This window comes from Rutilus rutilus, assembly GCF_951802725.1.
Source record: "Rutilus rutilus genome assembly, chromosome: 13".
Lineage (NCBI taxonomy): Eukaryota > Metazoa > Chordata > Actinopteri > Cypriniformes > Leuciscidae > Rutilus > Rutilus rutilus.
In genome coordinates this window covers 33,307,413-33,451,591 of record NC_140218.1, presented here as the reverse complement: position 1 = coordinate 33,451,591, position 144,179 = coordinate 33,307,413, and the positions used below count along the sequence as shown (strand labels likewise).

Sequence of the window (144,179 nt, the reverse complement as noted above, 5' to 3'; positions counted from 1 at the left end):
TGTGCTTCCCAACCATGTTGCTGGAGGCAAACCAGTACACATTTCAAACACACCTGATTCAACTCATCAGCTCATTAGTAGAGTGCAGGGTCTGAAATGGCATACTGTCTGAGTGTGTATACATTTGATAAACTTATTTTGCATCCTTTACAAAAGTATAATAATAATAATAATAATTCATTACATTTATATAGCGCTTTTTCTGAGACCTCAAAGCGCTTTACATAGAAGGGGGAATCTCCTTAACCACCACCAATGTGCAGCATCACCTGGATGATGCGACGGCAGCCATATTGCACCAGAACGCCCACCACACACCAGCTTACTGGTGGAGAGGAGACAGTGATGAAGCCAATCAGTGTATGGGGATGATTAGGAGGCCATGATGGACAGAGGCCAAGGGGCAAATTTGGCCAGGATGCCGGGGTTACACCCCTACTCTTTTACGAAGGACATCCTGGGATTTTTAATGACCACAGAGAGTCAGGACCTCGGTTTAACGTCTCATCCGAAGGACGGGTATGTTATATAGTATGAATGACATTCAGACATCATATTGTCATTGTCTTGTGACTTATGGCACCAGGTACATCACTTCACTGCCATTCACAACTCCTCTCCTGTGGCCTCATGCGATAGTTAAGTGTCCATCTTTGGATCCGCACATCCAGATACTTTTCACCTATATTATGAATACTGCTCTTTTCACCTACCCATACACAAAAGAAATATATTTTCTGGATATGTTTTGGAATATATGCAAATATTTGAAATTGGCCCAATAAATATATTTCATACTTATATTTCATATATTTTTGTTATATTTCAGAATATATTTCAATGTATTTTTTTCTGTACGGGTCCCCAAAAGTGTCAAAAATATATGTGGCATATATTCCAAATACATTGAAATATATTCTGAAATATAACAAAAATATATGAAATATAAGTATGAAATATATTTATTGGGCCAATTTCAAATATTTGCATATATTCCAAAACATATCCAGAAAATATATTTCAAATATAATTCTTTTGTGTATGGGTACTGATATTGGCTAGGCTACTATATATTTGGGAAGTAGGAAATTTGGACGCAGGTCTAAAATGGAAGCATCATGAGGGAGACATCCAAAGTGTGTACTTTAAGCTACTTCAACTGAAACTAGTGTTGTGATGGTAAAAAATGTGTTTATACATCTACTCAGAGATTGGAAAAAGGATTGAATTACCACAAAAGACAAAGCAGATGTGTGATTTTTTTTCCAAAATCCTGTCAAACATTAGTCTAAATAAAGGAATCATGAGTTTCAATTACAGTAGGTCACAGCGGTTGACTAGTCGCTTAGTCATCTAACAGCTGGAAAGGTTGACTAGTTATTCTTTTAAGCTGCCTTTTCACTGCTTACTGCAAACTGTCACAATCACATTCAGTTTGTTTTGTTTTCATTCATGTCACGTGATCCCTTTGTTCTAGTTTCCCGACACAATCTGTCACTATGGACACTAACATCATTCTTCACAGCTGTTCGTTTTTAGTTTATTATCACGGTGTATTTAAGTTCCTCCCTTTGTCCTATTCATTTGTCAGTTGTTGTCTGTGCACTAGCGCACTGTTTCGTTTGGCTTGTTATTCTGAGTTATTCGTTTGGCTTGTTATTCATAATAAATGTTATGTTCTTTTATAATCATCTTCGTCTTCTGTGGATCTAAGCATTGCACAAACAATGTACCATATACTGGATGTGATTCATTTCTATTTTTCTTTCAGATCCATTTCGGGTGTGTTGAAACATTTCAACTTGCGTGACTAAACAGTCTGCAAGTGTCCGACCAGATGTGTTGTTGACCATTAGAAGGATGTAAACAACAACTAAGGAACTACAACAGCACTGTGTCCTGAGGCATTTCTACCATTATCATTTCTTTAAAGAGGGAATCAGTTTTTCTCAAAGACAACAAATCAAACATTTACCATAGGTGACTTATCCATTATCCATTACAGATTATCTTGCACACACCGAGCACGTCTACACAAGAGAGCCGATAAAAGCGTAGGACTATTCATTCACTCCCATCATAATTTACGAGTTCCTTTGCCCATGTAATCTTTAAGCTAATAAGGTTAAACGTATTTGGCTTGCTGTCCGCAGTGGAGGAGCTCGAGGAAGCAGCTTCACCTCGAGCTTAGATATACCCCCCAGTGGGACTACTAATGATTAGATGCTGAGTATAGTAGCAAGATGCCTAAATTATGTTGGTGGAGTTGAGGAGGTGGGGTGATACCAAAACAGCTGATACCAGAGCAAGATGAGCGGCTGCTTTCACTTAAAGCGGGGCTCAGTAGTTTCGGGATTTCTTCGCTGTATTCTCGCTTTTTGCTCGCAGGTTTCTCTCTAGAGCTCCCCCACAGCTTCGGAATAGATATTTGACAACACTGTTGTAAAAACTTGTTGGTGATTCTCAGACACCAGAGGCTAGTAGATCAACGACATCAAAGCAGATGGGACATTCTTTAAAACGTCTTCTTCATTCGGGTTCGAACAGCGTGAGGGAGCGCAATAATGACAGCATTTTAGCAGATTTCTTTTGGCCGTAAAGCAATTGTTTACATCGCGAGACCTGATATCACGCGATACTTCAATTACTTCAATCCTCAATTTACAAGCTACAGTTAGTCCAGAATGCCGCCGCTAGAGTTCTTACTAGATCAAGAAAATATGATCATATAACACCGATTTTATCATCACTGCATTGGTTACCTATAAAGTTCCGTATTAATTACAAAGTATTGCTACTGACTTATAAAGCCCTAAACGGCTTAGCTCCAGTCTATTTAACGGATCTTCTATCGCCCTATAATCCATCGCGCTCTTTAAGATCACTAAATTCAAGGCTTTTGGTCATACCTAGGATATCCAGAACCACCAAAGGAGGGAGAGCATTTTCACATTTAGCTCCAAAACTCTGGAATAGTCTTCCTGATACTGTTCGTTGCTCAGACTCGCTCTCCCAGTTTAAAACTAGATTAAAGTCGCATCTCTTCAGCCAGGCATTCATATAATATTTTTAATCTTACAGTTCAAACTACAATCCGGCCTCTAGTTAATAAACGCCAGAGGAGAACTGGCCCCCGACTGAGCCTGGGTTCTCCCAAGGTTTTTTTTTTCTCCATTGGGTCACCTGATGGAGTTTTAGGACACCATTAGATCACTTGATGGAGTTTTTTGGTTCCTTGCCACTGTTGCCTTTGGCTTGCTCAGTTGGGGATATTCTGGGGATATCAATAAATTCCACTAGAAACAAACCTTGTTGTATTATTTTAATTTAATACTGTGAAGCTGCTTTGATACAATCTGTATTGTGAAAAGCGCTATACAAATATACTTGACTTGACTTCCTGACGCGGCTCGCCGGCTCAAAGTTGCAAGTGCGGATTTTCCGCTCACGGGCACCAGGGGGGTGCGAAACGACCACCATTCAACCCGAAATAAGTAATATAACCATTCCAATGACTCCGAAGCTGTTCAGTTAAGGTAAAAAAGTTACTTAGTTCACCTTTAATGTTCACTACTGAACATTACTTAATCAACACTTCACTTAATGAACCTCGTAACACTGTCAGCGCAACTATTTTTTATTAGCTCCAGGCATCCAGTCACAGAAGAATATTACAAGATATCGTGGCCATAAATTAAGATTTCGTCCCCCCGACTTATTAATTTGAACAAATTAATAGCTTGTGGGAGCGAATTCTTAATTTTGTGGCCACGATATCTTAGTTTTTTCTTCCGCATTTCATTTGCGGAGATCCTTTAATTTTACTGCTATATGAAACGTCTCCTGTTGTTTCTAATGAGTTTGACAACTAACCAGAAAAGTTCTAGGAACGATGACGTCACTACCCAAACTTACAAATACCCTCATAAAAATGTTCTATTCCAGATCATAAAAACTATCAAACTACCTAAAAACAAACATTTTAATGAAACGTTATACTACTTGTATTTTTTAGAGGAAACACGTCTCCTTTCTTTCTAAATTATAATCTCAGCGCAAATCTCAGACCAAAACACGGCTATAGAAAAGGAACCTAGGAGGCAAAGTGAGAGGATGAGTACTCTTTAAGGTTAGTATATGTGGGTTAAACACTCTTTGAAATGCCTTGGGGACACTTTTTATTTATTTGGATTCAAATGTCCCTCATGTAGCGCCGCCAATTAGCCTACGAGAGGATGATGCCCATGTTATGAATTCCTCCTTTTTTCTTTTTTCCTCATTTCCTGCACTCAGACAGCAGTGACGGACAGCTCTATGAGTCTCAGTTTCCCCGTCTCACTCTCTTCCCAAGTTCATTTTTACAGAGGGATCAGCGGCAGTGACCTCACCACAGGCGTCCAATCAGAAAGAGACACATGATAGCAAAACACACTCTGCTCCAATTACAATGTGGAGGAAAACATGGGCAAGCCAGATAAAGTGATTATACTAGTATTTGAGTTAGCGCCAGTGCCTGTGGCTCACCAGGTGGGACTGTTGTGACCTTTGGTCTGGTTCTGACTGGTCTGTTTGGTTTTGGGGGGTGGGAGTCAAAGGACCAGATAAAGTAATCCTTCAATTACATGTTCATCTGGGTTGCCTGGGTCTGGTCTCTCTCTTTTCACATTTCATCCTCCGTTTCTTTAATCACAAAAGACCAACCCACCTGTCAAGAATTAAAACGGCTTTATTATAATGTCATCTTACATTAAGTGCCCAAAAACACTTTTGGAAATTGAAGTTGTTCTGATTGGATGTTTAATGGATGGATTGATGGATGTATGAATGAACAGATTGTTGGATCGATAGATGGATGTACGGATGAACAGATGGATGGATGAATGGATGGATAAATGGATGAATGAACAGATTAATGGAGTTAAATATGAGTGGACGACAAGTATGGACGGATGTGTTGATGGGCATGGATGTTTGAATGGACGGCCAGATAGATAGATGGAAATTTTAACAGATCAATGGATAGATGGATGGATTAATATTTGAATGGACAGACAGATGGACAGGTGAATGAATGGATGCACAGACATGTCTTTATTACGTGTTTACTGGCCCATCATTCTGCAGGGATTTCCTCAAAGCCATCTAATGAACTTATTGACAGATGTGTCCAACATCTGGGGCAGTAATTATTGGTAATAACTTCCAGGCTCCAGACCGGCTGAGGAGAAACGAAGCTTGTCTCAGGATGTTGATCTGCATAGACTGATCCTGACTTTCCCACCCCGGCTCTCATTCACACAGATTGAAATTGAGAGTTCAAACTCAGAGAGACGGCTACTGGCAAGAGCCAAGAGTGTTTGATTCACAGTCCACCAAAATGAGACAGAACACACACTGAGACATACTGTCAAAAATCTCTCTCTCTCCTCCTGCTGTATCTCAGATGCCAGACCTCATCAGCTCAATATAATTAGATTCCCGATGGAGAGAATGAAGTTGCAAACACAGAGACAGAGGTGAGATAGAGAGATGACAGGGGGAAGGACTGGGGGTCCCTTTAAAGTAAATCAGTTCATTCAACAGACATCTAAATCCCAGAAAATAAATAACAAATCTGCAGTTTTTTTAACTACCTGTATTTTTCAAGATTACAGTTTCAATAATATCAAATCAGATATAAAATGTAAAAACAATGGAATCATACATTTTGCTTCTTAACTAAAATCACCTGTTTTTAGGCTAGTCAAATCAATGTGCACTTTATCAAAATGCATTTGGTTCTTTTAACTTAAAAGCCTAATATATCAAAATATCATAGACACCACCTAACAACAGAAACTGAACACATTAACAATGGCTTAACAACTACTGAGAATATCATGTCCCTTAGCTGTACTTATATTGCCCCTTAAAACAGCTCTGCTAGCAAATAAAATGAATGGAAATTATTACTGATTAAACACAATGGAGTTCTAAATGAATATATATTATTTTAGTTTTTACATAGTGTTTTACAGTGTAGTTGCATTAGCTGGGCTGCTTCTGTTGGATTTCCCACCATCGTTGAGAGCAGGAACAGATACATTCAGCTCTCTGGACGGCTTAGAAGGACAGGAAATGTGTCTGTCTGAGAGTCCAGTGCCTGACAGGACAGCTCAACGCTGCTCTCTTTGGGAAAGGTGATTTACTAAGTGCTGCTGAGGGTCACCTGAGGGTGGAAAATAGAAAATGTCTGGAGGTTATAGATGGATGGCTTGCTGGTGTTGACATGTTTCAGGTTTGCTTTCCCCTTTTAAGACAAGCATCTGTGGTTAATGTAGAAACTTTAACCAGTGTGTTTCTTTTTAAAAGGAAAAAGTGCATTAAAAATACATTAAAGGAATAGCTCACCCAATAATGAAAATTGCCATCATTTATTCACCCTCATGTTGTTCCAACTTGTAAGACTTACTTTATGTCGGACACAAATGCTTTTGCTATTTTCCCAATTAATGACAGATTTATTTGGAAAAAAATTTAGCTTTGGGTTAGTGCGTAGATCAACTCTTCTTCTTCCTGTTGTGGCGGTTAGTAACAGCTTTCCACTATTGCACATGGATGTCTGCTTGGCGGCCAGGAGAGCTAAGTCTGTGGTGCGGCGCAGTTTGGCGACCGCCTCAGGAGACAATCATGGGCACCACCAGCCTGACTCGCTGCTGTATTCGCCTTGCCCACAAGCCGTGAGGTGGTCTGGCACGACTTCGACGGCAAGACCGAAGTCCTCAGTGGGGATACCTCGCTCACTGAGAGATAGACATCTTGGCTAGCCCATTTCTCCACATTTGAATATGAGTATGTGTTCTTCCAGGACTTTGCCACCTCAGTAGCCTGACGTCGTCATACTCAGATTCTAGTCAGAATGTGAGTCTGATACTGCTCCATAGAGATTTGATTATGGGGCGTGTCTCAACCAAACCAGGAAAAAAAAAACCTCTGCACTCAATTGGATAGACCTACAACCAATCAGAGCAACGGAGTAAATGACGCATGTTCTTCATTCATATTTTCAACCAACAAAATGTTGCGGCTCTCTGTTCCTCTTTTAAAATGAATGCGCTGTGGATATCTTCTATAACAGACGCGATGGCGGAATCTACACATGATGTTTCATAAACAAAGTTCGGGAGGAGCACGTACTCAATCCAATATCAACTTGTCATCAAACAATACCATGTCTAACGTTACCCTATCTATCAGCATGAATAAGCATATTCACTCTGTCAACTTACCTAACACTCCTTGACAGTTTTTCAGCATCCCTCCACCACCCCGAATCCTCACTCTTGTCTTGTTCTCTCACAACCAGGAATACGGGGGAGTATGGCTACCGAGCCCACAGCCCTCTCCTCGGACAGCACGTCATATACGCATTTATTCTATCGACTTATTTGTGTGAAATCTTATATACGCATTTATTCTATCTGACTTATTTGTAAATGTGAACTCGTGAAATCTCAATTCTCCAGCAGCAGTCGTCTCTGTTGTAAACTAATTCAAATCAAGCGCTCTTTGGTGACGTGGGTGATTACGTTACCGTTGCTCATCTGTCCATCATCGTATAAAGCCCGCCCTGACAATTTGATTGATCCGAACAATTTTTGTTCGGGCATAATAGCTTCTCAACGGAGCGAGTCCAGACCGAACTTCCCGACCAAAAAATGTTGTGGGCGGGGTTCGGGCTGGCACCCAGGCTACCACCTCAGTGTGAAGGTCCAGAAAAAAACAGAAGGCTTACAGGAGAGGGGTAGGGGCCATTACATCAAGCAACTCCCTGTACGTAGGGCTGACAGAAGGAGTGGAGTCAGTGATGCTCTCTGTCGGATCAGAAGATGCCGCAGAGCGGGCTTATGAATTCAGCAGATTGCCTGAACTGGCAAGAGGAGACTGGGAAAGTGACACCCCCTTCCCAAATTCCTCTGCCAGTTCAACCAGCGACCCCCACGGACAAAGTCGCAGTGCTGCCTTGGCGGCAGCAGTGCCCGATGCAGAGCAGATATTTTTTCCTTTTTCCTGTCCTCAGGTGTAACAAAGGCAAGGAGGTTCACACTGCTTTCCATTCTTTTGTCTTAACACATGTGATGGATCGACTTCCTCTCCCTAGTAATCAGCGCCACCCCGTCCCTTAACTCGCCACCGTTCGCCAGTTTCCCGACTGGGGTGGGTGGGATTGGAGAGGAGGGGCGCTGAAGAGGAGAATTGGTGGTTTGTGATGAGGCACACCTGAAGAATATGAAGCCTCATCACCGCCGCTGTTAAATGCTGAGCGCGCCTCTCCTCGGGAGACCGGTCTCTTCCCTGTGTCCTTGTGGGTCCAGAAAGGGAGCGCAGAGGGATTCCTGCGCCGACGGAGTTGTGAGATGCGGGATCCACGGTCCGAACAGAGAACCATGCGTGATGCCGCAGACAGGCTAGGATGCCGGGCCGCTATTCTCCTCAAGTTGTCATGGATAAAGAGGACAAGCCGCGATGCTGAAGCCGCCGCCCCTCCCGCCTCAGACCAGAGAGAGAAGCGCGTGCGACCGCCGGCCACCATCCCCTTACCTGGACCCATCCCATCTCTTCACTACCCATCCTTCACGATTCCCTGGCACGACGAGGACACCAGATCCCCTTTTGTTTTAACTCTTTATTTCCCCCATTTTTGGACATTTTATGTTTATTTACTTTAATAAATCCCTCTCCGAGGCCTGAAACCACTTGCACCGTGTCTGTCACATAGACATATCCAATGAGCACGTGAATACAATGGGCAATCAGAGGTGTTTACGATTCTGCTCAAAGCGTCACAATTTTAAAGTTACTTTACCGACTTGGTACCGAAGTCGGTACTTTTTGGTAACTCTACTCCCATCCCATTTTATTTCCACCATCAGTTTTCCATTTTGAGTGAGACTGGTGATGGCAATAGTATGAGGTGGAAGGAAAATCTATATTTCAATGCCTTTGCAAGTGAACAAAAAATTTCTCTAGGGAGTGCCCAATTTTTGCAAGTGAACGCAAAAGCATTGAAATAGTTTTCTGTCCATAAATTTCTTTACATAAACATGTCTATACAAATTTCACAAAAATTGCACTAGCTCAAATTCAGTATATAATATAATACTGAACTTGATTAGATACATTTAAACTTTAATAATGAATAAAATTTTGTTGGATGCAGAACTTTTTTGGCTTTTACAGTAAAGAGTGTGTGCTGATATCTTAAACACATACACTCTTGCATGCTCAACTATGTGAAGTAATATGTTGGGAACGGTGGCTTTTGGAAAGTACTGATAGGCCACCTGGTGGGATATGTCTTAGAGTAACAGTTTCTACTCAGAGAAAAGACAGAGCAACATCCTGTGAGGAAATCACCACTACACACTTATACAACCCTAGTGCACATGTCTGCTGCATAAATCAGTTCACAAATTATCTGCCGTGGAGAATGAGGCTAACACAGTAGAAAAACAAACAGAGCTGTGTAGTCCCTCAGCCAAACAGCGATTTGCTGTGGCTCTTTAGCTAAGCGATTTATGAGAACGCACTGGTTTCTCGGGAGGATCATAATTTGGCCTCGCAGGGAAAGATAACATTAGAGCGGAGAGGGGAAGGAGCAAGGCGTAAAGAATCTTCTCCAGGTTTAGCAGAGGCAATGGAGGAACGTTCCTACAGGATTGTTGCTCTTGAGTTTGAGCCAGACAGTGTTTAGGGATGTGGTCACACTGCTGAGAGCTCACTGCACTACGATAAATGGATCCCGACAACTGCATCCGTCTCTCGCAATCCTTTTTTCTCAGTCTTTCACTCTCGTAGAGGGAACAGTCTGTCCTGTTTCTAAAACACTTCTTATCGATTGATGTTCGGCTCAAGTACCAAAGCAGTAAAGCACCATACCACAGGATTTCAGTCAGCTGCATCATTAATATCATTTAACAGGCCATTAGTGATTGAGTTCAGTTATTAAAACTATCGCATGCTGTGAGAGAAAAAAAACGCCAAGTTGACAAACACCAAAACTCAAATTGAACAATACAAACTATAGAGTCTTATTTTTCAATTACATTTAGTTTTATATTGGTTTTACTGGCTGAAACATTTGATGAGACTTGAATAGACTCTTTATATACATGCACAGATATTCCTCTGAGTGTCACCGGAACCAATTGCGAAGTTAACTCATTATTTTGTTTGTTCACTTTTCTTAAAAATTAACAGTGTTAAGCTGTTAATTATGGAAGCTTGTTTCCACCACAGAATAAAACATTTTAAGAGATAATTGCGACTTTTTATCTCACAATTGCGAGTTTACATCTCGCAATTCTGAATTTATTTCTCAGAATTTTGAGATATAAAGTCAGAATTGAGTGAAATAAAGTCGCAATTGCGTGTTATAAAGTCAGAATTGCGAGATATAAAGTCAGAATTGCGTCTTATAAAGTCAGAATTGCGTGAAATAAAGTCGCAATTGCGTCTTATAAAGTCAGAATTCTGACTTTTTAATTGTGACTTTATATCACGCAATTCTGACTTTATAATACGCAATTGGGAGATATAAAGTCAGAATTGCATGATATAAAGTCGCAATTGCGTGTTATAAAGTCAGAATTGTGAGATAAACTATTCTGAGAAAAAAAAAGAAAAAAAAAGTCCGTCTTTTTTTTTCCCTTAATTGGACTTTATATCTCACAATTCTGAGAAAATATGTCAGAATTGCGAGATATAAACTCGCAATTGCGTGTTATAAAGTCAGAATTGCGTGATATAAAGTCGCAATTGCGAGAAAAAAAGTCAGAATTCTGACTTTATAACACGCAATTGCGACTTTATATCTCGCAATTCTGACTTTATAACACGCAATTCTGACTATATTTCACGCAATTCTGACTTTATTTCACGCAATTCTGACTTTATATCTCGCAATTCTTACTTTATAACACGCAATTGCGACTTTATTTCACGCAATTCTGACTTTGTATCTCGCAATTCTGAGAAATAAAGTCAGAATTGCGAGATGTAAACTCGCAATTGTGAGATAAAAAGTCGCAATTATCATTATTTTTATTTATTTTTTGTGGCGGAAACAAGCTTCCATAGTTAATTACAGAAAAGATTAAAAAAAAAAAAAAAACTTTTTTTTCACAAAAAAAAAACAAAGAATAACATTTAAAATAACAGTTTTTTTTTTTTTTTTACAAGAACAAGTTTTTTTTTTTTTACATTTTTATTTCATTATATTTCTTAAGCTGCACAAATGTAAATACTTTAACATTTCACATGATGTGAAAACATTACATTTCAGCAATATACACATACAAAAATATATCTGTATACATCATGTATGATTATTACTAATGAGATAAGGATGTGAGTTTTGGGAAATTTAAAAAAGTTTTTGCTGTTACTCTATAGCTTCTTTTTAGAATTACTTTTCTAGGTACACAGATGGGTTTCTACTTGGTCAATTCAAGGGTGAGAAAGCTGTTTTGCAAAAAATGTTGCTCACATTTAAATAAACTCAAACCTCATTAAGTGAAGTTGAACCACACCAGTTTTTAGTGCTGCGTCGAAGTGAAAAAAGAATCTGTCAGAAATATAATACGTTTGTATAATACATTTCTAATATTTAATTTATCATAAAAATAAACACTTTTCGACCCAAGTTATTTGCGAAACAAAAAAACTTCTGCTATGACATTAGATTGCAAAACCCTTTTGGTTCTTATTAGAAACTTTAATTCAGCTGTATATCTCATCCGTACACACACATGCTGAGCTGGTAAGTCATAGCAGAATGTAATTATGAAGTTTTCTGAAATAGTTTTAGAAATCATCATGACATATACTGTACTATATGATATAATTTACTGGTGTGTTTGTAATATGCACCTTGTGGTCTGGCAGGATTTACAGTAAGTGTGTGTGTGTGTGTGTGTGTGTGTGTGTGTGTGTGTGTGTGTGTGTGTGTGTGTGTGTGTGTGTGTGTGTGTGTGTGTGTGTGTGTGTGTGTGTGTGTGTGTGTGTGTGTGTGTGTGTGTGTGTTTGTGTGTGTTCAGCCCACCAGTAGCAGAGTGATGAATGGAGAAGAGGGCAAACCACACAGCCACCTTCATCATCATCATCATTGCCTGTAATCTCACTTGACCACTATGAGTCATACTTTATGATCTGATAAACAAACTGCAATGACATTCTCTCTTTAAAATTCATGGAGATCAAAGTTCAGCCATTTAGTGATACTTGTTTATTCTTGTCAGCTAATTTTCCTCCTGGGTGTGTGGTGTATTAGGTTGGCCTCCCCTGACAATCATCAGTTCTAATCTGGTTGGCTTTTATCATGTAGGGTGATCGGATTAATTAGAAAAGGAGGACAAGTCAGGTTTTATGTTGACCATTATAAATGTAGTGTGATGGACTATCGTGTCATAGTGCTAGTGCCCACTCCGCCATGCCTCACTAGGCTGTGAAAATGCAGACCATAGTGGGCATACATTAACCTGACCAATAGTGAGAAAATGTTATTTCCTTAATTTAAATGCTCCAAAAGCAGTGGTACTCCAACTTTTCTGGTCACACCCCACTTTGAACCTTTAACTCCCTCCAAATCCCCCCAATTATTTGATTATTAAATAATTTCACTAAAAATTATAAAAACGGAACGATTTTTCCTTGACGTGCAATGAAAAACACCTTTCAAAACTTTTACTTTGTAATGTCATTGAATCATTGAAAAATCAGCTTCTTGTACATCTCTCCTAAACACGGCAGTGGAGCGGCATGTTCTCAATAGCAGCTTGTGTCCACTGAAGAGGTGCTTTTCTATGGTGAGGAACTTGTATGTTGGGCTTGTTCAGACAGTCTGAAGAAGAATGATTTAGGGAAATTGGCGTTTGGTGCCGTATTATAAAAGGAAAGCACCAACTGCTATTCACATGCTTGAATGTATAACCATTTCCTTGATCTCACAAAAGCGTTGGTTATAAATCTGTTTTATAGGGAGGGAACCACGAACTAAATTTTGTTTAAGGCACAACAGAACAATCAATAAGGTAAGTTAGCTCTATATATTGCAAGCATTGCCAAAAACCTTTGATCTATAAACAAAACAAATAAATGCTTTCTCATTCATTTACATCTTTTTATCTTTTAAACCCCTTAATAAACAATACAAAAACACAACATACAGATTTCCCAAATAATAACCAGCAGCATAGAAGTCAAAAGCTTATCTGTTTTTATCTGACAATGATTATGAAGACAATGATAATGATGATGAATGTTCAGTCCAAACAGTGTAGAAATCAATGTCTGTGAAAGCCAATGTCCAATGGTGCAATCCAAAAGTTCTCCCAGATCAAGCTGTACTCTTTAGTGTAAATATAGATCCAAACAAACTAAAATATATTTGAATCCCAGTTGTGGCATAATCCAGTTCAAGGATCCACAGCAGGTGAAATCATAGCTCATAGCCTCTAAACAGGTTAAAAACAGGCATATGAATCTAATGATAAATCCCACTGAATGCAGAGTCCTTCTACAAATGAAATAAATCACATCAGAAAATATCTATACATAAATTAACCAGAAACATTCAATCAATACAAAGAAAATAAACATTGCTTACTTCAGATTGGGCATAAAACTCAAGGTTTCTCAATCAGGACAAGTGATTGTTTGGAGCCATAAGCCATGCATACTCCCTCCGTTCCAATACAAATCTAACTTCTTCTCTCCCTACACCTTTTTTATACATGAGAGTATAGCTCTATGTTGCCTCCTCATGGTGGGTACAATTACAACATAAAAAAAAAAAAACATGTTAACAGGTTTGTGACTGTTACAAATGCTTGTTTTTTTCTGCAATTAAAGGGGAGAGTGCTCACCCTGGAAACCACTGAGAGACTTATGCACTTGTTTGATTACAGTGCTGCCCTGGCAAGAAGGGAGACTACCAGGCAGAGTACCCTTACTTGCCTGGCTCTCCAAGCATAGGTCAACCAAAGACATTCATGATAGGGGAGCATAAGGCCCTTCTCCAAGACGCAAGATAGTTGAGGAGAGATCAAACGTAATCAAGGGAATTTGTGAGTACCTGAAATAATTCCGTTCATCCTGCTCTACCATGAAGGATATCTTCAGTGCAGCAACAAAAACAGGGAACATACCAAGTGCTCAACTCTTAGTAATTGTACTCCCGACTATTGTTATTGCTGCTCCTCTAAGGGGGAGCCTAAACCTTACTCCTAATCAGAAGGGACATGAGAGCAGTGCATGAGCATTGTGCTTCCTCCTCATTACCCAGACTCAAGAACCCAAGAAGGAAGCAAGGGAGCTAGATCCTAATTAAAGACCACAACATAACTTGGGGAGAGCAGCTCATTCCCTGCCCAGAGGCTACAACCTTCACTGCTGCTGCCCTTACAAAGGGGAGCCTGAGGAAATGAGAGCAAGGCACTTAGTATACTCGCCACTCTTGTCACCCAGACACTAAAACCCCAAGGGAACCGCTGGAGAGCTTACGTCCTACTTCAAGACCCCAATTTGACTGGTGGAGAACAGCTCAGACCATGTGATTTGTTGAATCGCAAATCATCGTTTGAAGACATTCTATCTAAGGTCCGCTACCGCTAGCAGCATGATAACAAGGACAGACCAAAAAGAATATCCTTCCAGAGAGGAGTGATATCCCTACTTCAAACTCCAACATTAATTGGAGAGGGAAATTAACGTTTATTAACTTGGTTCCGTCATCTTACTCTACCCTAAGGGATGTTTTTAAGAGCAGAATGAGAAAGGGAGTCTGCGAAGAGCTAAAGCCTTAGCAGTTAGCCTTCCAGCTACACCTTCCAAAGGGGAGCCCAGTCCTTACTCTCCTACGAAGAAAGTTAGGAGAATCATAAACAGCATGCCCACTGCTCTTCTCACACAGGCTTAAACCCCAAGGCAACCACAGGAAAGCTCAGGTTCTACTTCAAGACCCCAGAATAACTGGGGGAGAACAACTGAACCATGCCGTGGATCAAGGCACTCAACCTGGATTATATGATGGATAGCAAGGAGGGATGCAGTATGTTAATTCAGTTAACTTAATTTTTGTACTTCCTCCATTCGTTTCAACGCCACAGTCAAGTTCCCATCTCAAGAATGGCTACCACTCCTCTGAGGGGAAGTCTACATTCCCCCTTATTTTGCAAAAAGAAAGGGAGGTGAAGCAGAGCATAGCACAACATTGTGTAGCGTATTGCTCTGGCTTGGCCCCACAGGAACTACAGGGGAGCTCAGACTCTTACATAAGGACCCCAAAGTGGGGGAGAACAACTCAACCCCATCTAAATCCAAAGCATTATATCCCAATGTATGCTCTTGGTCAGTGGTTCTCAACTCCAGTCCTCGGGACCCACTGCTCTGCACATTTTGTATGTCTCCCTTATTTAACACACCTGAATCAGATCATCAGCTCATTAGGAGAGACTCCATGAGCTGAACTGAGTGTGTCAGATAAGAGAGACATACAAAATGTGCAGAGCAGCGGGTCCTGAGGACTGGAGTTGAGAACCACTGCTCTTGGTGATTACTCTCCAGTAGAGTGCTTCCCAAGAGCAATGCCCCTATTTAAGTCCCATGTTAATTAAGGGGGAGACAAATAAGACTTGGGGAGAATTAAGTGCCCCCGTCCCCTTCATCTTGCTCTTTTCTTAAAGGGAGGCAGATACACTACATTAGCCGTAGATTGTAAATGAAAGCAGGGCATATTGTAGTGTGCGCGAAACTGACATTACCTAGGCTCCCAATGAGGATGCCTCTAGGATTTTTCGTAAAATTGCCTTAATATTACCACAGGAGAGCATCACAGTTTTCTTAGAGAATAGATGATGAGGGAGGAAAGATAATACATTACGAACCTAACCTCCTTACTTTATCCTATCAGAACTATAGCAGTTCTTAAAGGGAGCATGCAAAATGTTAGCTTCTAAAACCAGTATTACAGGCCACAACCTCAATAGCACCCCTGCACCCTTGCAAAGGGAAGCTAACCAAACATATGTTAGGAAAAGAGCAAAATAGGTGGAGAATAATAACAGCTCCAACCTCATCAACCCTTAAGCCGCAAGAGGGCCTAGTCTTATTCAGACCCTATAGTATTTTGGGGGAGATGCTTTTTCATTAGCATTGCAGTCGCTGCCTTATGAAAAGGGGAGCTCCTTCCTCGAGGGAATGCTCAAGAAGAAACACCTCAGGGGACTGGGCAGAACAGCTGGTCCTGGTGACCACAGGAAAACTTGTCGTGACCAGACATCAGTTTGCTGACAGAAATCTGCACCAACCAATTCTACTCTGGTTGGTAGGACTGGTGCAATAAAAGGCCTGCTCAATCTCCATTGGTGACAGGACTCACGATAGCTAAGTGTACTGGAAGGATATAAAATTGACTCCAGATGTCCCCAGTACTGATAAAAGAAGGCAGTAAGAACTACCGTGACCACTGACAATGCTTTCACTACTGGAGCAGTACAAAATGAAGTTAACAGAATTAACATGAGATCGCATCCTTTCACCACAATCAGTCATAAGCAGTTACCCTCAGGAACGCTAACTTTCTAGGACTATCCATGGAGCGATCATATCGTGGGTCGTTATATACTAGCGACACACACTTCATCATTATTCCAAGACAGAAGCAGATGTCAATGCTCAAAGGCCCTTATGCACCCCAAAATAAATCCTTGGAGGAGGAGTTATGGGTGGGGGGAGGAAGGATGGTATCACATTTACTAGTCAGCTGTTCTCTCAGAGCGCTTTTTAGTAATGACCTCCCTAAGGTCCTGCGTCGTCTTCTTAGCAGCACGGTGCTTCTGCTCCTTGGAGCTCGAGCAGCAACACTAGCCCTCTGATCCCGTCTCCAAGAATCGCCGGACATTGGTTATGCCGATGATTGTTATAAGTGGATTTAATTATCTAATTTAGATTTTTTTTAAACTGCTGATAAATATTTCCATTTCCACTCTCCTTCATCTTCCCCACCTGCATCGTCACAGCACATACAGATGTTCTGTAATTATTTGTGATTGATTACTTTGTTGTGAAGCCAATGCCAAGTACCATGTACTAAGCCAACTGAATAGATGCTAACGGAAAAAAAAAAATAGTATAATATATTTGGGCATAAGTGGTATGAATTTTTTAAATGTACCACATTACGTGTTATGTATAAAATGTTTCACACTATGTGATTTAAAATGTTGCTAAAAGTAAATAAAAGCCTGAACAAATTAGAAACATGGTGTACAACTCAATAAACATGACACAAAGAATAAAAATAAAAAAGTATAAATGGTTTTGCCAAAGGTTACAAGTAGATTTAACCTTAATTTACAACTTTTAACCAGTAGGTGGCACTTTCAGCAAACCAAAGGGGTGGTGCTTACCAACCATAAGTTCAATCAGTCAATGTTGCAAGACTCAGACTAAAATGCATGTTTGATCTGTTTTAACAGAAAGCTAGATGTCTCAAGATGTCCAGTAATGTTTGTTTTTTTAAGGAACATTTATTAAAGTTACTTAAAGGTATAGCGGAGGATCTTTCCGAATTTTAGATAAGAACCGCCCTCTCCACTTTTTGAAAAAATGCACATGCGCAACACTCTACCTGCTCCCGAGAGGGAACGCCTATTAAACGTGTGCGAGGTTCTCCTCGTGCACGCTCTGTTTACAAGTTGCTGTCGGCATCGCTCATACAAGATTACTTTCCAAAAGAAGATTTGCACTTTTTCTCCAAATAGCATGCCAAACTTACCTGTCGAGTAGAAACTTCGCGACTGAGGCATCAGTGGGAAGCCTAACCTGTGTTTTCAGCGCACGCCATCGTGTGAAACAATCTCCCAAAAACACTCTGATCTTGTTTCTCTCTTCTGAGGCCTTTCTCTTCTTCTCATACAGTTCGTACAAACTTTTTCTCTTGCGACCCTCAGACATTTTCAAACGACCCGGTGAAACGGCGAGCTTCAATGAATGGCTTAGCTCTAGCTCACCACACATATAAACACCTGAAAGTGCGCATGCGCAGAAAGCGAAAACTAAGGGATGAGCACGTACGACGGCCTTACGTAAACATATCACCAGAATGATTGACACTTAGGTGGACCAATAGTTTACACTACCCACCCGGAAAAAGAAAATCCTCCGCTATACCTTTAAATGTCCTGATTGAACTAAGGCCTAATCCTGGCTTAATCTAAGCCCTGAATGTAAAACCAGACCACAACCTCTTGTCAACAACGTTGTCAAAACAATCCACGTTCACACAGATCCACGAAAATCACTAAAAAACACTGTATTATGCTGCCAGGCCAGTAGTTGGCGATGTCACTATGTAAAGAAATATGTTTTCCGTTTTTAGTTGAAAACAGTGTCGTGTAAACAACCCCTTACATGCATGTCCTTTTCCAGTCAGTGAACCAATTATCACAACTCTTCACACATGGTTCTCTGGGCATCCATAGACTCCAAACCAGAAGAAGAAGATGGAAGATGAAAAACAAGAAAGTCTTACACACCTTTGTTACTGAGTTTGAGTGTGTGCGTGCTGGGATGATAAGGCCAGGGTAAGGAGATATCGATTATTGAGCCATCTAAGATTATTCACAATGAGGGCTGTACTTCCATAGCTGTGTGTGTGAGAGAGAGAGAGAGAGAGAGAGCGGTGAAAATTTAAAGAGAGAGAGAGAGAGCTTGAATAAACCAGCACGAGGTGATAAATTAGTGTTGATGGGTAACCTTGACTGAAAATTGCTACCACTAACTCACCACTGAGGCAAGATCAAAATGAAGTCCTGACATGGAAAAATATGAATTCCCATGTCCCCCACTCTCTCTACATTTATTTGTTTTTTGCACTGCCTTGAGATGACAAGTTTGTGTGTGTGTGTGTGTGTGTGTGTGTGTGTGTGTGTGTGTGTGTGTGTGTGTGTGTGTGTGTGTGTGTGTGTGTGTGGCGATTACTGTCAGAACAGTATTCCTGCACGGGTGAACCGTGGAAGGTCTGTGTGGTAAGATCTGTGTTTGTTGAAGCAGCGGAACGGTGGAAACCTCTGTTCAATCAGGGGAGAGGAGACCGCTGTGTGTATGCGGGGGTTAAGTGTTAGTGTGGCTCATGGGAAAGAAGCTTTCTTCACACAACAAACAGGATCAATCTTTTCAAGTTTCCTTTAAAACACATCTCAGACCACTGACAGTGAACCGCATTGACCTCAGCTGATGTGTGCTAATATGTGATGAAGGGTCTTTGTGTTTGGTGTTTGTGTTTGGTGTGATTTATGAGGAGCAAGTTTGATCCCAAGTTGGGAATTCTCGAGTTTAGAACACAGTCCTGCTCTGTTACATGAGCTATGAATGAACTCAAACCCACACACATTAGTGTACTCAGATACGGAGTTAGCATAGCATGCAGAATAGCATACCAGCATTAATATTTTCAAACAGGCTTCTTAAACAAATGCTGCGTTAACGCCATGTTTAATTATTAATTATTAATTAATTATTACCATAATTACGAGATAACAACCCGTGACGTTCTCGGAATCAGAATCGTGCATTTCTATTGCAACACTATTGATGGCAAAATTAACCAGGTGGTCACAACCTCTCCGAAAAATCTGTGTTTAAAAGTTGTAATTACGAGTTCTACAGGGATGTGAACGCTTTTACAAAGTTGGAAATTTTCGTTATTACAGTAATTCCAAGATGCGTGAACGCACCTTCTCCACCACCTGCCTTTGTTTGGGCAAACAGATAATCCCGCCCCCAAAATCATGCGATTTACATTTAAATATTTTACACTGTTAAAAGCCTTACGATAAAATGAAATATTTTCTTTTTATATGTTACTGTCATGGTTACACCAAGCTCTCTTCTTCTTCCGGTGAGATTCTGAAGTGTGCATATGATGATGTTGTGTGCAATGTTGAGGCCACTGGAGAGGATTGATGAATGACAGTGAAACGATGCAACTGAAGCTAGTAGATCACATGATAATGACAACACTGCGGATGTAGTACGTCCATCCAGATTACATTCAAACTACACACATTCATAATATATAGTAAGTCGTTTTTTGCGGTCGTTAAGTAATTCAAATTCAAAATAAGTAAGAGAGTATGCGATTTCGGACGCAGTCATGGTCTTATTATCGGGAGATGTGAGGGTCTATGGCTCTACCATTGGAGAAAGAGTAACGGCTAACTTGGATCCCGTGTGCCTTGATAACCAATCACATTACATCCTTGACGTCATTGAATTTCATTTCGAGCTAAGGCCTTCAAGTGGCTTTGTTTATACCCCACACTCACTCTTTGATTACATTCACACTGTCAGTCCAAATCCGATTATTTGTGTATCGACTAGATTCTGATCTAAATGATTGACTGTTCACACTGTGTGTTGTGTTTGCAACTGTTCAAATCCAATTAGAGTGTCCCATGGCTTTAATTTTCTGGATTATCTGCACTGGTTTTTATGACAATGACGTTGCATTGGTAGGAATTCATCAAAAACAACATGGAGGTGTTTGCAATGTTGTCTTACTACAATGACAATGTGTAGCCGTGCCTCTGGACTACAAGGAGAAGGAGGAGGCTGCACTTGCGGCTTTATTCGGTCTCAGTTTTGTGATTCACACTTGCTAAATATGATTGAATTCCAATTGTATATGAACAAAAATCGGATTTGGACTGACCATTTGATCAAGACTTTAGTCTGGTCTCGTTCAGACTCTTGTGTTGGACTTACCTGTATGAAATACCTGGATTGCTTGTCTGTTCTCCATCTTCTGTTCTGCTCATTTCTCCACCATTGATCAGGATGCTCAGGAATAAAGAGAGCAATGTTTTGAAATCACAGTGTTTTGGGGGAGGAATCAAATGTCAAATGGTCTACTAATAGTCAACTTTGATGGCGAATGATAAGCTTTACCTTTTCTTTAAGATCCATGAGTTGCAGGCACCATTCATTTTCGTTGCATCTTTTTCCATTCAGTAAAACAAAGTGAATAATGCCTGCACGCCTCTAATTCTACCTAACATCACCTTTTGTGTTCTACAGAAGAAAGAAAGTCATAGTACACGTTTGAAACGTGGAGTAAACAATGGAAGAATATTGTTTGTGTGAACTATCCCTTTAAGAGCTCCTGCAAGATTGTTCTGTCTGTCATAGAGTGCCCTCTAGTGGTCACAGAGAGATGCTCTTTAGAAGACATAATCATATCCATAATATACAGTGTACACGGAGGTTTGTGGTATATTCGTGATAAATGCCTTGTGCCCTCGATCTTAGAGGTTTTATCTAGAAAAATATATTTAAAATGTAAAAATGTTAGTTAATGGAAACACAATATTTTTTATACAAGATTTGTAAGCCTGCAGTAAATGAGGCCGTCTGTCTGTCATTATTCATGAAAAGAGTATGAGTTGAGATGGTTGACACACCACTCCATATTCACGTGTTTAACATGTTAAAACCATTCAAATAGATATTGTGGTTAAAATTCATCAATTATGCACATTATTATATCAAATTTGTGTTGAGTGATCTTAGTTTAGTTTAAAATCAACATTCTCTTTAAACTAAAGAGCTTTTCTACATCAGATGCCAAGAGAGTTAAATAGGCAGGGTCATTTTCCCTTTTTGTTTTGCTAAGTTTGCTTACATTTTCTCCTCTTTTAACATTGTAAACACAGTGACCTAACATCTGACTAATTAAAAATTAACCTCAAAACATAACATGCTAAATGGGGGATATCTAGCATTAAAAAAAAAAAAAAGTGAGTTTTTTGCTGTAGTTCTCGCAGTTGCTGAATGTCTTGTAACAACGTTGCTACAGTCGTCGCGTCTTACAATTCTGCATTGTTACAATGTTGCAAGCACGTAAATAGCAACGTTGCCATAGTAGATTAAACTTGACACATATGAGAGAGAGAGAGAGAGAGAGAGAGAGAGAGAGAGAGAGAGAGAGAGAGAGAGAGAGAGAGAGAGAGAAGGGAGATAAAAGGAACAAAGTATCTAATCAGTCTTCTACCAAGAGTGTAATGGAAAGATGTTGCTACCTGTTCTCAGTAGTTATCATCAGCCTTGCAATTTCAGTGCCTCAGATAACTTGCAATATCTCCATGCTTATCAGTTAAAATCAAACATTAACATGTAAGGCCTGCTTGAAACCTTCAGTTCGTCCCCTTAGCAGTTAACATTCTCTATAAGCAATTATTTGTCCTCTTTCCCTAGTTCCTCTGTCAAAAGCATCATACAGTATATTGAGTAGTAATAAAAGTTGAGAGTCTGTTTTCTATTGTGATATGTTTTAATTTGTTCCTGTGATCAAAGCTTGATTTTTTTTTTTTTTTTTTTTTTTTACTCCAGTCTTCAGTGTCACATGATCCTTCAGAAATCATTCTAATATAATGATTTGATGCTCAAGAAACATTTCTGATTATTAGCAATGTTTAAAATAGTTGTGCCGCTTCTTTTTTAGGATTCTTGGATGAATAGAAAGTTCAAAAGAACAGCTTTTATTTAAAATATAAATCTTTTGTAACAATATAAATGTCTTTACAGTCACTTTTGATCAATGTTAATGTGTCCTTGCTGAATAAGACTATTAATTTCTTTAAAAAATAATAATAATAATCTTACTGACACCAAACTTTTGAACGGTAGTATATATAAGGATATTCAAAAAAGTTGGACATCCGGTCTCTATATAACCATCTGTCACGGATTCATCAGCACCAGATCCTTTAGCTCCACCCACTCATTTCCAATCAACAGAGTACTAACCCACCACACGTGTCACATCCTCATCAAGCACACTCCTCACACTCATTCATTAGCCACGTTTCCGTAGTCAGGCCAAAAGCAGGCGTGCTAGTGCGTGCCAGGGCCAGTCGCATTTCCACTGTCACTTCCGGGGCTTGATTGGGCCTCGTCGGTGCATCTTCTGGGCCAACGGCCAGGGTTTTTTGGCCCACCGAATACCTTAGTCCAATGTGGGTCAGCTCGGGCTTGAGGAGGGGTTACAAACAAAGACAGAGTTTACCTGAGTTGGGAGACAGCAGCACCTTGGATGATTTCATATATCAGCTAACATCAGCATTGAAGACTTTTAAAATCATTTTAGCTCAAAACTCACTTTCAGACAGCAGCGAGTGTTTGAAATAACATCTGTTTGAGATCCGATGTGGATTCTGGTCACCAGATAAGGCAGAAAAAATGTGTATGTGATGCAAAAGACTGTCTGATATCCATATTTAGCTTTGCATATGTCATAAAATAAAGCAAGTTTTTTTGGGGAGCTTCCTCTGTTTCTCTGACTGAAAATATAACTGTATTGGGACTGTCACTGGAGAGAGTGCTAAACACATATTGTTGAGTCCTCTGGTCATATTTTTTGTGTGAAATTGTTCCAGAGAGGCGTGTTACGGGTGGGTTTTAGTGAAGCGCTACAGAGCTTCTGGCCTGACAGCGGAAACGCACATTGTTTTGGCCTTGGTGCTACAGGTTCGAGGCTATGGGCCCAGCCCAGCCTGTTGAAAGCCCTGGCTCGCACTGGCCCAACAGTGGAAAAGTGGCTATTCAATATTGCAATAATCTTCTCACTGAAAAAGCTAAGATCGACAACATAATATCTCTCTTGTCTGGACCCGCTCTCCAGTGGGCAACCTCCATCTGGAACCAAGAAACCAACAGCTTTAAGGAAGTTTTTAGTCCACGATCAACTTTATCACCTCCATCAAGGTAAATCATCAGTGGGCGATTATGCTTTTCAATTACGTACCCAAGCGACTGCAAGTGGGTGGAACGAAGCAGCATTAATAACTGCTTTTCGCTAAGTTCTTTCCACAAATTTAAGGCTTCAAATGGCGATCTACGATGAAACCATGGGACTAGAAAATCTGATTCACCAATCTATTCATGTTGCTCAACACATTTCAGCATGCAAACTTAACTCATCACCGCTGAAATCCTCTACATTTCCACCACCAGCCTCTTCAGCAGCACCACCTAGCAAACCTATGCGGGTTGAGTCATTCCACTTTACCCAAACTGAGTGACAACGGCATATCCTCAGCGTTCTACTTATACTGCGTTTCTAAAGATCATGTAAATGTAATGGAGTTAGTTCTCTTCCAATCATTGTATGCATCTTCCTTAGGAAGACCCTTCATCTCAAACTCCAGAATCCACTGTCGATCTTCACTCCACCACCGTTGAAAGTCCAGAAGTGCAGTCCACCGTGAAGGTGCCAGAAGAATACAGGGCGTTCCAGGAGATGTTCAGTAAACAGCTGGCTACAAAGCTTCCAGCCCATCGGTCATGGGACTGCGCCATCGAGCTGGTTCCTGATGCCACACTGCCCAAATGTAGAATCTACCCTCTTTCGATCCTTGAGGCCATGCATCGCTTACAGAGCTCTCAACAACCAAACTGTCAAATACCGTTATCCTCTTTCCTTGGTCCCAACCACCCTGGAACAACTGAGAGGTGCTCGCATCTTCTCTAAGCTGGACCTGCGCAGTGCCTACAACTTGATCTGTATTCGAAAGGGCGACAAGTGGAAAACAGCCTTGATCACACCCTCTGGGGACTATGAATACTGGGTCATGTCGTACGGGCTAGCTAACTCGCCTTCAGACTCCCAAAGCTTCATGAATGAGGTATTCCGAGACATGCTCCAAAGATTTGTCATAATCCTCATCATTGATATCCTGATCTACTCCCATAACCTGGCTGAACACCACCATCACGTTGCGCAGGTCATTCAAAAACTAAGAGATCACTGACTTCCAAGAACACCCAATCCCAACCTACCCTTCGTTGTGGAAGTGGATGCATCCTCCAATGGTGTAGGTGCGGAGCTCTTGCGGCAGCAGTGGGAATAAGCCCAACTTTATCCATGTGCTTTCTTCTGCCGAAAACTGTCCCCAGCTTCATTCTTCACACATTAAAACTTCAAAATCACCTACCATCCAGGAGACAAGAGAATCATAGCGGATGCACTTTCCCACCCTCATTCTCCAGACTTACCCAAACCATCTCCTGAAACCATTCTCCCTCCAGCCTTCTTCGTGTGCCCGATCCAGTGGTCTCTGAATGATCTGATCACAGCCGCCACCAGAGAAGAGCCTGCTCTGCCGGAAGGTCCTGAGGGGAGCAATTACGGTCCGTCTAACCTGTGTGTAACCCTCATGGACTCGTCTTGTCTCCGAGACCAGGGCATCCAGGTAACCAGCAGACCCTCTCGCTCCTCCGTGAACGCTTCTGGTGGCCAGGTATGACCCACGACATCTAAGGTTCGAGGATGTCCCATTTGTGCCATCTCCAAAACATAGTGACATCTACCGGAAGTCAAGCTCCATCCTCTACCCATTCCTCACCGTCCATGTTCTCACCTGGGAATAGACTTTGTCACCTTCCTACCTCCATCCGAAGAAAACACCTGCATCCTAGTAGCTGTCGACCACTTCTCCAAAGCCTGTAGACTCATCCCATTCAAAGGCAATGCCATGGAAACCACCAAAGCCCTTTTCCATCACGTCGTTCATAAACTCGGGTTACCAGAATACATTGTGTCAGATAGAGGCTCACAGTTCACCTCTCACGTCTGGAAAGCCTTCTTTCATCTTTTCTGAGTATCTGTAAGCTTATCTTCCGGCTATCACCCCCAAACCAACGGCCAAACCAAATGCAAGATTCAGGAAATTGGACGTTACCTACGATCATACTGCCACAACCACCAACACAGCTGGAAACGCTTCCTACCATGGGCCGAGTGTGCACAGAACTCCCTTTGTCAAAACATCACAGGACTCACCCCCTTCCAGTGCATACCTGGCTACCAACCACCCCTATTTCTTTGATCAGGTGAGCCATCAGAGGGTTCAGCAGTCAATCACTGGTTTCAAGAGAGCGAGAGGATGTGGGACTAGGCTCATGTCCATCTGCAGGGGGCTGTTCAAAGGCACAAGAGCCAGCTCGATGCCAGAAGAGCAACAACACCCGCCTACCATCTGGGACAAAAGGTCTGACTCTCCACCAGGAACATCCACCCCGACTGTCTTGTCGTAAGCTGACTCCCAGATTTATTAGCCCATTCACCAGGTCGTTCAGCTCCACTCACTCATTCCTAATTACCAGAGTACTAACCTGCCACACCCATCACATCCTCATCAAGCACCCATTATAAGCACACTGCTCTCACTCACTCATTGTCCGGCCTCGTCAGTCTCAACACGGGAGTGAACTTACCTGACGACTTACCTTCATGTACTTACCTTCATCGTCTTCAAGACACTTGTTCCTTCTACCCAGTTATCCTCATCGTGTTCATCCTTCCTTCAAGAAGAAAATAATTGTCAGTTAAGTTTGACTATCATTTGAACTGCTTATGCACATCAATCACCTGTTTGACGATCCTGTAGATCGCAACCAATCTGTGAATAAAGAACCGTTACATGTCTCCTCTCCTGTTTCCTGACACCACCCAATTTGGCAGCACTGCTCTTGATATTTACAGGCTTTTATACAGCATGCAATTAATTCATCACAGCTTTAAATGAGGCTAAGGCAAAGATAGCAAGCACACTGAAGATAAAGACTAGAGTACTGTATCATTATGATTTCACTATGATTAAGATTTATACTTCAATACAATAACTGCTCTTTTCCTTCAACATTAAATCTTTACTGTCTTGTAGAAAGCATGTGACTTGATTTGCTAAAGTTTTGTGGACATGACATTTTTGTTAATATTTAGATAATGTAAATGTCTTATATTTGTATGATTCATAATATACGTGGTATATGTAAGCAATAAGGTACGAGAGGCTATGCTGTATCGTGAATTAGTCACGGCTGAAGGGCGTTGTTAGGCACGACGCGAAGCAGAGATACATAATATACGTAGTATATCTATGGTATGACCATCTATTGTCATACTGTACTCCCATAATACTTCATGTTGTTGTAATGTAATATATTTATACATTTTTATACAATATACATTATTATGCAGCAAGTGCAAAGTTTAGCAGCTGAGGTTTAATATTTAACACTTACATGCCCCAGATTACAAGATAGAAATGAATAACAGTCTCTTCTGTCAACATTAATTGGCATGCATTCTGTCAACATCGATGTATGTGTATTCTGAATTCAGTTATTCTAGATTAATCCATTGGTGTCCATTTAACAAGCAAGTGTGTGCGGGGGTGTGTGTGTGTATGTGTGTGTGTGTGTGTGTGTGTGTGTGTGTGTGTGTGTGTGTGTGTGTGTGTGTGTGTGTGTGTGTGTGTGTGTGTGTGTGCGTGTGTGTGTGTGTGTGTGTGTGTGTGTGATCATTTTTTATTTTTTATAACCATTGCAGGGAATTTAAGAAAATGTATTGAGGAAGCATGCGCTATATGGATCAAAGGTGGCAGTAAAGGCATTTACTGCTATATTTCAAAATAAAATGTTATTTTTAAATAAAGCTGTTCTTTTGAACTTTCTATTTATCAAAGAATTCCATCAGCATATTCAAATGATTTATGAAGGATCATGTGACAATGAAGACTAGAGTAATGATGCTGAAAATTCAGTTTAGTTTCAGGAATAAGTTACATTTTACTATATATTTACAGAGAAAAGAGTTCATTTAAATTGTAATAATATTTCTCAATATTACTGTATTTTTGATCAAAAGAAAGAACTTTTTTTGGAAAACAAAACAAAAATCTTACAGACCACCTTAATGCATGTCTTATTATGCATGTCAAATATTCGACCCCATAATTCACTGATTAAATTATCAGAATGAAGTCAAAATCATTGCAATCAAATCTATTTATATTGTCATCTGTTGTATTGGCAGTCATTTGCCAGTCTGCAGATGCTCATCACGCACTGAGCACAGATGCTTATGTCACACCCCACGTTCCAAAGGTCAGCGCTGGCATGCCTACAACAATGGTCCTTATGTGTTGGACTCTGTGGAAAATATGCCATTAGAAGCACATATGCATATCGGTTAATTAGTAACTAAACTTGATAGCATAATTGCAGTTAAAAGCAGCATATGCTGTAAAGGGTTTGTGGGGCAAATTAATCAATCAGGTAACAAGATGGAAGGGTTTAGACAATCAACAGGAGAGCACATGGCACAAAGAAACACATGGCAAGCCATGTGCTCACAACAGACAGGAACACAAGCACATGACAAACTGGGAGTGTCAGAGCTCTGTCACCAAACCAAGATATAAACTAGACAGAAGTGACAGTAGCTGCCAAAAGTGATGTCCGGCCTTGGAAAATTTACATATTTTACCCTTTATTCAAATAATATCAAAAATCTGTTAAATATTTTGTAAGCATATTGTGTATTTGTGCTTGGACCCAACCATTTTATTTGTGGTAACACAATGACACATGCTAAATTGTGCCAACATAATATCTTTGTATGACAGTCTGGCAAAAAATAATGAACACAAGCACAAATAAGAGAGAACCAATGAAATAATAATAACTGATTATGTTGTAGTCATTGTAGCTTTTTGGTTTTATATGTATTTTAAAAATAAAGCTGTAGTTTTTTTTTTTTTTTTTTTTTTGCCAAAAGATTTTGCTACTTCACTGTAAAAAGTATTTTAATGCTTTGGAGTGCACAAGTATATTGCAGGATGGCTTACTTCCCCCAAATTTTATCTAAAGAGTAATGATCAGATGTTATTTTTCAACAAGACAGTGCTCTTGTTCAAATTGCAAAGACAACCAAAATGTGGCTTGAGAACAAGTTTATCAGGCTCATGTTTTGTCCTGGTCAGAGTCCAGATTTGAACCCTATAGTGAATATTGGGTCTCACATTAAACTCAAATGAACTGGGAGACTTTTTCCAACTACTCATGAACTGTTTGAAGCCACTGACATTGAGTGGAACAACACTGACTCTTCTTCCTGAAAAAAAGCTGTCTGCAAGTTGGGGAAGGCTACTCCGTGCTGACTTTACCGTATTTGTGCTTTCGGTCTTTGTCAGATGACGTCACACACACTCGAGCAAAATCTGGCTCAGTCGTGGGGCCAGTTCTCCTCTGGCCAACTAACAAACACGGTGTGATTATTATTCAGACTGCATAACAAGTCAGAAATCAGATCGGATCGGTAGCATTCAAAAATGTAATCCAGTTCCTTTTGCTTGAAGATCGGACTAATCAAACCAGTATAGAGATGAAGTTGGTCATAGGTCTGTGCAGAGGACTTGTCTGGTTCTTGTGGTCTTTGCTGAGGTTCTGTCCCGATGGCTGTTATGTCAATGAGGCCTTCAGAGGGGATTGTCTACTTGACAGGATCTCTGCTGACATTCAGGGCTGCATTGTGGTCATGTACAATGTAACAAATACATTGGGTGTTTTGGGAAGAGTTCCTGGTTCTGGTTGACCTAATTTATGCAGCCTAACAATCCTTTAACAGATGTGAATTATAGAAATGTTATTATGTGCTATGTGTATGCCAGGTTGAATAGAGGTGTTTTAGTCTAGATTTAAACTGACAGAGTGTATCTGGTTCCTGAAAAAGACTAGGAAAACTGATCCAGAATTTAAGTGCTAAATAGGAGAAGAATCTACTGCCAGCAGTTGATTTTGATATTCTTGATATAGGTATTATCAACTGATCAGAATTTTAAAGATCGCAATATACATGAAGGACTAAAATACGTTAAGAGCTCGCTCAAGTACAGAGCAGCTAAGCCATTTAGTGCTTTATAAGTAATTAGCAAAATTTTAAAATGTATGTGATGTTTGATAGGGAGCCAATGCAGAACCGGGCTACTATAGTCATACTTCCTGATTCGTGTAAAAACTCTAGTTTCTGCATTTTGGCTAGAAATAAATAGAAATATAGAGCTGAGTATCATCAGCATAATAGTGAAAACTAATGACATGCTTCCTAATGATATCTCCCAAGAGTTAATCCGGAGCGCGAGTCTTAACACCTACATAGCGTCACGCCAGCCTCATCTCGCACTGTTTACATGTAGCCTACCAGACACTCCGATTGATGCACATGTGCAAACAGACAGTAAAATGCTGCTCTTATTTGCTCTCTTAACTTACATTTTATGCCCTCTTTTTGTCCGTAATGGAGCGTGCATCACGTCACCTATAAGCGTTGCACCAGCCACAACTTAGCAACTTTAACATTTTACACAACACCTATAAGCGTCAAGACAGCCACAACTTAGGCTACGTTCACACTGCAGGCTGAAAGGACCCAATTACGATTTTTTTGCCCCTATGCGACCTGTATCTGATCTTTTCATGACAGTCTGAACGACACAGATCCGATCTTTTCAAATGCGACCCAGGCCACTTGGGTATGTGGTCCAAATCCGATACGTATCCGATCTTTTGAAATGCGACTTCAGTCTGAACAGCCAGGTCGCATGTATTCGACCCGCACGTCATTGATACGCGACAAACGTCATAAGTCTACGTTGAAGTAGTCGTCGGTTTGAAAACTGAGGTAAATCCATAGACAGTATATAAACGGGTAAATCTGCCGAACGGGTCGACCTCGACGAGCCCGTTAATTAAATAAATAAATAAAAGCCCACGGCCACCATCATTATATATCCAATGTGAATAAGAGTAGACTAACGTTATGTTAACTTATTTGTGCTGATATTAATTAGATAGGTCAGCGGCTGCTGTCTGGCTCTTGTGTAACGGTCGCTGCGCGCGCTCCTGTGTTGTGTGTGTGAATGAATCACAGTTAGTTGAAGTTTAGCTACTTCCGCAAACAACAAGTGACGTCGTTGACCGTTGAGTACTCTTTTGCGCATGCGGGTCACTTCTGGGTCATTTCACGTTCACACAGGAGATCACAAAAGGTCGCATTTAATTGGAAATGTGAACGGCCTTGCAAAATTTTTTAAATGTTTTCAAAAAATCGGAATTGAGCATAAAGCCCTGCAGTGTGAACGCAGCCTTAGCGTCGTGCCTGCCTCAAGATCTCTCACTTTTACTGCCTGATATACTCCGATTGACATGCTGAAGGGAGAAGCAAACGAAGATTCCTCACTACATCGATTTGTTTGTTTTATAGCCTAGGCCTATCTATTTTAATTTATTAATGACACGCTCTCCATTATGGACAAAAAGAGCGAATAAAATATAAGATAAGATGGTAAATAAGAGCAGGATTGCACTGTCTGTATGCACATGTGCATTGTGGCAAGGGGGATGTGGTCTAGCGAAGTCTGTGACAGGAGAGAGGATCGGGAGACAGGTGCGCAGAAAGTGGGTCAAGTGCAAATGACAAACACCTATGTCTTGTTTCAGTGATTGGCATGGAGAGACTGCATATAAACGACAGGGAAACTTCATTCAGGGAGAGTGACACACGGAGATCTGTGAGTGAGAGCGCTGACTAACCGAGAGGAAAGAGTTTTGGATGAATGCCGAGTGCGGGAAGCACGAGGACGTGATCGCTGTTTATATTGGACTTTGTTGCTGCAGCGCCGTGTGCGCAACTTTGTTTTGTTGCTTTGTTCATTTATAAATAAATACCCACAGCCTCCGCAAGCCGACCCTGTCCTCTTCCTTCCTGGAACCTGAATTTTATTACACTGGTGCCGAAACCCGGGAGTAAGATGGAAGCCGGCGCCAGCCAGCCGACTATCATAACATCCCTCGCGGCCCTCCACCACGAACAGCATCAGGCCCTGGTGGGTATGAGGAGAGACATGGAACGCCGCTGGAAGGGCCAGCGAGAGGACCGCAAGAGGTGCTGGATGGACCGGGAGGTTTAGACCGAAGCCACGCCGCCACCGGTCGAGCTCCCCCACCTGGCCATGAACAAGATAGGGACCCGGAGGTCTTCCTGGACCTCTTCGAAAAAGCAGCAGAGGCAGGTGGATGGCCGAAGGAGCACTGGCCGGTGCGCCTCATCCCACTGTTGTCCGGGGAGGCACAGGTGGCCGCCCAACAACTGCCGGTCCAGAACCTCCTGGTCTTCGACGACCTCAAGAGGGCCATCTTGCAGCGGGTCGGCCGGAGCCCAGAACAACACCGCCAGCAATTTCGGTCGTTGGATCGGGGCGACAATGGCTGACCTTTCGTGATGGCCCAACAGCTCCGGGACTCCTGCCGCAAGTGGTTACTGGCCGAGGGAAGCGACGTCGAGAAAATCATTGATCGTGTGGTACTAGAGCAGTTTATCGCTCGGCTCCCAAAGAAGACGGCCGAGTGGGTCCAGTGCCACCATCTGACGTCGCTGGACTCGGCCATCCATCTGGCAGAGGATCAGCTGGTGGCGTGCTCCAGGGTCGGCGATACCCTCCCTAATGTTTCTCTCCCTTCTTCTTTTTCAGTTTTTTCCCCCTCTACCCCCTCACAGCGACCTATCCCGCTCCCTAGGACCCTTCCGCCGAGTCTATTCAGAGATCCACCCCTGGGCCGAGGTGGGATGTCGTCGGACCAGTCAGGGGACACCCGGGGGGAGCCCAGGGGGTTCGCCTCTGCTGGAGCGGAAGCCTCTCCTCCTTTTTCCCTGCTCTTTCCACGCCAATCCCTTGGCCCACTTCCTGTCACTACGGCGGCGGGGAGGTCTGGGCCGGCCTGCTGGTGTTGTGGGGACCCGGACCATTCCATTGATAGATGTCCCATGATGAATATAGGGACAATGATCTGGGTCCCAGACATCCAGCAGGCTGCCCACAATCAGACTGGCCAGTACCAAATACCTGTGAGTATTAAGGGGGGTACCTATCAGGCTCTGGTGGATTCCAGCTGTAACCAAACCTCGATCCACCAAAGCCTGATTCAACCTGAGGCATTGGATATGAGCCGCATGGTTCGGGTAAGGTGTGTGCACGGGGACGTGGTGAATAATCCCTTAATGGCAGCTGTGATTCAATTTAGGGATCAAAAAGATAGGATAGAGGTGGCAGTTAACCCGCACCTCAGGCATTCGCTGATTTTGGGAACAAATTGGCCAGCTTTTAGTAAATTGATCATGGGCTTATGTGCGGATGCCTCTTGTGTACAGAAAGCGCAGGATAGCGAGGCAATGGTGCGGATGGGAGAGACGGAACCGGGACCACAGGTGGTGCACGTCTTGTCGTGAATGTCAGCTGGTAAATCCGCCGGCCTCCCCAAAAGCCCCATTGCATCCGCTTCCTTTAATGCAGGTCCCCTTCGAAAGAATTGCGATGGACCTCATCGGGCCATTAGAACGATCCGCAAGTGGACATCGGTTTGCATTAGTGATAGTGGACTATGTAGCCCGATATCCCGAGGCAGTGGCTCTCCACACCATCTCAGCTAAGAGTGTTGTGGATGCACTGTTTCGTTTAATCTTCCGAGTGGGGATACCGACAGAGATCCTCACTGACCAGGGCACGGTGTTTATGTCATGTACATTACGTAAACTTTATGAGTTATTGGGCATTAAATCAGTTCGTACCAGCATCTATCACCCACAAACAGACGGACTGGTCGAACGATTTAATCGCACGTTAAAGACCATGATTCGTAAATTCGTTCACGATGACGCCAAAAACTTGGATAAATGGTTGGAACCCCTGTTGTTTGATGTGCGCGAGGTCCCGCAAACCTCCACAGGGTTTTCCCCCTCCTTTAAAGCTCCTTTATGGACGTCAGCCTTGCGGGGTGCTGGACGTCCTGAAGGAGACTTGGGAGGAAGGACCTTCGGAGAGTCGTAATGAAATTCAGTATGTCCTGGACCTGAGAACAAAACTCCACACTTTGGGGCGGCTCTCAATGGAGAATTTGTTACAGGCTCAGGACAGACAGACCCAGTTATACAACAGGGGAACCCGATTAAAACAGGGACTCGAATTTTAGGGAAATTTAGTTTATATGTGCGTTGAGAGAAGAAAAAAAAAACGTGAAATAATAATGTACTAACACAAAAAACTACAAATTTATATCAGATTCAAATTTAAAAATTTTTTTTACATTTTTAAATTTTACCCTTTGAAAATCCTTAAGTTGAGAAAAAAATGAAAAGGAAACAACTAAAAAACAAAGCACATCACATTCAAATTCTGGAAATTTGCCTTTTAGAACATTATTTCCTGCGTGTTATATTTGTGCTGTTCTAACCACTTCTTTAGATCCCTGTTTAAATACTCTTAATTTTTAGTGTTTCTTTTCTTCCCTTTTAATTTATAACAAGGAACTATTTTTCTAACCATTTCACAGATTATTTCAAAGTTACTGAATGCTAGACCATTCAATCTCTCACTGTGCACTGAAATGTTCAGTTAAATACCTCACTCAAATGGAAGAATCAACTAGCTCAAATTTCACATATCAATGTCAGAACACATCACATGAACAGTGAAAACAATTATAAATGTCCATACACTGCGAATAAGGAAGTCTCTATGGAAACGGAAGGATCAGTAGATAACGTCCTTTTTTTTCTTTTTCTTTTTCGCTCTGTCCATTCAGTGAACAAGCGTTAAAATGTTCTGTCCACTCAATTGTGAAATATAACGTGTGAAAGAAAACTCAAAGATGTATCCAACCAGTTTTTCCTACGCGAATCCAAGACATTTCAGTCCATTCCGCTCTTTGGGTAGCCTGCCATCTTTCTCTCCTCGAATGCGCAGTTTAGCGTCAGTGAATAACTCGAACACAGTCCGAAAAGCACAAAAAAGAACCCGGCCTGCACATAACCGGGCAGCACACTTAATTCACTCACATTAAATCATGACAACCTTGAAATGATTTCCGATTCAATATCGTTCACTAAACAACTCAACAGATCACAAGGTCAGTTGTTAACATCATACAAGTGATATTACGAACATATATCATGCACAAAACAAAATACATTTATTAATCTATCTTCAAACAAACCAAACACTCAGTCTATAACTCGTTACAAACTCACTCAAATCAGCAAATCTCATTCGATATATATTCCTAAACAATTCAGATCTAGGTTAACTAATAACTTCTCTAATATTCTTCTCTTTTCAGGGTTTCTCTGCAGAACAAATCTTTTTTCAAGTTCAACCAAATCGTCTCCGTCTTCTCTGTCTAACTTGTGGGCGGAATTACAATTACTGAATCAACCTAATTGGTCTATCTACCTCTACAGTGCGATTTCATCATTTCCATTGGGTAAGGTTTTTTTTTTTATATATATATATATATATATATATAGTATGCCTTATAGTCCATTCAATATAATGTTAAAATTATTGCATTTCATAAAATCAAAACAATTTATTTGATCATCTAAAGGATATATGTGATGTGATCTGGGAAAACCCACCACATGGTGAAATTTTACCTATTACAGGTTTTGATATCATATGGAAGCTAGTATCAAGCCCTTTCCAAATCTGTTTTTATTTTTATCATAGCCTGTTGGTAGCAAAAGTTATGTTTATCTGAAGTCTGCCGATCGCTATGATTTTCTGGAACGGAATTTAGAGAAAAACAGTTTTAATTAACTCACCGTTGGGACGCTTGTCCTCCATCTCGCGATTGTTATAAAACTGCGTGACGTTATAGTTTAAACAGGATTGGCGCGAAATGGGCACTAATACACATTCACTGTACATGTTATGTGGTTTATTTTATAGGTAAACTATCTTTGTAGTGTTGAGACGGACAGGTGTATGGGATATACGGCGATTGTTTTTTTTTCCACCTCTGCCGGGCGTTAGAGAAAATGGTCGCATAGAATGCATTAGAGAAAGAGAGTATTTTCAGCTTGACACTATAAATCGCTGTTTTTCTGCACTAAACAAGGGAATTTTGGCAAGATATTTTCAGAGATAAGAGAAAAGATGTTATAGAATAATAATTTAATGAAAAAAAAATTTTGACAAAAAAACTGACATTCAAACTATTTTGGAATTTACTGAAAACGGCCCAGCGCGACATCCGACGGGTTTTCCCAGATCGCATCACATATATATAAAAAAAATATATATATAAAAAAAAATCTTGGAACTGTGGCTGTTAATTTGGTCCTATTTTGGTCCAGGGTAACCATTTGGGTTACAGGGGCAATTGCCAAAACCGTGGACCCTCATGCGGTACTCCACGATATCTCCATCAAGGTTGTGATCCTTAAACCACAAGAAGTGCAGGTTATCTCGATGTTCCTCTTTGACCAGAAAGCTGTGAAACATTTGCTCAATGTCTGCCATCACAGCGTAGGAGTCAGATCTGAAGCGGATGATCACACCTATCAGGCTGTTGTTCAGGTCTGGGCCTATAAGGAGAACTTGATTTAAGGATATGTTGTTGTATTGAGCACTTGAATCAAGCACTATCCTGATCTTCCCTGGCTTTTGAGGGTGATAAATGCCAAAACTTGGGAGGTACCAACATTCCTTGTTGTCTTCGAGAGGGGGAGCAATCTCAGCATGTCTTTTTTTTAACATTGTCTCCAAGAAATCCACATAATGTTCTTTCATGTCCGTCTTCTTTTTCAGAGAACGACGAAGTGATAATAGACGACTGACAGCCTGGTCTCTATTATTGGGCAAACGCTCTCTGGGACAGCGAAACGGGAGTGGAGCCACCCGACTATTTGCTTTGTCTTTGGTGTATTCGTCCATAATATCCAGGAAAGCCTCATCTTCTCCAGATAGTGCGAGCATATTGTCTTCTTTGGTTTGTTTGAAGATATGCTTCCCAATGTCATGAGATCGTTTTGTGCTCCTTATGAGTCTGTGCTCTTCACTTGTGAACCTTTCTTTAGAACAGATGCTGTTTTTGCAAGGTGTGAGAAAGCTGGGCCTGCAGTTCTCAAGCACCCTAGTTTTGAAAGTGCTCACTGTGGGTTTGTGAGCTCCACCGAGGCACACATCTCCTACAATCACCCATCCCAGGTCGAGGAGTTGGGCATATGGAGCATTGTGAGGACCATTGCGCTGTCTGCGGACCTTGTGCGCATGGATAAGATCTCTCCCTATGAGAATGAGAATGTCAGCTGCGGGATCCAGTGGAGGTATCTGAGAGGCAATGGCTTGAAGATGAGGGTGGTAAGCAGCGGCTTCAGGAGTGGGAATCTCCAGTCTGTTATCAGGGATCGAATTACACTTTATAGAGTTGGAAGCATCATTGATACTTTCCCATCCAAGGATTCAACCACAAAGTCTTTTGCTCTCCTCCCACTAGTATCAACTGTGCCTGAGCATGTTCTCATCGTGTAAGGGAAGACTTCACCTTGAACAATGAATGTACGAAAGAAGGCTGACCTCTCTAAAGAGAGGTTACTCTGATCATCCAACATTACATACATACGCTTATTTTCCTCAGAACAACCATCAGGGTAAACATTGACTAGGCAAATTTTTGAGCATGACTTTCCTTGTAACCCTGTTCCACATATTTCTGTGCAGACGGATGTGGTCACTGTGGAGGTTGGTTCGTCTTGCTCCCCACCTTGAGCCTCTGTTGGTGTGGCGGGTCCCTTTTCGAGCCATGGAGCTGGACCATCATGAAGAGCAGAGACATGGTCATGGCTATTGCATTCTGAGCAATGGATAGTCACCCTGCAGTCTTTGCCCTGTGGTTTGAAGAAACACAGCACTTGTAGCAGATAGAGTTCTCCTTAAGAAACCTCTTCCTTTCAGCATGGACTGCTCTTATTCTCAGAGCATGTCGGAGGGACTCACCTTCGAGCCACTCGGTAAGCAAATCAATCTCTTCATTGTCTTTTAGATTTAGACCATCAATGGCATTCATAAACGCTGTTTTCCAGGGTATGTAATTCTCTGGCTTGTTGTCAAATACTTTGAAGCTGCAAGTGAGAAGATCACGGCGTGCAAGAAACACCGCAAGATCAGTCACCTCGCTGGATCGAGGTACTGGTTCGCTTGGTGAGCAGGGGTTTCTCACATGAGAGGGAAAGCTATTCGGCTGTCTTGTATGCTGATTTGCTGATTCCATTTGGTCATCCATGCCTATTGCATTAACAGCGTTAGGAGTAGACTGGATGATTCCAGGAATGTCTTTTTCTTTCTTCATACTCTGTTTCTGAGAAAAGTGTGTCCTAATGTATTCTTCTGTGCGTTCAGCGGCCAAAGAACTACCCCTTTCAATTTCGTCATTTGAACAAATTGCGGCAGATTCCAACACCCTTGCTGCTGCAAGAGCTGCTTCAGCTTCACCCTCCTCTTTCAGAGCATTCAGCGTTGCTTCAATCCTAGCCTTTTCAATCTCCATATCTATCTGGTGCTTTGCAAACTCAGCTCTTGTGCGTGCAGCCTCTGCCTTTGCGCGTGCTTCAGCTTGGCTTGCATTAGATTTATGAGAGCGACGTGTGGATGAAGATTTAGCCTCTGACCTGGTTTCCAGCTTGGAAGCTTGGCTGCGTTTCGACGAATGCGACATTCTGGTTCGTTGTGTAGATAGAGTGCATGTAGTCCAGTGTTAAGCTCTCAATGTGAAGTCAATCTTTTCACTCTTCTGCCTTCAGCTTATGTTTGCTTTTGCAGCGAGCTAAACAAAGGCTTAGTAAAAGTCGTAGACAGTTGTCAGGGTCAAACTTTCTTCACTGAAGCCCAATTAGTGAAAAGATTGTGCGGTTTCAAGAGCAAAACAAGAAGGATGGACGTGGATGCACCTCTATAATCTGCACCATGAGCTCTAAAATCCAAAATGGCTGATATATTATTAAAGGCGATGTACTTCTTAAAGTGACCACAAGGTGTAAGTATTGACAAAGTAAACCATAACTAAGGCCAAGATACCAATAGTGACCCCTGACTAACGGAGAGGAAAGAGTTTTGGATGAATGCCGAGTGCGGGAAGCGCGAGGACGTGATCGCTGTTTATATTGGACTTTGGACTTTGTTTTGTTGTTTTGTTCATTTATAAATAAATACCCACAGGCTCCGCAACCGCAAGCCGACCCTGTCCTCTTCCTTCCTGGAACTTGAATTTTATTACACTGGTGCCGAAACTCGGGAGGAAGATGGAAGCCGCCGCCAGCCAGCCGACTCCGTCTACATCAACGTCTCCACTTGCGGAGGTCATAACATCCCTCTCGGCCCTCCACCACGAACAGCATCAGGCCCTGGTGGGAATGAGCTGCGATTTTGACCATAACCCATGTACTTCTGTATAAACCACTTTCTTGCAACATGTCCCACAATGATTATGTATTAGGTCAATATGTGGTATTTACTGGCTTTTCGTATGCATTCGACCACTTGGACTTAGGGTTGCCAACCGTTCCGTATAATACGGAATCCTCCCATATTTAAGGCATCAATGAAGCGTCCCGTATGAAAGCCATACGGAACGCAGTTTGTCCCGTATTTTCAGGCATACGCTCTAAAAGGAGAATTAACCATTTCTTTGAGACAAATCTTTGTTTGATTTGCAAACATAGACGTTCGCGGAATGCTTTAAAGGGATGGTTCAGAGTAAAAGCAACCTAGGGTCCTTTGCACCATGACCTCGAGCCAAACATTATTCCCCATTATTATTTTTTCAGAAGTGTTGACAACTTAGTGTTAACTAATAATTGTTGCAAACTGGTACTACCAACAAAATATTAGTGCATTCCTGGAACTGGGCGTCGTTATACTACATCCTTATGCATCGCTTTCTGCCAATGAAATGAATATGTGTATCTTACAATGAGGGGAAAAATAATAATTAAAATGTTTTCAAATCAAATTTATAAAATGGAAATAATTCAGTTGATGGTCATGTTTATATTTAGAGCTGCCTGAAATGTGGCATGCAAAATGCCTCAATATACAGAAGAACTATCCGCTTATGCTGGGTACACACCAAAAGATAATCGGGCTGATTTTGGGCCGATTTCCCCCCTTCCGACAATCCTAGCTATCTTGATGGTTTCACAGATTATTTTATCAGATTTTCCCTTGGTGTGAGGTGTGTTAAGAGTGTCCGAACCTGCTCGGAAGAACGTCGGAGCCGCTCCGATCGCGAATCGCAAATATTAAACATGTTTAATATTTACGATCAGAAATCCTGATGTGTGGGGGGAACCCCGAGGACAAACGCGCGCTCGCTCTGGAGATTATCACGTGAAACAAAACAATATCCAATCAGAAAGCAAGATGATGGAAGACACGGTCATTCTCTCACACACACACACACACACTTGCAGGAAGCTTAATGTTAAGATTTAGTATTCATAAGTATAGATTTCGAGGAAACAAGCCTTTGTTTTTCATTTTAAGTGCAGAAATTTTACAATACCTAAACACAATTGGGTTTGAAAAATAAGAAAGCTGCAAAGTGCGTTTCAATCTGTAAACATTTTCAAATTTTTGTTTAACTTTTTAGTTTGTCACAGTTTATGTATATGTCTTTTTATGTTTGTTTATCGGCTTTACTCTTTGTACCCCCCTGACTGTAATTGTAATTCTTAAAAAAAAATATATATATATATATATATAAAAAAAAGAAGAAGAAGCTGAGTGTTAAGGGTTCAGTGAGGTTCTATAGAGGGATTAAATAACTTTTTCTAAAGAGACAATAAATCCAATAAAGAATAAATAAAGACAATAAAGAATGAATATATTTCTGTATAAAAGGTTATATACAATGGTAGGTACAATGGTTTTTTCACGTGAATTTTCTATGAAAATCATTCCAAACACTATCGCAATTTCTTCCTGCATGTTGTCCGTCATGCTTATTCTGAAGTCTCACGATATTTTGCGAGATTTCCTGTGTTCATAGTCGAGGTTGAAAATCTGTTTGTGTGTGGTGTGCTGTCTTTGTCACATCATGGCACACCACACACTATAGGAGCAAAACGCTTAAATCTAGGATTTTTTGTCCTCATGTTTGTGGTCTGTCACATTTTGAAAATCTTATAAGATGTCAAAAATCTTTTGATGTGTACCCAGCATTAGATTAGTGAGGTGTTTCCCAAACATTTAAAAATACATGAAGAAATACATTGAACGCTTAACCACACAAACTCAGTGAACCCGCATATAAGCTAATTACGCTGTTTACTGTGGATATGACAACAACAAACGGTGTGTATTGCATTTAATTTTTAGCTTGATGGAGTAGTATAATATGTGTAGTTTACTTTCATATGACATTTTTATTATGATATAATAAAGATACAATGCAGGCGAGATAGCGAGAGAGAGAGAGAGAGAGAGGGGAGAGAGAGAATGTGCGTGGATAAGAATAAATCTACAACTTTAAATAGTTCTATATTATATGTTTTTGTAATGGTTTTTTAACTATTCATAATTAATTCAACATGCAAAAATATCTTACATAATTGTTTAAATATCAGAAAAGATTAATATTATATTTATATTTGTTTTAGCTCAATACGGCTCTTGTTTAATTGACCTTTATGGAAATCCTTGCATGAGAAAAATAACACTGTATGTTCAGTTTTTGTTTTCCACCAGTCATCTTTCAAACATGTGAGTTTATATTTTCACAGTAATCATAATAACACAAGGCAGTGTGATGTTTATGTGATGTAAATGTCTCTGATTTCATGTTATTTCTGTTTCACTGAATTTCCAATAAAAGTTACAACTATTATAGAAGATGGAATCTCCCATTTTAAAGATTGACCCTAATAAGGTAATACATAGTCAGTAGTCAATTAACAGACACCTTTACCCCAAGTGATTTACAGTACACGTATTACAGGTACAAACTCCCTGGAATAAACTAAGGTTATGTGTTTTATTCAAGGTCACAATTATGAGTTTATAGACCAACCATTGGATGTTCAGCGTCTCAAAGCTGGACTCTTCTGATTGCCAGTCACACAGCACTACATCCATAGTCATATACTGTATGTCGACGCTAAAGAAATAAATGATTTAGACCCATCCGGAACACCAGAATGACTTTCATTTCCAAGAATTAGTGACAAAAGGACCTAGCAGTCGGCAATCGTGTGTTGAATTCTCCATTACACACAGTTATCTTTTTATGGCTGTGTGGGCAGAGATATTTTGTTTTAGTGTCAGTGGAAACATCAGCAAGGTCAGCAAGGTATTCTGTCTCTATTCTGTTATATTTGAGGTATTATTCATGTCCATATTGCAAATAGTGACTGGGTTAAGTATCAATATTTAATACTTACAGAGTAAGTTGTTTGTTCAGATCACTAACCCTGTTATAGTGATCCCTGTCTTCGCAAACAACACACAATATTTGTGTGAAATGAATATGTGTATATTACAATGAGGGAAAAAAATTATAATTAAAATGTTTTCAAATCAAATTTATAAAATGGAAATAATTCATGTTTATATTTAGAGCTGCCTGAAATGTGGCATGCAGAATGCCTCAATATACAGAAGAAATATCCACTTAGATTAATGAGGAGTTTCCCAAACATTTAAAAATACATGAAGTTATAATGCAAAAGCCTTGTTGAAGTGAGATCATGATTTATTATATCATCTACTCTCTTGGGGTTTAAGAGTTGAACGCTTATAACCACACAAACTCAGTGAACCCGCAGATAAGCTAATTACGCTGTTTACTGTGGATATGTTTAGGTGTGTATTGCATTTAATTTTTAGCTTGATGGAGTAGTATAATATGTGTAGTTTACATTTTTATATGACATTTTTATCTGATATCATAAAGATAAAATAGGCAATGCAGACGAGAGAGAGAGAGAGAGGGAGATTATTTCAACATGCAAAAATATCTTACATAATTGTTTAATATCAGAAAAAAATAATATTATATTTATATTTGTTTTAGCTCAATACGGCTTGTTTAATTGACCTTCATGGAATGTTGAATGAGAAAATTAATACTGTTGCACCAGTCATGTTTCAAACATGTGAGTTTATATTTTCACAGTTATTTTCACTGAATTTCCAATAAAAGTTACAACTATTTCATAATGTCTCTCATGAGTTTTTTTTTTATCAAATGAAAACCTAATTTTTTTTATTGTATAATATAAAAGTATAATGTGGAATTCTGTTTTCTGCATTGAGGTGTCATTAACATTTTCTAAATAAAACTGAAGATAATAGTATTTTCATGGTGGACACAAATTTAGGCTAAGTTACTTTTTTATTTTGTTTGTATGTATTAGGTGTTTACTGTAAAAAGATTTTAAGTCTTACCATCTACATGTCTCTTGAAGTGACGTCATAATAGCAAATCAATTCAGCCTAATTCATGGAATTATTACAAAATAATTGCATTAATTATAATAATTCTATCCACAGATCTATTATTATCTGAATCACAACTTTTTGTGATATGGCAGATTGTCCAAAGTACTGTCGCGATACAGAAAAGTGTATGGTTTAGGTGTGGGTGAATGTACATAAATCAATCTCATCCTCACCTTTGACTGCACATTACTGCATATGCATGTAACATGATGGGAGGGAACTTCAGGTAAGTTATACTGCTAAAAATAGCTGTTAATCATTGAACATAATTTAAACATGCTAAGACCTTCTTTACATTCTAGACGTAAACATTTAAGAATGTGCGTCAATATAACGAATCCATGCATTACGTCTTAAAGTGACAGCAACCTTTTCTTTCCTATGTTAATAATGTTAATCAAACAACAACAACAACAACAACAAAACAGACAATCTCTCACTGCTCTTTACTAAATAACTAAATTCACTAAATAACTGTAGCTTTAGGTATCTATATTTACTTTATACAGTAATACAGTTTTCACAAGCACTGTTTGTATCATTTTACCTTTGTTGTCTTGTATTTATTTGTGCTATTGCTTATTATTTGTTTATTTGTTCTTATTTTATTATTGGATTTACTTGTCTTTAATATTTGAACCTTATGTTAGTTAGGTTGGTATTAGTTTTTGCTGTGATCGTAAATTGGAATCGAGAAGAATTGCCTAAAATGTTGGTATCTTAAGGTTATAGGCTTTCAAAAACAATGAAAGCAATAACTTTATTAATGTATTTAGACGGGGCCAGTGAATGTCAGGGCAACTATCAGATGTAAAAAAAAAAAAAAAATAGTTTTGAGCCCCGAGTTAATAGTTTTGTTTTTTAGCTAGTTAACAGTAATACTTGTAATGATATGACATTTTTCTGTTAGTCAAACAGTAGCCTACATGTGTACCAATTTGAACTGTACTGCAGAAAGACTGGTATCATTATATAATTTATAAAAATGTTGTATTGACTTGGTACCAATTTAAGTATCGGTAGGCTACTTTTCACTTACTAAATATGACCCTGCCTGGATCACAAAACCAGTCACAAGTAGCAAAGATATATTTGTGGCAATAGCCAGAAATAAATTGTATGGGTTAGGATATTAAGAAGATCATGTTCCATGATGATATTTTGTACATTTCCTACCGTAAATATATAAAACATTTATTTTTGTAACTGTATGCAGCACAATCGCGAACATAAATGGACAGCTTTAAAGCCGATTTTCTCAATGTTTCGTTTGTTTTTTTACAGCCTCAGATTCCAGATTTTCAAATAGTTGTATCTCGGCCAAATATTGTCCCATCCTAACAAACCATACATCAATGGAAAGCTTATTTATTCAGCTTTCAGTCGATGTATAAATCTCAATAAAAAATAAAAAATAATAATTACCCATGTGACTGGTTTTGTGGTCCAGGGTCACAAATATAGTAATGTAGAGCTACCGATTTAAAGAGGCAGTCGTCTCTTCGTATTCTCACTGAGGGCTAACCGTTTCTAGAATAGAATAGAATAGAATAGAATAGAATAGAATAGAATAGAATAGAATAGAATAGAATAGAATAGAATAGATATTTTACAAAGTTTTACTGATGCAGAGAGAAAATACAGGATTTTACATTGTGTTTTATTTCAAGGTTGTATCGCTGATACATGGCCTATATTTGCCTGCATGCACTGAGTGCGGTGAAGTGAGGTGAGGTGAAGTGAAGTGAAGTGAAGGACCACCCGCTCTGGACTTTAGAGCAGTGACGCGCGGGCTCTCCTGCTGCAGGTGTAGGCTATATAAGACACCTGTGCGCCTCCTCTATAGGTAGATCCTGGACTTACATCCACCACACACTCACAGGACACACAAGGTAGGAACATCGGTCTAAAATCATTTTGCTAAGTGCTTCGCAAAGCATGCTTGGTGTTTTCTTTTTTTTCTGGGTGTATCAGAGCAAGCATGTGCTCACAGCAGAGAAGTTTTTAATCATGAGTGTCGGGGAGTGGATAAACTGTTGCTTAATGGTGTGGTGGAAATGACAGAATATTGACGTATGAATGGTCTGCTGACAGACTGATCATTTCTCAGTATATATAAGTAAACACAATGAATCTGTGTGCATTTGTGAGATATTAACACGTCCACCACAATCCCAGCAGCAGGTGAGCCGACAATCATGAAGACTAAATCACTGCTGTTTAACTGAGAAAGAAAGAAAGAAAGAAAGAAAGAAAGAAAGAAAGAAAGAAAGAAAGAAAGAAAGAAAGAAAGAAAGAAAGACTTGTTTACTTTTTTACATATATACTTTAAGTTGTTTATTGTTTGTAATTACTACTTTCTAAATAGAAAATAACTTTTTTACACTTAATTTTCTTGTTTATTGTTTTCATCACTGCTTTAAAAAAAGACTTAATTTTGTACTTTATATTTACAAATTTACTTGAAGATGTCTATTGTTTGTAATCACTAATTTTCTAAATAGAAAATATTTTGTATTATTATTTTATTGTTTTGTTTTTTTCTTGTTTATTGTTTTCATCACTGCTTTATAAATCAGAAAGAAAGACTTTTTTACTTTTACTTAGAAAGAAAGGACTTTAACTTAAAACGAAATGATGAAAGAAAGAAAGAAAGAAAGAAAGAAAGAAAGAAAGAAAGAAAGAAAGAAAGAAAGAGAGAGAGAAAGAAAGAAAGAAAAAACTTTACTTAGAAAAAAGAAAGAAAGAAAGAAAGAAAGAAAGAAAGAAAGAAAGAAAGAAAGAAAGAATGTTTGACCTAGCTGATAATGTGTGTTGTATGTGTGTTGTAACCGAAGGCAATGGCCCCGACAGCTGAGGCTCATCTCGCCACGCCGCCGGAACTCGGTACGTGTCCCGTATAAATCCACTTCCACTTCCACACCGGGGCGCACTTCCTTCCCCCCCTTTTCCCTTTCCCTGCTTTCTTCCTCTCATGCGGTCGGCATGTCTTTACTCTCACAGACGCAGACCGCCCGGTCAAAGATGCAAGTGCAACCGAACCCGAACCTCGGTCTTACAAGGCGGCAGAAGAGTCCGAGTCCGAGTCGGAGGAGGACCCGTGGGATCTCCCCGAGCTCCGGGACACCGGGGAGAAGTGGTCCGGTAAGAGCAGAGCAGAGCAGCGCACGAGCAGCCGGACTGAACTGAACCCTGCGCGCGCCTCACACTCTTTGTGTGTGTGTCTGTGTGTTCTTCTCCCGCAGATCTCGACACGAAGGGGAAAGTTCTGCGCGTTCTCAAGACCATCGTGAAGTTCGTTCTCCTGGTCGGTTTGCTCTACGTGTTCGTCTGCTCTCTGGACATCCTCAGCTCCGCTTTCCAGCTGGTAGGAGGTAACTATAAACTTTCTTTAACTTCTTTGAATTTTACAACTTTTGTTTTTCTTAATAAGTTTGAGCGAGAGAGAAACTGTGCTGTACTAAACTGTCATATAAAGTGAACAGGTCTTTTGGCAGAGTGAGAGACTTTTGAAACGTGCCATATACAATAACTGAGAAGGTGCTGAAACATATGGCATTCTTCTGACCAAACCTGTGTGTGTGTATGTGTATAAATAACAATGAAGAAATAAATATTTATCTGTTACTGGAATATATATTTTCCAGGAATAGATAAATGTTTATTTATTTTCTGCAACATAGGAATACATTTAGCTCATTCTCCCTAATTTGTTATGCCATTTGATTCTGAAACGCATTACATGTAAACACTGTCTGCATTGTGCGCTGGCATTTAATGTCCCCCTGTGGTCAGTTTCATCCATTAAAACTCATCTTTGATCCCCCAAATTGACACATTTAAACGTTTTTTCCTTAAAAAAAAAAAACCTTCATGGCTTAAAATAGCCTGAATGTAACTCGACACCCTTGCCTTATTTAGGATACGCGGTTCTATAAATATGTAAATTAGCCCCGCCTCCGCTCACTCACTCTTTCCAGCTCAGAGATCCACTGGATGACAAATCACACATTGGCCTGATTGGTTACAAGGTAGTTTGTGACAGTCAGAAACACCAGCGATCTTTGGTTCACGTGATAGACTGGAGTAATGATCCTGAAAATTCAGCTTTGCATCACAGAAATAAATGATAATTTAAAGTATAATAAATTGAAAACCAATTATTTTTAAATTGTAATAATATATCACAATATTAAATTTTGTTCTGTATTTTTGATCAAATAAATGCAGGCTTGATGAGCAAGAAACTTCTTTCAAAAACATTAAACATAGTAATGTTTCCAAACTTTTGGCCTGTACTGTATACAGTACCCCTGTACCCCCAAAACTGCACAACTGTAGAGTAAAACATTAATTAAAAAAATTTGATAATAAAAAATGCGTCTTAAAACTAACATGATTGTTACAAAATCACACTGTCTGGGGCCTCTGGAGAACTCAGAACAACTGCTAACATTAAGTTTAAATAACTGCCATGAAATTGTAGTATCTTACTCCTATGCAATTAGATAAACTGTTCGTTCACTACATCACTTTACCTCTGTCTTTATCCCCTTTTATCCTCTTCTCTTCTTTTTGGCACTGTATCTATCGCAGACTATAATGCTCATTTATAATGTGTCATGTAAATTCGGCCATCCGTCACAATCAGGAAACTTTCACCGTGTCTAGAACTGGCGTGAGCTGCAGCACCCCCTGTTTTCACAAAATGTAATATTGTGTGTGTGTCGAAAGAATTTGTCCGCAGCTGCAAAAAAAAAAAAAAACCCAGTCAAAAACCCCACTGTCATTGTTTTGTAAGGAACAGGCAAATATGTAAAATATAGCAGGAGACATTTTAATTGTTTACTAATAAAACAGTTATTTTTTATGTCAGTGTCGGCTAGACAGATGAAGTTGACGACTCACGATCTTCGCAGCGCCAGAGAGAAATGCACATTTCATACGAATTACATAAGCAGCGCAGTCTGTTTTCTTTCGTTTTGAATTGTTTTGCTTAAAAGTAGACATTTCAAGCTATCTATAGCCCCTTTCACACAGCGCATTGAACCCGGGAAATTGCCGGCAAATTGCCGGAACGCCTTCTGTGTGAACGCAAACACGACCCGGGTTTAAAGCCGGGATCGATGCCGGGTTGGGGACCTAGTAACATTGCCGTGTTCAGTCCCGGGACGCGCGCTGTGTGAACAAAAGCCGTAATAATGCCGTGTCGTAGTGATGACGCTGAAGCCGGGATCGTTCGCCAGCTGTGAAACGGTACGAAATGCGCAATTTTATGATCGAATCAGAGAAATAAATGCACAAGCGTGGTTTCTCGAGAGAGAAATCGCAGCTCATAAGCAAACTGAAGACGCTGCTGAGACATTACAAGTCACATCGATGTCACGTGTCTTTCCGGGACATACACGGGTTGTGTGTGAACGCGCTCTCTGATTCCGGCAAATCACTGGCAGTGTGAATGAACCAAAATCAAATGAACCCGGGTCAAATCCCGGGTCACTTTATCCGTGTATTTTCCGGAATCTCTGTGTGAAAGGGGCTTATATGTCTTCGGTCTGTGAGGTAATAGGCTACCTTATAGGCCTACGCCGAGTTTCGGTTCATTTATGAGACGAGCTCCAGGTTCGCCAGCGTCCTGATTATCTATTTTCTAATAGCCTATATTTACTTCTTATTTATTAAATCCAGACAATTGGTTGATGAAACATCGATTAAAATTAAGATACAATTAATACAAAACGAAATTAAATTTAAAGACAGGCTTTGTGCTTTCAGTTTGAGGTCTCTGTGAAAGTTTTAAAACATTCTTTTAGTGCCGCTTTAGAGCGCTCACGTCCGTAGCGGAGAACTGTCTGTAACATTTTTTGTGAAATAAAAAAAAAAAAAAAAGTGTGTGCGAATTAGGCTATATATGTTTTTTTCTTCCTCGTGGCGCATTTTTTGACTGATATGCGACTCCGGAGCGACTTATAAAATAGCCTACGGTAAATTATTTATTCTTTTTGTGCAAATGTCCCATAAAGTCCCATCCTTTAAGGATTAATTTATGTCCCATTGACCGGTCCATTGCATTACGAATAAAAAAACTCATTCTATAAAACATTTAAAAGCTGCTTTTTAAAGAAGTTCTTCAATGAAAACAATGGTTTTCTTATATAAATAGTCTTGTAACAATTCTTAATTTTGTTGTTGTTGAGCATTTTAATTCAGATTAGAGTATTTTAAAATGTGAATCATTTATTCATCTAAATACTTTTAGGATAGTCTGTGGCCATTTCCATAGAAGTTTACTGACTTTTTTCACTTTAATACTTTTTTACTTCTATGCTGTGTAACTCTTCCGTGTTGTCCTTTTTTTTTTTTTCTCTCGGTACAACTATTTTTGTCTTATTTATTAACTTAAGAACTCTTCTATGCTTTACTAAACTATAAAAGTATTCTATACTCTATTCAACCATTGAAACACAAGCAACTGTACTAAAGGATATTAACAGTGTTGGCTATAATGCATTGATAAGTAATTACTGTGATTTAATTACTATCCCTTTACTCTTAATTTTTCTTTTTACTTATTTTATTCATCAGAATTACTTATGATGTAATTGCATTAAATACTGTTTAGACTATAGAACAATTCTATAAAACAAGTGGGTTTAACATCAAAATGTAACATCTAATGTTAAAATGTATGTTTTTAATGTCCCTTAAGTTACAGTAAATACTTTGGTCAGTTCAAGAATCATTTATGCAATTTTATATCATTTATTTTGAAAGAATTAAGAGCAGTTGCACGTCTATCCTTGTATTGTTCAGCTGCTCGAGGTTGATATGGGATTTAGAAAGTAATAAGTAATGCATTATTTTTTAGAGAGAGTAATTAGTACAGTAATCTAATCACTCTGTTGATGTAATTAGTAACTACTTGGGTAACACTTTAGAAAACTGTTCCTTCATTAATGAATAACTACTCAGGAACAAATGAGTAACGCACTAGTAACATAACTACTATTAACTAACAAGAAACTCTGATTAATGAATTAGCAAGTAATAGTGCAAAGTTGAATGTGTTTGTTCAATATTAGCTAATGAGTAACTACTATTTTTCACACTGAAGACTAAGAACTATACAGGTTCATAATTAATAATGCATGTATAATATATAATATAAGGTAATGGTAACCCATTAGTAATGACTCAAGTGTTACGACATCCTTCTAAAGGAACTACAAGTTATTTGGATCAGTATTCTAAAGTGAAAAGCTTGATAACTGCCTAATATTGACTGAAGTCATTGTAAGCTTTGAGGTTTTTGTAAGGTTTTAGATAGTATTGACTCAAGTGTTACGACATCTTTCTACTACTAGTTATTTGGATCGGTAAAGTGAAGATCATGGGAACACACTAGTAATGACTAAAGTGTTTCCAAATCCATCGGAAGGAATTACTATTCAAAATCTTACTTCGGTCAATATTAGGTAGTTATCATGTTTTTCACTTTAGAATACTGATCCAAATATGTAGTAAAGTAGTGCTTATGATATAGTAACACTTGAGTCATTACTAGTGGGTTACCGTTACCTTTTATTATAAATTATGCATTATTCATGTTAATTATGAACCTGTACATAGTAGTTTTCTGGGAGGTGTGAAAAAAAAAAGTGTAGTTCCTGATTAGCTACTAGTGACCTACCACATTCAACTGAGCATGATTACTTACTAATTTGTTAATCAGAGTTTCTTGTTAGTTAATAGTAGGTACTTGAATATTAATAGTGTGTTACTCATGTGTTCCTGTGTAGTTAGTCATTAATGAAGGAACAGTGTTACCACTACTTGTAAATACTTTTTGAGCACTTACCCAACACTGGATATTAATCATATTTTACTCTGTTGAAACTATATTTGTCAAACGGGGGGGGGGGGGTGTTAAAGTGTTTGATCTTTTGTAGGTTGAAGGTGAAAATGCACTTCAAACAAATGGCACTTTATCAAAGCGCACATCGGTTTAACATGGTTAATGTGTAAGAGGCATGTTATCTGTGAACAGAAATAGATGTGTTGTGGTTCTGTCACTGTGTGCAGGGAAGGCAGCGGGCGATATCTTCCAGGACAATGCGGTCCTGTCTAACCCGGTGGCTGGGCTGGTGATCGGAGTTCTGGTCACTGTTCTGGTTCAAAGCTCAAGCACATCGTCCTCCATTGTGGTCAGCATGGTGTCATCTGGATGTGAGTGTGTGTGTGTGTGTGTGTGTGTGTGTGTGTGTGTGTTTATGACTCGTGCTTATACAGATATCTGATACATGATAAGCACCTCCATGTTAAAACAGTAGCACAAATTGTTTCAAAGTAAAAAGAAATCGATATCCAGTCTGTAAAGTGTGCAGCCGTTACCTTAACGCACTTCCACCTGAAATGACTCTTGAAAATGACATTCATTTGTTCATTGTAATGCATTCATATTGATTCTGTCGCATTAAGTGTTTAATCTCAATTGCTAGTTGAATTGTCTTAGCGTATGTCGTACACTATCATTGGGATATTTTAGGAAATTCAAACTTTTATTCAACAACAATGCATTACATTTATCAAAAGTTTATAATGTATCCATATTATAATGTATCCATAATTATATTACAAAGATTTTTATTTCAAATTAATGCTATTCTTTTGAACTATTCTATGCTTTTCAACACTGATGATAATAAATGTTTCCTGATCATGAAATCAGCATATTAGAATGATTTCTGGAGGATCATGTGACACTGAAGACTGGAGTAATGATGCTGAATTCAGCTTTGATCACAGGAATAAATGACATTTTAAAAATAATACAATAGAAAAGTCATTTTTATTGTAGCAATATTCGTTTTTTATGTATTATTGATAGATGCCGTCTTGGTGAGCATAAGAGACTTATTTCAAAAACATTTTTCAACTTCTGAATGGTAGTGTAAATATAATTTTTCTCTGTAAATTTCAGTGTTGGAGGTGAAGTCAGCCGTGCCAATCATCATGGGTGCCAATATCGGCACTTCTGTGACAAACACCATCGTGGCCGTGATGCAAGCAGGAGACCGCAATGAGTTTCGCAGGTATTCCCAACTGTGGATATAGCTTTTTTTTGTTCGTGTTAAACAGTGTTCCCACAGTCATGGACAACATAAAAGTTCATCAAGTTTTAAAACTCTGATGTCCAGGCCTGGAAAAGTCACGTAAATTTCTGTAGTGCTTTGCTCTAAAGTATTTGATCACCTATATATTGCTGTTTGTGAGTTTTTGTCATTTTTAAAAGGGTCATGACATGAGAAATCAAATTTGCCTTGGTCTTTTTATATATAACAGGTCTTTGTACCAATAAAACATCCTGCATCCTGTTTCAGAGCTTAAAATTAAGCTCCAATAACGCCTCGTTTTGATATTGCGGGATCTGTGACGTCACACAGGAAAATACATTTGTATATGAAACTTCATCTCATCATCTCTGAACAATGCCTGAACTTCGTAGTTTGAGCACTTCTTGCGTTGTTTTTGCCTCTTCACGATGACTCTCTTAATTTAGTTCTAAATTGCTTTGGACAAAAGCGTCTGCTAAATGACTAAATGTAAATCTTTAGTTCAATGTATTAAACTTCATCTCCTAGGCCCCGCCCACTGGCGTTCAGTCTCTTAACGGCTGACATGTTCCTACACCGGATGCGAGCGTCACGTTGCGTCAAAAGCAAATAGAACCCATTATAATGACTGACGCTGTCTACACTGGATACAGTATACAGACGTGTGTTCAGTTTACTCCACGCTTGAGTCTGCCGACAACAGGACAGATGGAAGAGTGAAAGATTGTTGATTTTGAATCGTTCAGTTTAAACAGCTAATTTGCTGATTTCTGTACAGACTTCAGAAGGATTCCAGCGTCAGAAACAAGTGGATGGTTTAATTTAATGACGTCCCGGATCTCATCGGAGGATTATATGTTTGTTCGGAGCATTTTGTTTTGTAATCGAGGCACAGTGTAATTCGCAGAGAAACTTGTTGCCAGCTGTTTTGAATCTGACAGCAGCTGCATCACAAAACGCAAGTAAACGATTTCATAATGCCTTGTCTGTAAACGACGGTTTTATATGGATAAGGTTTTTAAAACACTCACTCGTGTGCAATAGCGAGTGGGCACTGATACTGTTTCTTAGGCAATGACGTTAGCCAATCATAACCATGGCCGTTTGCTGACAAGCCTTAAAGGAGCAACACCTTAAAAACTGATCATTTCAGACAGAGGATCAGAGTGAGGGTTAAAGATAGTTTTTGCACATATGTATTTTGCAGCCCGTTCTCATCCTTGGGCGTCATATACTGATGCTTTTGACATCTCGTCTACATCCAACGCACATGGCACCCTTTAGCGTCAATATGAGACGCAGATAGATATGGGCCAGAAGGCGCCTCCTAGCGGTCTAACCCTAACCCTACCCCAGACCTACCCATAACCGAACAAAGCTATCTGCGTCTCATATTGACGCTAAAGGGTGCCATGTGCGTTGGATGTAGACGAAATGTCAAAAGCGTCAGTATATGACACCCTAGGATGAGAATGCGTTGGTATTTTGTGCAAAAAAATGATTAACATTTATAAGTGAACCTCAAGGAACATATTAAAATAATAAAACAAATCAATTTCATGACCCCTTTAAACATGCCTCCAAATTAGTGTAATAACATCTGTTGAGGGTCATTGGATTAATGTGTATGCTAATACACTATTTTTGTCTTAAGATAAAGCGGTGCAAAAGTAGAAGTGACATGGCTCTTTTTCAGCCACTTTGAAAGTTACTTGCTGAAGGAAATGGAGTTGCACATCCGAGAAATGGGATTTGACATTCATTCTGTGTGGTTCAGGGCGTTTGCTGGTGCTACGGTCCATGACTTCTTTAACTGGCTGTCTGTCCTGGTGCTGTTGCCTCTGGAGTGGGCCTCAGGATTCCTCTTCAAGCTCACCGAACTTGTGATTGACTCCTTTAACATTCAGAGCGGTGCAGACGCTCCGGAACTGTTAAAGGTCATCACTGAACCCCTCACCAAGAACATCATTGAGGTGAGGTCAACATCAGTGCTTACGAAGTGGACCTGTTGGTTCATCTAGTAGCTGTTACTTCATCTGTATCGGGCAGCTGATCATATAAGCCTCTTTTGCTGCCACTTCTTTGCATAAACTCTTTCGTCACATCTAGTTTTGTCATTGTTATTGTCCCATTATTTAACGGCAAACAAGTTACTTGGTTCATATGGTGACTTCAAGTCATATCAGAAAGATTGTATTTATGATTTATGGCACATGAAGGCCACCACAATGTAATTGTTACAAGTGGGGAAACTAAAGATTGAGCCTAGAGTTTCAAAGTTGGGGATGTGTCAGTGAGAAAACAACACGAGCGCAATGGAAACAGCTTCTTTATTGACGGTATATTTGTTAAAGTGTTTAAAATGACTGTTTTTATTTTATTTTATATATGCTAAGTTGCATGTCCAAAATATGATAGTATTGTACATTAGCGATAGAAGAGCCCCTTCATAAATTCAATAATAACTTGAAGCAAAAACACATCTGATACACATTTAATCTTTTTTTAGTAGTTAAAAAAACCTTGCTGTGTTTAGTAGAAAGGGTACATCACCATCTTAAGGCCCCGACATACTACAAGCAGAATCGAAGAAAGAACTGATGTGACGTCATTTCGAGAGAGAAAAAATCAGGCCAAAACAAAGTTTGCTTGATGTTCGTTTCAGCTTGCCAAAGCCAACTTTCTGGAAAAGTTCGCTTTGGCTGGTAAATGCTTTCGAACTACCATTGGTCCGTGGTGATGTTGTAAGAGGTGGGTGTGGCTCTGAGGCTCCGCCTTCTTTGACGTGAAATTAATTAATTTGTCTGTTGCATCTGTCGAGGTCAAACGTCTACAAGTTATAACATTAACACTGGAGAGTCGCTTTTATAGTAGAAACTGAAGTTGTTATTCTACTTGAAAGACACTTACACTGTTTTTTATGTTTAATACTGTAAAGCTGCTTGATTTTAAGGAATCTATTGTATAAAGTTCTATTTGAATAAACGTGACATGACAGGATAGTGCCGAATTGCAGAGCTTTTGCAAACGTATCCACGTCGCTATGATCAGATGCTTTCTTATCTGCTGTTTTCTCACTGCTGTCATTTTTGTTATTTAGAGGAAAGCACATAGCATATATTTACAAATTCATCTAACCGTCGCTCTCAGCTGTGTGGACGGCATCAGATGTTCGCTAACAGTATATCGCTGCTCACGTATTCGAACATCTTTTTACCCCTTAGTGAAGAACGAAAAAGATATCAGAACTGACTGTATATCAGGGCCTTTACTTGAACGCATAATTACGACTTCCCAACTTGTAAATACAAACTTCCCAAGAGGACACACCAATATTTATGTTGCAATACATCGGGTGGTTCAGAATCTGACGCCTCATTTTTTTTACCCCAAAAGTGTATTTAGACAATTGAATATAATGATCTCTATGAACTTGCTTTGCTCTCTACTGTATCTTTATTGGGAACCTTTTTTCCCCTTGTTCTTCCAGCTGGACACCTCTGTGATCCGTGACATCGCCACTGGAGACCCTGCGGCCCGGAACAAAAGTTTGGTCAAGATCTGGTGTAAAACGCAAAAAATCACGGTGAGGGAACTGAAAATGGGTTGAGTCCAGCGCTCCCACTATTTATCGTCAGTCACCAGAGTAGGCTGTTAAAACATGAGGAAATAGGATTTATCATACTGATGGGAATTCAAAAGTGAAACAATGGGTCTATTTTTGTATATACAAATACAGATATGCAAGACTTTTATCTAAATTCATGATACATTTTGTTAGGAGATAAGGTTAGGAGATTTGTTAGAGCTGTTGCTCTGTTTCGAAACTTCGCACACAACGACGTCATTCAAAAAGTTGTCCTAATGCACAGAACACAGAGACTAACACTGCATCCAAAATCAAATACTTACCTACTGTAAAAGAAAAACAGTTAGCCAAAAGAAGCATGTCCAAATACAAAGTATTCGAAAAGTCCCTGGATGACCAACTACTTTACTATCCCATGAGGCCACGGGGGAGGATTTATGAATGGAAGTGAAGCGACGCACCAGACATCATAGATCACGTGACAGTAACTTCCTGAGGGATGTAGTACTGTACATCTGAATTTCATTCATACTATCCATATTCATTCTATATAGAGCATACTTTGTTAATGGTCGCAAATAAAAAATTTAAATGTAGTACCTACTCAGACAGTATGCAGTGTAATAGTGTTAGCATGTTGCTAAGCTAACAATGTGATACTCTAATGGAGTGGTGCAGGTATGACGTTAGAAATAAATGTTGTGATGTTATTTCCATCAAAACTGAGGTTCATCAGTTTTTGGTCTTTGCGTTACGTCGTGCAGGTATGACACACTTTATAGGCCAAACCGTGGAAACGAGTTAGCATTTTAACACTTCCGGTTCCATCGTCCCCAAGTCAATGGGTTTTTTGAATGGGGTTTTGGTTGAATGGCTGAAATAAGGTCTGTGGGGAACACAGGCTCAAGACACTTTCACGTTTTATTCTACGACGTAAAATACATCAGTATTACCCCACTCGTGATGTGTTTGAAGCTGTTACGTGTCTTGAAAAATGCGGTTGCTAACAAGTGGCTAATGGGACTAACAGGCTGTCGAGGAGATTAAACGTCATCACGCTGAACATGTAAACTCAGTCCGCTTTTACAGCCTCGTTATGCTTATAATTGTGCTCTTATAAACTATTCTAACTCAAATGGTCTGGGAAAATGTTTTTAGATAAGAATTGAAAGAGTTGTCGGAAGCTTAGTTATGGTGATATTGAATTTGTGGGACCGTGGTGTAGTTTGTTTATGGCCTACCTTTAGCTTTTTACTTCAGGCGACTGCATTTGAAGCTGCACAGCTTCAAAATTCATAGAAGTTGTGTTCATCTGTGATTATTATCTTGATGGACAAAACATGTGTCAAACGTTTGTTGACTACAGAGCTTGTTTTTTGCGATAATCCAAAAGCCTATGGAAAAATCCTATTGAGTTTGTCGAGGGAACCAGATGCGATGCGAACTGCCGATTGACCTACAAAGTGGCATCATACTTGCACCACTCTATATGCATAAACATACACACCACACACATATTGTGTAAAATTGACCATTTTTAGTTTTTGAACTATTTTCATTGACACGTTTTAGTAATAAGTATAGGCCAATCAACTACTTGGCATATATTAGTATATGTATTGGTATATATTTCCACACCGTAATACGTTCTGTATGTATTTGTTAGATAGCCAGCCAGGACAAAAGCTTTAAATATTCTCTCTCGTATGTGAGGTTTCATTCTGAGGATGTACTCTTCGTCCATTTCAGAACCTTGTGAATATATCAGTCCCTGGATTTGCAAACTGCACCCCTGATGCTCTCTGCTGGACTGAGGACGGCCAGGTCTGGACTCAAGAGAACCAAACAGAAACGCTCAACTTAGAAAAATGTGAGTGTCTCTGCTCTGTTTGTTGTGGATCTTGTAGCAACCATCACAGGACCTTCCTGGATCAACAGCTAAAGCCTAAAATCAGTCCATTTCCCGTTCTCTTCCTTGCTTAGTTCACTTATTTTAGCTTGAAGCCATTGACTCACTCTCACAGTCATGAATACAATGGCTTCTGTTAAATGCCGAGGGAGATCTTAGCTTCACCTTTCCCCTTATCCCATCCATCTACTCTACCTTTTCAATGGGGCTATTCTTCATGACAGCCGAGGCCAGCGTACCTGAACAAAGGACTTTTCCTCTGGGTATAAATTTGGGTGATTTAAATCAATGCTAGCAGTTAGATACCATGTTGAAATTCCAGCCTTGACTTGGTTGAGTGGACTCGAGTATTTAATCATTGAGTCCTTCAACTGTGAAAGAGTATGCTTGGCTCTTTAAGGAGCACCTTAGTCTAGCACTTCCCGGACTGAGAATTTTTAAAACATTTTCAGTAAACTATATCTGGGGATTTCAATGACACCCAAATTTGTTAATGCCCTTGCAAGGAACCACCTTCTTAAAACACCAAGGCAGCTATAAATGGTATATTTCTTTGGTTGTTTTCAATACATTTTTACACCATTTTTCTCTGAACCTTTGTAACAGTCACCCTTGCAGCCTCTTGGCTGATTTAAAAAATGATTGAACTATCAAATAAAGAAACCAACTACTAGTAGTACCATCATTTCTTTAGCATAATTTGTACTTAATATCTTAAAATAGCCCTCCGTATCTTTTAAGATTGTGCACTTTTATGCTTATAACTTTTGAACTGTAAGGGCAAGAAACTTCCCTTCTGGTTCCTTGGCTCAAGACGATTCAATTGCATTCACCATGACCATTTTTCAGCCATTTAGAATTTTTCTGAACTTGTCCTTGACAGTTCTTCTGATTTGCAAAAAAAAAAGTTATGAAAAAAGCGTTTTGATAAACCTAACCACTCTCAAGTAACGTGCAATTGGATGCTATATCCAATAGCTGTCTACAACATTTAGACTATATCTTCGCAATGATTTAGCGTATTGAGACAAGTCTTGAAACGTCATCACAAGCATGACCTGAGGCTACATTCAGGGTTTCGGCACTGCGCCACCTACTGGTCAAGAAATATGAAAATGGCTATTTTTGCTTCTAACATCTGAACTGCTTGCTCAAATCATAAAACTGGTCTCTTTTAATTCAGTGCAGCTTGTCGAATCGAATGATACCCAATTATCCCATATCCGCCAGTTTGAAATGTATCTAATTTCTGAAATTGATCTTTAAACTGATCTTGATAGATTCCTTGTCACTGTCATACTGACACCACAATGACACCAATTATGCCAAATTCACTTGAACTTGCTGTCTGCTCACTTTTTTTTTTTACTATTAGACATTAGTCTGATTTTCACCAAAATTGGCACAGATCATCTTCAGACCATTCTGACAAAAAGTTCTTAAAAGCTTTTCGTTTGACCAAACCGTTCTTGAATAACACTTCAACAAATTTGATGGCCTGGTGCCAAGCTGATTCTGAGGCTGTAACTCTGCAACACTTTGGCATATTGACACCGAACTTTGTATGTGTCCTTGTGTCCTCACACTGACCACACAACATCAATTTGGTAACCATGCCACCTATTGGTCAAAAGTGCTAAGTAATTGAATCATATTACAAGTGATTATATTTGTAAAAATATTTTAGTTAATCAATGTTGCATGACAAACCAACTAACCCAACCTAGGGTGGTTTGCTGGTTTTCTAGCCGATAAATGCCCCCAAATCCTCTAAAACTAATGCAAACCAACATGACTTCCCAACCCGTTTCATGAATGTTGCTTTATATTTTCGTAATCTCTGACATCTCTCTCTTCAGGTACTCACATGTTTGTGTTCGCTAATCTTCCTGACCTGGCAGTGGGGTTGATTTTGTTGGCTCTGTCATTGATGGCTCTCTGTACCTGCCTCATTCTGATCGTCAAGCTGCTGAACTCCATGTTGAAGGGTCAGGTGGCGGTCGTCATCAAAAAGGTGCTCAACACAGGTGAGTCAACATGAGAGATTAATCTTCTGCTGATAAGCTCTGCTGTTAATCGCTAATATTAACCTGTGATATGCGCTCTTGTGACTTTTACAGAGTTGAAGACAAAGACACATGTGGCAAATATTTGACCCTGTAATAAAAACATGCATTTGGTAATTCTTCCCAGAATTCCGTCTCAGCACATTCCTGTAGGTGTAGTGCGTAGTAAGTGTGTGAGCATGTATCCTGTCATATGATAGTCAGCACAGGTGATTCAGTCCTGCTGCCTGATGAGCTGAACAGGAACATTATATGAGCCTGAGTGTGTCTGAGTGCCACAGGTGTGTGTATGTGCAGGTGCTGTTGCTATCAGAGGACACTCGGGTACATCAATCTACTGTACTTACAGTTTAACCAATGCAACCGTCACAGCCCAACAACTAACAATTGATGAACCCGACTAATTAATCTAGCCTTTTTAGCTTGACTATTTTAGCGGATGAGTTAAGAGTCATTGACTGAGTTTGGAAAAGCATGTTTCTGCTACATGGGATAAAGAGTAGGAATAGTATGCCAGTCTGAATTCTGCCATTGTCATTATATGATCCTCGCTCATCAATCCTACCCATTTGGCCCATAAGAGGTAGCCATTTATAATGCCAATGAACAAAATCACTTTTATGAAGGTTTGCTTTCTAAAGGCCCTTTTACACCAAGGACTTTAGCTATGAATGTTCTAATTATATGAATTTTTTGTAATTTTTATAATTCTAAGAGAATAGTGAAGTCCACACCACCACCATAAGTCATTACACAGAGGAACGACATCACTGGAATCACTTTTCTTTTTTAGCTCATGATTGATAAAACCATTGACAGCCAATCAGAATCCACTTCTTCAGAATCCAGACTTTAAAAAGCTCGAGCGTCTAAAGCAGCTGATGACAACTGCATTTAAATCTGCGTTAAATAAAATAAAAGGAATAAAAATGGCCAAGAAAACATGTACACCAATTAAAACTCTATTATACATAAAATCATTGTAATAAAAAGTGCGGTAAAACATGTCACAAAATTACAAATTAATCCAACATTAATATTTTTATGGTTAAGTGCCAAGTAGTTCAGTCAGTCCATGGAAACAATTTGTGGTCCAAAGGTGGTTGGATTTGTAACAAATTCACTAACTTCAACCTTTTAGTTTCAAGTTTAGTAGTTGATACTTTTTTATTTTTTTCATACTAAACATATTGTTCATGACCTTTCTAATACGGCTTTAACTGTTGCCAGATTTCCCCTTCCCCTTCGCCTGGCTCACGGGATATCTTGCCATCCTTGTTGGAGCGGGAATGACCTTCATTGTTCAGAGCAGCTCGGTCTTCACCTCAGCCATCACTCCACTAGTCGGTCAGTAGAGAAACCCTTTAACTGCAATACAAGTACATCTACAGGTCTTCATGCTGGTCATATTGATCGGGCTGGTCACAATTGCATTTGACCCTACATAGAAAATAAGACCTAGCATTTCAGATCAAGTGCAGCCTTGGTAATCATTAAGTTGATTACATTTAAGATGACTTGGTCTGTGACGTATTTGATTGTTGATGATTTCTATTTATAAAAACAGTACAAGATCATAATAAATGATTTGTGAATAACCAATCATTCTTCCCACCACTGCTGTATATTGTGACAGTTAACATGATAAGTGGGTAAAAATTATTTACTTAAGCCTTGGCGCCTTTTTCTTCCTATTCAGGTATTGGTGTCATTAGCATCGAGAGGGCTTATCCACTCACGCTGGGCTCCAACATTGGCACAACAACCACTGCTATTCTAGCTGCTTTAGCCAGTCCTGGAGAGACACTGGCTAACTCACTACAGGTTTGTTACTGCCCTGCTGGGAGAATAAGAGAGGTGAACGGCACACAAAAATGACAGTTCAGAACGTACCTCGGTATTGAATTCACAGTTTGGTATCTTTTCAGTAGAGCAGTGGGAAAAAACCAAGCTTAATAAACAGTTTGCTGAGCAAACTGTGTCTATCTTTAAATAAAATACTGTCAATAATGCTTCAATCGATAACAACAAACCGTTTATGGTGCTTTGTAATTTGGGGAAGAGATTTGCGAAAATTGCAGACGAGAATTTCTGACTCCGTGTGCAAGGACCTTACATGCATGTCCGTGCCAGTTTTTCACCAAATTTCGTGACCTTACGAGGTGCTGTTGTCACCATAAGCCTAATCCCAACACTAACCTGAATCCTACCGTCACTACAGCACATGCTATACTGTACGTATACGGTCACACAGTTTGATGGATCACTAAATTCTGCGAAACGTAGACTCGCTTGCTGTCAGGCTAATCCTTTATCCGAAATGGAAATACTTGTTTTACATTTACAGGCAAGTATATAATGTTCGTTACAAATACATGCACCGTTTCACCCCTATTAAAAAGTTCTAGTTTAAGTTGCTGTTTTGATTTGTGACTATATCATTTGTATTTTCTTCCAGATTTCGCTCTGTCACTTCTTTTTCAACATCTGTGGTATCCTACTGTGGTATCCCATCCCCTTCACGCGCATCCCTATCCGAATGGCCAAAGCTCTGGGCGACCGCACGGCCAAGTACCGCTGGTTCGCGGCGTTGTATCTCGTCCTGTGCTTCCTCCTTTTCCCGCTGTCAGTCCTAGGCCTCTCCATTGCGGGGTGGCAGGTCTTGGTGGGGGTCGGAGTGCCTGTTGTGGTCTTTGCGATCGCTGTGGTCATAGTGAACATCATGCAGAATCGCTGCCCGCGTTTCCTGCCCTCATTCCTCCGCAGCTGGGACTTCTTGCCCAAACCGTTGCATTCCCTCAAACCCTGGGACAGAGTGGTTACCGCCGGCATGACTTTCTGCAGGACTCGCTGCTGCTGCTGCTGCAAGTGTTGCAAAGAAAAAGAGAAGGATGAAGAGACGGATGACATTAAAACCAAGGGTAGAAGTTTGGAGATGTATGACAATCCAACGCTCACTATAGAGGATGAGGCCAAAATAAATGCAACGCATTTATAATGCTTAACGGACCCTTTTTTATGTAAAGCATTGTTTATAATTGAACCTGTTCTGATAATCACAGGGTGAAGCAACATGAGTAATGCAAGATTTCAGAACTACAGTAGTCAACATTTGAAGTGGATCAAAACCTTTCATCACTGTAGTAATACAGCACTGGATACAATATAAGTAAAAGCTGCTATTTTTAGTTATAATGATGCGGTCACCTCATGTTAAAATGTAGATGACTCTACTTAATTCTACTTGAAGCTTTTCATGTCTACGGACTCTATTTATTCTGAAATGGTTTGTTTTTATGGCAGTGATCACAATACCAAATTAGACTAATTTAACACTATATGCAAAATGTTTAAAGAACATGTGAAACTAATGTCCCACCACAATTTCCTGTTTTAACAGGAAGTACTATATCAGCACAGGAAAGAATACTGCACTTGCCAAGCAATTAGCGAGGTCTTTCAGAACAATGCATCAGGTACACCGGCTATAAAATGACACCATGGTGCAGAAGTTGCTACCTAACTGTTGATGCTACTGTTGTGGTGTTTCTTTGTAACTGACGTACCAGAGCTTTCATGAAATGAGTTTGTATAAATCTTCAGTATTTAAAAAATATATACTAATATGGAGGTAAGCATGCCCACGAAAAAAAAAAGCAGACTCTTGACCGTAATTTTGCACATTATGTAGAACTATGTAAAGATGCGTTTGTTTGTTTTTAGGTCTTTGTAAATATAATTTTTTTTTTTTTTTTATGTCTGATTTGTACTGTTGCATTTTGTAATTTCATTAAGATTTTTAGACTTAAAATATTTCTTTACTCCTATGTAAGATATTGTCTTTAAATTAGTATTAAAAACAACATGAGAACACTGGATCTGATTTTTATAACCTGATGTTTTCTTTAAGACCTACTTAGACTAAACTTGTTAATTTTTAACTCCTTATCTCTTTATAGCTTTATAGTCAAAGATGCTCCAGTTTAAATTTGTTTTGTTCGAATTCTTAATCGCAATACTTATCAGAATGTGTGGGCAGTTCTGTTATCATGTGTAGGGTAAGTATTGAGACAACAGCCAGAAACTCTTTGTACTGTGCACGAAGTTCTACGACTACTTCATGGATGAAACTGAGAAAATACAGATGAAAGTACAATTCTGCTTGGGGATAAGGCCAAAACAAAGTATGTTTTACTGAGCCTTTGAAGTCACCTGTAGGAGAAATCCAGGCCCATGGTTTGCAATTCGTCCCCTCAGTTTATAAACCGTAAAATCTCACAGATTCTTAAATTGTTCCCTCGTTTTAACAGATTGTGCCCATGGATTATTTAAACTGCACCTAAAAGTTCCCACTCTGTGCTCTCCGATTTGTAAACCATACCTATAGTTTGTACCTACAAATTCATAAACCGTTAACTTAATTGTTACAGCATGAAGCACATTTAGGTTGTCACTTTTCCAGTGGGGAAACATATAGTATGCAATTAAATGCCATTTGATTCAAGATCATCTAGGTACACAAGATCAACGAACAACTTACATATAGCATTCAAATAAGGTAAGCGGAAGCTCAAGCATGCCCATACACAAAAGAAATATATTTTCAGGATATATTTTGGAATATATTCAAATATTTGAAATTGGCCCAATAAATGTATGTCATACTTATATTTCATATATTTTTGTTATATTTCAGAATATATTTCAATGTATTTTTTTTCTGTATGGATCCCCAAAAGTGTCAAAAATACATGTGGCATATATTCCAAATACATTGAAATATATTCTGAAATATAACAAAAATATATGAAATATAAGTATGAAATATATTTATTGGGCCAATTTCAAATATTTGCATATATTCCAAAATATATCCTGAAAATATATTTCAAATATATTTCTTTTGTGTATGGGTGGGAACCAATGAGCTTCATTCCCTTTTAACTCGCTTACATTTTCCATGGATTTGTATGTGGATAAGTGTGTGGATGAGGTTACCTCTACAAGAATAATTACTACCCATCCGAACCAGAAACCTTGGATGAATGTTGAGGTTAAAGCTCTTTTGAGAGCCTGGGATTCTGCATTCAGGTCTGGTGATGCAGCAGCAGAAGGAAATTGACTGTGGGTGTTAAAAGAGCCAAGGCTGTCTATGCTGCAAAGATATAGGGTCTTTTGTTTTTTTGGTACCAACGACCCCCGGACCATGTGGGCGGGCATCAAGGCCATCACGGTCTATAACAGCAGAGGCACTGAATGTCCTAGGGATCCATCTCTTCCTGATGCTCTCAATAACTTGTATGCTCGCTTTGAAGCTCTTAATACTTCCTCTAGCACCAGACTTGTATTCTCAACGGATGTGCTGCCTCCTAGTGTAACCATAGGGGATGTCAGGAGGTCCCTCTTGAAAGTCAAGCCCCGTAAGGCAGCTGGCCCAGACAACATTCGAGGCCGGGTTCTGAAAGACTGTGCATTCCAGCTATCTGAGGTACTAACTGACATCTTCAACATTTAACTCTTTCAAGCCAAGGTACCATCATGCTTTAAATCTGCCACCATTATCCCTGTCCCAAAGACTTCATCAGTTTCGTACCTGAATGACTACCGCCCAGTAGCACTAAGTCCGATAGTTATGAATTGCTTTGAGCGGTTGATCATGGAACAAATTTAAAAAGAAGGGGAATCGCCTTCAGCATTGACCCCCACCAGTATGCATATAGGGGGAACAGATGTACTGCGGATGCCGTCTCGTATATTGTACATTTGGCCCTCACCCACCTGGAAAAGAGGGACTCTTATGTGAGACTGCTTTTTCTTGATTTTAGCTTTGCTTTTAATACAATCATACCACAAACACTGGTGCACAGAGGACTCAGGCTGTGTCCAGCATTATGCAACTGAGCATTGGACTTCTTAACAAATAGGAGACTGTTAGAATCCACAGTATCACTTCCTCTCCCATTATCCTCAACACTGGCTCTCCCCAGGGATGTGTATTGAGTCCCCTCCTTTACTCTCTGACTCTGTGACTGCTTAGCAACATTTTCAAGCAACCACATTGTGAATATTGCGGATGAAATGGCAGTGGCGAGGCTAATCTCCAACAACGATGAGACTGAGTATAGAGCAGAGGTTGAGCAGCTGGAGGCTTGGTGCAGAGCTAACAACTTCTGCATTAATGCTAAGTAAACAAAGGAAATGATTGTGGATTTTAGGGGGGTCGTTAGGAGCATTCCTGTTCCCATCTACATCGGAGGAACACCTGTTGAGGTCGTCCCTAGTTTAAAATATCTGGGGATATACAGTACACCGACCATGACCTAACCTGGCATACTAATGCCATGAGTATAATAAAGAAGGCCAATAATGTGTGGTTTGGAAACTGTTCTGCCACAGACAGAAAGGCTCTGCAGCGTGTGGTGAAATCGGCACATAGGTTTACTGGCAGAAGTTTTCCAACAATTGAGGATATTTACAGTAGTAGATGCAGGGACAGGGCTGCCAGTATTATTAAGGACTCTTCCCACCCTGCCTATGGACTGTTTCCCCCCACTTCCCTCAGGAACAGTTTTTTTTTTGTTACATTTTATATGCAGCAATATTTGACTATGTATGTCCTAATTTATTACAAATTTTATTCTTGCATTGTCCATTCTAGTTTATTTATTTATTTATTTATTTATTTATTTATTTATTTATTTATTTATTTATTTTCTGATATTGTAATTGTGCTATTTATTGACAAAGCTGCTTTTACATATACTTTAGTTTCTAATGTTTTACTGGTTAATGTTTTTATCTTGTGTTTCGACCGGGACCTTAGTACTTGGTTTCGTTCCTTCATGTGAAAATGTGTATGGAATGACAATAAAAGACCCTTGAACCCAATGTCACATAGTGACGTATGCTGAGCCCTGGGGAGGTTATAAGCCATAGTAGCTCAGCACTCTGGTTTATAACAAGAGCCTACTCAGTACACTTTTCTCACACATTTCGAGTGACAAAGAACTCGGGCGGTCTTCCGTAATTCCTAGAACATTCGGTTTCATTCCTACTGACCACAAGAGGCAGTGAAAACACTATTGGTACACTACATGAGGAATACATGAGGAAAACTACAGGCCAGTATCCCTTTTTCATTCATTGCTAAAACACTTGAACGAGTCATGTTCAATCAAGCCTCTACCTTTCTTACACAGAACAACCTCCTGGACAACAACCAGTCTGGTTTCAAAAGCAGCCACTAAACTGAGACTGCCCTGCTCTCGGTTATTGAAGCTCTGAGACTGGCAAGAGCAGCTTCCAAATCATTAGTACTCATCTTGATGGATCGGTCTGCTGCTTTTGACACAGTTAACCACCTAATCCTCCTGTCAACCCTCATGATGATGGGCATCTCAGGAACTGCACTCCAATGGTTTGAGTCTTGGGTCCTTCAGGGTGTCCTGGAGGGGTAAGGTGTCTATATCGCAACATCTAGCTACTGGGGTGCCTCAGGGCTCAGTGCTTGGACCACTGCTTCTCCATCTACATGTCATCACTAGGATCTGTCATTCAGAGACATGATTTTTCCTATCACTGCTATGCTGATGACACACAACCCTACCCTCTCATTCCAGCCAGAGGATCCAACGGTAGCTGCTCGCATCTCAGCCTGCCTGACAGACATTTCTTGCTGGATGAAGGACCACCACCTTCAATTCAACCTAGCAAAGACAGAACTGATTGTAATCTCAGCCAACTTAACACTTTATCACAACTTCATCAACCATAACTCCATCCAGGACAGCCAGGAACCTTGGAGTTGTGATTGATGATCAATTGAACTTCACAGACCACATTGCTAGAACTGTCCGGTCCAGCAGATTTGCCTTATACAACATTAGGAGGACCAGGCCCATCCTATCGGAGAATGTTACACACCTCCTTGTCCAAGCTCTTGTTCTATCCAGACTGGATTATTGTAATGCTCTCTTGGCAGGCTTTCCTGCATGGACTGTCAAACCTCTGCAACTGATCCAGAATGTGTCACACCTCTCTTCATCAGTTTGGACTGGTTGCCAATTGCCGCTCGCATCAAATTATTTTTTGCCTACAGAACAACCACTGGTTCGGCACCTTTATACCTGAAATCACTACTTCATACTTATGTGCCCACCAGAAGCTTGCATTCTGTAAGTGAAAGGCGCCTTGTGGTGCCATCCAAAAGAGGCACAAAATCACTTTCACTGACCTTTACCTGCTGGTGGAATGACCTGCCTAACTCAACCCAAGCTGCTGCGTCATTAGCCATTTTCAAGAAATGCATATTTTTCATCAACACTTGACCCATTAATACTAGCACTTACTATTATAATCTGTATATCCATTTATTATTATAATTTTTTTAATTGTTACTGTAACCGGTCCTACTTGACCCACTCTGAGCGGGAGTCTAACCAGCACCTCTGGCATGGGAGGCAGGCACGCAAACAAGGAAGTTAAAGACCACAGTCTCTAGCATCAGTCACAAGTGTGCCTCTCGAGGTCAGTGGAGTGAGGTTTACACGCACAGCTCTTACTGGCCTATGTTACACTCACCCCCCTAAACCTCACTCCCATCCGGGTCACGGGACCAAATGTAACTGGTCCTACTTGACCCGCACCGAGCAGAACTCGAGCCGGCATCTCTGGCGTGGGAGGAGGGTGTGCTCTAACAAGGACGTTAAAGACTGCAGTCTCCAGCATCAGTCATTAGTGTGCCTCTTGAGGCCAGTGAAGTCCGATTTACATGCACAGCTCGTTAACACTTTATTTTGATGGTCCCTTTTGAACGTGCTGTTGACTAAAAGTAACTTTGCAACTATATGTCAACTAACTTTCATTGGAGTATAAGTAGACTGTCTGCTTAATATCTGCAAACACTTTATTGTGATGGTCCTCCAACAGACACTCTACTGACTATAAGTAATTTTGCAACTACATGTCAACTTAATCTAACCCTAACCCTACCAGTCTATTAATACATAACTAACACTCTAATGAGAGTTAGTAGACATGTAGGTGCAGCGTTACTTATAGTCAACAGAACGTGTTAAAGGGACCATCAAAATAAAGTGAAACCCACAGCTCTTACTGGCCTATTTTACACTACGTGTACTAGGGCTGGGCTATAAATCGATAATGAAAATATCGCAATAATTTTGACGACGATGTAAAATTTGAAAATATCGTGAATATCAAATATTTCAAATTCAAGCATACTTTACCAAAGAACACGTAGAACGTCCAATATTACGTCCCCCTTTTGTCTTGTCATGTATTACCGTGTAAGAGACGTGAGGTGGGGGAGGCTCTGCAAGAAGATAGTAGCTACAAAGGGTGGTAGCACCATTAAACTCTTTCATTACCTCAAGCAGCATCCTGTGCAGTACGAGCAATGCATGAAACTCTGTGAGCCATCATCACTAGCCTCGGCCTCTTCATCTGCCGAAAAATCTGGTAGGCCTGTCGTCCCTAAACAAATAAAGCTGGTCGATTCATTCTCTTGCGGTGTGCCATATGCGAGAAATAGTAAAAAGCGATACATATATCGAATATTGTAAAAATGGACAATATCGAGATGTCACATTTTTTTATATATCGCACAGCCCTGACGTGTACTGTGTTATGTGTACTGTGCTAGACTAAATGGGACTAGTCACAGCACTTGTATATTGTTGCCCTATTGGTGGTTTGATTGCTTCTATTGTTCTCCTCATTTGTAAGTCTCTTTGGATAAAAGCGTCTGCTAAATGATTAAATGTAAAATGTAAATTAATGCCACTCACCTGATAAAAACTTAAGGCCGCTCCTGAAGAACCACACAACTCATGGCATGAGCGGCAGCAACGTTTACCTTATAAAATCTAGTAAACATGCACAGAGATGCCCAGGCAGCAGGCATTGCATATGTCCGCCAAGAAGACTCCTCTAAAGGCAGCACATGAAGATAAGATGGCCCAAGCAGAATCAGAAGTTAGACCCAAGGGTAATAGTTTCTCTGTTACCCTGTAAGCCAGTATAATATATCCAGTTAGACAACCTCTACTTCGACACAGAAGCACCTTTCTTCACACCACCGTAGCAGACAAATAATTGGTCTGAATTGTGCAGTAGTCTCCACATAACATTTCAAGGCACGAACGGGACACAAAAGTTGAGCACTCGAATCAGACCCTGAAGAATTCTGAAAAGAGGACAGCTCAATGCTCTGGTTTATGAACTGAGGAAGAAGAAAAAAAAAGAAGGATTGGGTCGTAGGACCACCCCAGAGCAACCAATGCAAGCACAACTTGCTAACCAACAGTGCATGCAACTCACTGACACGTTTGGCAGAAGCAATAGCCAACAAAAATCTGTCTTTAAGGACATATTTTTCATATCAAGGCTCTGTAAGGGCTAAAACCAAAATGAACAAAGGAATGGAGCACAGGAAAATGAGGATGTTGCGCAACCTTCAGAAAGCTTCCAAGGTTTGCCCCTTTCAGAAGTTTAAATAACAAAGGAAACCATGGTCTGGCTGAGTAGCACACTGTGCTTGCACAGGGAGATCATCCTCATCCTCCTTGGTGCTGCCTTTGACACCATTTCTCATAACATCCTCCTTGACAGATTAGTCTCTATTGGTTTTACTGATACACCCTTGGAGTGGTTTAAATCATATCTCTCTTGCCGCATTCAGTTTATCAGTTTATCCAGCTCAAACATTTCAAATCAGAGCTATCCCCTGTCACTACCGGTGTTCCCCAGGGCTCTGTCCTGGGGCCCCTTCTGTTCATCATCTATCTGCTTCCACTTGGCCACATCTTTAGTAAATTTAACATCAATTTCCACTGCTATGCGGATGACACCCAGCTCTACTTGTCCACCAAACCTACCGCATCTCTCCCACCCACTTCCCTTTCTGATTGCCTAACGGAAATCAAATCCTGGTTCTCTTGCAACTTCCTCAAACTTAACAGTGACAAAACCGAGGTTCTCCTCATTGGCACCAAATCCACATTGACTAAATCTGACAGTTTTTCTCTTTTTGAGACCATTGACAACTCCAAAGTTTCCCCCTCCCCTCAGGTCAAGAGTCTGGGTGTGATCCTAGATAGCACACTTTCATTTCAAGCTCACATTAATAATGTCACTCGGTCTGCATACTTCCATTTACGTAACATTAATCGCCTCCGACCGTCTCTCTCACCCACTAGTACAGCCATTCCCGTTCACACACTGGTCACATCCCGTATTGATTATTGTAATTCTCTTCTCGTTGGTCTTCCTCTCAAATCCATACATAAACTTCAACTGGTTTAGAACTCTGCTGCCCGAATATTCACTAGAACCCCTTCTATTAATCATATTACTCCTGTCCTTCAGCAGCTTCATTGGCTCCCAGTTTAAAAAGATTTTGCTTTTGACCTTTAAGGCTATTCATAACCTCACTCCTCTGTACCTCACCGACCTCCTTCATATTAACACACCCACCCGTACTCTTAGGTCTTCTTCTTCTATTCATCTCACTGTACCTCCGGCTCGTTTGACCACCGTGGGGTTCAGAGCCTTCAGTCGCTTTGCCCCTTGTCTTCGGAACTCCCTTCCACCAGACATCTGCAACATTGACTCACTTTCTATTTTTAAATCCCGCCTGAAAACACATTTTTAAACTGGCATATCCCACGTGATCTTGCTTTCTTAATCTTTGTTCTAGTTATGTACCCTGATTTTATGGACTGTAATTATAGTTGTTAAATTTTATCGATTTATTGCCGTATTGTATTATGTTTTGTGAGGTGACCTTGAGAGCTCAGAAAGGCGCCTATAAATAAAATGTATTATTATTATTATCATGTGTAACGTCTCACAGAACAGAGGGATCGATGGAAATGTATAGAGTAGGCAATTCAGCCATTTGTAAGACAGAGCATCATGGCCCAAGGGTCTGGACTCTGGGCATTTTTGTCTTTGCTAAAGTGATTGGTCATCTCTGAAGTAAAAATATCTACCTCTGCTCTTCCAAACCACAGCCAGATCTCTTGCACTACATCTGAATGAAGCCTCCATTCTCCTGGATGTAGTTGATCCCTGGAAAGAGCATCCGCTGTTTGGTTGCATGCTTCCAAAATATGAGCCGCCCTCAGCAAAGCGAGTTGTGGCTGACACCATGTCAGGATCTTGTGAGTAAGCTGTAGAGACCTGCGGGCCACCCTGGTGGTTCAGACGAAAGACTGTTGAGGTACTGTCAGACTGAACGAGAACATGGCAGGCCTGGCAAGAACACTGCACATAGTTCCAGCAGGTTATGTTCTGTGGCCTGAGATTGTGTATAGTGACCAAAAATACCCCTCTATTTAAATAAATACCTGTTTGGTTCAGTAATTTTCTGTCTCCAGTCTGGTTGTTTCCTGACAATCACCTCTCTTTATTTTTTTTATTTTAAGATTCTTCTCTTGCAGCAGGATCATTTTTATTGTGCTCCCTGTGCCTCACTGAGTTTTTGGTCACTTTTTATAGTAAGTGTCTTTAACTACTATGTACTAACATTTAAATCAATAATTTGATACAATGCACTTATTGTGAACATATATATTTTAAATTTGTACTTGTATTTAAAAATACCTGCAGATTACATTACAATTAATTTCTGTAATGACAGCTATAATTACACTGTTGACCATTCCCTAATCCCACCCTTAAACCTACCCATACCACCCAATCATACGGGTAAGCACCTAACCTTACCCGTATACACCTCAATGTGTTCAAACATGAGCAAGTACATTATACCTAACAATTTTTTTTCTACCAGTACATAGTAGTTAAATAAGACACCTAATATAATGTGTGAGCATTTTTTTTTCTTGATATGATAAGTTATTTAAATCATGAAAATAATTGAAAGTTTTACATCTTTAACTAAAAACATTTTAGAACAATAATGAAATAGAATAATAATAATAGACAAGCTTAGCTTAAATGTTTTTCATAGGCACATTCAGCGCAGTTGAATCACCTGACTTCCTGGTTGCACCACCTGACTTTTGCAATTAATTTTACAATGAACGAGCTTCTACTTGGATGCCAGGTATTAAGTTTTTCCTATCATACATAGAATAAAGAGGTTTATGATAAAATAGCCTTTCCCTAGTTTTACATTGTACCACCTGACATGGAAAGCGTACCAACCTACCATACTTGAAAATAGCTATTTTTATCAGTATGTGAGAGAGATCTACAAACCTTTTCTCTCTGCCAAAAGGACCAGTTGGTCTCCTCTGGATAATGCATTATCATTATCATTATCAGCATTATCATGCATCATGGGAAACCATCTAAACAATAACAGGGTCAAGGGGGCACAGGCAAAAACAGAGAAATCCAATAATAACGGGCAGAATATAAAAAAATATAAAAGATAACGGGAACCAGAAGAACGCTCCAAATTGCAGTAAGACACTAATCAAGACTTCACAGAGAATGACTGAATAAACCATGTATATATAGACAGTTATCAAGGGTGATGACACACAGGTGTAATTGATCAAACAATAATGAGTCCAGGCAATGGGTTATGGGAAGTGTAGTTGTTGATTGAGTGGCAATAGTTTGGGGTGGAGTGCCCTTGATAGCCACCAGAGGGCAGCTACAAACATACAATTATGTCATACTATTTTATTTTGAATCTCTTATTGTTAAAACACCATTTTAAATAGTTTTCTTAGTCTGGTCATTTGTGCGGACGGTTGCGCCACCTGACATTTTGGGAGTTTAAGATACCAAAACATAAAACAATATTGGTAACACTTTATTTTGATGGTCCCTTTTATACATTACAAAAAGTATTTTTGCAACTACGTCAACTAACTCTCATTAGAGTATTAGTAGACTGTCTGCTTAATATCTACTAACTCTTTATTGTGATGCTCCTCCAACAGACATTCTACTGACTATAAGTAACTTTGCAACTACATGCCAACTAACTCTCATTAGAGTATTAGTAGACTGTCTGCTTAATATCTACTAACTCTTTATTGTGATGCTCCTCCAACAGACATTCTACTGACTATAAGTAACTTTGCAACTACATGTCAACTTATTCTAACCCCAACCCTACCAGACTACTAATACTCTACTAACACTCTAATCAGAGTTAGCAACATTACTTATAGTCAACAGAATGTGTTAAAGGGAGCATCAAAATAAAGTCAAACCATAATATTTATTATTTGAATGTACGAAAAATGATTTTTAACTACATAGTTTTTATAGATTAAAGTGATACATGCCATGAAATGATCAAATAATTTTAATTTTAACAAAAATCTGACTGTTGACAGGTGAAATAATCTGTTCAGTTGATCAGTTGAGAAAACAATAAAGCATGTAATCATTTTATACTGGGGCATAAGGAATAATTATTCTCGTCCTATTTTTTATATCGAGACAAAGATCAGAATGGTATGTTCTGTTAAAGGGATAGTTCAGCCAAAAATGAAAATTCTATCATTGTTTACTCACCCCTCAAGTTGTTCCAAACCTGTATGAGTTTCTTTGTTCTGCTGAACACAAAGGAAGATATTTGGAAGAATGTTTGTGACCAAACAGATCTCGGTCCCCATTGACTACCATAGTATATTTGTTTTCCTACTATGGAAGTCAATGGGGACCGAGATCTGTTGATTACAAACATTCTTCCAAATATCTTCCTTTGTGTTCAGCAGAGCAAAGAAACTCATACAGGTTTGGAACAACTTGAGGGTGAGTAAACAATGATAGAATTTTCATTTTTGGGTGAACTATCCCTTTAATTCCACTATCAGCAGCAGATAGCAGATATACCTTTGACAGGGAACATACAATAGCAGCAAATAAATGACTAATTAAAACAATCCGATCAATTCCTCACAGTCCCTTCTCATCCAGATACACTACTGCGAGAAGTGAACACGGAAATTGTGTCAAATCAACAACAATATTGCTGCCTGAGAGGGCAAAGTAATTAACAGTAATATCAGTTCATTTCCAATCACTTGAAATAAAAAATAAAAATCACTTTAAATTTGTGAATAGGTGTTTGATTAGCATTTAAGAAAAACTGAGGAGATTATTAAAGATGTTAACTGAGCCACCCACCACCAAGCAAGCACAACCTAGAAACTGGGCTTTTTTGTTTTATCCTCTGTTAATGCAAACGAGCATGTGAAGCTGAAGCCCAGGAGCCTTGCTTCCCAGACAGCAACACAGTGTCAGCCCAGATTCGGCCCACATCTGGTGCGGGTGGAATCCACATGAATCCGGATCTGGGCCAACACTGTGTTGCTGTCTGGGTTGCCTGCCCTGGGGCATCATTGGGTACCATGATGGTAGTTGAACAAACTCAGGGTTACAAGATTAATTTTAAGTTGACAAAACCAATCTAATTCAATCAGGCTTTGTTGGCACTATGATACGCTGATCATCAACGTTCTGCCGAAGATTAAGAGACTGAAGAATATAAAGTACATAAATGCATTACACAGCAAGAAGAAAAATATCTTGTTATATCAGTGCAAGTGAAAGTTATGACGTTAGTTTAGGTATACAGATAATATATATAGGTATACAGAGACTCATTTAAACTAAATGGTTAATAGTAATTGTTAAACTAAAATATGCACATATGCGCATATGTAATTGTTTAGGGGTATAATAATTATATAAATCATATAAAATAATTATAACCTAATTGGTTCTTGATGAAGCTCAAACGTGTTGTGTAACATGAGAATGAACCTCATTGGTTCTTGCTGAAGCTCAAACGTGCTGCGTAACATGAGAATGAACCTCATTGGTTCCTGCAGAAGCTCAAACGTGAATCGTAACACATGAATGAACCTCACTGGTTCTTGCTGAAGCTCAAACGTGAAGCGTAACATGAGAATGAACCTCATTGGTTCTTGCTGAAGCTCAAATGTGCTGCGTAACACAATAATGAACCTCATTGGTTCCTGCAGAAGCTCAAACATGATGCGTAACATGAGAATGAACCTCATTGGTTCCTGCAGAAGCTCAAACGTGAATCGTAACACATGAATGAACCTCACTGGTTCTTGCTGAAGCTCAAACGTGCTGCGTAACATGAGAATGAACCTCATTGGTTCTTGCTGAAGCTCAAATGTGCTGCGTAACACAATAATGAACCTCATTGGTTCCTGCAGAAGCTCAAACATGATGCGTAACATGAGAATGAACCTCATTGGTTCCTGCAGAAGCTCAAACGTGAATCGTAACACATGAATGAACCTCACTGGTTCTTGCTGAAGCTCAAACATGATGCGTAACATGAGAATGAACCTCATTGGTTCCTGCAGAAGCTCAAACGTGAATCGTAACACATGAATGAACCTCACTGGTTCCTGCAGAAGCTCAAACGTGAATCGTAACACATGAATGAACCTCATTGGTTCCTGCAGAAGCTCAAACGTGAATCGTAACACATGAATGAACCTCATTGGTTCCTGCAGAAGCTCAAACATGATGCGTAACATGAGAATGAACCTCATTGGTTCTTGCTGAAGCTCAAACGTGAATCGTAACACGAGAAGGAACCTCACTGGTTCTTGTTGCCAGTGGCTGTGCCCAAAATCACATACTCTGTAAGTAGGTACTTATTTTGAATAAGTAAAATGTATGTTCTATATAGTATGAATGTAATCTAGACATACTACATTCTCCATGTTGTCATTATCATGTGATCTACCAGCGTCAGTTGCGTCGCTTCACTGCCATTCATAACTCCTCTCTGGTGGCCTCATGGGATAGTGATGTGTTCATCGTATGCACATCTCGTCGAAAGTAGTAGGTCATCCAGGTACTTTTTTGCCTTCTCTTTTATGAGTACTGCGAATTCGGACATACTTCTTTTGTCACATACTGTTTTCGCCTAATATATAATATGTAAGTATGTCATTTCAGATGCAGCCTGTATCTGATGTGTGCGTTGATGAATGTTTATGTGAATAAAAAACTAAATTAGGGTCAGGGTTAGGGTCATATAAAGTGATCAAATGTCTTCAGAAAATTAATATGGATTAGTTTTACGATCTTTTTATAAACTTTTTTTGAAGAATCAAAGTGGTAGTTGCGTAGGCTGTCAGTGGAGGGACAGAAATATCTCAGATTTCATTAAAAATATCTTAATTTGTGTTCCGAAGATAAACATTACGGGTTTGGAACGACATGAGGGTGAATAAATGCTGACATTTTTTATTTTTTTGGTGAAGTAACCCTTTAAAGATTGTGTTTATAGATGTGCATACACAGCTCTGCTTCTGTGCAATGTTAACTTAAAGTAAATGTAGCTGTTTGAATGAAAGAAAACCCACAGAAACAGAACAGTCTGACATACTGGTTCAGTTCCAGTGCAGTAACCTAAAGTAATGGGTGTTTATCAAACACAAAGGTGAGTGTTCAAAGCAGATGGGAAATGAACATCGTAAAGATGACACACACACACACTCCAGTCACTGTGACGACTAAGTCCGATGTCTCCTGCAGTGAAAGGCTGTTGTGGGCCGCTGTAGGCCGGTCTCTTTGCTGCTGATGTGTACTGGTCTCCAGTGGACTCATTCCTTGCCCGCCGACTGCTGGTTCACCACGTCTCTCTGATGATTGGTTCGTTGACAGGTAAGCCGTAGAGTAAAATGCTGATGGTAAAAGTGTACAAAAGTTAAATCTGTTACGATACTTTTATATTGTACTTCATTTTTGGAGCTTGACAGACATGGTCACTATATTTTTATTGTATGGAAAATTCAGAGAGTGGAAAATGATCATGGGAAACGTTTTTTGGAGCAATAAATCTGGGTGAATACTAACATTGAAAACAGGAGGGAAATGTCTATTTAGATATCTCTTTTATTCTAACAGTAGTGGTGGATGCTTTACCCAGAAGAGTTTGTAATAGCACAGCAATTATGAAAAGGCTGAATATGGCGGCCATCCCACAGGCCAGCGGCAGCTGAACAGAGCTGTGTGTGAAGTCTCTCCACGCTCGGATTAACTGGATCCTCCACAGGACTAAAGAACAGGGAGTCAAGTCCCCCTCCTCAAACTCCCTGCATCTGAGGAGAGAACAGATTCAAGGAAGTGTTTTCACTCCTTACACTCACTTCCATTGTTGTTAAAGTCCACATGATTTACCAAGCACATCGCTTGTCTTATTGTGAATGGCTTATTGGTGCATGCTATTTTAAGAAAGAAATGTTTGTTTACATCAAATGAAAGAAAATAATTAAATTAAAAAGTACAAAATAAAAATATATTATTATGATATATTCATAAGTGTAGTTAGTTCATGATTTCTAAAGCATTAACAGACATTAATAAGCAGTTTATAAATACAGCTATAAATGCTTTATTCTTGACTTATAATGTGTTTAATAATTGTATTTTCATACTTTTTTCATACATAATTTCTAAATTAAGTATTACATTATTTACAACCCAGTTATTTAGGAGTTGTCAGTGGTTTATAAGATCGTTTAAAAAAAGTAAATTATTAATAAACTACTTAAAGGTACATTTATACATCTTATTATTTAGACATATTATATAATAATAGACATTACTATTATATAATAATAGTTACTCAGTGTGTTAATAAATGCTTTATTAACACGTATTCTTACTGTAATTCATGATTATTTCAGGTAGTTATAAAACATTTAGTAGTTGTCAGTTAAATATTTGTGTGAGCTCATCTAAAGTGAGGACTATTTATGTCCATAAAGCTTTTCTTTCAGGATTATTTGATGAATTAAAAGTTCCGCATTCATTTGAAATAAATCCTTTAATGTTATAAATGTCTTTACTGTCACTTTTGATCTATTTAATGTGTTCTTGCTGAATAAAAAAATCTTACAGGCCCCAGACTTTTATTACAAATTTGCTGTAAATTACCTTTAAATCAAGTCCCTTTGTGAATCTTTTTTTATTTTTGAGGTTTATATATTTGGCCTATATACTATAACTAAACAACTACAGACACACACACACCATACTGCATGCACAAACACATACACTTGTTTTGCACCATGTTTTGCGTAATTCAAATCAACTTTAGAGCTTAAGAGTCTTCCTTCAAAAAACATGAAACTAACAAGCAAATGACCGTGTAAAACACACAGACCTGGATAAAAGATTTTCCACAATAACGCTCCGGTTCATATTGTGTGCAGCTGAGATTCCCATCTGATCTAGAATGATGTCAGGAACTTCATAACCCTCCTCAATTAACATGGCCAGATTAAAGTGTCCCTGAAAATACACACAAAATACTTGACAAAATTTTTTTAAAAATAAACTATATATGTACTTTACTACAAAATCTGGAGTGGGTGTCTGTGGGTTTATTTAGCTGTACAGTAAAGCTTATATAATAAGGCTATATAGTATTCTATATGCAACAAGTGACATTTCTTATCGGCCAACTAAATTCCACTTCACGCAACAAATTGCTCAATTTCTTTTTTCACTTTCTCAGTTTCACTTTGTCACTCATATGTAAATAATGTAAAACATTTCTGCCAAATGAAAGCGGAGCAAACATTTACATACTACATACAAACTTATACATACTACTGTATAAATAGTATAGCAGAATCCCTATCAGTGTACATATTTCTACGTTGTATATATATATATATATATATATATATATATATATGTAGTCATACTGGCCAGCCCTATATTTGCCTGTTTAGCTTGTAAACGTGGTATGGTGTGTGTGTGTGTGTGTGTGTGTGTGTGTGTGTGTGTGTGTGTGTGTGTGTGTGTGTGTGTGTGTGTGTGTGTGTGTGTGTGTGTGTGTGTGTGTGTGTGTGTACCTGAGGACTGCCATGCACTGCTGCTGTACTGTACATGTGCATGGCCTTCACCATATCAGCCAGTTTACTGTAATAATCTCCCATCCGCAACAAACCTGCAGAAGACAGAGAAGCAGTAACAGATGAAGGTAGAAAGAGAGAGAGGGTGGAGGACAGCATGGATATTTTTATTGTGAATCATTTCAAATCAAGCTGTAATTTAGTTGCAAGATTTGTAATTGATGTCATTTAAAATGCAAGATATGAAATTAAAAATAATGCTAGATATGAGTTTTGAGATGTGGTAGAAATAACATCACACAGTTCAGGGAGAAAATGTGAATGCCTTCATTCAAAGTCATAAAAGGTGTTTATGAAATCATATTTAGGGGCCGTTCACACGGAACGCGTTTTTCCATTCCACTGCACTTACTTTTCCATTATTAGTAAATGCGCTAGACGGACGCATATGACCGTTGCGCTGTGTGTTTTGCAGCGTCTCGCGCTGGACACGGCATCCTAAAAACGCGGCGCTCAGTTAGTCTTTTAAAAGACGTGTCTCGAGACCTTGGGGTTTTTCCCCATTCCACTGCCTGTGTCTCGAGTTCTGTGTGAACCAGCCCTGATTCTTCTAACAGATGTAGTTGTATGTTATAGTTGTCACTGGTGTATTTCTGCTGGTCTGCAGAGGCTCACCAGATTCCTGAGGGATGTGATTGTAGGTAGAGTAGTTGTGATACCTCCACTGACAGGCAGAACTGTGGCCTAACACCTAGAAACACGTACATTAGGTGAATGGTATATATATATGTAAAAAAAACAACCAGGAAATGAAACTGGACGATTAGGAGACATATAAAAGATGTTCACCTCACACAGATGGGCGGCATTGTGCTGTGCCACACTAAGACCAGTTTCTGCTAGAATGGCATATTTCACCAACGCTTCATCCCTTGAACAGACAACAAATATCCACACAAACTTTTAGAAATATGTCATTTCAAACCAGTATGAGTTTCTTTCTTCTGCGGAACACAAAATAATTTTTAATAATGTGCTTGTCACTTTTTTCCATTACAATATTCATGAACACAAAAGCAGAAATAAGGGTTATTTTAATAAATGAGATGAACTGAAGGAGGGATTGGATCGATACATGCATGAACGAAGGTATGGTTGGGTAGGTGGATAGTTTTTAGGTACAGCAATTTAATCATTGGGCTTAAATGTAAAATAACACTATAGTGTTCACTGTATAAATTAAATATCGATTAATCTTTGTTAAAGATATGTTTTCTTGTTTAATTAACATTAATGACTTAGACAGGAGCAGGTATTTAAAGGCTGCTGTCACTTTAAAGGTGCTGATATAGTCATTTTTTGACTGTACTAAAGAATTAAATTCCATTTGTTTGCAGATATTTAGGAAACAGTTATTCTAATTTGAAATGTGTGTTCCGTGTCGGAATGTCTGTTTTTGTTTTGGACTGTGTGATTCCGCCCACTGCCAATTTATCCAACAGCATATTTCAGCCATGGAAGCCAGCAAATGAACTGGGTCAGAGATCTACCGGTACTAAAAAGCCTTGGCACCCATCTAAAAAGCTCCAGAGGCATACTCGTCGCTTTCCATTGTCAATTGCGCTCGTGTCCTCAATCTGGCAACCCATGTGAGCGTCACGTCTTAGGAGGAGGGCGAGAGAAACAACCCTCTCCAATATCTAGAATTTAGATTGTAGTACCCATTTCAATGGATGAAGAGATGGATGGATGGAGGGATAGATGGATAAAGGGGAGGATGGATGGATGGAGGGTTAAAGATATGACTGATAAAGGGATGGATGGATTAAAAGGATGGATGGATAAAGATATGGATGTATGAATGAATGGATGGAAAGATAAATGTATGGATGGTTAGATGAAGGGATGTATGGAGGGATGATAAAGATGGATGGATGAACGAAGGGATGGATGGATAAAGGTATGGATAAACAGATGGATGATGAGATGGATGGATGGGTGGATAAAGGTATGGATGGATGAAGGCATAGATGGATGGATGGGTGGATGGAGGTATGGATAGATGCTGTCTGTGAATGTAAACAGTCTGCAATGTCTACTTTGACCCGCCCTCAAGCACTAGTTAAATAGTTCTTCCAGTGTTTCATCATAGGACTCGGTTTGATATGGTAAAATCGACTCCATTGTTACTGTCTTTACAGTGTGTACAATTGCTAAGCTTTAGGAAGCCTCCGGAGCTGAAGTTCAGTTATGGTAATGGTCTTTTCGTTTCCGTCATGCGCTGTAAGCGGTAGACCAATCACGGTGAAAAGTGAAGCCGCCAAAGTCCTAATATTGCGCTGACATCTTGCACTGATTTGGGACCTGCTTCTGTGCAGTAGTGAACGCGGGACCCGAGTCTGCGCAGTAGTGAGCGTGAAGTGGAGCCGCGATATCAAGGTCCTGCCCTCACTCCCGCAGAAATGTTTAGTACAAAGTTTACTGTGTAAATTAAACAGTTATGGACATGTAGAAATTAAAGTTGAAGCTCCAATCTCCTCCCAAAAATCCCCCAAAAACGTCTGTTGGTGCCTTGTTGACTACTTCGTTTAGAGAAGCTGTCAATCATTATGTCATATTTTCGTTTTTCTAGCATCAAATAACAAACTAAGATCAAACTTATTTAAAAAAACTAACACTTGAACTTAAATCAGCGTGATAAAAACTACCAAAATGACAGAAAACATATTAGAAAAACATTTATTTTAAGTGTAATTTGATTGTTTAGTTTCCATCGCGTCCATTAGACTTCATGGGGAAGGCCTATACTGGGACAAGTCACCGGGGCGGGGCGATCGAGACGCTTTTACTTCTCTTTTAAGCACTTGTGCAGTATGCTTGATCACAACAGACTGGGCCATCTGACCAATCAGAGCACAGTAGACCAATCACAACAGACTGGGCTATCTGACCAATCAGAGCAGAGCAGACCAATCACAACAGACTGGGCTATCTGACCAATCAGAGCACAGTAGACCAATCACAACAGACTGGGCCATCTGACCAATCAGAGCAGAGTAGACCAATCACAACAGACTGGAGCATCTGACCAATCAGAGCAGAGTAGACCAATCACAACAGACTGTGCCATCTGACCAATTAGAGCAGAGTAGACCAATCACAACAGACTGGGCCACCTGACCAATCAGAGCAGAGTAGACCAATCACAACAGACTGGGCCATCTGACCAATCAGAGCAGAGTAGACCAATCACAACAGACTGGGCCACCTGACCAATCAGAGCAGAGTAAACCAATCACAACAGACTGGGCCATCTGACCAATCAGAGCAGAGTAGACTAATCACAACAGACTGGGCCATCTGACCAATCAGAGCAGAGTAGACCAATCACAACAGACTGGGCCATCTGACCAATTAGAGCAGAGTAGACCAATCACAACAGACTGGGCCACCTGACCAATCAGAGCAGAGTAGACCAATCACAACAGACTGGGCCATCTGACCAATCAGAGCAGAGTAGACCAATCACAACAGACTGGGCCATCTGACCAATCAGATCAGGAAAGGAGGGATTTAGAAAGACTGAATCTTTCAGACGAGTCGTGTGAGAATCATTGAAAAATGTGGTGATGTGCAATGGTTTTTTTTTGTTGATAAAATATAAGTGTTTTTATGACCTTTGAAGCCTGTTATATGTGACCTCAAAATCAAAATTAAGAACATTTAAAACAGCATAATAAGGACACTTTAAGGTAGGGATGAATGAAGGGATTGATGAATGAAGGGAGGGATCTCTCACCATGATCCTCTTTGATAAGTTTGAAGAGCTTCTTTAACCATGAAGCCCAGGTGGCCGTTCATCTCAATGACTCGCTTCAACAGCCTGAAGAAACAGAAACCCAACAAAACAGAGAAACAAAGACTTGATCTATCCATCAGATTAAAATAACAGCTTTTGCATTTATAAAGAAGTTTTGTCAAATCTGTCAAATTTGTCAGTATTTTTCTAGTAAATGATCATCCATTTGTGTTGGCCGCTGTACTAACTGAAGTGACAGATGAGAGTATAGATGAGTCTGACATACAGCACAGCTTTGTCTTGATCTCTCGCCACTCCTCGTACAGTTCCAGTGGAGAGAAGTGATGCCGCCTCCACAGCGCCGCCCACGTGACCCAGCTGAGCCGCGCGCAGAAAGAACTGGAACGCAGCCGTCTGAAAGAGCATTGAGATCAATACACCATACACTTCTGCCAGAAACACATTCTCATCAGTATAAAGTTCTCACGACATTCAAGTCATCGAATTCAAACTCATGACTCTTGGTGCCAGGATTGATGCCAATGTACAGTCTATCTATCTATCTATCTATCTATCTATCTATCTATCTATCTATCTATCTATCTATCTATCTATCTATCTATCTATCTATCTATCTATCTATCCTCCTTCCATCTATCTATCTATCTATCTATCTATCTATCTATCTATCTATCTATCCTCCTTCCATCTATCTATCTATCTATCTATCTATCTATCTATCTATCCTCCTTCCATCTATCTATTTATCTATCTATTTATCTATCTATCTATCTATCTATCTATCTATCTATCTATCTATCTATCTATCTATCTATCTATCCTCCTTCCATCTATCTATTTATCTATCTATCTATCTATCTATCTATCTATCTATCTATCTATCTATCTATCTATCTATCTATCTATCCTCCTTCCTTCCATCTATCTATCTATCTATCTATCTATCTATCTATCTATCTATCTATCTATCTATCTATCTATCTATCTATCTATCTATCTATCTATCTATCTATCTATCCTCCTTCCATCTATCTATCTATCTATCTATCTATCTATCTATCTATCTATCTATCTATCTATCTATCTTAGTCATTTTTTTAACTTGACAGCACCTCTTTTGCAATTGTGCAAATTTGACAGCAACTATTTTTTGTCATTTTGTAAGCTTGACAGCAACTATTTTTGATTATTTTTGATACTTGACAGAAACTCTTTTTGATTATTTTTGATACTTGACAGAAACTCTTTTTTGTCATTTCGTAAACTTGACAGCAACTCTTTCTTGTCATTTTCCAGACTTGGCAGCAACTCTTTTGAAAAAATAAATAAATAAATTTGACCACTTCTTCTTTGTCATTTGTTACAGTTTTTCTCAGTCGCTTTGGTGCATTTCTCGCATCACTATTTACATTTGCACAACAGTTAGTTCAACCTCCACAACATTTAGTCATTTGTGCACATCATAGTAGCAGTTTCTCATTCCTTCCAACAAACTGCAAGTGCTTTTGGACATGTATCAATTGCTTTCATACAACTCTCTGCTGTTTTATAACATTATCATCTGCTTATGTCATGTCAGTCAAAATTAACTATACTTGTGAATGCTGAATAGTCATTCATAAAACTAATAGTCCTCATTTCATAGCTTGAGTCACTACATACAAAAATGTTGACCTAGTTGTCAAAATCTGTCAAGCAAATTTGACACATTTTTTTTAATCTTTTTTTTTTTCTGAAAATGTCTCCTAAATTGAACAATTTCTCTCAGGTGAATCTCAGCTTTCACTGATGAGGAACGTCTGGATGTGCATGAATGATTACAGTATATGTATGTTGTATGTTCAGTTCCAATATGTACTGCAATATTGTGTACAGTTGTGCACAGCTCTTCCCAAAGGGAGTTTATGTTTGTTGTAAATAAGGGTGTATTTTTTTCTTTTGCACAATGCTGTGAACAAATTAGAATTGCAAAGAGCATATGCAGTAAAAATGTGAAACATACATATTCAGTTACCTCACTAAATACAGTAATGTGTAACTTTACTGTATTTTTCAAATGGCTGTGCAAATAGTATATAGTGCTGTCTTGAGCATGTTCAGGTAGTGTCACCAAGATCTGACTTTTTTGCATTGGAAAACATTTACAGAGTAAACTGTCATAATGAAAACATGACTAAGCCATTTGACTATCTTGTTCATAAACAATGGTGTCAGGACTTTTCATTTTGATGACACTGACACTTTCATTGACATGAATACTTGTTTTTGAGGAATGAGCTATCCATTTTGATCAAGTGACACGCTTTTGCAGGTTATCAACTAGGTTTTACAGTTTGTACTAATTGTTTTGAGAACTGCATTAACTGTTGTGCAAATGTAAATAGTGATGTGAGAAATGCACCAAAGCGACTGAGAAAAACTGTAAACTGAATAAACTTCACCAACTATTTTTTTTTTGTCATTTTCCAAATTTGACAGCACCTTTTTTTTGTAATTTTTCGAAAAGGTTACAGATTCTTTAAAAGATCTCTGTGTTCCACAGAAAACCACACAGGTTTGGAACATCATGAGGGTGAGAAAACTCTGACATTATTATTTGTTTTCACTTTAAACTATCCATTGAAGGTTAAATGTGCAGCCTCTGACCTCATTTCTGTCTGGTTTGTCAGGACTGGCACCATTTAACTGGTAGAGTCCCACATTGAAGAGCCCATCACGACTGCCGTTCTGAGCCGCCAACTCAAAATATCGAATGGCTTTTCTTCTGTTCTTTACTATCGTACTGTAGTACCATCCAAGTCCATTCAGAGCTTCTACAGAACCCTGAAAAAAAAAACACATGGCCCATTATAGAAATCCCAACACTTCCACACACAACCACATACGCACTGGTTTTGTATGTGCACTCACCATGTCAGCAGCTTTCTGCAGAAGCTCGAGGCCAAGCGTTCGGTTCTTCTTCACTCCTGTGCCCTGTTCAAGCACAAACACTTGAAAGAATCTTCAGATACGTACACACCATTTTACATGTATTTTCCTAATCTTGTGTCAGGAGTTTCTATTTATACAAAACAAGCGTGTATGTGCTTTTTACAATGCAAATGCTTGAAAAGATACGGCTCAAGAGATTTCCATGTAGCCCGTGGATTACCTTCAGGATGAGAATGGCGTAGTCGTACATGGCCGTGGGATCCACCATCTGCAGGGCGCTCCTGGCGTACCACATGGCCGCTGTCCGAATGTTTTTATCCACCCCATTACTGCCCCAAAAAAGCATCCTGGCCAAAGATTTCTACAAGAAACACCAGCCCACAACGCTTTTACAGCAGCTGAGAATCTCAAACCAAGTAACTAAAGGCCCCTCGTAAAGTCATAAAGTCCATGAAAAACTCTTATTTTAGAAAAACTATGCATTTGTGTATTTATTCATTCATTCATAAAAAATAAAGTTTCTTAAAAATGCAAATATTTCGTTCTGGACCCTGGGCCAGATTCACAAAAATGTGCAAAATGTAAAAAATCTCTTTAACATACATGCGTAAGACAAAGCCGTTCGTGATTCGTGACAAGTTCTCAAATATTTATCTTTAAAATATTTCTAAAGAATAAAATGACAGGCTTTATCTTTAGTGATTTTTTTTAAAAAGCAGAAAATGACAGTTAAGCATAATTTAATTCTTAAGAATGTTTAGTGAATCTGGCTTCAGATCTCCGGCACATCCTGATGATCTGAATGACTAGAACTCAAGTCAATAGTTACAGGTTACACTTGAGATATACCTAAAAAGGCAACGAGAGATCATGTGAAACAGACAAGGAAAAAAAGTGAAGACCTGAGATTCTACATCTCCTCTGCTGGCCTGGTGCTTCAAATACTGCACAATGTCGCCCTGTTCACCCGTTTGGGTATGGAGCTCGTCGTCATTGCTTAAATGAACATGTTCTGTTTGAGTTTGCTGCAGTGAAGAAACGCAAAATAGAAAAACAGACAATATCATTTCCATTCCATTCAGAAAATATTTATTTCACGTCAAACCAGTTTGTTAACATGCAAATCCACGCCCTCAAAACACTGTACAAACCACCGGTTACCCTGATGACACACTATTTACTGTGAGTCTTTGTGTTTACTCAAGTTCATAAAATTCCAATATTTCGTTAACAATCAGCTTAACAAACATCAGCAGTGTCAGTTTTCTAAATATCTGATTGTGCTCGCTGATAAACAAGAGATGCACCTGATACTAAGGCACCATTTTATTAGCAAATGAGCCTTTGCAAATTGAACTGCCTCAGGTTCTGTAGTCTGTAGAGTCTGCATGATTGGAATTAACCAGGAATTTTCATGACTGAAATAAAATCTAACTTAGTGTCTCATTTAGACAAGCATGTTTAATAAACAGAATTGATGGAATTATAAATATCTTTATATTTTTCACTGAATAACACAATTTATATTGACTTTCTGTTAGAAATGCCATATTTGTATTGCTATAATACGGTTTTGAAAAAATATATCCATTTTTAAACCGTTTTTTTTATTATTTAATTGTCAAAAGTAGTAACTAGTAAAGATTTCTTGGGGGTTTTACCATATTTTGACAGCATGGATTAAGCTTGTCATGTAATAAAAAAATTATGTGTTTTTTATGTGTTAAATTATGTGTTAAAAAAAAGTAAAAAAATGTAAGAGACCTATTGAGCTTGACATTTTATTAAAAGCATATGCCAAAGCACATAATGAGACACTGTACCTCATTACATCTCAGTCCAAACAGCAACATAGTGTCGGCCCAGATCCGGCAGATCTGATCTGGTATATGCATTGAATCCACATGTACCAGATGTGGCCCGGATCTGGGCCGACATTATGTTGCTGTCTGGGAGGACAGTTCAAAATATCAAAATTAATTTTAAAGAGGTATATGCATGTCATCATCTGTACAAATGCATTTATCTATGCAATTAATGTTTTTGGAAAAAATATCCTATTCTATTATTTTATGTTTATTCAAATTAATTATCTTAATTTTGGGGTTTTCTCAGCAGATATTGAATTTTTTTTGCAATTTATCTGATTAATGAATCATTAAATAATTTAATTAATTTGAAATGAGAGGACTAGTTTGAAATAATTCTTCTGAAATATATTCAAATAATTAGAGTCGATATAATAATATATAATATAACTAATGTTCCATACCTATTGACTCAACAAGTCAATTGAGAATATGTATACATTACCAATCTCTGTATATAAATGTGTAACTCACCCAAGAGTCTTGCACTTTATCGTGGTCAGTGCTGGTCTGTTTGCCAATGTTGGCGTAGTAGCCATAAGCTGTGTTCTGGTCTTTGGGGAAGCCGTCAAGTCCCTCCATGTGCTTGTATCCCAAATGCATCAGAGCGAGTCGGTCATCAGAGACCCCGCCTATCAAACTATAAACATGACCCTGAGAAAGAGATCACCATCAAACTTTAACACAATATTGCTGTACCAAACGACATTCGTATCTGGCGTTTCTCTTGTCGCTTTTTTATCAAATTACTACTTTAGTCAACATAAAATGAAGAAGAATGCTACACTGACTGCAACAGTAGCCTAAAACAGTGCCTAAAAAGCTATTTGGTTAAAGGGTAACTCTCTGCAAAATTGAACCTAGACTCTTTTTGTTAATCTACCCGAGGCAAACTTTCGTGTAAAAGCATAATTAGAATGGAAACGCCACTTTTAAGATTGACCGTATTTTCATTTTAGGTCCAAATGCCTTTTGAATGGTCATACAAAACCTTTCTTTTTAGTAAACTCTGTGAACACAAACAATGTAGTCAATGCTGGAGTTCATGTGTAGAGCCCCTGGTGTTTCTTCGAGCAAAGTTTCATGTTGTGTCGAGCCTTCTTAGTGTTTTAGAAATAGCGATTTTGATGCTATCATAGTCGTGCCTCATGCACTCCCATTCACAAGGCATTTGACCTAAAACGAAAATATGGTCAATCTTAAAAGTGGCGTTTCCATCCTAATTATGCTTTTACACGAAAGTTTGCCTCGGGTAGATTAACAGAAAGAGCCTAGGTTCAATTTTGGCGGGAGTTACCCTTTAATGGTTACCATTAGCCGATAGCCTGCTTGGCCTAGGTGATGTCAACCAAAGAGAAAGGTGTTTTAAAGCAGTTATTCATTAGTTAAGCAAGCTATTGTATTTTGATTAAAGTTCATGAAGGCAAAACAGGTAAAATTACTTTTACTTTTATTTATTTTCAACAGTCCCCTTTAAACATTCTACTAACTATAGGTAACTTTGCAAATGTGTGTCAACTAACTCTCATTAAAGTATCAGTAGACTGTGCTTAATATCTGCTAACTCTTTATTTCGATTGTCCACTTTCGACATTCTACTAACTATAAGTAACTGTAACTCCGTGTCAACTCTCAGTCATAAGAGTGTTAGTAGACTGTCTGCTTAATATCTGCTAACACTTTATTGTGATGCTCCTCAACAGATGTTCTACTGACTAAGTAACTTTACAACTACGTCAACTTATTCTACTAACTCGAGTCTTAACAGGCAACTAATACACTAATGAGAGTCTAATAGTGCAACATGCAAACATTTTTGATTTGAAAAAAATGTGCACTGATGAATCATTCACTATAAGACCACAAATGTACACTATTAGAAAAAAAGGTTCAGTTGGGTTCTATATAGAACCCTAGGGATCTTGCCTCAATTTTAAAGAACCCTTTATGCCACAACGGTTCTATATAAGGAGAAATGTCTAAAATGATTACTCGCATGTTTGTTGTGTTTTTTAATTTTTTTCTCGTTATAAAGTACGTTTAATTAATAAATGATGCTGCATTCACGCCAAGCTTTATTTACGGTAATTACATGGCGTGAACGCAGCTTTATCCCATGATGGAAACCCCTTAAAATGTATATATGAAGCACCTGACAGAACCCTTTTAAAGTTATATATATAAAACCTTTTCTTCTAAAAGGGTAATTATAAATTATCTCCAGTATTGAAAATTACAGGCCAATTGCATTGGCTTGTGTCATATCAAAGGTTTTTGAAATTGTACTCCAGGATAGAATTCAAAAATATGTTGTCACCACTGATGAGCAGTGTGGTTTTAAAAGTCAACATGGAACTGATATGTGCATCTATGCCATGAAAGAGGCTGTGAGGAAGTACAGAGGGCAGAACTCCACTATGTTTCTGTGCTTCTTGGATGCCTCCAAAGCGTTTGATCGCATTAACCATGGCAAACTGTTTGAAAAACTGCAACAGCGAGGGGTTCCTCCCTACCTAATCCGGATCCTAGGTTTTTGGTACACACATCAAACAATGCAGGTTAGATGGGGTAGTGTGATATCAAGACCTTTTTTTGTGACTAATGGGGTGAGGCAGGGTGGGATCCTGTCACCCATGCTTTTTAACCTTTATATGGATGATCTCTCCCGAACATTGAAAAACTGTAAGACCGGATGCATAATAGGGGAAAGATTATTAAATCATCTACTTTATGCTGATGACCTGGTCATTATGTCACCCTGCTCTGCAGGCCTCCAGCAATTGCTTGATGTGTGTACTGAATATGGTGAACGATATGACATCAAATTTAACCCAAAAAAGACTGTTGTGATGATTGTGAGGACTAGAGAGCAGCATAAGTCTGTATTTCCCATGTTTCATTTGTCAGGAGGGGATTTGGCAGTTGTGGAAAAAGTGAAGTACCTCGGTCACATTATAAGGAGTGACCTCTCTGATAATGATGACATCCAGAGGCAGTACTGTAAATTGTATGCACAAGCTAATATGCTGGCACGGAAATTTGGAATGTGTACAGAAAATTTAAAAATAGTCTTGTTTAAAGCCTACTGCACACCACTCTACACTGCTCACCTGTGGTGTTGCTACACAAAAGCTGTATTTCACAAGTTACAAGTAGCATACAATGATGCTCTTAGGATTCTTTTGAAAGTCCCTCGCTGGACCAGTGCCAGCCAGTTGTTTGTGCAGAATGATGTGGCCACACTAAATGCTGTAATAAGAAATGTTGTGTATAAATTTATGATGAGACTTATGGACTCGCAAAATGAAATTATAATTGTTTTGATATGGCCTGACCAGAGCAGTACTAGGTACAGTTCGCTGCTTTGGAGGCACTGGAGAAATTGTTTATATGGATTATAGTAATCCTTTGTTTTTATTTGTTTGTCTGTCTCTTTTACATGTTTTTTATGGACCTTTTTGAGTCTGAAATAAAAGAATATTATTATTATATAAAGTAAACAGGAGCATTTTGATTTCATGCTGACTTTAGGATAGAGGTTGCACAGACTAGTCGACTTTAATGCTCTGTCATGACACTTTAAGCTTGACGACGACTAGTCGCTGATCATGACCTATAGAGGGCGCAACAGGATAAGAAATCTTTGAAGTCCACTTCTACGCTCCGTTTTCAACAGTTCAAATGTCAAACAAATGCATACTCCGAGAGCGCTCCACAATACATGTTTTATTATACCATCTGGATGCTCAGAATTGATCGGGTTAATACACGTTTTAAACAGCTTATTAAATAGCTTAGAAACTGAGAAGTTCTAGCATATATTTCTTAGTAACTAAAACCCACAGCTTCACTATTAGTAGAGAGACGCTGCCCGGTATAATTAATTCACACGCAATCGCTCTCTCACTAATGCATACATATAAATGTAATGTTTACTGAGCTGCTTTATCTATATCTGATTTAGAACGAGTAGAAATATGAGAAAAGAACTGTTAAAATAAGCTGTTATGTTGGAGCAGCGCTGTGTTATATGCCATAGCTGTGCACAAGGTAACCCGCGTTCAAGTCTCAGCTAGAGGTTCAGGCTTATTTAGTGACGTCATCAGTGACTAGTCGACGTCGACTCGACTTTCATCACATAAATGTCACATTAAACATAAAAATTAGGTCGTTAAAACCCTACTTTAGGATGAATTACATTTCCATTGCGTTGCTCTTTTATAATGGGCGCTGAATGCTCAGGTGTTCTCATTAAAGTCCCTTTAAGACAAGTCATTTCACTCAGCGGCCATCTTTGAAACACCTCTCGGGCAGCAAGTGCAGCTCCTGTCTCTTTGAATGGGGAAACATCAAATTCTCCAAAACTGTTCGCCAAGCTTACGATTCAATTTCATATTTGAAATCACCAATGAAATCTGACAACAGCGGTCTCATACATTTTGTTTCTAAACGCTCGAATCAGGACAGAAAACGAAAATTTTCAGGCTGGATCAAGCTAATGCGCAGTGGAAGCGTGTCTGACTGTTTCTATGGGAACCGGAGCTTCTAACGGTTGCAGTGATGCGATGGCTTCACGATTGGCTCTTATTTAGAACGCTTATTCCGCCATATTGAGCGTTGCACTTTTCCCCATTCAAAACAATACGAGTGACGCGTCTTGTGTAATTCAATAGTCTTTGTTCTCATCCTCACCTGCTCCAGGTCCACAGGGACGCCCAAGCCAGCCAGGTGAAGGGTCGCGAGCAGGAGAGAGGAGTGCTGGTGACCCCAGCAGAGAGACACCTGAAGCTGCTCAATGAGATCCAGGCCGCCGTCAGATTCCTCGGCTTTACTTATTGTCTTTACCACATTCCGGAAAATAACTTGGCTTAAATGTAGCAAATGTCCACCACTGCTCTCCAGACCTGAGGAACAGATGAAGAGACTCTCTACCAAGAGCCATCGGTAGTTCACATTACAACGTACAGCGTTAACCCCACCTACCTGTTATGAAGTCCTGGTGTTCTTCTAGAAGCCTCAGGGCGATGTTGAATCTTCTTTGCTGGTCCCACGACCAAGTTTGTGTGCACTCCCTACGACCAAACTTCCTCTCGAGGTTTCCATAATAAGACTCACAAACATCTGATAACCAAAAGCACAAAGTCTTTAGAAACAGTTCACACAAAAAGAAAACTACTCATCTGCTGTCCACTGTTCATCCACACTGGTGTTCAGTGCTTTTAAAGTGAGCGTGAAACAGAAATCGAGTCTTTTCTTTCCTATTGGGACGCATATCCGAGTGAAACGGCTTCAGGAACAAGAACAAATGGAGGGCGGGGCTTGATTTTATCCGTGGAGAATTGATTGGATGGTTGTGGTTTGCTATTGGTGGATCTTATGTGAGTGACAGGTTATAGTCCCGCCCTCATCATCAGAGAAGAGAAGTGCTGCAAGAGGGAGGGGAAGTTATTTAGAATACATCTAAATAATATAAAAAATGTGTGAATAAAGCATTGTTTCCATCTTGTGTGTTCAAGAGAACAATTGTAACTTCCTGGGAAACTGGTGCAAAAAACTGGGAAAGCCCCTGTAGCTCTTTATTCCTGCATAAAATATGTAGACGAAACACAGTAACAGACACGCTGTCATGTTTTCTTGCGCTTGGGATGTTTGGGAATGCAATCGTTTGAGGTAATTAATTCTGAAAGGTAATTATACCAAATCATTTTGATGACAAACTTTGGCTCAGGCATTTAAGATTGACTCAATGAAACTGGTCCGCTAGTTAGTCCAGTTATCCAATCACATGATCTGTTGAGTCACATGATTTTTTTCATCTAGGTATTTATTCAGTAAATGTGTTTCCATCATGTGCATATCTGTTTTTTATATGCATTTTAAGACTTCATACACAGCTTGGCATTTCCATCCAGCAATATTTTATGTGTAAAATGCGCATAAAAATATGTGGATGGAAACATAGCTAATGTCTCAAACTGTGCTCAGATTTGCCAAGATAGCAAAGTCTGTGATTAAATGTCAGAGATTTGATCTATTCTGGTCTCATCCATTTGAACTGACCCGTTGAGACGTCTCGGTTCTGTCTCAATGCCTCCAGATATTGCTCAGTAACCTGTTGCATTTCCTCACAGTGTCTGTGGAATCTGTCCAGCTCTTTTAGCGTCCGAACAGGGGAGAGGGGGTTTTTCACCTTGAATAGAAATGATATCACGGCATAAGAATGTCTGAATGCATTCTGGATCATGTGATTAATATTGACATAATAAATTGGTTTTGTTATATACGCATTTATCCGTTGATAAGAGAGTTGGACTCACCTTTTCTGAGCTTAAACGATAGTATCTGATTGGTCCAAAATAGCCATGAAACCCCTTCATGTAGTTGCATCCACCAATCACAAAATATCCTGATGTGTCATTAAAATTAATCGGCTGACGAAAACTAAAAAAAAAAAAAAACATTATTAAAGTTTTTTACCAGACATGAACTACACTATAAAAATGGCTGTAAAAAACTATACAAAAACTGTATTAAAAAATAAATAAAATAATACATTTAGTTGGGTGTATACTTAAAGGAGCTGTATGTAAGATTGTGGCCAAAACTGGTACTGCAATCACTGTATCCCCTCCCCCTCCCCCCTGACTCGAGGTTGCCAGATATGCTGCAGGATCCAGCAGGAACGTAGGCTGCTACAAGGAGCTGCAGTTGTGGTAACTAGAGCTGAGCTGGCAACCCGGATGCCGAAACACTACTGAATTCGTGATTGGTAGATAGGTGGAGGGTGGGGCATCAGGCCAAAACACAAGATGACAACATCAACATCAGTTGAGGGCTGCAACTTCACTTTTTAAATGACAATATCCTGGCCGTACTACTGTTGTCAGTGATATAAGTATTTGAAATGAACATGATTTCTTAATGTCTAGTGACATATCAGGGCCATTTTATGATTAATTGAAATACATTTCTTACATACAGCTCCTTTAAATCTAAAGAAAATGTTTCATATGAATTAATATTATATTAATGATTTAATATTGTATGGAAATAAATTGTATTCATATTAATACATTAAATTATTCATAAATTATTCATAATAATATTAATATTTCATGCAATTTCTTCTTGGCTACATTACTATTATTTTATATATGTTTTATTATTGAGAGAAAAAAATCTTTCAATAATTGCTTACTGTTCCTAACCTTTGATGGCAATAATAATAAACATTATATATATTTTACAGTGCAGACGAGACTTTATGACTTACTCAAAAAAATGAATGCTCTCCGACGTCTGTCCTGCAGGTAAGACCTTGGTGACGGTGAGTTTTGCCTGACATGTGAAAAAAACATCCAAGAGTTCACTTTCTAATACATTCACACCTGAATGATGGTTCATCAGAAGTACAGTGGAATATGACTGCATGTGAATATGATTGATGTACCTTTGACACCTGAAAGAAGAAGTCCAGACGGATCCAGGTGTGAAGAGGTAACGCTGTGTGTGCTGTAAACGCCTGCTCCTCTCCATCCACCATTTGCACCTGCAGCACTATATTGCCTGAGGATCGAGACATACTGGCACGTCACATTTAACGTGCACATGGAAATATGATACATAGTTCAATAAATAACAGCTTAAATTTCAGTATTTTTCTCATGCACAGTTATTGTATGACTTGATGAAGGTTTTATGAGGGTTTATTTCGTTTTTAGTTTTAGTTTTTTAATAACTAAATTCCTGTAAATTTGCTTGAGTTTAGGATGGAATGCGCACTGGCAGGCTTACCCGCGTCAGACAGCATGATGAGCGGGCTTTCATACTTCCTGAGTTCATTGACATGTTTGACTATCCCACACACCGACTGGTCACACCAGCTCAGCAAGTAGAGCCACAATGACAGGGCAGCACTGCAGAGAGGAGATTATGCAAGTTTCAAAAGTACAGTACCAACACCCAATACAAATTTCAAAACATTTCAAGCATTACAACATTATCATAAGCATATCAACAGTTGAGCAAGCACACCTGAAGTGCTTACATTGAGCACAATTAATGTTGGAAATGGAAACAAAACTGGCCCATCATTGCAAGTTCAATATCAAGGTATTCAGAGTGGTTTCTAGGGTGTTGCTAGGCATTGTGGTTGATAGTGTGTTGCCAGGTTGTTGTTAAGGTGCTCTGGGTGGTGTTTCGAACATTGTTGGGGTGTTGCTATTGTGTTCTGAGTGATAACTGGGGTGTTGCTAAGTGGTTGCTACGGTGTTCTTAGTGCTTTCCAGAGCATTGCTAGGTTGTTGGTAAAATATTCTGGGTGATGCCAGGTTGTTACTAAGGTCCTCCAAGTCGTTTTAAATTGCTAGGGTGTTGCTAAAGTATTCTGAGTGGTGACTACGGTGTTGCTAGGCTGTTCTGGGTGGTCTCTAGGCCATGGCTAGGGTGTTTTCTAAGGTGTTATGAGTAGTGGCTATGATGTTGCTATAGACAGTGTACACAAATACATTTCTAGTGTGTTGCTAAGGTATTCTAAGTGGTGACTAGGGTGTTGCTAGGCTGTTCTGGGTGGTCTCTAGGCCATTGCTAGGGTGTTTGCTAAGGTGTTATGAGTAGTGGCTACAATGTTGCTATAAACAGTGTATGCAAAGACATTTCAAGGGTGTTTGCTAATGTGTTATAAGTAGTGGCTATGGTGTTGCTATAGACAGTGTATGCAAAGACATTTCTAGTGTGTTGCTAAGGTATTCTAAGTGTTGACCAGGGTGTTACTAGGCTGTTCTGGGTGGTCTCAATGCCATTGCTATGGTGTTTGCTAGTGGCTATGGTGTTGCTATAGACAGTGTACCCAAAAGCATTTCTAGGGTGTTGCTAAGATGTTCTGAGTAAACGCAAGGGCTTTGGTAGAGCTTTCAGGGTGGTTGCTAGGCTGTTGCTAGGCACTATTCTAAACTAATTTTTTTTTCTGATTGGATGATTAAACAGATGAAAAACTCACGGTAACATTTCAGGAGGGACCACAGCTGTATCTAACGACCAAAATATCACAGCGACTTAAGCCACCTAGTCCTCAACTTAACTCTGCAGGACAGTGGACCTCAAGGGCCAGAGTTGAGAAACCCTGCACTAGAAACACCCTATTAACCACCTAGCTCACCATGTTTATGGGCTTTATATGTACTTAATGCATGTCTTTGTTTTTGTTATCAAGAAGCAGTGAGAATTCATTTGAATGAAGCCTCATAAAAGCAAGTCTGACCTTGGCTGTTTGAGAGCGAGGGTGCGTCTCCTTTCTAGATCTCTGTTTTTGAAGGGGGAGAACGTGTGTATCACCCCAAACCTCTCACCGGTACTCGCGAATGGAAAAGAAAGTATATCCACAGTCTCTGGAAAGGCATGAATGAATGAATAAGTGATGCAACAGAACTTAGAAGTATAATCTGCTATCTATGCGCCTGGTAAATCATGACGGTACAGTATCTTCAAACAAACTAAACTAGTTCTCTCATTATTTTTCTCACCATCATGTCATTCTTTTTTTTTTTTTTTTGTGGAACACAAGTGACATAATGACAGTTCAGAGTGACAAAGTGGTCTTTCAAACTATAAAAAAGTCCATGTTCAGACTTGTGTGGGGAACAGACCCAATTTAATTTGTTGATTTGAAATCTAGGCCTAGGCCTCTAGACACACACAAGAACCAATGGTGATTTGGTGTCATTGATAACAAATCTAGTGTGATATTTTGGAATTGTATATGATCGTTAATAAAATTTGGCAACACTTTAGAATACTGTTCCATCATTAATGAATAACTACACAGGAACAAATGAGTAACACACTATTAACACTCTAGTAACTACTATTAAGAAACTCTGATTAACGAATTAGTAAGTAATTGTGCTCAGTCCAAAGAAGTAGTTCACTATTAGCTAATCAATAACTACTCATTTTTCATACCTCACTGAGGACTATAAGAACTACTTTATACAGGTTCATAATTAATGAGAGTAATGCACAATGTATAATTAATTCTAAAGTGAAGATCATGGTATCCCACTAGTAATGACTCAAGTATTACCAAATCCTTCATAACTAATTACTAGTTATTTGGAAGAGTATTCTAGAGTGAAAAGCATGATAACTCCCTAATATTAACTGATTTCACTGTGAGCTTTTGATGTTTTGTAAGGTTTTTTGGAATGACTCAAGTGTTACAACTTCATTCTAAAGGAATTACCAAAATTCCATTGTTACCAAATCTATCAGAAGGAATTACTATCCAAACCTTTACAGAAATGTGACCCTGGATCACAAGTCGCACAGGTATATTTGTGGCAATAGGCAACAATACATTGCATGGGTCAAAATTATCGATTTTTATGCCAAAAATCATTAGGATATTAGGTAAAGATCATGCTCCATGAAGATATTTTGTAAATTTCCTACCGTAAATATATAAAACATTTATTTTTGTGAGTGAATGCAGCACAATCGCGAACATAAATGGACAACTTTAAAGCCGATTTTCTCAATGTTTAGATTTTTTTACACCCTCAGATTCCAGATTTTCAAATAGCTGTATCTCGGCCAAATATTGTCCTATCATAACAAACCATAAATCAATGGAAATGTGACTGGTTTTGTCGTCCAGGGTCACAAATCTTAAAAGTGTACAATGACTTTAGTCATTATCATGCTTTTCACTTTAGAATACTGATCCAAATAATGATTTGGTAATAATTGGGTCATTACTAGTAGGTTCCTATGATCTTCACTTTAGAATTAAGTATACATTTTGCTCTAGGCACATTAATTATGAACCTGAATATAATAGTTCTTAGTCATCTGGGAGGTATGAAAAAATTGTAGTTCCTCATTAGCTACTAGTGAACTACCACTTTCAACTGAGCATGATTACCTACTATCTTGTTAATCAGAGTTTCTTGTTAGTTAATAGCAGCTGTTAGAATGTTAGGGCGTTACTAACTTTTTCCTGTGTAGTTATTCATTAATGACAGAACATTATTCTCAAGTGTTAGCATAATGACTTTTTGTGTTCTATGAGGAAAATGGGTTTGGAATAACATGAGGATATGGGTAAAATCACTACATTATTTATTATCTTTTCTTTTACATTTTTTCGTGAGTCTGATTGGTTCCCACCTGACTCATGTGGACATTTTCTCACAGTATCTTTGGTCAGCTGCCACATCAGCCACGCACCCCATGACACCGAGGTCTGTGGATATGCTGGACGTTGAGATGTTGGTAGTGTCCTCACAAATGTAGACGTTCTCACAAGGGACCGGTCATATGCTTCAGCATGGTTTCCACCCAGTTCCTCTTGGTCCAGATGAAGCATCCAGGCCCTCAGCACCACAACACTGACAGAAACGTCTCTCCGGTACAGCACAGCAGGAGGAAACACCAGGGGAACCTTTCTGGACCGGGGCTTTCCAAACCTCTTATGGTAAGTCCAGGACCTTCTGTAAACTATCACTTCTGTCCTTGTTGGGGTGGAAATAACAATTTCGACAGCGATTCGGCAGGCAGCAGAGCAGTTATACTGGACCTGTACACTGCATTTGTCCATCACTGTGTCAGGAACTTGTCCAAACTGCACAAAGTCTCCACGACGAGTCCTATCAGTGTCAGGAGACCCACACCAAACCTTCAGAGAGACAGATTGACCCACACTTCACGTCTCCAGTATGAAAAATTTGATGCTTATCAAACATATTTTTTTTTGCTGTATTTTGTATGGAATAACAATCCAGATCACATATTGGCTTGATACTCGGCAGAAATGTCAGGACCATATTACACTCCCAAACAAACAAATTAATACATTTTCATAAAGAAAATGCTTCTTTTGGGATCCTTTCCTTCTTTATTTTGGCATTGTGATATTTTATTTGTATTTATGTAATTAAGCAAACAATATCCAAAAGGGGATTTTTCTCAGCAAATGCCATAGAAGAGACCGGAGAACATTTCAGTCAACAGTTCTGACCAGTTCTTGACCAGCTCATGTTTTTACTTATAGTGTGACTGTGTGAGGAACATTATAATAATCTAAAGCATCTTTTTCACTATAAAGAACCTTTTGTGGAATGGAAAGGTTAATTGGACGATGCCATCTATGCCAATAAACAAGCTTTGTTTACTTGGGAAAATCATCCCATCCATTTTGTTTTTTGTTGTTGTTGTTGTTGTTGTTATTTTTTGTAGCATTATAGAGAGTTCCCCACAGTACTGGTGAATGGGAAGATGTGCTTAATGTCACAGTAAAAAATCATAGTAAGTAACAGGTGTCATTATCTTTAAGCAAAATATTTGTTTGTCTTTGTACTGGATTACAAGATGAGTAACATCTCATATCATGTACAATGGTATTTACACTCCAAGTAACTTCAGATACTAATATAAAACTACCATGGTAGTCTACATGTTGTTATGGTGCCACCACGTCAAAATATGGTAAGAACATGGTGCTTTATGTAGCATGCAAATACAAATAAATCACTTATTTCTTTAGATACAAAACAGAAAAGTAAATGATTCGTGATTTTAAAGGGAAAGATAGCCTATTTAAAGACGAAAATGAAACTCGAGCAACTATGAAAGTTGCATAGAGGTGAAAATAAAGTTGAAAGTCTTACCGGTGAGAGCAGAAGAGCTGTGCAGATGAAACTCAACACAACTCTCATCTTCACTGTCTAATGAACGCGACGCGCGAGGTGTCGAAGCGATCAAACGCAACATTCACAGGTGAGTGTGACTCGAAAACATTAGCTGTTTACGGCCACGACATGCTTCACTGCGTATCGCGCTCTTCCGTGTGTGAGCATGACAGTTTATTGTGTGTCACTGTATACGCCCGGCCACACACACATATGCGTGGACGCGCCTCATCTGCACTGCCAGCGACGCGACGCGACGGTTCAGAACGCCAAGTCATTGATTTTACTTTCACAAGAAATGCTAAGTTAAACCTTATCACCATGAAAGTGTTGTTCGTGCATATCCCAGGAGGTCAAACTAAATGCTAAACTATTTTCTTTTCATTTTCTTGTCAGCATTTGGGACTGCTGTTTCCTTAGTTCTGCCACTAGATGTCATGTCACTCACCTGTGGTCTCTCGTTTGTGTAATCATCTTCACCTGTACCTTGTTTCCCCTTGTGTATTTAAGCTCTGTCTTGGTTCTCCCTTGTTACTTGGTCTTTGCATGAGATGTCTGCCTGGCGCCCTGAGTTTCTTAGGATTTTTTGAGACCCTGTGAATTAGTAAGGTTTTTTTGTTTAAGTTATTTAAAGAAGTTCTCTTGCATCTGTTTATTTTTCTCCCCTCGTGGAGTTGTTGTTTTGTTTTCTTCCTTTTGTTTAATACCTCTATATTGAGAAGAACCTTTGTTGGAATTTTTGACATCATCTTTTGTTTATTAAACCTTCTTACCTGAGACCTCGTATCCTGTGTTTCGATTGGATCCTACCCCTGCTTTCTGGTGGCACAGTGGTATTACCACCTAGCTCGTACACCAGAGACCCGAGTTCTAGGCCGGGTCGTGACAGAAAGACCAAGTCACAATGGATCCAGAAACAATCACCTATAAGGACCTTGTGGCAGTGATGGCTCAGCATGAGTCAGCGTATCAACGCCATGAAGCAGTTCTCACCCGTCAGGAGGAACTGATGGCCAAGCACTCTGAACTTCTCGCTGATGTGATGAAATCCATTGGCCAACTTTTTCAACGGATTCCAGAAAGTTCACCTCCCCCAGCACCACGTCTGCCTTCCATTGATAGACCCCAAGTAGTCGCTGAGCCTCGGCTTCCACCTCCTAAGCCCTTTTCGGGGAATGCCAATTCATGTGGAGGATTTCTGACTCAGTGTTCCTTGACATTTGAACTCCAACCCTCAAGTTTCCCTACTGACCGCTCTAAAATTGCCTACATCATCACTCTCCTTACAGATAAGGCACTTTCCTGGGCCTCTGCGGTGTGGGAATCTCAGGATGTCTGTTGTGGCACATACGCTCTCTTTGTGGAGGAGTTCAAGCGGGTGTTCGACCATCCAGTGAGTGGTCGGGAGTCTTCCAGACAACTCCTCACCCTTAAGCAGGGATCACGTAGCACTGCAGACTTCGCTATAGAGTTCCGGACCATTGCATCTGGTAGTGGATGGAACGACGAAGCTCTAATGGCCTGCTTCCAGGGAGGATTGTCCGGACCCATTCTGGATGAGCTAGTTACTCGCGAACCCGCGACTGATCTCGAGTCCTTGATCACCATGGCTATCCGTCTGGACAATCGGCTAAGAGAAAGAGAGTCAACCCGTCGCAAGATGTCTCCGCCCCGATTGTCTGGAAACAGGCAACCCTATCCTGTACGCATCTCCTCACCCAGTTCTGAGAAACTCGAGCCCCCGGAGGACATGCAGTTAGGGCGTTCCAGACTCTCCCCTGCCGAGAGGGATCGCCGCATGAGGGAGAATCGCTGCCTATACTGCGGTGCATCTGGACATTTCCGTCTCCTCTGTCCCGAGCTTCCGGGAAACGACCGTCCCCGCCCAGTTACAGGAGGGCTGTGATGGGGAAGATTAGTGCTCCTCCGCCCAATGCAGTGCTTTCCGTTCCTGTAACTCTTTCCTGGGAGGGCCATCAACATCAGGTCCGAGCAATGATCGACTCCGGGGCTGCTGGTGACTTCCTGGACCGGTCACTGGTCAGGAGGCTTGGAGTACCTACCCAATTACTTCCTCAACCTCAAACCGTTACTGCCCTAGATGGCAGACCCTTGGAACCGGGTTGCATTACGGAGATCACTTACCCTCTTCGTCTTACTGTTCTCCAACATCAACATATGGAAGAGTTTTATCTGATTGACTCTCCCGAGTTCCCTGTGATCTTGGGTTATCCCTGGCTGCACCAACACAACCCTTGCATTGACTGGCTAGCTGGAACCATCCTGAGTTGGGGTACTGCATGCCAGGTTACCTGTCCCCTCTCGAATTCCCCAGCCCCGAGTCCCAAGTCTCAAGAACCCATCAACCTGTCTCGAGTCCCTAGTGTCTACCACTGCTTCCAGGCTGTTTTTAGTAAGTCCCGAGCCACTTCCCTTCCACCGCACCGCTCCTATGATTGCACCATCGACCTTCTCCCTGGCACCTGTCCCACTAGAGGTCGGATCTTTTCCCTGTCTCCTCCCGAGCGCATTGCTATGGACACGTACATCAAGGAGTCTCTAGCGGCTGGCATCATCCGTGCTTCCACTTCCCCGGCAGGAGCGGGCTTCTTCTTTGTGGGGAAGAAGGATGGAGGACTCAGGCCATGTATCGATTACCGGGCACTTAATAAAATCACGGTTCGGAATCGCTACCCCCTTCCTCTGATGGCTTCCGCCTTTGAGCTGCTTCAAGGGGCTTCCATTTTCTCCAAACTGGATCTACGCAACGCCTACCATCTTGTGCGGATACAGCAAGGGGATGAATGGAAGACGGCCTTCAACACTCCCACTGGCCACTATGAGTACCTGGTGATGCCGTTCGGGCTCACCAACGCTCCAGCAGTCTTCCAGGCCCTTATAAATGACGTACTCCGGGACATGCTAAACAAGTTTGTTTTCGTCTACTTGGACGACATATTAATATTTTCAAGGTCTCTCGAGGAGCATGAGGGGCATGTCAGTGCTGTTCTTCAACGCCTCCTGAATAACCATCTCTATGTGAAACCTGAGAAATGTGAGTTCCACGTCACCCATGCTCAGTTTCTCGGGTTTATCATCACCCCAGGTCATGTTGAGATGGATCCCAAGAAGGTTGAGGCAGTCCTGAAATGGCCTACCCCTACGACAGTCAAGGAAGTTCAACGCTTCATCGGCTTTGCTAACTTCTATAGGAGGTTTATCAAGAACTTCAGCTTGGTGGCTGCACCCCTAACTGCTCTGACTAAGGGAGGTGTCACCAAGATCTGCTGGTCCTCAGAGGCAGAAGGAGCATTCCGTGACCTCAAGCGTCGCTTCACATCGGCACCTATACTCTCAGTTCCTGATCCTGAAAGACCTTTTGTGGTGGAGGTGGATGCATCGGACGTGGGAGTTGGGGCCATCCTTTCTCAGAGAGGGGAGGACGGTAGGATGCACCCTTGCGCCTTCATGTCTCGTCGCCTGTCAGAGGCGGAACGCAACTACCACGTCGGGGATCGGGAGCTTCTTGCGGTGAAGCTCGCCTTGGAGGAGTGGCGCCACTGGCTTGAGGGGGCTCAACATCCTTTCCAAGTTCTCACAGACCACAAGAACCTTGAGTACCTGCAGCAGGCTAAGCGACTCAATCCTCGCCAAGCTCGATGGTCTTTATTTTTCAATCGTTTTCAGTTCCTTCTGTCTTACAGGCCTGGCACCAAGAACGTCAAGCCAGATGCTTTGTCCCGAGCTTACTCTCCTGAGTCACAAGAAAAGTCACTAGAATTGATCATTCCAAAGGCTAGGATCGTTGCGCCGCTGCGCTGGGAACTGGAGAGGGAGATACGTGAGGCCCAAGCCCAAGAACCAGACCCAGGAGGTGGTTCCCCAGGTCGCCTTTACGTTCCTCGATCTGTCCGAGCCCGGGTTCTACAGTGGGGTCATGACTCTCCCCTGACCTGCCACCCTGGTATTGCACGTACCCTGGATTTCCTCCAGCGGCGGTTCTGGTGGTCTTCCATCAAGGAGGACGTAAGGAGCTTTGTGGAGGCCTGTCCAGTGTGCTGCCAAGGGAAGTCAAGGCGCCAGCGGCCTTTAGGACTCCTACAACCCTTGCCTGTTCCCCATAGACCGTGGTCTCACATATCTCTGGATTTCATCACAGGCCTCCCCCCATCCCAGGGCAATTCTGTCATCCTGGTTATTGTGGACCGGTTCTCGAAGGCAGCCCGATTCATTCCCTTACCCAAACTGCCTTCAGCCAAGGAGACTGCCACACTCCTGATGAATCACGTCTTCAGAGTCTTTGGTATTCCTCAGGATGTCGTCTCCGATCGAGGCCCCCAGTTTTCATCTCGATTCTGGGGGGCCTTTTGTAAATTGGTCGGGGCGTCTGTCAGCTTGTCATCTGGGTTCCATCCTGAGTCTAATGGCCAGACAGAACGGGTCAACCAGGACCTCGAGACCACCCTGCGCTGCATGGTGGCCAACAACCCCACCTCATGGTCTACTTTCATCGTGTGGGCAGAATATGCCCACAACACCCTCCGATCATCTGCCACAGGACTGTCCCCCTTCGAGTGTCAGTTTGGTTATCTCCCTCCACTGTTTCCTGAGGATGAGGCACAGGTCGGTGTTCCATCTGCCCAACACTTCATCCGACGCTGCCAGTCGACTTGGAAGAAGGCTAGACGTGCGCTTCTCCAGACCTCCATGAGGTACCAGCATCAGGCTAACCGTCATCGACAAAGGGCTCCTAGCTTCCGGGCCGGCCAACGGGTCTGGCTGGCTACCAAGAACTTACCTCTTAGGGTTGAGTCTAAGAAACTTGCCCAGAAGTTCATAGGCCCTTTCCGTATTGCCAGGAAAGTAAACCCTGTGTCTTACCGTTTGTACCTTCCTCGTTCCCTCAGAATTAACCCTACCTTTCATGTGTCTTTGTTAAAACCTGTTTTGTCTTCTCCTTTTGCCCCCCCACGCAGACCCCCTCCGCCCCCCAGGATCATTGACGGCCAGCCAGCCTTCACGGTCCGCCGGATATTGGACTCGCGAAGGGTCCAGAACTCCCTGCAGTATCTGGTGGACTGGGAGGGTTACGGGCCAGAGGAACGCTCCTGGGTTCCGACCAAGGACATCCTGGACCGCAGCTTGATCCAGGAATTTCGTGCCCGTAGACCGGGGTGTTCTGGAAGGAACGTCAGGAGCCGTCCTTAGGGGAGGGGGTCCTGTCAGCATTTGGGACTGCTGTTTCCTTAGTTCTGCCACTAGATGTCATGTCACTCACCTGTGGTCTCTCGTTTGTGTAATCATCTTCACCTGTACCTTGTTTCCCCTTGTGTATTTAAGCTCTGTCTTGGTTCTCCCTTGTTACTTGGTCTTTGCATGAGATGTCTGCCTGGCGCCCTGAGTTTCTTAGGATTTTTTGAGACCCTGTGAATTAGTAAGGTTTTTTTGTTTAAGTTATTTAAAGAAGTTCTCTTGCATCTGTTTATTTTTCTCCCCTCGTGGAGTTGTTGTTTTGTTTTCTTCCTTTTGTTTAATACCTCTATATTGAGAAGAACCTTTGTTGGAATTTTTGACATCATCTTTTGTTTATTAAACCTTCTTACCTGAGACCTCGTATCCTGTGTTTCGATTGGATCCTACCCCTGCTTTCTGGTGGCACAGTGGTATTACCACCTAGCTCGTACACCAGAGACCCGAGTTCTAGGCCGGGTCGTGACATTTCTATAAAGATCTCTGTAAATAATAAAGTGAACATAAAGGTCACATTTAGATTACGGTACAGTTCTCACTATTAAAGGGTTAGATCACCCAAAAATTTAAATTATGCCATAATGGACTCACCCTCAAGTATGACTTTCTTCTTTCAGACAAACACAATCAGAGTTATATTAAATCTTGGCTCTTCCAAGCTTTATAATGGAACTGAATAGAGCTGAGATGGAAAAAAAAAAGTTATCCATATGCTCCAGGGATTAATAAAGGCCTTCTGAAGTGAAGCCATGCGTTTTTATGAGAAAAATTTCCATAAATATATATATATATATATTTTCATACATTCATTTCTTATTCAAACAAAAATCACGTCATCCAGCCATCTCCTCCGGAGATCCCTTCCTCTTTCATTCTCATCCTTTTCACCAAAAATGTGTTTTAGGTGGACAGATCAATACAGTACAAAGAGCTTTAAAAAAATGTATGTTGGAAAATAACATTGTCTTTTCTGTTAACCAAATGCTATTTAATCTTCACTTTAGCTTGAATGCAAATGAACAAGCGCGCCATTATTTGTTGTGTAGTGACGTGTGTGTTCAAGTAAGCCAGATATGCACAGATTCTGCACAATACACTGTATTTAATATAATATGATGACTCACAAGTTGAGTATTTGCGCTAAATCTGTGCAGATTTGGCTTACACAAACTTCACCAGCAAAGTGAGTAAACATGAGTAACCCGCCAAATCGGCTAGTGATTTGACAGCGTTGCCCGCCACAGTACATTTTAAATTTAAATGCAGGTGTTAATTTCAAACCCTGTTTATAAACTATAATCACTGGCTTCCGGTAACAGCCGTACGCCAGTCTGGTTCTGGCGCAAGAGTGACCTCTGACCCGACGTATGATGTAGCGTAAGCTTAAGTGAAAAACACCTCCTTTCAGTTATATAAAGTTATAACTATTGATATTTTTCTAACAAAAACGCATCGCTTCGCTTCAGAAGGCCTTTATTAACCCCCTGGAGTCGTATGGATTATTTTTTATGAAGGATGCATGCACTTTTTGGGGTTTCTAAAACTCAGTTAAACTTCACTCCAATTATAAAGCGTGGAAGAGCAAGGATATTTCTTAAATATAACTCTGATTGTGTTTGGCTGAAAGAAGAACGTCATATACATGTAGGATGGCTTGAGCGTGAGTAAATTATGGGATCATTTTTGGGTAAACTAACCCATGAACTAACTATTAACTACGATTTTGCCTCAATAAACTCCTAATTACTGCTTATTAATAGTTAGTAAGGTAGTTGTTAAGTTTAGGTATTGGATAGGATTAAGGGATGTAGAATATGATCATGCAGAATAAGGAATTCATATAATATCCTAGTAATATGCATGCTAATAATCAAATAGTTAATAGTGAGAATTAAACTAAATTAAATAAAGAACATTTATAATCCACAAATGTCCTGTTTCCAAAGTACACAGCACAGCAGCACACAACTAACATGCTTTGAAAATGAAATTTCATGGTGTGTATCGTCAAGCTTGGGTTGAAAGGCTTACTTTGGCATTTTCATGCGTTTCTGGTTGAGTCAATCACGCACGGCGCTTATAAGGATCCTCTGAACTTTTACAGATGTACTGAGGCACCAGTTGTTTAAGACTGAACTTTGAACGCAGACATTAAATGGGCTGAGAGTTGGATAATTTATGCTGGACCTGGCACTCATTGCTTTTGCTTTTCCATATGAGCAAATTCTGGATATGAATTGAGTCGAGCAGCGGTCTAGGGAAGTGAAACTGTCATGTTTCAACAGCCTATCATCACCAAAAGAAGATATAAACAGCAAAAATGTTGAGGGGAATCCAATGCTGAGGTAAACCAGGACTTCTTTACCAACAAACATACTAAAATGACCTACCTGTGGGAACGATAGCCTATAATACAAATGAGGAGACAATATTGACGAAATAACAAAACAAAAAAATCCAGTTAAAGTGCCTAAATACTTCACAGCCCATATATGACATGTTTTTGCAGTGTATGTCATACAGTGTAATAATTGACAGAGTTACAATTTATTGTTTACCTACACAATAGTTTATGGCTTTGCAAGATGTATGCGGCTTGCAGAACCCCCCTCTGTTCCCTGAATGGAGCGCTCCAATCTCACAGTCCTTTATGCCGGAGGAGTCCACTCATCTGTTCGGAGGGGGTGTTCAGCACGGAGACGCTTTCTCTACACGGCTGCCTGGGAGGGGCGCTTTGAGTCCTTTGGAATTTTACATGCCGATATCTGAATACCTCACACAGAGCCCGATAAACTTTGGTCAATTTAGCCTCAGTTCAGCGCCGAAAAACCTTCTGAATAATAATATAGACCTTATCCACCCCTCATTGCCGTGCATCTCTCTTCCATCACCCACACCCTGCTCCATCTCTCCCTCCGTTCCTCTACCGTTCACTCTCTCTCACGGTACCACAACTCTCGGCTTCGCGTTTCAGGGAGGTGTTATCGCGGCAGCCGACACGCGATCCAGCTGCTCGGGAAAGGTGGCCTGTCCCAATGCGCCGAAGGTCCTGCCCATCCACTCTCACCTGGTCGGCACCACCTCCGGGACCTCGGCGGATTGCGCGCTCTGGAAGCGCATCTTGTCTCGAGAGCTCAGGCTGTACCAGCTTCGACACCACCGCATGCTGTCAACAGGGGGCGCAGCAAAACTGCTGTCCCACATGCTGCATCCTTTCAAAGGCACCGAGCTGTGCGTCGCAGCCACCCTGTGCGGATGGGATGGGGGTGGCGTAAAAGATGAGAATTATGCAAAAAATATCCCAATCACTCCAATAACAGAAAGCGATTCAAGTAGCCAATCAGCTGCAGTTTGTCAATCTAAATCTCAACAGGTGGTCACAACTCGTTTTGGGATGTGTGGCCCTCGGGTTGTGTATGTGTGCAGTGACGGGCTGCGCCTGCAGGGGGAGCTGTTCTCTGTGGGATCGGGCTCTCCGTACGCGTACTCGATCCTGGACAGCGGCGTGCACTGGGGCATGAGCGCGCAGGAGGCCGCGTGTGTCGCGCGCGAGGCCGTGTACAGAGCCACGCACAGAGACGCGTACTCGGGCAATAATGTGGATCTCTACCACGTGACCGCAGAAGGGTGGAGGCGCAGAGAGAGGGAGAACCTCAAAGAGGAGTATTACAGAGAGAAAGAGAGGGAGAGAAAGAGGGTGGCGGAGAGAAAAACTGAAAAGAAAAGAGTTTGAGAAGAAACATGAGGCAGATTTTTTGAAAACACTGATTTTGAAAGAAAGGTATTTTTCAATGATTTTTTAATAGCAAAGCAAAGAATAAAAAGATGCAAAGACAAACATGTGTTGATAATTCATTGTAGATGTATAGTTCTTGCTGTTTTACACTGTGAATGAGCTTTCTTCAGCCAAAAAACTGAAGTGTTGTTGTAACTGTATGATTTGTCTTGTTCTGAGGAACACACAAGGAGATGTTTAGCAGAACTTCTGCATGAGTTGAATGAAATCTTTTTTTGATACTTTGAACTTTTATTATTACATAATTTTGCTGAATGTCGAAAGCTCCATCAGCCCTGTTTCTTTGATTGTATCTTGGGCCTTAGGATAAAAATCTCCTTTTGTGTTAAAAAAAAAAAAGATGGAAAAATTAACCTATGGGTTTAGAATAATATAAATGATTACTCAGAAATTCTGAGTGAACAAACCACTTTTAATTCAATGACTGATGAAGATTATAAAGTTAATGAAGCCTATAAACGTTTTACTTGCCCTGCCAAATTGTGGTGCCACCACAAAAAAAGTTATAAATAAATAAATTAAATGATTATATATATTTTTTTTACCCATGCATGTTCCCTGGCTTGTATTCTAATAAGGTTGCCATGACACCAACATTTTACACAAGTGAAAATTCAGAATTCCATAATTGATACCACAGCAAAAACGACTAGCCTATAACTAATATAATTTCAAACATTATTAAATAAAAGGTCATTAATAAGATAAAAAAAAATCTAATAAACAAATGACAAGCAATAGCACAAATACACATAATGGAACACATATACAAAAGAATAAACAGTGCTTTAAGGTTTTCAGGTAATAGACATGTCTGTCAGAAAGCAACATATATTTTTAAACAAATAACATTATACTGATGATGTAACACTTTAAGGCAGGACTATTCAATTAGCTTCATTCGAGGGCCGGATTATCAAATCGAAAAGTTGAGTTGGGCCGGTGGTTTGGGGGTTTAGCTTATTTATTGAAACATAACAGTTTCTTAAATTAAATTAATATATTCCTCTACCCACCTAATAAATCTAATGCAATATAAATCACTATATTTACTATTACACTATATAATATTATAGTAAATATATATATATATATATATATATATATATATATATATATATATATATATATATATATATATATATATATTTATATATATTTATTTATTTATTACTACATAGTATTCAATATAAATATTGCACATTTCTGCCCAACCCATGGTAAATTACTACAGTACATTCACCGTTATGTTTCAATAAATCAGCTAAACCCCCAAACCGATCCACCGGCCAAACTCAACTTTTCGATTTGATAATCCGGCCCTCGAATGAAGCTAATTGAATAGCCCTGACGTACAGCCTATAGTTGGCTAACAGTTACAGAAATACTTTTAAAGACTTTAAAGCTCTCCTGTTATCCGAATGGTTTTCTTAATAGGCTATATTTTCTGATTTCACGTTGAAGAATAAAAAAAAGAGGTTTGGTTTTACTCTATATTTGCATTTATGTATATGATATTTAGTGAAAAATGTTTAGACTTCAGTGGTCACGCCAAGTTACAAAACGAAATGAGTCCATCCCTTTGGAAGATTCAGCTCGAAAGCCGGTTAGCGCCCTCTGGAGGAAGACACCATATTGTAACAGGGACAGAGAGGCTTGTAAATCAAGGCCGCGGAACGACAGTCTCAAAAGATTCCACAGATAAAAGCGCATATGAAGGGGCATTGTTAAGGCAGAACACCAATGCAAAAGATTTACTGTGCATGAAATTCTGGTACAGATAAAGCATTTGTGGATTGTGAGCAAAGCAATTAATGTGAGTAAGGACAATTGCATGATTGCCGTGTGTGTGTGTATCGCAGTGTGTGTGTGGCTCTCGCGTACATTCGTGGATCGCTGTGTTTGTGGATCTGTCGCATGCACTTGTGGATTGATTTGTGCGTGTGGATCTCTCGCGTGCATTTGTGGATTGGTGCGCGCGCATGTGAATCTCTCGCGTGCATTTGTGGATTGGTGCGCGCGCATGTGGATTTCTCGCGTGCATTTGTGGAAGGTTTTGTATGAGGTGCCCTATGTTCGTGAGAGACTTTAGGTGTGACGTTGTGCATTTCATATGTATTAGTTTGAGTATTCAGCAGTATGTATGTGTGACTACTTAGTATATGTGTATGCAAGCGTTTCATATATGTGTGCGTGAATGAAGTTTGATTTAATTATTTTACGGCGCCTCATATTTATTCAGCTAATGCGTGTCCTGTTTAAAATGTGCAATGCTCAAATCAAATGCAAAGACAGCGCGTCACAAATAGAAGCCCCTTTTTCTGTGTGATTTAGAAGCATATTTGGATATTGCAATAATAAATTAAGTGGCCTAAATGTACACACAATGTTCCTATATATAGGAATATAAGAAACCCAATATATTGTTGTTGTTTTTTTACAGTTTTTCTAGGGGTTTCTTAATTTTAGACTAGTTGACCAGCACACATTATGCAATACAATATAATGCGTGTCCCGTCCTGTCCCACTGATTACACTCAAAAAATAATTTCAAGGTTGGCAGGTCTGTATTTTGTCTCTCCAATTCACCTATCAAGTCAAGTCAAGTCACCTTTATTTATATAGCACTTTTTACAATAAAGATTGTATCAAAGCAGCTTCACATTGATAACATGAAAATAATACAACAAAATTTGTTTCTAGAAGAAAATTGCATCATTGTCCACCCTTAATAAGGCAGATCAATAATATTGTTGAATATTAAATGTCCCCAACTAAGCAAGCCAAAAGCCAAGGCAACAGTGGCAAGGAACCAAAACTCCATCAGATGACAGAATGGAGAAAAAAAACCCAGGCTCAGTCGGGGGCCAGTTCTCCTCTGGCCAACGAGCGAACAGTGTATGATTATGATCCAGGCAGCGTTACAGGTCAGAAGTCAGATTGGTCGTGTCGATGAGGCCTTCACAGGGCTGATGAGGCTGGCACTTCAGGATGCGTCATGGTTAGGTCCAGGTGCAGATCCACCATCTCTGATCTGGATACGGCCGGGGTCCAGGGCCGGCGCGTCCATATAGGCGAACTAGGCAATTGCCTAGAGCGGCACTTTTGTAAGGGCAGCAAAATGTGTGCCAATCGGGAATGAACAATTCACAAAATAGGCTATATGATTTGCTGAGCTGCCGCTGCCCCGCCCCACCCCCTGCTCTCACGAGTCATTAGTGAGTGATGGGAAGTTCGGAGCATTTTACTGACTCTCTTGGTCGATCTCGTTCATCAAAATGAACAAATCTTTATTTGAGTCATTTCGTTCATTTAAGTGGCTTTAAATGTTATTCTTCTAACAGCCAAATTCCTCGATCACATCCACCTACGCATACAGTATAGTGTATATGTATTTGCTTCCTCTTGGCCTACTAAAGTGTTCCTGCGGGAGTGTTCTCTGGCTAGAGCGCAGAACAGCGGAGTTTGTATGGACAGAAGTGCATGCCTGAGCTTGTATTTTGTATTCTGCGTTGCTTTGACATTGTGGAAAATAGAATAATAGAAGCAAAATGTATTAGCCTTTTTACCCGTTATTATCAATCTAAATTAATCTCGTTTTTTATTTAACTTAATTTCGTTTTTCTTTATTTAAATTTCGTTTTTTCTTTATTTAAATTTTGTTTTTCTTCATTTAAATTTTGTTTTTCTTTATTTAAATCTACCCTTCACTGTGTCAGTAATTTGTTAGTCAGAAAAATATTAGACTACCTTAAAAGTATTGCTTAAGTTAACAGACCTGTGTGTGTGCGTTTAATATCAGTGTTCGTTCGTGGAGCATAGCCTATATGCCCTGCCCGCATGAGGTGCAAAGTGTATTCATTCTGAATGTGTCACGTCTCGCGTGTCTATATTGCACCAAATGCGACACTGCACTCCCTTGTGAAGTTGATTGGATGAACGGTTCTCGAAATAATCAAAATGCAAACGGACAGACAGACACAGAGAGAATACTGCCTTTATTAGAGAGAAGAATAGGTTCAGCCCCCTCTCTCCGAAGCTTCGAATATTCAATATTCATTACAACCAAAGCTTCAAAGCTCAAAAAATGGTATTCGGACCAGCCCTAGGGGCGGCACAATTGTTTTTCGCCTAGAGCGGCAGAAGTGCACTCGCCGGCCCTGCCGGGGTCCACCTCACTTCAGTAAACGGAGAGACTGGTTGACACTTCAGTACTGCGTTGTCGTCGCGTCCAGGCGCAGGTCCTTCATCGAATCTGGATACGACCTGGATCCGGCGTAAGAGGAGAGACTAGTTGACACTTCAGGACTGCGTTGTCGTCGCGTCCAGGCGCAGGTCCTTCATCAGATCTGGATCCGGCGGACTGCGTTAAACCTTGGTATAAACAGAGAGACTAATATTAGCGTAGACGCCATTCTTCTTATGATGTAATGAGTACATCAGGATTTATGGGAAGTGTTCCCGGTTCCGGCTGGCCTAATCTATGCAGCCTAACATTGAATTATAGAAGTCTATAATGTGTTATGTGTATGTTAGGTCAAAGAGATGTGTTTTTAGTCTAGCTTTGAACTGATAGAGTGTGTCTGCTTCCCGGACAATGTTAGGAGGACTGTTCCAAAGTTTTGGTGCTAAATAGGAAAGGATCTACCGCCAGCAGTCGCTTCTGATATTCTAGGTATTTTCAACTGGCCGGAATTTTGAGATCGCAATAGATGTGAAGGACTATAATGTGTTAAGAGCTCGCTCAAGTACTGCGGAGCTAAACCATTTAGTGCTTTGTAAGTAATCAGCAGTATTTTACAATTTATACAATGTTTAATAGGGAGCCAATGCAGTTTTGACAGAACAGGGCTAATATGGTCATACTTCCTGGTTCTGGTAAGAACTCGAGCTGCTGCGTTTTGGACCAGCTGTAATTTGTTTATTAAGCGTGCAGGGCAACCACCCATAAGAGCATTACAATAATCTAGCCTTGAGGTCATGAACGCATGAACTAATTGTTCCGCATTTGTCAATGAGAGCATATGACGTAATTTAGATATATTTTTTAAGATGGAAAAATGCGGTTTTACAGATACTAGACACGTGACTTTCAAATGAAAGATTGGTATCTAAGAGCACACCCAGGTTCCTAACCGACGACGAAGACTTAACAGAGCAGCCATCGAGTGTTAGACAGTATTCTAGGTTATTACGTGAGGAAGTTTTTTGTCCAATAATTAGAATCTGTTTTTTCAGAATTTAGAAGTAGGAAATTACTAGTCATCCAAATTTTTATAACTGACTGGAAATCCGTGCAGATATCATTTCTTTCTAAAAAGAAACATAGTTGTGAGGATACTGCCTTTTCTAGTATCTTTGACAGAAAAGGTAGATTCGAGATCGGCCTGTAATTGACTAATTCTGAAGGATCAAGTTTTTTTAACAAGCGGTTTAATCATAGCCAGCTTAAACGTTTTTGGTACATGTCCTAGTGACAAAGATGAATTAATGATATTAAGAAGAGGATCTGTGACCTCTGGAAGCTTAGTCGGTATAGGGTCTAACATACATGTCGATTTAGATGATTTAACGAGTTTAGTAAATTCTTCCTCTCCTATAGCAACGAATGAATCAAATTTTTCTTCAAGGAGACTACAATGCACTGCCTGTTGCGATACTGTAGTAGACGGTTGCATAGTTATAATTTTCTGCCTGATATTATCAATCTTGTTAGTAAAGAAGTTCATAAAGTCATTACTGCTGTGCTGCTTGGAAACATCTGGGGTTGAAGATTTATTTTTCGTTAGTTTAGCCACTATTTCAAATAAACACATAGGGTTTCGTTTATTTTTTCTAACAGGTTTGAAAAATAAGCAGATCTAGCAGCTTTTAAGGCCTCTCTATGCAATCGAGCTCTCTTTCCATGAAATGCGAAATATCTCTAGTTTTGTTTTCTTCCAGTTGCGCTCCATTTTTCTGGCTGCTCTCTTAAGGGCCTGAGTGTGCTCGTTGTACCACGGTGTTGGACTATTTTCTTTAATCTTCTTTAAGCGCAAAGGAGCAACTGTGTCTAAAGTGCTGGAAAAGAGAGAGTTAAAGGTTTCTGTCGCAATATCTAGTTCTTCTAAGTTATCTGAGATGATGAAACTGATCAGGAAGATCATTAATAAAGCAATCTTTAGAGGCAGAAGTGATGGTCTAACATATTTGTAACACGGAGTCGGCTTTGCAGCCTTGGCTAAATGAAGTTTACACGAGACTAGATAATGATCTGAGATGTCATCGCTCTGCTGCAGAATTTCAACGGCATCAACATTGATTCCATGTGATAATATTAGATCTAGAGTATGATTACGATGATGAGTAGGTCCTGACACGTGTTGTCTACTGTAACTCCAAGTTCAGAATGTCTTTAAATGTCAATCCCAATGCATCTTTTTCGTTACATACATGTATATTAAAATCACCAACAATTAGTACTTTATCTGCAGCCAATACGAACTCTGATAGAAAATCAGCAAATTCTTTGATAAAGTCTTTATGGTGCCCTGGTGGCCTGTATACAGTAGCCAGCACAGATGTTAAACCTGATTTATCATTTACACTAGAAAGTGTTACATTTAGCAACAACACTTCAAAAGAATTATATTTAAAACAAGACTTCTCAGTAATTCTGAAGATATTACTATAAATTACAGCAACACCTCCCCCTTTGCCTTTCAGACGAGGTTCATGTTTATAACAGTAATCTTGCGGGGTGGACTCATTTAAAGCGGGGCTCAGTAACTTCGGGATTTCTTCGCTGTATTCTCGCTTTTTGCTCGCAGGTTTCTCTCTAGAGCTCCCCCACAGCTTCGGAATAGATATTTGACAACACTGTTGTAAAAACTCGTTGGTGATTCTCAGACACCAGAGGCTAGTAGATCAACGACATCAAAGCAGATGGGACATTCTTTAAAACATGTTCTTCATTCGGGTTCGAACAGCGTGAGGGAGCGCAATAATGACGGCATTTTAGCAGATTTCTTTTGGCCGTAAAGCAATTGTTTACATCGCGAGACCTGATATCACGCGAGAGGCGAGACTTCCTGACGCGGCGGCTCAAAGTTGCAAGTGCGTATTTTCCGCTCACGGGCACCAGGGGGGTGCGAAACGACCACCATTCAACCCGAAATAAGTAATGTAACCATTCCAATGACTCCGAAGCTGTTCAGTTAAGGTAAAAAAGTTACTTAGTTCACCTTTAAAGTAATATAATTGTCTGGTTTTAGCCAGGTTTCTGTCAAACACAGCACATCTAGATTATAGTCTGTAATCATATCATTAACAATGAGTGCTTTTGAAGTTAGGGATCGAATATTCAGCAACCTCAAGCTTTATCATTTGTTCATCCGTATTATATCTGTTTTTTATTAGTTGAACATCAATAAAAATTTTAACCTAAGATAGCTAGCAGCAGCTAGCAGACGGTCAGTTAAGCCAGTCTGTCTGCTTCCTGACCTGAGCCCCAGGGGCCGGTTTCACAAAGCTATTTTAGACCGGTCTATAGTTTTATACGAGTCTAAAATTTGCTCATAGACTAGTCTAATGCAAGTTAGACTGTTTCACAAAAATAAAGACTGACTTAATTTAGACCAAAGAAATGTGACACCTTACCCCCAGGCTAACTTAGGTCTAAAGGGGGTCGCACACCGGACGAGAAGCGCCACGCCGTGTCTAGGACAACTCGAGGTATCGCACACCGGACGCGCATTTTCTCAGTTTATGGCCAACAATATTGTTATGTTTAAAGCGGGGCTCAGTAACTTCGGGATTTCTTCGCTGTATTCTCGCTTTTTGCTCGCAGGTTTCTCTCTAGAGCTCCCCCCACAGCTTCGGAATAGATATTTGACAACACTGTTGTAAAAACTCGTTTGCTATTCTCAGACACCAGAGGCTAGTAGATCAACGACATCAAAGCAGATGGGACATTCTTTAAAACGTCTTCTTCATTCGGGTTCGAACAGCGTGAGGGAGCGCAATAATGACAGCATTTTAGCAGATTTATTTTGGCCGTAAAGCAATTGTTTACATCGCGAGACCTGATATCACGCGAGACTTCCTGACGTGGCGGCCGGCGGCCCGCCGGCTCAAAGTTGCAAGTGCGTATTTTCCGCTCACGGGCACCAGGGGGGTGCGAAACGACCACCATTCAACCCGAAATAAGTAATATACTATAGTAGTCAATGGGGACCGAGATCTGTTTGATTACAAACATTCTTCCAAATATCTTCCTTTGTGTTCAGCAGAACAAAGAAACTCATACAGGTTTGAGGGTGAGTAAACGATGATAGAATTTTCATTTTTGGGTGAACTATCCCTTTAAAGACATTATGGAATTAAGATAATGTCTGTACTATGTTATGATTGTGAAGTCAGTATACATTAACGACGATTTGAGACAAATATGGGACAAAAATGTAAATAGTGCGGCAGGATTTTGAACAAGGTCCTGAGCCGCTGATGGCGCCGCGGACAGACGGCGAATGGCGCGCGCAGGTTTGCACTGCGTTGAGATTTTATGCAACAGGAACTTTTCTGAATGCTGTTGGTGACACAGTGGGTCTCAGCAAAGCTTCTGTGTCACGGGTGGTATACAGGGTATCTTTTACCATGTTTTTATATCTTTTCCGTACGTCTTTAACGCTCCGCTCAACGATCGGATTAACGCTGTTAACTGTCGAAGCAATCTTTTTCCAAATTAAACATTTCTTCTTGTTACTACATTCTCCGCTAAATTTCCCAAGTAAAATGTCCTTGTAACTGTTATACTCCTCCAACAAACACATATGTTCCGCTGGGGTAAACTGCACTGAGCGGTTGAATGCGCTTACTCGATCCGCCATGTTTTTTGTTTGGAAAATGTCTTATTTTACCCAGAATGCATTGCAGTGTAGTCCTGTATACATATACACATATATACTTCCTTTCCTGTCGTGGAGGAGGATCTTTTTCCATATTAATCCGCTTGGCTGGATCCCTTTCCATGCATGAAGACATCAGATCCCTGCATTCTGTGAAGAGGGGAGAGATGTCCAGTTATTATTGGAAGTGTTATACTTTGTGTAACTGATCATATTATTTTAAGCAGTGATAAAAGTTTCTGTATGACCCGTCCACATGCTCTCACCTTTGGAAATGTCTTCTGTGTACCAGGGCTCAGCAAACATCTGAGGGAGGTTCCTGCCAGGATACTTCCCAGACAGCATCTTAAACATCAGTACGCCTGAAGAATACACCATTGCAGGCTTGCCATGAAAGCCACATAACTGGCAAGAAGTATTTGAGGGTGGGGTTTGGGGGGTTACTTACGTTTTGTTGTCAGTTTACTTTTGGATTAAAGTTTGTTGAACGTTTGCCCGGTTCCTGCCTCCTCCTTTCTTGAGCCTTACATATTGCTCAAATATAATTAGAAATACTTTTAAAAGAAGCATGCAACATGTAAAAGCTGCCTTGAATTATATAACAGGTAATTATAAATAAAAATAAATATTTTTAGATAAATATTTCTTTCTTCATTTGCATGTGCATGTAAGCTGTGCTTTAACCTGTAATTGCATCTATGGATATATACACATATATACTTCCTTTCCTTACCTTTTTTACCTTTTTACCTACTCTCTGGGTTTCTTTTGTTTCTCGTTCTTCCTCTCATGACGGTATCTTATTTCCAAACATTTTCAGGTGAGGATCGATACCTGGAACCAGTCGTGGAGGAGGATCTTTTCCATATTAATCCGCTTGGCTGGATCCCTTTCCATGCATGAAGACATCAGATCCCTGCATTCTGTGAAGAGGGGAGAGATGTCCAGTTATTATTGTAAGTGTTATACTTTGTGTAACTGATCATATTATTTTAAGCAGTAATAAAAGTTCCTGTATGACCCGTCCACATGCTCTCACCTTTGGAAATGTCTTCTGTGTACCAGGGCTCACCAAACATCTGAGGGAGGTTCCCACGAGGATACTTCCCAGACATCATCTTGAACATCAGCACGCCTAAAGAATACACCGTTGCAGGCTTGCCATGAAAGGTTTGATGGTCGACCCACTCAGGAGGAGCATAAACTCTTGTGCCTGGAAGAAAGAACAAGATTTCGTCCATTGCAATGAATTTGTATTTCCATAGTTTTTTTTCCATTTATTCACCATAGATTTGTGGAATAATACGTACCACTGAATTTCGAGTAAGAAGACTTCTTCAAGCGTTCGCTACAACCGAAGTCTATCAGTTTGACCTGCAAGGTGTTTGGGTTGATGAGCAGGTTTTCCATCTTGATGTCACTGTGGAAGACGCCCCTCTCACTGCATATTCTTGCAGCAGTGACAACCTGACGCATCACAGCTCGAGCCGTCGACTCCTTCAGTACGCCACCATTTTGCAGTAAAAACTGCCTCATATCTTCACATGGCATGGGGCGCTCTAAGACCAGGATATATTCCTCTGGTGTCTCGTACCAGTCCAGCAGCTTTAGAATTTGAGGAACACTGGGACCTTTGTTCATAAGAGCCATCATAGCGACCTCATTTGGAAGGGATTTGCCAAATAGACCCTACAGGAGAGATAATAGTTATACAAAAGTGAGATAATTAGGGGACATGGTTACATTTAAACGAATTACTAAAAAAAGATGTCCTGCATTTGGGTAAGTATAGGTTTGAAGAGTTAAGTCATTGAAATACTGGAAATAGTTACTAAAGTTTCGGTCACATTTACTGTCGAATTTTGTCATTTTAATGGGAACTAGTGCAAAATGCCTGTGCAAAAATACGTTTTTGTGTGTGTTTTGAGTAATTGTTGGTTTCTTGGTAAAGAAAAGACATTTTTGCTCAACTTAATCAAAATGGATTTATCACGTTTTGGAACCAAACTGTAATATTCAGAAGTAACCAGTGAAGCTGACAGAGTGTTTTGTTTAATTGTCCTAATATTAATGTGACTGTGTACTCTAAGAGTAATGAAACGAAGAGAGGAATTGCTTACTTACAATACGGACACTTTCCATGGCTTCTGTCTTCGGCGCATATTTGATTGCCACCTGTTCTCCAAGGGAAAGAAAAAATAAGATTTTTTGTTTTACAATTAATTAACTATATGTGGAGAGGTCACATGATTCCAGTGATTAACCTTGATGTAACTTTTAATGAATTTAAATTCCAACTTCCAAGAGTGCAAAAAAAATAACCTTTTGTGAATCAGACAAACGGATCCCTTCGTAGACGCATCCATATGATCCTCTGCCCAGTTTTTTCATAGTTTCATAGTGCTGCGAGATGTCCCCTGTTACAAAAAAGAGGGACATACTACATTTACAGTATAAACCACAAAAAAATCAAATAAAATGCAGACTAAAGATAGCTGTGGAATGGACACATTATTGTGGCGCCTCACACAACCAAAATCCATCCTCAGTTACATTTTCATTTGGATAATAAAGACAATGTCCAGAAAAAGATGTTAAAACGGAGGTACTTTTTGCACATTTTATGAGTCATGTTGGGGCTTGTTATATAAACTGACCTGTCTTTCCCTTTGAACTTATATGGATGATTTCATCCTCATTCTTCCAAGAAATGTCATCCGATGTCGAAGCTGAGTTGTTGTTCTCCTCAGCCAGAGAAGGATTGCTATTGTGTGTGCTGATTTGCTCTTGCCTGGAAGTGTCTTGATCATCATCTGGCACTCTGGTGAGAGACGACACACAGCTGTGCTTGCTGTGAACTGAGGTGATGTTCTCCTCAGCCAGAGAAGGACCACTGTTTTGTGTGCTGATGTCCCTTTGCTCTTGCCTGGTAATGTCTTGATCGTCATCTGGCCCTCTGGTGAGACTGAGAGACGACACACAGCTGTGCTTGCTGTGAACTGAGTTGATGTTCTCCTCAGTCTCAGATGGCACAGTCAGAGAAGGACCACTGTTTTGTGTGCTGATGTCCCTTTGCTCTTGCCTGGAAGTGTCTTGATCATCATCTGGCACACTGGTCAGAGAAGGCACACAGCTGTGCTTGCTGTACACTGAATTGTGTTCAGTGTTGCTGTTCTGTTCAGCTTCCCCATCAGAGCATCTCTCAGGCTGTTGGCTGCTGCACTGACTCTGTTGGGCTTCAGTGGAAGTTTTCTTGGATTTCCGAGAGAAAACCCATCTAAAGCACCCCCCTTTCTTCTTCTTCTTCTTCTCTACTGTCTCTGGGACAGGTCTTGGTGACACAGATGCAGTAGCATCTTCCTTTACAATGTAACTGCCAGATTGACCCATGTTGCTCCAGATGTTTCTCTGATGTTCTGTCTCTAACTTATCACAAGTCCACTGAACGTAAATAGCACGGATCGAACGAATGAAATACAAAAAATCACGAGATAAAACACAGATCGAGAGATATAAAACAATTTGAGCAATTTTTCACCACACATGTAACAGCAAAGCTAGTCAGATCGCTTGTACAGCTAGAAAACAACTGATCTACTCTAAAACCTGAGAAGAGTCTGTGACGTCAAAGTAGTGAAGCCAAGCCATGGGCGACTCTGTCTGTGACGTCACAATTAGTGACGCGCGTTCGCCAAGGTTATTTTTCGAATGTTTTTGTCAGCGCAGAAACTGGCAAACAATAACCGCTGTTTTGACACAAAATATATATCTTTATAAACTTATATGTAAGGGATAATCCACGGCTAGCTGTGGATTTATTTTTTTTACCAAAATTAATCAAAAGTGCCCCTCTCAAACAAATATCAGTGATAATATTGTGGTCAATAAAACAAAATCAATTTGATTATAATTTAATTAACATGACAAAGTACGTGCAAAACTAAAGTAGCCCAAATTCACCTTTATTTTTATGTATCTGTCAGTCTGAGAAGACGGTGAAATTGCCACGCGGATCGAGCAGATCTGCAGACTCGCGGGTGTCGATCATCAAGTGGCTTCCGCATTGTGCCACTCGCATCCAGTGTAAACACGGAATATATATATATTTAATAACAATATGATATCAAATACATACACGGATGGCTCATTGTTCGTAGTTGATCTGCATGCAATTTGACAAGCATTAAAACCATTGTTGCATTTTCCCCCTTACCAGTACATGTGAAAACAAAAACCTTTAAGAGATTTTGCATTGGTTAATGCAGTTTCACTGATCCATTTTGTCTTACTACATAAATATTTACGAGGGACACTTAGCTTTTTTTTGCTTTCAGTACAGAATAAAATATAAGCATGACATAAATGGATTTATTTAAATAATGCTTTCAATGATTTTACTCTTACTGGATACAAATGTCTGAATATACAAATACAAATAATGTAAAAATGCTTTAAATTTGTTTGTTTGATTGATTGATTCCTCAGTAGAAAAAAAAAATACATGCAAAAAATGCCAGCCAAGTTGTACATTTGAGGTAAACCTCCTTTGAAAGTCAACTGGAAAGTCTACCTGCTGATTAAAGCACTGGTAAAGAAAACCCTTGTAGATGTATGAGGAAGAAGCCTTAGGAGGAAACAATATACAAATGTTCATTTGATTCATATTACCTCAGATTTAATGCCATTTACTTTCCAACTTTAAAACCATCTTTAAATATATTTAAAAAAAATGAAGGACACAATTTAATGTAGTAACTGCTGAGAGCATAAAGGTGAATAAAGTCACAAATAAGGTCCAGTAACGACTCTGGCTTTCGCTGATGACCTGGTGCTGATTGGAGGATCTTGGAGCAATATGACCCACAATTTACTCCTGCTGGACGAGTTCTGTCAGAACACCTACACGAAACTTCCCTTCCCTAGGAAGTGTTGTAGCTACCCTAATACCGGGTCTAAAAGATTATAATGAGCTTTAATAGAACAATCTAAAACATTTGCAATGAACAAGGAACAGATCATGCATGGCAGACAGTGGTCTGGAATGCATATTTATTATTTTATTGCATATTTCATATTTCATGAAACATTGATGGCCAGCTGGGTGTGGGAATGAAGGTGGACTAGAGGTAGATCCGTGCATCTGAGGATCAACTATCTCCTAAGCTGTTTGGCAGAGAAAAGAAAATGAAAAAGATGTTAGAGCATTCTATAAGGAAAGTTACTGTGGGTTAAAGGTATAGCGGAGGATTGTTTACTTCCGGGTGGATCACCTATACTATTGGTCCTCCTAATTGTCAATCAAACTTATTCAAAAAGTGGAGAGGGCGGGTCTTATCTAAAATTCAGAAAGATCCTCCACTATACCTTTAAAATACTTATTTCTCACAAACAATATTGGAAAGTGAACACCATGTAAAATGTAGAAACATGAACACAATACTGTCAACAACCACCTCAATAGATACTAAACAGCTGTGGCATTGAAATCAGATTGAACATGATTCTCACAGTATTTCATTTAAAAACTAAAGGTGCTCTAAGCGTCACATACAGCAAACATCTCCTCACTGTCTGCTAGCTCTGTCCCCTGAACACACTGTAAGAAACACGGTCTCTGTAGACGGCCCAGGCTCCACAAACGCTCCGCAAGCTCCAAGCACTCTCTATGAAATGGATAATTACACAATCAAATTCATGAATATTACACAATTCTTTTTAACATTATTAAAAATACATACAGAGTAGGGGTGGAACGGAACATGTATTCGTACTGAACCGAAACGGTACGGGCGTCAACAGTTTGGTGCATGAATATACACTGAGAATACACGGTATAAAAATAAATAAAACTTGCGTGCAAATGAATGAATGAAATGTGGAACTACTGTTAGATACGCGGTTTCTTTAGGGACACCTGGGGTCTCATTTATAAAACTGTGCGTAGGAACCTTACTAAAAGTGTACGTGCGCCCGAAAGCCAAAAATGGTGTACGCAAAATAATATTCGGATTTATAAAACCGTTCGTACGCCAGAACCTGCGCAGAATTCACTTTATAAATCCCAGTCAGCGGAAGATTGTGCGCACATGCGTCTCCACCCCGAAATAACCATATATGGAGCTTACAACGCCTAGTTTTACTATGCAGATCCTCATCTGCATATCATTTGCATATGATTATTCATCCACGTGATAACGTTTAATGGTACAAGACACATTACATTAATAAAAATCAAGTAGTTGCCTATCCTTGCCTTGTTTTTGAATACATAAATCAAATAGTGTAAAATACATTTCAGAGAAAGTTTTTCTCAATCTTTTCCACTGGCCGAATTGTATTTTTAATTGATACTTTTAATGGAAACAGATAGGCCTTGGGCATTATTTGCACGAAACTATTTTCTCAGACAATCTGGTATTATCATGATAAGCAGTTATCTCTGTGGTTAAAACATTAAAACACAGCATGCCAGAGGAAAAGTGTTCAAAAACACTGCATTAACAACAAATATTTCTATTGACTGAATTTGAATATAAAAATGTTGTAACTTCTCAGTAATGATTTCATGTTTAAGTGCTTAACTCCATTAGTTTAAATCATTATTTTATTTAAACTGTTATTTGCGTCAGTTTCACTAAACGGCCCAACGCGCTCGCTGACGCGGACATTTAAGAAGGAATGGATATTTGCTTCAAGTGGCAGGCTTGGTGAGTGAAATTTTATTTGTATTATCTTTCTGTATATGTTAAATTTTCTTTAGATTTTCTGTCTAAAAGTGACCAAAAAGACACTTAACTCCCGCTCACCATCGGTGTCGCCAATTCCCTTTGTCTCCAGAATGTGCGTACGCACGGCTCAAAGTTTGCTTAAAGGTGCGCACATTCTCCCGTCAAGTTTGTTTTTTATAGATCACAACCTTTGCGTGGGAACTGGCGTACGTACGTATCCAGCCCCGTTTTGTGCGTACGCACGCTTTATAAATGAGACCCCTGATCTGTAGCTCCACTTTAGCTCTGAAGCTCCGTGGCATGAACAGGCTGCGATGTCAAGATTGCAATGCTGGAATGTGTGTGTGTGCGCGTGTGTGTACTCCGTCTTTTTGTTCATTCAGGACTAGGGATGCAAATTATCGATTAATTCATGAATCATTATCAATCGATTAACGATTAACTGATAAGCGGCTATTTTCCTGAGAATGTACATTTCTCACGGTATCAATAGTGTCTTTAACATAAAAAGCAAAATATTGCTCATATACTGAAAAACAAATGCATGTTATATTGCTCAATTTATGTTTTATTGTTTAACAGTTGGGATACGGTACAGATAATGGCATTTGTGTAGTTTAACAAAATAAATTATGCACAGAAAATTAAAATAGGCTACATAAAATAATTGTGCACTGGCTCACCTGTTGCATGTGAAACATTAAGCAACATAAAATACATTTTAAATAAAAATCTATATGGGTAGGCTTAGCCTACACTATATTAAGCCTACATATAATAATCTATCTGGTAAACTACTTGTATGAAAAACTTGAAACATTAGCAGCAGCACTTATAATCCCCTCACCATCAGTGGTGCTAACTGGCATCATATCTTTTTAGATAATGCCGCAAATCCTCAGAGTAATGCCCTCCGCTTTCCTGCGGTCACATACTCGCCTTCCCACCACAGCAGCGACTGCAGGTTTTGAAGGCGACAGACTTCCTCCCAGCAACACGGCTGCATGCAGTTTATGAAGGCGGGATCTTAGCGAACTCCTAGAGCTGCTGTACTTAAAGTCCAACTGAAATCAAAATTGACCCCATTTACTTTGTTAGCGCATATTACTAGTCTTGTGGTGAAAAATTAATCTGTGCAAGTTAATACACAGAAAAAAATTGTTTGCCGTCGTAATCTTTAATCAAAGTCTGAGAAGTTCCTTCCGGTCTGGAATGGCGTTCCTTCTCTGATGATGTAGGTTTGACAGCTTGGTTTGGGAAACGCTATTCCCTCAAACCGTTAGTCTGCTATGAGTGAGAGATGGAGAGGAGGAGCGCTAGAGTAAAACCCTGCCCTCTGTTCAATATTCCCTTTCACTGGGAAATACGTCACAACACTGGAGAAAAGTTGTTTGCAACTTCCGGTTTACGTGGACTTGAATCGTAGTGCCGCAGAGTTCACTCCGTTTTGACCGCCTCTTGTTTGGTTTCTTTTTTGTCACCTAACACACACAGACAGACAGACACACACACACACACACACACACACACACACACACACACACACACACACACAGATTAAACCGGAGCACTAATCTGTTTATTTTGAAGTCACATGTTCTACATTGATTAAAAAAGAAAATCAAATGTGTTTTTAATGGTAGTATTATTTTATACAGAAATACATTTATAATTCAGATGAGAATAAAGTTAGTGTTAATTAAAATGAAGGAAAACAAATATATTGATCTGAAATACAGCAAATTCTTTTTAAATTCATTCGAGTACAATTACCAAACATATCTCAAGGTCTTTTTCGTCTTTTTAATAATTTAATTAAAGGTATAGTGGAGGATCTTTCCGAATTTTAGATAAGACCTGCCCTCTCCACTTTTTGAAAAGTTTGATTGATTCACCAGAATGATTGACAATTAGGAGGACCAATAGTATAGGTGATCCACCCGGAAGTAAAAAAATCCTCCGCTATACCTTTAATAAACTAATTATATAAAACTATTGTCAATGCACTACAAATAAACTGGTTTTATGCCTTTACTTTATTAATAAACTTATTTAAAAAATACAAAGCTTAAGACATTTATTTTCCTTTGGTGGTCCAGCCTGAGATACGCACAATAAAACAAAATTGCCGTCTACATTTTTGTTTTGCTTTTCCCTCCATTGTACCGAACTCGTACCGAACTGTGATGTCTGTGTACCGTTCCACCCCTAATACAGAGTTACTGAAACACTTGTTGTCAAAATACACTTGTCTGTTAAAGGGATACTCCACTTTTTTCGGAAATATGCTCATTTTACATCTCCCCCAGAGTTAAACAGTTGAGTTTTACCGTTTTAGAATCCATTCAGCCGAACTCCGGGTCTGACGGTACCACTTTTAGCATAGCTTAGCACAGATCATTGATTCTGATGAGTCCAGTAGCATTTCTTTCAAAATGACCAAAGAGTTTCAATATTTTTCCTATTTAAAACTTGACTCTTCTGTAGTTAAACCGTGTACTAAGATCGACGGAAAATGAAAAGTTGCGATTTTCTAAGCCTATATGGCTAGGAACTACTCTAATTCCGGCGTAATAATCAAGGAACTGTGAGGCTGTACCATGAGTGCAGCAGGCGTAATGATATGACGCAGCGCCTGAAAATAGTCCCCAGCTCGGTAACTTCTTCCAACGTGACCGGGACTAAGTTTGTCTAACCTATTAGACCTATTTTCAGGCGCTGCGTCATATCATTACGCCTGCTGCACTCATGGTACAGCCGCACAGTTCCTTGATTATTACGCTGGAATGAGAGTAGTTCCTAGCCATATAGGCTTATTAAAAGCGCAACTTTTCATTTTCCGTCGATCTTAGTACACGGTTTAACTACAGAAGAGTCAAGTTTTAAATGGGAGAAATATTGAAACTCTTTGGTCATTTTGAAAGAAATGCTACTGGACTCGTCTGAATCAATGATCTGTGCTAAGCTATGCTAAAAGTGGTACCGTCAGACCCGGAGTTCGGCTGAATGGATTCTAAAACGGTAAAACTCAACTGTTTAACTCTGGGGGAGATGTAAAATGAGCATATTTCCGAAAAAAGTGGAGTATCCCTTTAAAGGGACACTGTGGAGAAATTGTGTTTTTGTCAAACAGCGACCCCTAGAGTCGCTGTGGAATACTTGCACTGTCGTAAATACCCCACCTCACAACACCTGAGTTCAGCTGGCAAACTAGTTCGTGAGGCAAGCTAGGCAATAAAACATAACGCAAAAAACACGTAAGACAACGAGTGTTTGTTGTCTGTTAACAGCTCTGATAATCGAAAGCTAGCTAGACATATGTGGAAATTATTGGACTGGTCAAATTATCAGCAATGGACGAATCAACAATGACAAACTACAAGCAAGCGCAAAAACATACACCATAGAATGCAAACAAGTTTACAAAGAAGAAATTTATTTACTGGCCACTTCATGCGTTTTCTCAGATCGGATAGCTATCTGATTTATCAAAACGATTTCATTTAGGCTACACCTGGTCACATAAATGTGTTTTTGCGAAACGGATTTAAATCCGATCTTCAATTCCCGAGCTATATGCAGATTTAATGGAGTGCACGTCACCGAAAGCAACAGATATGAGCTGCATTTTATTGATCATCAGCTAAAATTTCTAAATCAAAGACCGCAATAAGAGAGAGCAGCAACAGCCCTGGTAAGATCATTTCATTTCTTTACTTTTAAATGATGATGATGATTGTGTGTTAAGCGTCTGCGACTTACTTTCACTTTGATTTGCGATAGTTTGCACGTTGGCTTGATGAATAGATGCTCAGCTTCTCATCTGCGGTGATGCATGTTCCAGCACGTCGTCATATCTGGCTATTACATTACATAGCCTATAACACGCTTTCACACGTTTATTTATTATTAGCATTTTTGGGAGGAGTACAATTTACATATGTGGTTTCTACAACCAGATGCATTTACACTTGTCCAGTTTCGTCTGGAATGCGTCTCAGAGCTCCTCCTGAAGTGGTTTGAGCGATCGGATTCAAATCCGTCTTGAATGCGTTTCGGAGGGCATTTACACCTGGTCTTTTCACGATCGGATAGCTATTTGATCTGAGAAAACGCATGAAGTGGCCAGGTCTAAACACAACAGCCCCCATGACAAAAACATACGCACGAAAGCCGAAAACAAACGCTGGTTGGCCTCTCACATCCATAGACAGTATATAAACGCTCACGTCCGAATTTGAGGAAGTGGTGGGGGAAGTGACGTATGCCGTAAAGCAGTCAAATTTTGTAGTTCTTTTTGTGCTCGGGTTACTACCCGAACCCCGAAGTTACATAGTGCCAGTAAAAGCGATACAGACCCCGTCAGGCTATGGCAGACGTGTCATTCAACCTATTGTAAGTCGATGTCCCATCACAAGGGTCTTGGAAATATATTATGAAGGTTGAAAAGTTACACGGTGTGGCTTTAAAGGTGCAGTGTGTGATTTTTAGCGGCATCTAGTGGTGAGATTTGCAAATTGCAATCGGTCAATAATTCGCGGCCTTTCCTTGAAATTTCAAACTCGAATGAGAGGCTACGGTGGCCGACGTAGGAAGCCGCGTCTTTTTCTGCTGCTTCTCATTCAAGTTAGTGATGAAACGCGTCTGTCTGTTCGCTGTCGGCTACGGTAGAAACATGACGTCACGATATGGCGACCTTCATAGAAGGGGTGGCCGCGGTTATGTACATATAAATGACTCATTCTAAGGTAATAAAAACATAACGGTTCATTAAGTAAGGTCTTTATACACCACTGAAAACATAGTTATGGATCTTATATTGCATTTCTGTCAATAGATCCTCAGAAATATCACACATTGCACCTTTAACAAACAGTTTGAACGTTCTTGTTCACTTTAAGATCTGAGGGGAGTTGCTTTCAGTACGGCTATAAAAGACAAACAAAATGATGTTCAAACTCACACAGACGCTTTTAACATTAAATAAAGCACATATACAGTTACTATACCTGAAATGATCATACTTTCTGTTGTTCCAGCGGCGACATCGCAGTGATAGTCTGGTTAGGACACGGCGTTTCACATTCACTCATCTGAAAGAAGTAAATTAACTTAGTCATTGTATTACATGTAACAATCATGGTAATTACATGTATACCCCCTTTACAGTTACAGATCAAATACATGTATAATATTAAACCTACATTTCAAATAAATATTTTAGCAAAACTTATGTTTTAGTCCGAATTACTGCACTCCCGTCAACACACAACCATCAAATGTAAGTTATACACTGGAGAAACACGTCTCAAGCAGGCACGGATTTATGGGTTTGACCGGTGGCCCACCCGATCAGATTAATAAAAACAATTTCAATTTTCAATTTTAATCAGATATATGTACAATAGGGTGGTCCTTATTTTTAAAGTATCCAATTGTCATGCTCTTAACCCTTCAAATTGTTCCTTTATATAAGAAAATACAGCATGCCCATTTTTATGGCAGTAACATAATAATTACTGGCAGCTCAATAGCTTTAAACTTTCTGAGATTTTGATGATTTTCGTAAAAACAGATCATTTGAACTGGTATTGTACCTGGCTAGTAAAACTCCAAAAAAATCTCCATAAAAGCATCTAATGCACCATATATTCCTAAATATGTATTTTAGATGCATATCTCAGTTTACTTATTGTAGAAACTAAATCCATATTAATCCATTCATGACCCGGTTTAGCAGATTTACCTTTCCTGGTGGAATCAATACATATTTCTATTGATGATCACCTTGGTTATTGTTTGGGTTTAGAGCACATTTTTTGGTTCAAAAAATTACATTACGTTCCTTGAAACTGACCCGGAACTTTGGCCGAATCGAGCAGATTATCAGGAGGCACAGGCAACCATGCAATGAAAGTACACTCAAAAAAAATGATTTTAGCTCTTTGTTCAATTTCATTAATTAAAATGAGCATATCCGACACAACCCTTCATAGAAATGATTCCAGCTTAATTTCATTAAATGTAATTTTTTTAAATTGAGTCAACATGAATATTTTTTGTTGGTCTTAACCGGAATGATCACGCCGAGAGAGGAGTGGCTCTGATTCAAGAATGCAATGGCTATCTCACACACTCTGAAGAACAATTGCAGTTTCTCCTTCATGTGGTGGAAGATCAGCGACGGATCTCTCCAGACTGCACAGAGTCAACACTGGCTGCTGAGCATCAGAAATGAGGGATTGGTGAAAACTTTGTGCTTTTGTTGAGATTGTTGTCATTGTTGTCATGTCAGTGTGGCTCTGATTTCAATAAAATGTAGTTCATTTGCAGCAACATTAATTATTACTTGCATATCACAATAATGCTTAACACAGGCAATCTTCCACATGATTGAGCTACCTCTAAATATCATTTTTTTTGTCAACATTTTTGCCTATTTCTAATTTTGAAGTTAAAAGGAACAGTTTAAGAGGTTAAGACACTAACATTTTGCACAAAAAAAAAAAAATTGGACTTGATAAGGACCACCCTAATGTACAATAACTAAATAACTATATTTATTGCAAAATCAGATATACAATAACATTACGATGTCCAGCAAACAATTTAAATAGTAGGCTAGATGGGGTTTAATTTGTCATTTAATGAGATGTAGCCTAATATATGTTGTCAGTGCGAGAATTTCCGTGTGAATAATGAAGTCACATATGTTTCTAAATTAATTTTAGGATAAAATAACGTTGAAAGCAACATGTAAATAGTTGCTAGTATCTGACGACACAGAACCATGTTTTCATTAATAACCAGTTTAACCATAGCAGTTGCTATACAACTGTAGTAGCCACAATTGTGTACCATTGTCTGACTACAGAGTCCATGTAATGTTCTTTGAAATCATAAACCATGTAGTAGGCTATACATTTTCTAAAATAACGCCATGGTGAGTTTTTGTAATAGGAAACACACAGAGGTCACAAGTTAACACGGGCACATTGTTTTGATTCGGACAGGTGAGATAGCTCAACATGTTTATCACGGTGTTCTCACGGAGCTCTTTTCTGCGCGCGCTCGAAACCCGTGGAAAGATTATTTTATTTTTTTTGATCATAGCAATACTTTGTCATCTTTACAAGAATACGAAAGGCATGTAACGAGCAAGTCTGCGTTTATTAGACAGCTTAATATCGCGTCAGTTTGTGCTTTCAGAATCTACGAATCTGCTCACATCTGCAGCGGATGAACGGAAGTTGGTCACCAGTTAACACGGTCACCAGATAAACCGTAACACCGGCGAGTCCAAACTCGGCCCCAAGCGGCAACATTCTGATCTCAAAAATGAAGCCTACCCGGAAGTGCGAAAAACTGCAATACATCGAAAATCCGCTAGAGGGAGGTCCCAAAAGGGAGCAATGTCCATAGACCACCATGTTAAAATGTCCGTTTTCACAGCATAAATTCATGTTTTTACAGGTTGGTCCCATGGACTTTTAATGTATTTTTCGATAGCTTCCGAGTGCCTGACAACTGTGAGGGGGGTGAATTTTTTTCTAACTAGTTAGTTTAGATCGTATTTAGATATAAAATGTATGACAATAAGGGCGTGGTTAACTTTGATTGACAGCTTGATTGACAGCTGACAAGGCAGCGCCACGGAGAATGACAACATAAGAAGCGCCATTTTTTAATACAGTTGACATATAATACTACTGTTTCTGTATCATGAAATGTAGTTTTAAGAGTTTTTCAGGCGAGAATGTAGTTGTTTAAAGCTCAAATCTGTGGTTTATTTATAAAGATTTATGAAAATTGTATCCAGTTGTGAGATCCAGCGATGACCGGGCGCTCATGTACCCCGCCTGGAACAGCCTTTCATCGGCTAGACGTTCTGAGGTTTGCCCTATGGGTTTGCCGCGGACTCTGGCGTCTCTGTAGTGGTTAAACATGAGATATAATTCGTCTTGTGTATATCTAACGGGCGATTTTTGGTCTCGTGAATCTATAATTTGTTCCCTGGCCAATCGTTTTGGCTGAGGGGAAGTTTCATAACTTTATAAGCTACGGTATTTAACTTTACTGTTGTATGGTTAGACTAGAGCGATGACTTTGTATGTTTGACTGATTTGCTTTATTTGTATAGCTTCTTGTACCTTTTACTTATACTTTTATAATGGCTAATATTGATAAAAGTGAAATTTAACAAAAAGAGACTGGGCTGAGTTTTGTCATTTAAAATTTTAATACAACGAAGATGATCTGTAATGTTGTTTACTGCAACATCTGTTGTTTAGTACAAATGCACATATTGCCTGGACCATATTAAAATGTTTAATATTTTTATATTATATTTAAAACGAAAAGAGGCAGGTTTGTGTTTTATATTTCGTTTTGTTTTTATAAATAGGCAAACGTTATGTGCAGTTGAATATAATCAATATGCGTTGCCTGAACCACATTTGTGTGGCTATAATGTTTAAGATTTCTTTAAATGAAAACGAAAAGAGTTAGTATGGTGTTTTATAACATATTTCGTTGCCTAAAATATACACAGAGATAACCGGAGTAGCACAGCGAGCTGAGTGACGCGCGCTGCGTCAGAAGGTGGGCGGGGTTAGGATTTCCCAAGATGGCGCCGCCCATACCCCCCATAAACGGCTTCAAAACCGTTCTTCAGAAAGTCTATGGGTGACGTCACAGACGCTTTGTCCATATTTTTTACAGTCTATGCTCGGCCCTAATGGCCGCTGTCTCATAGAATTTAGCTCCAACTTGCCCCAACACAGCTAATAAAAGCTTGATTAGCTGGTTCACGTGTTTAATTGGGGTTGGAGCTGATTTTTTCAGGACAAATGCTCAACAGGAGCAAGACTGGACGCCTCTGGTTAGAAGATTAGAAAAGTGAACGTACAAATGTGAAGCGCTGTTCTACTCAACACTGGTTTCCGAAACCTTAGTGGACGTTATCGAGTGTAACGTACAATCACTCCCATATTGCACACTCAACGACTGTCCGAAATCGCTCACTCGTTTTCATTCACTCCTCCGAATTAACTGTGTTAAGTGAGCCGTCCCATGCAGTGGAAAAGCGCCATTAGTGGCCCAATGTAGGCACGATGTGTGCACGAGGGGCAGAGCGGCCCGGATAACCCAAGCGTGCACGGATTAAGTTACACAAGCACTAAAAATATATGATGGTCATTATGCAAGACACACTATTGGTTAACAGGTCGTGTTACACATGATTAAGTTACCTTCATCATGACGATGACACTCATCAACGCTATCCGTCGACTCGTGCTGCGTTCCAGTCCAAAACTGTCATGCCCTTCACTCGCAAACTTCCCTCCGTCTCGTTCACTCGGATGTACGTCATTGCGAGTGCCCACTACTGGCGGAAACTGCAATGGGCTGAACTGGAACGTCCTAAGCCCTTGATCACTTGGAATCAGCTGTGGAGTTGATTTATTTTTTACATTTTTAAGAATTTGTTTAATGCAGCATCCAAATGTTTATGTGTGTTTGGGTTGTTTTAAACAAAAAATATATATAATTAATATATCATAGAGTTGTCTGTTGTGGTGGTGATTAGATGAGATATGTGGTGACGTCACAATCGTACTGCATTGTGGGACATATAGGTGCCTGAAGTGTACATTTGAAGCAGACTCGCTCCCTCGGTCAAAATCGAGGGAACGAGGGTCTGTCCATATAAACTTCCCTCGTCCACTTCACGAAGTGGAACACACTTCAAAATGGCGGCAGGGATTCCCCCAAGGGGAAGTGCTTAGGGAAGTTCGCAAGTGCGTGTCTAAAAGTGGACTGGAACGCAGCATCGGACTCCTCTCCTGATCCGGAGGCGCGCGCGCCCTCACATGAAAGAGTGACATCAGCAGCGAACAGCCAATCGCATGCCCTGAAACAGAAAATCACTTCTCGCGAGAGATTAAGCGCTGTGCAATACTCTCGTCTGAATATATATGTATTTAGACAGCAAGAAGAAAATATCTTGCTATAACAAAAAAATCTGTTTGTCTTATTTATACTTCAACAATATAAACTAACTAAAGACTCAATTTATTTAATAAAAAATGCAGTAAAATGGCAAAATTTTATAACAAATTAAAATAAATACATTAAAATTTAATTAAGTAGAAATTTTAAACTTTAAACTTCTCTATGCTATTGTCTTTCACATAATAAGTTTCAGACTCTTTTAGTGTGACTGCCCAAATTAGTCAGGAGGGTCGAATATTATTTTATTGTCAAATAGAAATGAGAGAGAGGTGCGAAAGATCACAACCACCAATTGGGTTGAGACGTTCAATGTCCTGTAATAATAATACATTAGAAAAATATACCAATTGTTTTGTGAAGAACATAAATATCGTACTCGCGATCGTATCGGATAGTCAGATTCAGGAAATCGACTCTTTTGGACTACTGCGCATGCGCTTCCAAAGACCCTCAGCACATCACAAGTGGGAGACGCCTGTCCCAGCGGGGGAGCTAGGTAGTGTACGTATCTAATCTGATTAACTGTCATTAATATGTGGTCAGTCAAATATATGTTTGATTTTATATCAAATACATTTAATAGATAAAGTTCTAACTTAATTAAGGTTGCGACGAATATGTGTTTCTGTGGTTTAATGTAACGTTTAGCGTTTGCGGTAACGGTTGATGGTTTGTTGTAGTGGATTAGGTCTAACGTTACTCTTTTAAGTTCTGACAAACTGTTCTTTAAATTTAAAGGAGTAATAACTGACGACAGACTGACTTACTGTAAAATATTACGAATAAATTACGGTACTATTCTTTGTCACTTATCACCAGTTGTTGTTTTACCTCATGACCGCATGTCGAAACAAATGTTTACATATCTAAAACGCTCATCAGTCTGTAAAACTAAATTTGACACCTTTAAAACAGCATATGGCTGAGATATAACGTTATATATATATATATATATATATCAGCCATATGCTGTTTTAACGGTGTCAAATTTTGTTTTACAGACTGATGAGCGTTTTATATATATATATACAGTACAGGCCAAAAGTTTGGAAACATTACTATTTTTATTGTTTTTGAAAGAAGTTTCTTCTGCTCATCAAGCCTCAATTTATTTGATAAAAAATAGAGAAAGAAAATGTAATATTGTGATATATTATTACAATTTAAAATAATTGGTTTTCAATTTATTATACTTTAAATTATCATTTATTTCTGTGATGCAAAGTTGAATTTTCAGGATCATTACTCCAGTCTTCAGTGTCACATGTGACATCCAGTCTATCACGTGATCTTTTAGAAATCATTCTAATATGATGATTCAAGTTGGAAACAGTTCTGCTGCTTAATATTTCATATTTCATTTTCATAACCTGTGATACTTTTTTAGGATAGCCTACTTTGATGAATAAAAAGTAAAAAAAAAAAAAAGAAGCAAATGTTTTAAAAATATAAATATTTTGTAACAGCAATATACACTACTGGTCAGTCATTCGGGGTCAGGAATTTTTTTTTTTTTTTTTTAAATCAATTTTTTTTTTTCAGCAAGTATGTGTTAAATTGATAAAAAGTGATAGTAAAGAAGATTTATATTATTAGCAATTTTTATTTTATTTTGAATAAATGCAGTTCTTTTTAACCTTTTATTCATCAAATATATTAGGCAGCAGAACTGTTTCCAACACTCATAATAAATCAGAACATTACAATGATTTCTAAAGGATCATGTGATAGACTGGATGTCACATGTGACACTGAAGACTGGAGTAATGATCCTGAAAATTCAGCTTTGCATCACAGAAATAAATGATAATTTAAAGTATAATAAATTGAAAACCATTTTGTATTTGTAAGACATTTTGGACGTACCTATTAAGAGTGATCCTATATTTGTTTTCATTATCCCTCGCTTTTGTCCCCTTCCGCATCAGTTCAGTTGTTTGGCTACAGGACCAAAGACCTTGGAACATATTCTCCATACTGTTTTTTTCATTGCGTGTCCTCCACTGATGGATAATCTGTTCACCTTAACAAATAAAAGGTAATATCAAAACATTACAAACAAAACACAAATAATAAACTGGACACAATTTTCTTCATTACAATTGTTAAACCTAAAAATGTCAATGATTCTTACCATCTTTTGCATCATCCCTCTTTCAGATAATTGTCTTTCCAGATTGTCTAGATCTTCCATGGATGTGAGAGGAAAGATATCATCCTCACTGTCCACCTCTAGCATTGGAACATTGGAACGGCCTGCAAAGGGACTGGACCACTGAAGTCAGGTGATTCATCTTCATGTCCAGTTCATGTAGTGTCTCCAGAATCACCCTCTCAACAGCTGCAATACAGTAGGTTTATCTGGGAGAATATCTTTATTAAACTTAATGTATAATTTTACAAATTTAGAACTTCAATTTTAACGTACGTGTACCAGGGATGGAAATTAGCACCCGCCACCAGCCAAATGCGGGTGATTTTGTGTTGTGGCGGGTAAACTCGCTTCACCTACCGGCCACCGTGGCGGGTAAATAAAAATATACTGTTACACACAGCAGTGATGGAGTACTCGAGTCCTGGACTCGGACTCGAGTCCGACTCGAGTCCCTGTTCTCTGGACTCGAGTCCGACTCGAGATTCTATTCTCAGGACTCGTGACTTGACTTGGACTCGCGGACTGATGACTCGTACTTGGACTCGGACTCGAGGATATAAAATCGGACTTGAGCATTCATCAAATGAATGACGTTGGATGAAGTTTCTGACTAAATAGGTTTTAAAATTTGATATAAGATGTTACACTTTTCCTGTTTTGGGCTCCAAGACCGGACGGGATCTCTTTTTTTCCTGCATATAAGAACGAGCAGAGAGAACCGCGCGCGCGCGCTCTCACCGTCTTCAAACAACACGAGCTCCCTCCTCTAATATTAATCAAAATCAATTGACACGATAGTAAAAGGTCGGAAGACCGAAGTTTCACGTAGATCATTCAGAGATTTTTTCTCCTGAATTACCGCGAGGTGTGAATTGTGCTGAAACAATAAAAAAAAAAAAAACGTTTGCCTTATCTTCTCTGAAAAGCGTTCCGCACATTCAGCTGACATTAGCCACAATTTCAATAAACGAAAAGACCTATCTAGTGATGAAATGTTTTCTGTGTTGACACAAATCTTGTCCTGTCCTAAACTGCCGAGATAATCACACAAGGCGTGCCGTAGGCTACACGTCCATTAATGACACGTCCGATTCGCGAACTAATGACTCCTTTGAACGATTCACCTTAATGAATGGTTAAAACAACTGTCCATCTGTCCAACAACGAACTCACGAGACGTCTGAATCGGTGTATAACAAATCGGTAACACTTTACAATAATGTTCCATTTATTAAACTCTAGTTAACTACATTAGTTAACATTTAGGCTACTATTAATAAACTGCACTTCTACAGCATTGTTAATGTTAATTTTAACATTTAGCCTACTAATAGCCTACATTATTGAAATCAAAAGTTTTTATTTATATTTATTTATATTGTATTTATTTATTTATTATTTATAATTGTCAACACAGTGGTGTCATTTTTGTTTAATGTAGACCCTCTTTTATAATTATATCAGCTCTTTAAAGGTGCCAGAGTAGAGAAATGTAGGCAGTCTTGAAATATAACAAAGACTCAACCTTGATGACTCGACTCGGACTCGAACACTGGGGACTCGAGACTCGACTCGGACTCGAACTCAGGTAATGGTGACTCGACTCGGACTCGACTCGGTCTCTTCTTTGGTGACTCGGACTTGGACTCGGACTCGAACACGGGGACTCGAGACTCGACTCGGACTCGACAGTTGGTGACTCAACTACAACACTGACACACAGACGGTGGACACTTTTAGAGGACATAAGTGTACACTGAAATAAAGTCTTTCACCTCATAAAAACGGACTTTCATGTCCTGTCACGTCAGCCGTTATCCTGACCTGTTCTCATAGCGAACACTCTTCAATTGCACGCGCAAATGCGGCGGCGCGCGCTGTGTATCGCCTCAATGTATATAAAGTGCAAAATAAACTACGAGCATGCAACGCCGTTACGTTGTAAATTAATTTTCAAAATAAAAGTAATGCAGGGATGATTTCCATACTATTCACCAGGAGCAGTTTCCATGGTTCATTAACAGTTATTGTTAATATTGTGTATTCACCATGGTAACTGTCGTTTCCATATTAACCCCAAAATGCCACTTTATTTTTCTTTGTGTTATTGTTTATATTTTTAAATGACTGTGGCGGCTCATACCAACATTGTATTAACAAAAACTAGTTTGGGACTGCTATTTAATAGCTTTAGCATAGGCCTAATGTTTATATATTAGTACTAGTCTTTACTATTAGTCATATTCTTACAATTTATGTTAAGTAAAGGGGGACAGTACTTGTGTGTGTGGAAATAGCCGGTTTCAATAAAACTACTTGTGACATGTCATATTTGGCTTTGACTTTGACTGAACATTTGCTCTCACTTTGCGGAAAAAATATCGGGATATATCCCGTATATCGATATTCAGCCTAAATAATCGGGATATGACTTTTGGTCCATATCGCCCAGCCCTAGTTTCATTGTTGGGACTAAAAACCTAAAACTGGAAGCCATAAAAGACCACGAATCATTCAAATGCCACATCCAGGTAAAAAAGAGAAATATATATAAGAGAGAAAGAGAAAATTTCATTGAGACTTGAGATTAAATAAACTGCTTAAGTATTGTAGATCTTGTAGTATTAATTTTCACATGAAGTTACACATTGTCGGTTAAAAAAAAGAAAGTGGCTGGTAAAAACATTGAGTGGCTGGTAGATTTTGAAATCCACCAGCCACAGTGGCCGGTGGACAAAAAAGTTCATTTCCATCCCTGACGTGTACATTGATCAGAGATGCAACTCCATCGCCTCACACCAGAAGCACCTGCAAGCACAAAAAGCTCTTAACAGGGTTCCTACACATATTCCATACTTTTCCAGACTCAAATTTCCAAACCTCTGTAGATTTTCAGATCATATTTAAAGTGCCCCTATTATGCTTTTTCGAATATTCCCTTTGATGCAATGTGTAATGCAGCTTTCTGCAAAGTAATGAAGATGAAAGAGCATGCAATAAATAAAATGTTTGTTTCTCAAAAGAAATAATCAACTCTGAACAGCCTAAACGAGTCTAAAATGCTTCTGAGGGTTGATGTAAAATGTTGTAAAATGAGGTTTACAAAACGCTTATCCATTAAAGATGGGACAGTATCCACTTTATCACTAAGTATGATTATTTAATGATGTATATACAGTGAGGAAAATAAGTATTTGAACACCCTGCTATTTTGCAAGTTCTCCCACTTGGAAATCATGGAGGGGTCTGAAATTGTCATCGTAGGTGCATGTTTTAACTATTTATTTGTATGATACAGCTGCAAATAAGTATTTGAACACCTGTCTATCAGCTAGAATTCTGACCCTCAAAGACCTGTTAGTCTGCCTTTAAAATGTCCACCTCCACTCCATTTATTATCCTAAATTAGATGCACCTGTTTGAGGTCGTTAGCTGCATAAAGACACCTGTCCACCCCATACAATCAGTAAGAATCCAACTACTAACATGGCCAAGACCAAAGAGCTGTCCAAAGACACTAGAGACAAAATTGTACACCTCCACAAGGCTGGAAAAGGCTACGGGGAAATTGCCAAGCAGCTTGGTGAAAAAAGGTCCACTGTTGGAGCAATCATTAGAAAATGGAAGAAGCTAAACATGACTGTCAATCTCCCTCGGAGTCTCGGACTGGGGCTCCATGCAAGATCTCACCTCGTGGGGTCTCAATGATCCTAAGAAAGGTGAGAAATCAGCCCAGAACTACACGGGAGGAGCTGGTCAATGACCTGAAAAGAGCTGGGACCACCGTTTCCAAGGTTACTGTTGGTAATACACTAATGCCGAGTTCAGACTGCAAGATTTTCAAAGTAGTCGGGTCACTGTTCTTTTCACACTGCATGACTATCCAGGGTAACATTCAGTTGCTGGTGTGTTCACACTGCACGATGCATCGGCGACAGGAGGTTTCACACTGCATGACTTTCAGGAGGAAGAATCGCCGACAACTCCTGTCTGGTCCGCGAACTACGTTTTGCAACCAAACACGCGCGAGAAGTTATCAGGAAATAACGCAAAATCCCGCATGTGTAAGACCGTAGTTCTCGCGCGAGTTTGATATTGTTATTAAAAATTATAGCCTGCAAGAAGCTTGCGATCCAAATTGTCTGTGCACTGATTTGCAGCGAAAAGGAGAAAAATAAAAACATTATGCGTGAGGAAATGGCTGGGAAGACAAAGGAAGCAAGTGTGTTCTGCAAAGAGAGTTGGGGGTAAATAAATAATGTTGCAATGTGCTGCTGTTGCTGCTGGTCAAGCAAATGTTTGTGCTTTGTTTCTGTTTGATATAATTGTAAATATATCTATTAAAATACTGATATTCTGGTCTATAACTCCTCCCCGAACTCCCCGCTGCTCTGTATCTTGCTCTCTCATTGGCTGTCGGTCATCGCCGATGTAGTTTTCAGTCAGAACACTTTTCACACAGCAGGATTTTGAATTGCCGACAGGTCCAGATATTTTGCATGCCAAATATCTCACGGGCATCGGTGATTCTCTCATATCGCGTCTTTGCTTATTCACACTGTGTGATTGTCACTCACGTGAACGAGCACCGATTTGCCTGTGATTTCGGGCATTTGTCGGCGATTTCACAAAACCTGTCGGCGAGCCAAAATCGGGGCTAAATTCATGCAGTCTGAACTCGGCATTAGACGTCATGGTTTGAAATCATGCGTGGCACGGAAGGTTCCCCTGCTTAAACCAGCACATGTCAAGGCCCGTCTTAAGTTTGCCAATGACCATTTGGATGATCCAGAGGAGTCATGGGAGAAAGTCATGTGGTCAGATGAGACCAAAATAGAACTTTTTGCTCATAATTCCACTAAACGTGTTTGGAGGAAGAAGAATGATGAACACCATCCCAAGAACACCATCCCTACTGTGAAGCATGGGGGTGGTAGCATCATGCTTTGGGGGTGTTTTTCTGCACATGGGAAAGGGCGACTGCACTGTATTAAGGAGAGGATGACCGGGGCCATGTATTGCGAGATTTTGGGGAACAACCTCCTTCCCTCAGTTAGAGCATTGAAGATGGGTCGAGGCTGGGTCTTCCAACATGACAATGACCTGAAGCACACAGCCAGGATAACCAAGGAGTGGCTCTGTAAGAAGCATATCAAGGTTCTGGCGTGGCCTAGCCAGTCTCCAGACCTAAACCCAATAGAGAATCTTTGGAGGGAGCTCAAACTCCGTGTTTCTCAGCGACAGCCCAGAAACCTGACTGATCTAGAGAAGATCTGTGTGGAGGAGTGGGCCAAAATCCCTCCTGCAGTGTGTGCAAACCTGGTGAAAAACTACAGGAAACGTTTGACCTCTGTAATTGCAAACAAAGGCTACTGTACCAAATATTAACATTGATTTTCTCAGGTGTTCAAATACTTATTTGCAGCTGTATCATACAAATAAATAGTTAAAAAATCATACATTGTGATTTCTGGATTTTTTTTTTTTTTTAGATTATGTCTCTCACAGTGGACATGCACCTACGATGACTATTTCAGACCCCTCCATGATTTCTAAGTGGGAGAACTTGCAAAATAGCAGGGTGTTCAAATACTTATTTTCCTCACTGTATTTTCTACCGGGTGTTCAAAATATGTAGTTTTATATTGTGTAGTTCTCCGGCTAACTCGCGTTAATGTTACATTAGTCATTCGGCTAACATATTTTATACAATCAAGCATAGCGTTAGTTCTGGCAGGTCACGTTAGTCAAGCTCACATCAGCTGACTCTCAGCTGATCCACATCTACCTATAGGAATAAGATGCCTATCACCGTATACATATATAAGCTCCTTCAGTATTATCAGCAGCTATCGCGTTTCTCAGGAGCAAATTACCCTCCTCCATCCCCAGCTCCTCCTCTCGCCCAGTCAGGATTTGACATTCTGATTCCCTTTGAATCAGAATAATTATTGAATAATGTTGTACTTTAAATCTTGAATTAAATATATTTGCAAATTTTCATGTTGGTTCTGTTCTGTTTACCCCAAGGGGGATTATTGCTGCTCTCCCTGCTCTTATCCATGCTAGGCTGCATGGATGCGCAGGGAGTTCTCGCCCAGAACGGAACCATTCCGCCAATCCAAACTGTAGGCTAATTGTCAATCATATTTGACGGTAGTGGTCCTGACAGAATTAATGATTCGTCTCTCATCCACCCTCAATTAACTGAAATGTTATTTTATAACTAGTTTACTTGCAGTTAACCAAGGGGTAGTTAGTCTTACTTTTCCAATTCCAATCAG

General features: G+C 39.7%; 5 protein-coding genes across 6 annotated transcripts; 2 read left to right on the top strand and 3 right to left on the bottom strand.

Annotated features, from left to right (window-relative positions):
* Positions 1 to 45,069: 45,069 nt before the first annotated feature.
* Positions 45,070 to 63,798, top strand: slc34a2b (solute carrier family 34 member 2b). Its single transcript, XM_084429009.1, has 13 exons — positions 45,070 to 45,103; positions 46,049 to 46,097; positions 46,215 to 46,355; positions 46,457 to 46,585; positions 51,294 to 51,437; positions 52,192 to 52,303; positions 54,102 to 54,297; positions 55,815 to 55,910; positions 57,663 to 57,783; positions 59,682 to 59,849; positions 61,119 to 61,235; positions 61,588 to 61,712; positions 62,347 to 63,798. The coding sequence occupies exons 2-13, from the start codon at positions 46,052 to 46,054 to the stop codon at positions 62,884 to 62,886; spliced, it is 1,935 nt and encodes a 644-aa protein (XP_084285135.1). The 5' UTR covers positions 45,070 to 45,103; positions 46,049 to 46,051; the 3' UTR covers positions 62,887 to 63,798.
* Positions 63,799 to 77,116: 13,318 nt separating this feature from the next.
* Positions 77,117 to 109,003, bottom strand: LOC311301954 (protein sel-1 homolog 3). 2 transcript variants are annotated; one of them, XM_084427401.1, is made up of 23 exons: positions 108,880 to 109,003; positions 99,548 to 100,055; positions 97,641 to 97,767; positions 96,176 to 96,297; positions 95,832 to 95,947; positions 95,655 to 95,719; positions 94,699 to 94,822; positions 94,442 to 94,571; positions 93,365 to 93,502; positions 93,074 to 93,285; positions 88,856 to 89,035; positions 87,416 to 87,538; positions 86,734 to 86,874; positions 86,493 to 86,555; positions 86,229 to 86,405; positions 83,848 to 83,975; positions 83,562 to 83,645; positions 80,612 to 80,693; positions 80,438 to 80,513; positions 79,763 to 79,857; positions 79,066 to 79,193; positions 77,823 to 77,998; positions 77,117 to 77,581 (listed from the first exon to the last, which is right to left on the bottom strand). In XM_084427401.1, exons 2-23 carry the CDS (start codon positions 99,975 to 99,977, stop codon positions 77,346 to 77,348), a joined length of 3,153 nt encoding a protein of 1,050 aa, XP_084283527.1. In that variant the 5' UTR covers positions 99,978 to 100,055; positions 108,880 to 109,003; the 3' UTR covers positions 77,117 to 77,345. The 2 variants fall into 2 exon arrangements, with proteins under 2 accessions (XP_084283527.1, XP_084283526.1); XM_084427400.1 differs by lacking the exon at positions 108,880 to 109,003 and adding an exon at positions 101,047 to 101,474.
* On the top strand, positions 108,890 to 110,126 carry psmb11b (proteasome 20S subunit beta 11b; the record flags this gene model as incomplete). Its single annotated transcript, XM_084427402.1, has 1 exon — positions 108,890 to 110,126. One exon carries the CDS (start codon positions 108,890 to 108,892, stop codon positions 110,048 to 110,050), a length of 1,161 nt encoding a protein of 386 aa, XP_084283528.1. The 3' UTR covers positions 110,051 to 110,126.
* Positions 110,127 to 119,361: 9,235 nt separating this feature from the next.
* LOC311303066 (uncharacterized protein) lies at positions 119,362 to 122,707 on the bottom strand. Its single transcript, XM_084429337.1, has 2 exons — positions 121,656 to 122,707; positions 119,362 to 121,415 (listed from the first exon to the last, which is right to left on the bottom strand). Exons 1-2 carry the CDS (start codon positions 122,386 to 122,388, stop codon positions 121,285 to 121,287), a joined length of 864 nt encoding a protein of 287 aa, XP_084285463.1. The 5' UTR covers positions 122,389 to 122,707; the 3' UTR covers positions 119,362 to 121,284.
* Positions 119,815 to 120,648, bottom strand: LOC311302992 (serine/threonine-protein kinase pim-2-like; the record flags this gene model as incomplete). The annotated part of the gene is made up of 3 exons (XM_084429195.1): positions 119,815 to 119,921; positions 120,038 to 120,211; positions 120,309 to 120,648. 3 exons carry the CDS (start codon positions 120,646 to 120,648, stop codon positions 119,815 to 119,817), a joined length of 621 nt encoding a protein of 206 aa, XP_084285321.1.
* Positions 122,708 to 144,179: the final 21,472 nt, after the last annotated feature.

Excerpts from the sequence above, each read along its gene's own strand:
- slc34a2b (XM_084429009.1), top strand. The coding sequence starts at position 46,052 with ATGGCCCCGACAGCTGAGGCTCATCTCGCCACGCCGCCGGAACTCG. Across the intron at positions 51,438-52,191 it reads CAGCATGGTGTCATCTGGAT|TGTTGGAGGTGAAGTCAGCC; the intron begins GTGAGTGTGTGT and ends TGTAAATTTCAG. Across the intron at positions 61,713-62,346 it reads CACTGGCTAACTCACTACAG|ATTTCGCTCTGTCACTTCTT; the intron begins GTTTGTTACTGC and ends ATTTTCTTCCAG.
- LOC311301954 (XM_084427400.1), bottom strand. The coding sequence starts at position 101,094 with ATGAGAGTTGTGTTGAGTTTCATCTGCACAGCTCTTCTGCTCTCACCG. Across the intron at positions 96,298-97,640 it reads CTCGCTCTCAAACAGCCAAG|TGCTGCCCTGTCATTGTGGC; the intron begins GTCAGACTTGCT and ends TCCTCTCTGCAG. Across the intron at positions 79,858-80,437 it reads TCACATCCCTCAGGAATCTG|GTTTGTTGCGGATGGGAGAT; the intron begins GTGAGCCTCTGC and ends TGTCTTCTGCAG.
- LOC311303066 (XM_084429337.1), bottom strand. The coding sequence starts at position 122,388 with ATGGGTCAATCTGGCAGTTACATTGTAAAGGAAGATGCTACTGCATCT. Across the intron at positions 121,416-121,655 it reads AAGTTCAAAGGGAAAGACAG|GGGACATCTCGCAGCACTAT; the intron begins GTCAGTTTATAT and ends TTTTTGTAACAG.